This window comes from Mytilus galloprovincialis, chromosome 7, assembly GCF_965363235.1.
Source record: "Mytilus galloprovincialis chromosome 7, xbMytGall1.hap1.1, whole genome shotgun sequence".
Taxonomy (NCBI): Eukaryota; Metazoa; Mollusca; class Bivalvia; order Mytilida; family Mytilidae; genus Mytilus; species Mytilus galloprovincialis.
In genome coordinates this window covers 95,974,464-96,096,359 of record NC_134844.1, presented here as the reverse complement: position 1 = coordinate 96,096,359, position 121,896 = coordinate 95,974,464, and the positions used below count along the sequence as shown (strand labels likewise).

The 121,896-nt window shown below is 33.4% G+C and overlaps 1 protein-coding gene and 1 long non-coding RNA gene across 2 annotated transcripts; one reads left to right on the top strand and one right to left on the bottom strand.

Annotated features, from left to right (window-relative positions):
* Positions 1-1,410: 1,410 nt before the first annotated feature.
* LOC143084335 (uncharacterized) lies at positions 1,411-58,269 on the bottom strand. The gene is made up of 13 exons (XM_076260746.1): positions 58,222-58,269; positions 57,230-57,331; positions 54,887-54,979; positions 46,701-46,725; positions 35,838-36,098; positions 31,555-32,106; positions 26,178-26,284; positions 25,396-25,849; positions 22,636-23,408; positions 21,974-22,004; positions 12,527-12,798; positions 9,542-9,569; positions 1,411-3,103 (listed from the first exon to the last, which is right to left on the bottom strand). Exons 1-13 carry the CDS (start codon positions 58,267-58,269, stop codon positions 2,718-2,720), a joined length of 3,132 nt encoding a protein of 1,043 aa, XP_076116861.1. The 3' UTR covers positions 1,411-2,717.
* A 24,430-nt stretch (positions 58,270-82,699) lies between these two features.
* Positions 82,700-83,254, top strand: LOC143084030 (uncharacterized). Its single transcript, XR_012980991.1, has 2 exons — positions 82,700-82,897; positions 83,181-83,254. It is a non-coding gene; the product is annotated as an uncharacterized LOC143084030 (long non-coding RNA).
* The last annotated feature ends 38,642 nt before the right edge of the window (positions 83,255-121,896 follow it).

Genomic DNA, 121,896 nt, shown 5'->3' with positions numbered 1-121,896 from the left:
TCATTCAATATACTAAATACTAGAAATAACTTCTGACAACTTATATTTTTTTATTTTGTTTTATGTATATCTTAATTCAAAAGTTTACCAATAATTTTAGAAATTGTGAGTATTTGCTTTTAATTCTCGTTTTCAATATGTGTAAAACGTACGTTAATTACTCATTCAATATACTAAATACTAGAAATAACTTCTGACAACTTATATAAACTCTCTTAATACAATAATAACAATATTCCTTTACTTGGAAATAACCAATATACACATTTACAACAGTGTACACTATAACACATATCAAGCATGACAAACCACAATATTTAAGTCAATTTTGTAAGTCCATGGACCATAACTCTGCACAAAATCATCATATAGGAACAAATTTAAACGGTAACTTTTCATGATAAAACAATACACCAAATATCAAATCAATCTCTTCAAGAATGAAGAAAAGAAATGTGGATTAGGGATTGGATGGACAGACAGACAGACGGATAGAGTGCAAACCTGATGTCCCTTTAGAATTATTCGGTAGGTTACTCATTATGACCATATAAATGACAATAATGATAACATAAGAACCATGTTCGGTTCCGTTTGGCTTTGTGTGTTTAGAGAAGAAAGTTCATGTTGGACAATCTTTATTTTGTTTTGTAATTTGTAGATTGTTTTCTATTGTTTATTTTTGCCATGGCGTTGCCATTTTGTATTTGACTTATAAGTTCTACTCTTTCTTCTTCATTACAAAAAAAAATCAATTTGTCATTATCAAACTATTGTTAAATTTTGTTTTATGTATATCTTAATTCAAAAGTTTACCAATAATTTTAGAAATTGTGATAATTTGCTTTTAATTCTCGTTTTCAATATGTGTCTTATACTTATTGACACATATATGTTTTTATAATGATTAAGATTATAACACAATGTTGACTGATGTACCCATATCTTTTGACATTTCTACCCATTATGTCTTGGTTTATTTCACACATCGTTGTCAATATAGCGAAATTTTAACGACTGTCATACAAGTGAGAGGTTTAGTTAGCTATTTAACCTCCATTTCCTACATAAAAAAATGCCCGTACCAAGTCAGAAATATGACATTTGTTGTCCATTCGCTTTATATGTCTGTGCTTTTGATTTTGCCATTGGATTAGGGACTTTCTGTGTTGAAATTTCAACGGAGTTCATTTTTTTCATTTTTAGCCATGACGTTGTCAGTTTATTTTCGATTTAAGAGTTTGACTGTACCCCTGGTGTCTTTTCTCCCTCTTTTATATATTCTCGTGGTGTTTTTCATATTTTGTTTTCTTTTCGACTTGTTATAGTCTGTTTTCCTCAAGTTATATATTTTGATTGCAACATAGTATCGTTTTACTAAAACGGTAGACGTAAAAACACACATCAGTCATGTTTAGTGTAACGAAAAGCTTTTATTTACAAGAAACAATTTGTCAAAAATATGGATCAATGACACAATCTACATCATTTGTGAATGCGGTTTGTACAATAAAAAAAAGATACAATTTAGCAAGCTTTTATTTACATGGTAAAACTTGTCAATTGCTTGAAATAATAACACGATCTACAACAATAGGGCAAAATAAGTGTATAATCAGGTACAGTGTAACACAATGATATCATCTTTATGGTACAATTTGATAGATAGATGTAATTACACAATCTACAACATTACTACGATAAACATGATTGTTTATCAAAACTACAATCCGATAAACTTCAACAAGTACTCAAAAATTAATGAGCTTGCGATCAACAATTACAGAATGAAATATTATGTAAACAATTTTGGATTAGAACTTTGTCTTTTTCACAAAGTTACTATGATTGGATCATCATCCAGTCTAAGTGTTACTTCAGTATACAGTTCCGTTACTAAATGAAGGGATATAAAAAACAACAATTACCCATTTGGTATGAGTGTTATGTTGGTTTTACTATAACTGTCAAGGGCATTTTTTTCGTGTTTTCATTTTTGTCAATACATGGCTGGATATTTTTGGAAAAAAAAACCACCTTGCAGGTTAGATTTTTTATATAGCATTATTTGTATGTAAAATTCAATGAAAACCTCAGTAATTAACCCACATTTCTGTACATTTCCTACAATTGCAATAATAAATCACAGACATTAAGGAGAAGGTATGGGTAGATTTGGCCAAAAAATCAAAGTACATCTGATGAAAGATTTTTGTCTTTTAAACACTAAAGTGTCTTCTTCATTCGGTTCAACTATGATATGTGCACGATTTTGAACTACACTGGTCATTTAAGACGCCCAAGTTCAAGTTTAAAAAAATCTATTAAATATGATATAACACATTACTTACAGATGTTTTTTTTTTCAAAGATGTAGGTGGCTGCATTCGTGTGCAGTCTCAAACTTTAAGTATGGTATGCTTTATCATTAAATACACCATATATTTATAAATTATGACTCAACACAAGTGCAGACACTTCTAACAATTTTAAGGGGTCTTTCTTGGCCTACTCCATCCTGATATGTCTGTATACAACTACAATTTACAGTCTAATCAACCATGTTTAATCCTCATCATTCTGTTGAATCTGAATATATCAGAAGACAATATCAGGGGCAATTTCAATCGTTACCTTGAATTTATACACAGGAATAAGCCAAGCGAATGGAATGATATAAGGTTCAGTTATATAAAACCAACTTAAAAGTATTGTAACTAATTTTTCTTCTGAAAAAGTTTTTTAAAGAGTGTTGTAACTTTTCCTTGTTTCTGCTCTTCAACTTCCTCATGTTGAGTGTATGTTTTAACTCCAACCGTTTTAATGATTTCCTCCAAACATCTAGTGCCTCTTCCGACATTTACCAGAGCTTGGACCAAAACACGTATGGTTGGCCTCACTTTCTCATCTGTTCTCCACCGGAATAATATTTCTTTACATTGAGCCACTAAATTTCTCCCATTGTTGTACTGAATGGGGTCTAATGATGTTATAGGTAATCCTAATTCTATACCCAGTTGAAAGGATACAACACCAAGTACTTGTGCTAGTTCATCAAGTATTTCATCTGTTGGTATTAAATCCAAGTTTTCTTCACTAATATCTGTAAACATAACAATCATTATACATATATACCTTGATGCTTAATGCTTTACACAGATAGTTTACTGTTTGTTGCTAAAGAATGGTCAATATTTTAATCACAAGGTTTTGAAAAAACGTATACAAATATATGTGCAAATAAACCGTACCTTGACCTCTGATGGTTTACTTTAATAAAATGTTCCTTGGATAGTAAGTTGTCCCATTGGCACTCATACCACATCTACTTATATCTATTATTTTTGATACAAAGATTGACAATTGATTTTGCACCCGAGGCGCGTTTCGTCTACAATGATTCATCAGTGACGCTCGAGTAAAAACATACTCAAAGGCTTAATGATACATGGGTGCAAGTCATTTTGGACCATAGACAAATGGGACTAACTACAATTTAAAGCAACGGTAGTATACCGCTGTTCAAAAGTCACAAACCGAATGAGAGAAAACAAATTCGGATTACAAACTAAAACAACCGAGGAAATCATCTCTACTATAAGAGGATAACAATGGAACACCAGAAACACTGAAGTATAACAAAAACAAACGCCAATACTACATATATAGAAATGAACTATTAAATTACAATTGCCCTATTCCTGACATGGTACATGACATTTTAAGAAAAAATAAAGGGTTGAACCTTGTTTAATGGCTAGCCATATCCCGCTTACTAAAGTAACTTGGAATGTTAAAAATACCAGTTAAACCACACCATTACGTGACAGGAATAAAGCAAAAACAACAAAAAACAGAAGAAAACCGAGGATATAGAAACACATGAATAAGCACTACAATAGTACATTTCTACAAATAAACCACATAATAACAACAAACACGTAAAATTAATTTACGACAGCACACACATACAGCAAAATAGAAATATCAACTGTGCGTCACACGAATGTATCAACATAAACAACTACATGAACCGTCTATAAAGGACAACTCAAGTCAACATGAACCGTCTATAAAGACCACTCAAGTCAACATGGACCGTCATTAAAGACCACTCAAGTCAACATGGACCGTCTATAAAGACCACTCAAGTCAACATGGTCCGTCAATAAAGACCACTCAAGTTAACATGGACCGTCTATAAAGACAACTCAAGTCAACATGGACTGTCAATAAAGACCACTCAAGTCAACATGGACCGTCAATAAAGACCACTCAAGTCAACATGGACTGTCTATAAAGACCACTCAAGTCAACATGGACCGTCAATAAAGACCACTCAAGTCAACATGAACCGTCTATAAAGATCACTCAAGTCAACATGGACCGTCAATAAAGACCACTCAAGTCAACATGGACCGTCAATAAAGACCACTAAAGTCAACATGGACTGTCTATAAAAGACCTCTCAAGTTAACATGGACTGTCTATAACAGACCACTAAAGTTAACATGGACCATCTATAAAGACCTCTCAAGTCAACATGGACCATCTATAAAGACCACTCAAGTTAACATGGACCGTCTATAAAAGACCACTGAAGTCAACATGAACCGTCTATAAACGTTTCACTCAAGTTAACATGGACTGTCTAGAAAAGACCACTCAAGTCAACATGGACCGTCTATAAAAAACCACTGAAGTCAACATGAACCGTCTATAAAAGACCCCTCAAGTCAACATGGACAGTTTAAAAAGACCACTCAAGTCAACATGAACCGTCTATAAAGACCACTCAAGTCAACATGGACCGTCTATAAAGACCACTCAAGTCAACATGAACCGTCTATAAAAGACCCCTCAAGTCAACATGGACCGTCTACAAAAGATCACCCAAGTCAACATGAACCGTCTATAAAGACCACTCAAGTCAACATGGACCGTCTACAAAAGACCACTCAAGTCAACATGAACCATCTATAAAGACCACTCAAGTCAACATGGACCGTCTATAAAGACCACTCAAGTCAACATGAACCGTCTATAAAAGACCCCTCAAGTCAACATGGACCGTCTACAAAAGACCACTCAAGTCAACATGGACCGTCAATAAAGACCACTCAAGTCAACATGAACCGTCTATAAAGACCACTCAAGTCAACATGGACCGTCAATAAAGACCACTCAAGTCAACATGAACCGTCTATAAAGACCACTCAAGTCAACATGGACCGTCAATAAAGACCTCTCAAGTCAACATGGACCGTCAATAAAGACCACTCAAGTCAACATGGACTGTCAATAAAGACCTCTCAAGTCAACATGGACCGTCAATAAAGACCACTCAAGTCAACATGGACTGTCAATAAAGACCACTCAAGTCAACATGGACCGTCAATAAAGACCACTCAAGTCAACATGGACCGTCTATAAAGACAACTCAAGTCAACATGGACCGTCAATAAAGACCACTCAAGTCAACATGGACCGTCTATAAAGACAACTCAAGTCAACATGGACCGTCAATAAAGACCTCTCAAGTCAACATGGACCGTCAATAAAGATCACTCAAGTCAGCATGGACCGTCAATAAAGACCACTCAAGTCAACATGGACTGTCTATAAAAGACCTCTCAAGTTAACATGGACTGTCTATAAAAGACCACTCAAGTTAACATAGACCATCTATAAAGACCTCTCAAGTCAACATGGACCATCTATAAAGACCACTCAAGTTAACATGGACCGTCTATAAAAGACCACTGAAGTCAACATGAACCGTCTATAAACGTTTCACTCAAGTTAACATGGACTGTCTAGAAAAGACAACTCAAGTCAACATGGACCGTCAATAAAGACCACTCAAGTCAACATGGACCGTCAATAAAGACCACTCATGTCAACATGGACCGTCTATAAATACCACTCAAGTCAACATGAACCGTCTATAAACGTTTCACTCAAGTTAACATGGACTGTCTAGAAAAGACCACTCAAGTCAACATGGACCGTCTATAAAAAACCACTGAAGTCAACATGAACCGTCTATAAAAGACCCCTCAAGTCAACATGGACCGTTTAAAAAGACCACTCAAGTCAACATGGACCGTCTATAAAGACCACTCAAGTCAACATGAACCGTCTATAAAAGACCCCTCAAGTCAACATGGACCGTCTACAAAAGATCACTCAAGTCAACATGAACCGTCTATAAAGACCACTCAAGTCAACATGAACCGTCTATAAAGACCACTCAAGTCAACATGAACAATCTATAAAAGACCCCTCAAGTCAACATGGACCGTTTAAAAAGACCACTCAAGTCAATATGGACCGTCAATAAAGACCACTCAAGTCAACATGGACCGTCAATAAAGACCACTCAAGTCAACATGGACCGTCTATAAAGACAACTCAAGTTAACATGGACTGTCTATAAAAGACCCCTCAAGTCAACATGGACCGTCTACAAAAGTCACTCAAGTTAACATGGACCATCTATAAAGACCTCTCAAGTCAACATGAACCGTCTATAAAGACCACTCAAGTCAACATGGACCGTCAATAAAGACCACTCAAGTCAACATGGACCGTCTATAAAGACAACTCAAGTCAACATGGACCGTCAATAAAGACCACTCAAGTCAACATGGACCGTCTTATAAAGACAACTCAAGTCAACATGGACCGTCAATAAAGACGTCTCAAGTCAACATGGACCGTCAATAAAGACCACTCAAGTCAACATGGACCGTCAATAAAGACCACTCAAGTCAACAAGGACCGTCTATAAAGACAACTCAAGTCAACATGGACCGTCAATAAAGACCACTCAAGTCATCATGGACCGTCTATAAAGACCACTCAAGTCAACATGGACCGTCAATAAAGACCTCTCAAGTCAACATGGACCGTCAATAAAGACCACTCAAGTCAACATGGACCGTCAATAAAGACCACTCAAGTCAACATGGACCGTCAATAAAGACCACTCAAGTCAACATGGACCGTCTATAAAGACAACTCAAGTCAACATGGACCGTCAATAAAGACCTCTCAAGTCAACATGGACCGTCAATAAAGACCACTCAAGTCAACATGGACCGTCAATAAAGACCACTCAAGTCAACATGGATCGTCAATAAAGACCACTCAAGTCAACATGGACCGTCAATAAAGACTTCTCAAGTCAACATGGACCGTCAATAAAGACCACTCAAGTCAACATGGACCATCTATAAAGACTTCTCAAGTCAACAAGAACCGTCTATAAAGACCACTCATGTCTACATGGACTGTCTAAAAAAGACCACTCAAGTTACCATGGACCATCTATAAAAGACAACTCAAGTCAACATGGACTGTCTAAATAAGACAACTCAAGTCAACATGGACCATCTATAAAGACCTCTCAAGTCAACATGAACCGTCTATTAAGACCAATCATGTCAACATGGACTGTCTAAATAAGACAACTCAAGTCAACATGGACCATCTATAAAGACCTCTCAAGTCAACATGAACCGTCTATAAAGACCAATCATGTCAACATGGACTGTCTAAAAAAGACCACTAAAGTTAACATGGACCATCTATAAAAGACAACTCAAGTCAACATGGACTGTCTATAAAAGACAACTCAAGTCAACATGGACCATCTTTAAAGACCTCTCAAGTCAACATGGACCGTCTAAATAAGACAACTGAAGTCAATATGAACCGTCTATAAATATCCACTCAAGCCAACTTGGACCATCGATAAAAGACAACTCAAGTGAACATGGACCGTCTATAAAAAACACTCAAGTCAACATGAACCGTCTATAAAGACCACTCAAGTCAACATGAACCGTCTACAAAAGACCACTCAAGTCAACATGAACCATCTATAAAGACCACTCAAGTCAACATGGACCGTCTGTAAAAGACCACTATAGTCAACATGGACCATCTATAAAGACCACACAAGTCAACATGGACCGTCTATTGAAGACCACTCAAGTCAACATGGACCATCTAGAAAAGATCACTGAAGTCAACATGGTTCATCTATTATGACCACCTTTACTGTACAAAAAGTCAACCCAGTCCATCTATACCGTCTATTTGAACTGTCCACAGTAATTTAAGCTGGGAAAAATAAGGTTTTGAAATTAGAAAAAGCAAAAGAGTTTCTATGGCTTTTTAAAAATATTTCTTAAATAATGCAAAAAAAGTGTTCATTTAAATAAATTATGGAAATGGAATATGAAATTTTAAAACACACAAAATTATTATTTGTTATTAATTATAGAAAATTATGTAGGAATCGAATTTATTGACTTGAAGAGCAACTCTCTTATTTGTTTCATTATTATTTTCCAATAAACAAGCACATTGAAAAAATAAAGCACTCCTATGGAAATAAAACAGTGCAACACAGACAAATGTGTTTGTTATGTAAGTGTTGTCTGTGTTTCTATTTTGAATTGTGAAAATTGAGAATAAATCATGCAAAAAAGGTTAAGTCTAGTTAAGAAATAGTGGAGATACAACTATTTTTCTCTGAACTTCCGGTATTCAACTTTACGAATAAACTATCACAATGCATTAGAAGAGGAGTATAGAGTTGACAAAAGCACAAAGAGTGCAGAAAGCTCGAAATATGGTGAGAGAGGGAAACAGAAAATACACATAGATCACAGATGTATAGATATCTTCCTTTTTTAATGGAAAATTGTTATAGGACACTATACAATTTGCACAGCACACGGTGTAGACCAAAATTCTGTCTCACTTTACCGTTTGGTTCTGCATTTTTTTAATATATTTTCCTTCATAATTGTGATGTAAAATGTATATAAAATCTTTTGTAGTCATCAAATTTAATATTGTCAAAAAAAAATAAGAAAATGAATGCCATATGTAGCAAGTAATCTTATAAGTTACTTTCAAAATCCAAATATATGTGAATGTTAATCAAAGATTCATTAATGCGATATAAGGTCTGTTTGTCACATGATAAAACATATGTTTGTCACATGATATAACATCTATTTGTCACGTGATATAACATCTGTTTGTCACGTGATATAACATATGTTTGTCACGTGATATAATGTCTGTTTGTAATATGATATACGACCTAATTGTCACATAATATAATATCTATTTGTCTCATGATATAACATCTGTTTGTCACATTATATAACATATGTTTGTCACGTAATATAACATATGTTTGTCCCATGATTTAAGGTTTGTCAGTGCCATGATATAAGTTTGTCACATGATATAAGGAATGCGTGTCACATGCTATAAGTTTGTCACAGGATATAATGTCTTTTTGTCACATGATATCACATCTGTTTATCACATGATATAACATTTGTTTGTCACATGATAAAAGCCAAAACTTATATTTAATTGATTAAATTTCATCCTCTTTATTGTTAGTTTGAGTCTTGAGGAGGAAGACAGCTATTAGTTAATGCATAATTAATAAGGTAACATATATCTTGCATTGATAACAATTTAAAAAAATATCTTTGGAAATACATACCACATTGAACTTTTCTGATTCGTTTCACCTACAAAATTAGATTATAATCAAATAGATACTGCAAATTCATTGAATATATTTGATTAGCAATTATTTTCGAAAGTGTCAAAAGACATTCCTAATTTATAGAAAGAGTTGTCTGGGAAAGCTAATCTTCTCTATCAAGCAATACTAATTTTGTATCTAAAAAGAATCTGATTCACGAAGATTAATAACGAAACTGTTCTTATCGTCTTGTGAAATGGCATGTCTGTGAAGTGAATTTTAACAGTTTTGGCTTCTGGATCAAATTTATTATCACATTTACTTATTTTGTCTGTTTGGGTTGCTCACCCAATTTCTGTGAATATAACAGAGCGATAAACGCTTATCATAAAAGTTGGAGGTTTATCTAGCTATAAAACATGTTTTGTCTATCATTTTCTGTAGACAATGGCTGTGCCAAGTCAGGAATATGGCAGTTGTTTTACTTTTTCTGACAAAGCTACTTTACCTGACATACCTGCGTTACCTTCAATGAGTACATGTAGCTAGTTTTACTCTGTTACTTAAAATGACACAACGATATGTAGCTAGTTTCATCTCTGTTACTTTACCTGACACAACTTATATGTAGTACGTTTCATCTTCGCTACTTTATCTGACATAACATATGTGTAGTTGGTTTTTATCTCTATTACTTTACCCAACACATATGTCATATGTGTTAATAGTTTAATCGCTACTTCTTTACCTGACACAACATATGTGAAGTAAGTTTCATCTCTGCTTCTCACTTGACACACCATATATATGGAGTTGGTTTTTATTTCTTTTACTTTACCCAACACATATGTCATATGTGTTAATAGTTTAATCGCTACTACTTTACCTGACACAACATATGTGTAGTTAGTTTCATCTCTGCTACTTTACCTTTAACAACATGTGTAGTAAGTTTCATCTCTGCTTCTTATCTGACACAACATATGTGTAGTTGGTTTTTATCTCTATTACTTTACCCAATAGTTTAATCGCTACTTCTTTACCTGACACAACATATGTGAAGTAAGTTTCATCTCTGCTTCTTACTTGACACACCATATATATGGAGTTGGTTTTTATCTCTTTTACTTTACCTGCCACAACATATGTGTTGTTAGTTTCATCTCTGCTACTTTACCTTTAACAACATGTGTAGTAAGTTTCATCTCTGCTTCTTATCTGACACAACATATGTGTAGTTGGTTTTTATCTCTATTACTTTACCCAACACATATGTCATATGTGTTAATAGTTTAATCGCTTCTTCTTTACCTGACACAACATATGTGAAGTAAGTTTCATCTCTGCTTCTTACTTGACACACCATATATATGGAGTTGGTTTTTATCTCTGTTACTTTACCTGCCACTACATATGTGTTGTTAGTTTTACTCCCTGCTGCTTTACCTGACACAACATATGTGTAGTTAGTTTCATCTCTGCTACTTTACCTTTAACAACATGTGTAGTAAGTTTCATCTCTGCTGCTTATCTGACACCTTCTATGTGTAGTTGGTTTTTATCTCTTTTACTTTACCCAACACATATGTCATATGTGTTAATAGTTTAATCGCTACTTCTTTACCTGACACAACATATGTGAAGTAAGTTTCATCTCTGCTTCTCACTTGACACACCATATATATGGAGTTGGTTTTTATTTCTTTTACTTTACCTGCCACAACATATGTGTTGTTAGTTTTACTCCCTGCTGCTTTACCTGACATATATGTAGTTAGTTTCATCTCTGCTACTTTACCTTTAACAACATGTGTAGTAAGTTTCATCCTTGCTTCTTATCTGACACAACATATGTGTAGTTGGTTTTTATCTCTATTACTTTACCCAACACATATGTCATATGTGTTAATAGTTTAATCGCTACTTCTTTACCTGACACAACATATGTGAAGTAAGTTTCATCTCTGCTTCTTACTTGACACACCATATATATGGAGTTGGTTTTTATCTCTTTTACTTTACCTGCCACAACATATGTGTTGTTAGTTTCATCTCTGCTACTTTCCCTTTAACAACATGTGTAGTAAGTTTCATCTCTGCTTCTTATCTGACACAACATATGTGTAGTTGGTTTTTATCTCTATTACTTTACCCAACACATATGTCATATGTGTTAATAGTTTAATCGCTACTTCTTTACCTGACACAACAAATGTGAAGTAAGTTTCATCTCTGCTTCTTACTTGACACACCATATATATGGAGTTGGTTTTTATCTCTTTTACTTTACCTGCCACTACATATGTGTTGTTAGTTTTACTCCCTGCTGCTTTACCTGACACAACATATGTGTAGTTAGTTTCATCTCTGCTACTTTACCTTTAACAACATGTGTAGTAAGTTTCATCTCTGCTTCTTATCTGACACCTTCTATGTGTAGTTGGTTTTTATCTCTTTTACTTTACCCAACACATATGTCATATGTGTTAATAGTTTAATCGCTACTTCATTACCTGACACAACATATGTGAAGTAAGTTTCATCTCTGCTTCTTACTTGACACACCATATATATGGAGTTGGTTTTTATCTTTTTTACTTTACCTGCCACAACATATGTGTTGTTAGTTTTACTCCCTGCTGCTTTACCTGACATATATGTAGTTAGTTTCATCTCTGCTACTTTACCTTTAACAACATGTGTAGTAAGTTTCATCCTTGCTTCTTATCTGACACAACATATGTGTAGTTGGTTTTTATCTCTTTTACTTTACCCAACACAAATGTCATATGCGTTAATAGTTTCATCTCTACTTCTTTACCTGACACAACATATGTGTAGTAAGTTTCATCTCTGCTTCTTACCTGACACCTTCTATGTGTCGTTAGTTTCATCTCTGTTACTTTACCTGACACAACTCATGTGTTTTAAGTAAGTTTCATCTCTGTTACTTTACCTTAAACAACATCCGTGTTGTTAGTTTCATATCTGCTTCTTTACCTGACACAACATATGTGTAGTTAGTTCCATCTCTGTTAAAGCTTGTGCTATGTTGCTGAATTTTCCTGAACATTTTTCTCTCCAGTTGACTAGTATTCTATACTTGACAATCTGAATATAATTAGGATTATTCCTTTCAACTTCATTCCATTCTTGGAAACTCATACCAAGACGTATGGCTAACTCTTTTATGGTGATATCATCACATCGTGATGCAAATCTTTGAAGTTCAATGTCACTTGGTATCTGATTCAAGGCACCTTCTTGTAAACCTATATGTGTAAAAAAAGAGTTTATAAAGTGTATCAAACATGTTAAGGATACTTGATTATTGTTAAATATACTACGAATTGCTTACTCAATTCAGATTTTCTGAGATGAGAGTTCATTTTACAAAGAATAAATAATATCACACTATGTGTTGTACTGCCAATTTCAACAGAAGTTGATTCAGCATTTGTCATAAAGTACACCATCATTTTAGTATTTACATGCACTAAGACGTATTTGAACTATTGGAATACTCTTAAATTCTAATAAATGATCAACAATTCCCTCATGCACTATTTGTGATAATTATCTGCTATTCCATAGACGTTTTGGATGACAGGTTTTATTTAAGAAATAATTCATGGGGCTTGAATGTATACTGATTTGATCACCACGGGTTGGCCCTTTATGATAATTATTTTATCACGAGCGCACCGAGGGGATAAATATCGACATACAAGGCAAATTCGTGGTAACATGAACACAAAGTATAGCACAATGAATTATTTCTATTCTAATTGGTCAGTTACGGCACTTTTTTCATTGAAGCGTTAAGGTGGAGGCAAATATTTCCCATTCCCACTTATAAACGCATTTTTAAATTGACGTACAAGATCGGAGCAAACTGAATTAGTGAGAGAGGGTCGAACGATACCAGAAGGACAGTCAAACTCATCAATCAAAAATAAACTGACAAAGCCATGGCTAAAAATGAAACAGACAAACAGACACAAAATAGTGCACATGACACAACATTTAAAACTAAAGAATAGGCAACATGAACCCCACCAAAAACTGGGTGGGATGTCAGGTGCTCCGGAAGGGTAAGCAGATCCTGCTCCACATGTGGCACCCGTCGTGATGCTCATGTTATAAGAAATCCGGTAAATAGTCTAATTCGGTAGGTCACATTCATGATAGAGAAGGGGATTGTAGTTACGACGTAAAGAACATACATGTATCTGATGTCATCTGTGAAACGGTTATTCCATAACGGTCAACTAACTCGTGATGGTGTCCGTAAATTTTTCACTTTTGTCGTGAAGTTTTGTTTTCAACCGACCCTAATGACAATTTTCTAGATGCAAGTCAAGATATGAAGCCTACTTCACTGTATCTGTTGTATCTCTAGTTCAATTGGATAGCTGCGGTCAACATAGTCACCAAATTTTGAATTATTTAGTGAGAGAACATCATCTATATAGCGGAAAGTAAAGTTAAAAGATATTGCTAACTTCTTATCTTTCTTACTAAGAAGTTCCTGTATGAATTCAGTCTAATAATAATAAATTAACAATTCGACAAGAAGAGGGGCACAATCGGTTCCTATAGGAATACCGAGAGTCTGTTGTAAAACATGTCCTCCGAACGTAACACATGTGTTGTCAATCAAAAAATTAAGCATCTTGATAATATCAGATTCAAAGAATTTTTTGTTTGATTCAGAGTGATCCTCTACAAAGTAGACTACTGTAGGATTTATCCCCCCTAAGACAAGCTACTTGTATCTACGTTGGCCATTATCTTTTATGACACAAAAGCAATTCCAACTATTTCAATTTGTCTTTTAGTTTTGAATGTGGAATACTTGTGAAAAGTGTAGAAAAGTCAAAATGTTTTAATACTATTGGAAGATGGAATAGAGTTAGATTGTATGTACTAGTACTCTTAAATATCTTTGGAATTTTTCAGTATCCACATCTGAATCACGCCACCTCTAGAATAGGCAGTTTCACAATAACTTTGAAGCTCGGCTTTGATTAATGATAGAACAGATATTAATAATTTAGAAAGAGGTTTCATGGAGCTCTTGGAATACCCAGCAATATACCGTTGTTTGTAAGGACACTTATGTAGTTTAGGTATCCAATACCGTTATGGAAGAACCAGTTCTTCAGTTGAAATTCCAAAGCAACATATAACAGACCCATGATTATCCAGGATTTCCTCTTTGGTAATGTCGTTAGGGTATATGTTGAGTTTCCAAGTGAATTGTCAATACATAATTAGTTTATCAAGCAGTTAATGTTATGAGTTTTACACACACAAACGATGTTGTATGGGGCTTTATCTGCGAGGACAACAACATATTTGTCATGGATGTAGGATAAGTGTTTTGTAACATTTCAGTTTCTTCATTTTGATATGTATCAACGTTTTCACTGCCTTAATCCATTCGGAAAGAGTGTCTTCGTCTTTCTTCTTGTGCTTAGCTAATTGCCTGGCATAATCCTTGACTGAATCCATCAAAATTATGAAATTTTATTTCCAATTGATGGATTTAGGTTTACGTTATTTCGGACCTTTCGATAACACATTTCGCAGGGAAAATGTAATTGACAATATTAAAGTCACCATTAATAAAGTGACCAGCCGGATTATATGTGAATTGGGAACTAGCACAAGTGCAATCAGAAGGTTAAGCCTTGCATGAAGTCGTCAATATTGAGATCCAGAAAAACGTGTTTGTAATTGAAAATTTTGGTTGCCATATCTTTGGTATAGGTATAGGAAATGATTGGTACATACTGATCTAATGAGGTATTTTCGACCGAATTAATTTAGATGAAGGATATTGCATAAGTTGACGCCATCGAGACCTTTAATTTGTTGGCAAAGGAAAGTTTAAGAAAAGATCTTTTCTATTTTTCATTTTTTCAATACGAACTGGTTTGAAAAGTCTGTGACTTGCAATATACAAAATGATAGCTGTAAGTTAGTATTGGTTTGAATGAGGGTTTGTAACGGTGGTTTCCAAACATAAATTGAACAGAGAATGAAGTTAAGGGTAAGTGAAAGAGGTAATGAATCAAGTTTCGTGCGAATGTGATGAATACCTAACGGCTTTTGTATAAATGGCAGCAAGTCATTAATAGAGACATCATACAGAGTAGATTATGTATAATGACGATGACCATGACTGCGTCTACGACGAGAAGTTCAGTTGAATATATTCATCACATTCACCGAGCTACACGAAGGAATAGATATAATACCTAAACCATCAATTTTGTCATTGCAACCATATGGTGTCGCAGTTCCCAACTGTCTAGTCCAGTAGTCCTCCTTTTGTCTACGGAGGGACGTTGCAAGATGAGGATTGTTAGAGTTGTGGTATATGCTTTTCGATAATGCGAACTGTCATAGAAACGATAGAATGGTCAGGCTGATTAAAATGCTGCTAAAGAATGTCGTTTGCATTGAGGTTAATGTCTGAGCTAGGACCGTGCATACGTTTGTTCAGCCTTCCTTCCGTTTCACTAAAGTATAACAATCCGCAAAAGTTACAGTTTTATCCGTAGACGACATTTATCGTTTGACAATTCAAATCATAGTAACGTCTAGTTAAATATGACTTTTTAGTTAAATTGCTATAGTGAATTGAGCATCTGTTATTAAAATTTCCAAACATTGTTGGAGAGAGTCATCAAAATCCAAAAGGATAACTGAACACGGCTATATATGTAAATGCTCTTTTGTTCCAACGTTAGAAAGTTCCGGGCGGAAAGAACTAACTAGCCGAAAAGTTCCAGAGGAACTTATTAACTAGTTACTTTGTTCTTCCTCTGGTTTAAAAGTTCCACCGGAACAAAGTAACTACTGTGGATTCATTAATATTCGTTGGATACCAATTTTCGTACAGGAGAACCACGAAAATAAATGTTCAACTTAATACAAATTTTGTAAAGGAATAAGTGTAAACTTTGCCAAAACCACGAAAAATTAAATATCCACGAATATGTAAGTTTTCCTCAAACCACGAAAATTGGTACCCACGGAAATAAATGAATCCACAGTAGTTGAAAAGTTCCAACGGAACATATCAACTAGTTTAGAAAAAGTTCCTTTTTGCCAAATTAGTCAAAGCCGGAACTAACAAACTAGCCCAAAAGTTCCAACGAAACTTATCAACCAGTAAAAGAAATAAACTTATCAACCAGTAAAAAAAATAAACTTATCAACCAGTAAAACAAATAAACTTATCAACCAGTCACAAAGTTCCTCTTTGGATGATTGACACAATGTAAGAGTGCAACATATTATATTTAAACCTTTCAAAGGGGAACCAAGATACTGATTGCAAAAGTCAAAATAAACTTATCAACCAGTCACAAAGTTTCTCTTTGGCAAATTAGTCATAACCAGAACTAACAAACTAACCCCAAAGTTCCAACGGAAGTTATCAACCAGTCACAAAGTTACTTTTTGAGAATTGATCCAAAGTAAAATAACGGAATAAGTTCTAATTTATTGTTATACATTGATCTGAAACTGATATTTTTGAAGGTACCCACATGAGGAGGGAGTATTCTTCCATCTTCTGAGGGTACTATGAATACTAAATTTGCATTATAATGCAACTTACTTCGTTTTATGTGAGCTATGAAATACAACTTAAATGTTGCTAACTAGTTGTTCCGTTCAGCCAGAACTATTCAACTAGCCAGATTGTTCCGGGACTTTTCAACTAGCTACTTTTCCCGGAACTTTTCGACTGCATTCGGAATAAAACAACTAGTTGGCAATTTCAATCGGAACAAATTAACATAGTGGCTGTTACATATATATGTTATATTGCTATTGTCACTATTATGATGATCTGAATGAGTCATGTTTGAGATAATAGTCATGTCTGGTGATAAGGGGAAACCTGCCGTTTAAGACGACACTGTGTCCATGGTGACGTCTGTTTTGGACCTTCTTTTACTTGGCGACGTCCGAGCCAGTATCCTGTTTGATCTTCGTAAATTCATGAAACTTTGCTACTGTGCAGATGATGTCCTCGGGGATAAAATGTCCACCAGCAGAGACGCCGACCCAGTGGTTATAAAAGAGGGACGAAAGATACCAGAAGGACAGTCAAACTCATCAATTGAAAATAAATTGACAACGCCATGGCTAAAAATCAAAAAGACAAACTGAAACAGACAAATAGACAAACAATAGTACACACGACACAACATAGAAAACTAAGGAATAAGCAACACGAACCCCACCGAAAACTCGAGGTGATCTCAGGTGCTTAGCGTGTTGACGCACTGGTCTCGTTTGAACTTTCTGAGTTAATTGCATTATCTCAGTCTTTGTTGACCTTGGTCTTGGTTGATTTCCAAAATATTCACATCGATACACTACTGACATTTTTATTCGTCAGATTATTAAGACAAAACAAATCCTTTCCAGAAGTAAAGACGAAGATACTCTTTACTATATATCACAACCAAGACAGTGCCTTGTATGATGAAACCCATGCTGAACGGGGGGAATTGGGGGGAGGGTGTTAGAATGTGCAGGACAAATATACTTATATTTTTTTTTCTGAAAAGAGACATTACTTATATTGCCTCATCTTAAGAGAGGGCTACGCTTTCTGCATGATTTGATCGTTCTTATGGTTGCATATTGCAAGGCAACATCTCTGTTCTTAGCAAACAGACCACAGTCAAAATATGTGTCCTTTATCTGAGTCAATCAATTGCAGACTTACCTATTTGATTTATAATCAATATGTTCTCGTCCTAAATACGCGTGAAATATTTGCTACTAAACACAAACAAACAACAATCAGTAAATCAAACATATCCTTTTTCTCTGTTTCATACATCTTCGCTAGCCAAGGGTCATGATCCACTTCCATCCTCTCCACCCTTGGCGGACGGAGACACAAGGTTATTATTTTTATTGGTTGCAGTCGAAACTCGCTGCATCCAACAAAAAACAATATAGCATGATCAAGTGTAAATGTAGAAGGTGTATGTAAACAATTGCCACGTGCTTATTTTGCAACAAGTCTTTACATCCCTAAACATACAATTATATCTAGTGACAATTTGAATGTTTAAATCAAATTATAGAAGTTCCTGTGTATGTTTCTTGCACACATATATGAATGTAAACGGATATTTTCGTTTTCTGCTTTACCAAGTGTTTAGTATCTAGACGCTACCGTGTTTACTTTTTACCTCAAAATTGAAGAGTTCAAGTGCAACCATTGGTCAAGAATAATGTATTCGGAATGGGTGTGACTTAAATCTACCGATTGATGGCACCATATTGTTATCACAAATGTTGGCTTAATCTGCCATGGGTGGATAGGAGGGAAGTGGATCGTAACCCTTGGCTAGCGAAGATGTGTTCCATATTACAAACTTCTGTTTTGAATCTAGATTTTCTAAAAAAATCATTTTGTAAATTTTGTTCTATCAGAATAACTTATCATTTTATCATCATGACAACATGGACAAGAAATTAAAACACTTACAATCTTAAATACAGAGCGAGTACATACTCAGCATACTTTCAACGCAAAAAAAGAACATTTTATAGACGTACACTGACAAACCTGTTATTAGAAGCATACTTTTAATTTTATCAAAGTTTTTCGGGGGGGGGGGGGGGGGGGGGGGCATAGATATATTTGTTTTAATTATGTGTATCATAAAATAGTTTTTTTCATCAATTTACACCAGAAAGTTAACAGGCAGTTTTTTTTCATTTTGAAATTTCAGTGATTTGAAAAAGTGACAATAAAATTGAGAATGGAAATGGGGAACGGGTCAAAGAGACAACAACCCGACCATCAAACAGACAACAGCAGAAGGTCTCCAATAGGTCTTCAATGCGAGAAATTCCTGCACCTGGAGGCGTCCTTCAGCTGGCCCCTTAACAAATATATATACCAGTTCAGTGATAATGAACGCTATACTAAACTCCAAATTTTACACTAAACTAAAATTAACAAGTAAAACTGCGAGCTACTGCTCACTGATGATACCCCCGCTGCAAGTGGATAATATTAATAGTGTAAAAATATACAAGTGTTCGGTAAACAGGAAGTTGTGGAGTGATGAATTTGAAAACGCATCACACGGTATAGCTGACTCATATAAATCCTGAAACCAAATTTCAGAAATCCTTGTATTGTAGTTCCTGAGAAAAATGTGACGAAAATTTTCAACTTGGCTATCATGTGTAAAATCATACAAGTGTTCGGTAAACAGGAAGTTGATGAATGATGAATCTGAAAACGCATCACACGGTATGGCTGACATATATAAATGTTGATACCAAATTACAGACAGGGTGGATGTGTAGTTCCTGAGAAAAATGTGACGAAAGTTTTATGGGACGGAGTGACTGACGGACTGACAGACAGAGGTAAAACAGTATACCCCCCTTTTTTGAAAGCGGGGGTATGAAAATAAAACAAGACTAACAGACGTCAGAGGCTCCTGACTTTGGACAGGCGCAAAAATTAATGCCGCGGGTTTAAACATGTTTATGAGATCTCAACCCTCCCCTTTACCTCTGGCCAATGTAGAAAAGTAAACGCATAACAATACGCACATTAAAATTCAGGTCAAAGGAATTCCGAGTCTGATGTCAAAAAAATGTAACAAATGAAAATAAAAAAAATAACAATAATACATAAATAACAACAGACTACTATCAGTTAATTGACATGCCAGCTCCAGACTTCAATTAAACTGATTGAAAGATTATGTCTTCATCATATGAATGTCAGGCACAATCCCTCCCGTTAGGGGTTGAGTATCATACCATTCTTACATATATGAGAAGAACATAACCCATGTCATGCCAATAACTGGTTTTTGAATAAATGTGCTTAGTTCCGATGCAAAGACCCTATAAGAGAATCAATATTAAAGCCAAAATATGTTATCTTTAATGACCTGACAACAGTATCGTAACTGTATTCCTTCTTAATAAGTCTATTTAAAGGTTTTGTTAGCTTCTGAGGTGAATACTGACATTTTTGTGCTTTGTAAAGAATATTACCATAAAGGATTGGATGTGAAATTCCTGAAGGTATAAGAAGTCTGCATGTTGAGTTATATTTACGAATGATGTCGTTGTTGATAATAAAATTTAGTAAATGTTTTGACTAGTTTGTGATATCGAAAACCCTGATGTAATAATTTTTCAGTAATACATAAATTTCGCTTCTTAAAATCTAAAACGTTGTTCCATACACGAGCGAATTGTTCAAGTTGAGATGTATAAACACCGTAAGATGGTGACAAGGGAACGTCACCATCTAAAATGGATAATTAACGATAAGAAATGATAAATCATCTCTTATATCATAAATTTTAATATTAAGCTTTCCGTTATTGATATAGATATGAAGATCGAGGAAAGGGCAGTGGTCATTGTTAGCATTAGCTTTATTTAAAGTCAGTTCAACAGGATACATTTCTTTAGTATACCTACTGAAGTCGTCATTATTGAGAGCCAATATATCATCCAAATATCTAAAAGTATTATTAAATTTTTGTATAACATGTTGTTTCGATGGTCTTTGCTGATTATTGTCATAAACTGTAACTCATAGCAATACAAAAACAGGTCTGCAATAAGTGGTGCACAGTTAGTCCCCATTGGAATTCCGATAACCTGACGATATACAGAATCTCCAAAGCGAACAAAAATGTTATCCAGTAATGTTATTCAAAGGCAATATATAGTATCAAAGATGTCCAATTGACAAAGTTCTTTTGTTTATTGCTACTAAAAATGACCTAAAAGAGTTTGAACATATATTCACATTCTGACTTTTTAAATGCCAATTTAATTTGGTGTGTGATTTTTTTCTTAATGAGAATGCGAAGCAGTGTGGTATATAGGGTAGAAAAATCTAAACTTTGAACAGATTCAAAATCAACGAGTTTTTGACACTCCAAAAGTAATTCTTAATAATTATATAAAATCCCTTGCAACATGTGCAAGGTTCGAAATTTACAAATTGACTTAATGATTAGTCATTTTACAAAATGCTTAATTTCTAAATTTGATGAGAGATAAGAATCCAAATAGTCAGGGTTGCCAAAAAATGTTTGTGATGGTAATAGTTCAGAATTACATTTATAGATATCTGCATGTGCTAAATGTTGTTATGATCTGATCATAAACTTAGCCTCATGTTGTCTCATTGACACTTATCTCACATCTTCCTATATCTATATAGCTTATATATGTTTTACATTATTGTTTCTTATCTTGTAGTATTTATCTTAAAATATTTCTGACCCACTAGAAAACCTTACATTTTAGATATTTGATTTATAGAATATGATAGCATATCTATTATTCAAAAATGTTTTGAATTGAATAACTATAATGCTCAGTTTGGTAATAATCACTAAATGTTTTTACCTTGACAGTCCATTTCACATTGTTCTTTTGTCTGAAATAAAATCGTGGTGGTAATAAATTAATCAATACAAATCATGGGTTGTATTTTTAAGCATGGGGAACTCAGCGGTGAAACCCTTAATGTTTAATGTATTTACAAAATTTCATACAATATTTTAGCCCCATCAACACTTTTGCATATAATTAACGACAAGGCTTCAAAGGATGTAATTTGTAAAGTATTTATAAACATATTGAGCCATATGGTTGATAATGTCGAAATAGAGTATTTACCCTGCAATGTTAGGTATTCTGGTGTGGCTGCTTTGAAGAAAAAGTACAACATACTAAGATTTAAAAATTGCAGACCAATCTAATATACAAGAAAGAGATGAAAAAAAAAATTCAGAGAAGAAATCCCTGTTTCATTTAGTTTACATACTGTACATACCTGATCTTACATTATATAAGTTAAATAGGAAATTGATCTTGTGAGTTTGTTTGATTCAACCTGTTGTTTTCTTTGTTATTGAGATCACATAAGCAGACCACAAGTCAGCTCTGTGTGAATTGATTAGAGATTTTATTATATACTATCAACTTAATTTATCTGGTCTTGATTCCAAATATTCCACTTGTCTTTAGTATGTACAATCTTATGTTCCTCGCAGATCTATATTTACCTGATCTTGATTCCAAATATTCCACTTGTCTTTCGTATGTACAATCTTATGTTCCTCACAGATCCATTCATCAGTTGTCAATGCTGCCTCTTCAGTGACATGGCATTCTAACCTGGAGCATGCATATTCTATGTGGAAGGGTAGTTTTTGCCTGCTAGAGGAGACTGTGGATTTATAGAAATCTGAGATTCTCTCTAATGTTGTGAACATGCATTCCTTGATACCAGTGGCAATATCTGGCACGATCAGTCCATTGGAGGTTTCATGGACTATGTAGAGCAATATCTTGTTACCTTCACCACACACTACAATATCATGTGCTTTATCGAATGATAAACCAACGAATCCTGAAAACAGGAGTTGTTTTTCTTCAAATGTCTTCACAGCCCACATGCTGAGACATGCGCTAATGAGACGATTTGGTAAGGCTGGTGGTATTATTGTCCCTTTGAATACAAATGCTAGACTAATGGCTTTCTCTGGTGTGCATTCGTGGGTCATGAATCTTGTGTCATTTCTCTGAATGAGCATACAGGGAACAAAGAAGTTTTCCACTGGTAACCGACTCCCCGTAGTAATATCATATCTACGTTGCTCTGATAGAATATCAAGGTGGATGAGCATATCAAATATGAACTCTTTGTAGGGTGATAGTTTCTTGAAGTGCTTTTGTTCCCAAATTAGATAAAGCTCTTTTCTTTGTACTATTCCACTTTCTGACATCCTTTCAAAAGTATTTCGTATAAGACCTTTCTTTGGCCAAAAGGCAATATCTGTTAAGTGAAAATTATAAATTGATAATTGAAAATAGTATTAAAAGTATCTTACAATAACAAAAATAGCCTATAACACAAAACGGTAAAATGAATCGTTTCAGGTCACTATAATTCCTTGGCCTTTGTAAAGACTTTAACGATTTCGGATAAATGACTTATTTGAAGATCTTGTATTGCTGATCATGTCAGGTTTTTCCATTTCCATCTTTTTTTAACGTTTTTAACTGAATAGGAAAAAAATATAAAACAAAGGACTTGTAGCATTCGTAATTAATGGTCAATAACTTCTATCAGAAGTTGCCTGACAGTCTTGCTGCTGACAGACAGCTTATTAATTGATCTCAACCTTTTGATAATGCATGGCCCTGTCAGATTTTCTGTATTTTATTGTATTCATGACAATAAACAAACGTTTGCATTTCACCCCTATGTTCTATCTTCCATATTGAATGATTGACAAGGTCATTATACCTGTTTTAAACTAGATATCCTTATGATGACTATGAAGTTTGATTAAGCTTTGTGAGAAGTTTCATAGTCGAAAATGTTTTGTAAAAGTTAAATGATGACGATTGAATATGAGGAAAACAAACAACAGAACAGTGTGAAAACGGGAGACACAAATCTACTAAACAGATCTACAAATTAGTACAAAAGAACAGTGTGAAAACGGGAGACAAAAATCTACTAAACAGATCTACGAATTAGTACAACAGAACAGTGCGAAAACGGGAGACAAAAATCTACTAAACAGATCTACGAATTATAATAACAGAAGTGTGTGAAAACGGGGGACAAAAAACTACTAAACAGATCTACAAATTAGCAAAACAGAACAGTGTGAAAACGGGATACAAAAGTCTACTAAACAGATCTACGAATTAGTACAGCAGAACAGTAAGAAAACGGGAGACAAAAATCTACAGATCTCCGAATTAGTACAACAGAACAGTGTGAAAACAGGAGACAAAAGTCTACTAAACAGATCTACGAATTAGTACAAAAGAACAGTGTGAAAACGGGAAACAAAAATCTACTAAACAGATCTACGAATTAGTAAACATAACAGTGTGAAAACGGGAGACAAAAATCTACTAAACAGATCTACGAATTAGTACAACAGAATAGTGTGAAAACGGGAGACAAAAATCTACAGATCTACGAATAAGTACAACAGAACAGTGTGAAAACGGGATACAAAAATCTACTAAACAGATCTACGAATTAGTACAACAGAACAGTGTAAAAAAGGGAGACAAAAAATCTACTAAACAGATCTACGAAATAGTACAGCAGAACAGTGTAAAAGATTTCTAATTTGAATTTCGTTGATGTTCGGTAATTTAGTTAGTTAACATTTTAGTTTATGAAAGTAATTTATCAATGATATTTGATTTACGTGTTCTGTTCTAATTTACAAATTGTGTGTTTCATTTTATAAGAGAAATTGTATTTTTAATATTTTTAAAGACATTAATTTAAAAGTTAGGAGTCAACTTAGCCTGATATTTATTCTAAATCGGAGTCGACTAGTCATAGCTCATACTCTAACTGACAGGAATGAAAAAAAAACCACCCACACATACTTTAGAAGAGATACCCTACTGATCATTTATTTAAAATTTGATTGCAACTGTTTGTATAGTTTCATAGAAGAATATCTTTGACGTCAAGTAGTGGCAATTGCCAGGTGAACGTGTTTTAATTTTTTTTTCTGTGTTTGTGGGAAAAAGTGTTAATTTCAGGCATTTCAGTCATACAAAAACTTTCCTTGATTGGATGATTTCTGAGTCTGAGTACGATAATTGTTTTAAAAAGTTGTATAACTGTAAGTATTTATCTTTTATAGTTAATATGGAATTGTTTGGACATATATTTGGCGTCGGACGATATAAAGATTCAGAGATTATTGACATGTACTATGGGCATCGGGCAGTGTTTGATGACCACGGAGTATACATGTTGATATTATATAAGATAGTACCTGTAACAAACGATCTCATAACTTCGACCAGAAGTAGCGGACTTATGATCACATAACCTCTCAACTGTGGGGTATCAAAATAGATCATCTTTCCAAGTGAGTGCTGGAAGTGAAGGAAATCACTGAGCTCTTCCTTTGACAAGACGGACACCTTGCTGATGGCATTTAATTCTTCAACTTCCAACAATGACAATATTTGATTCCCGTTTGCTACCAGGTTAGCAATCTCAAGTTCAAGAGGAACAGAGGCATTGGGCATTGACTCTCCCCAACATGGATGTTGAAAGGTAAGATCTGTGATTGCTTTCTTTAGGACATTGATCTCTGGATCTGTGTTGTCTGTGGCATTGACAAATATTTTGTTGTTGATAACCAGATGCGCTCGTCCTTCGTGGTCTTTGAATAACTCTTCTACTCCGCTATATAACTCTGTACGCCGTGTTTCAATATCCCACTTTAAAGAAAGTACATGAGAGTGATCAGATTTCATGGTGAAGAACAATCTATGCAATACTTAAGTTCATGTAAAAGGAATTTACCACTATACCATTAATCTTAAAAAAAGTTCTGAAGAACAATCATTGATGAGGACAGGAAAATTGACAGCAAGCCGTTTACTGATTATAACATAATTAATTCATTAAAGGGTCATAACTCATGATTGCCAAACTTATAAATATCTAATGGAATAACATTATATTGAGATTGATATAGATATAGTTGAACTATTTCATATAGTATTAGAAAAAAGGCCAATATATCAGATAACTTTGTTCCCTTACCTTTGGTACTCTGTCTTTATGAGTTGCAACAAATAAAATCTTAGGAATTCCTGTATATACTGCTTTACAATAAGTAAGGATACAGTTGACCCAGTGTTGTAAAAATACTGAAAATGAAACATATGAAAATTATGTGAAAATTTGCTTTCCCTGGTCATCTCTAACACAGACATATATTGTTTTTAGACGTGTCGTCCCTGAGGGTATCACCAGTCCAGTAGTCAAGACAAGAATATCAATGATATGGTCATTTTTATAAATTCTCTGTTACGAAACTCCAAATGTTTCGAAACAACTAAGGATGATCATATCCAAGGAATAGATTACCTTAGCATTGTTTGGAACAACGTTTTTGAATTTTAGGTCCTCAGTGCTCTTCAACTTTGTACTTGTTTGACTTTATAATTATTTCGATCTGAGCGTCACTGATGAGTCTTAACGAGTAAATGAAATACGTATCTGGCTTATTAAATTATAATCCTGGTACCTTTCATAACTATTTATGCTGTTTTCAGTTTGCCATATCAAGCATTAAGTTGATTAATCTAGCAAGTAGTTAGATTAACAATAAAAACATCGTTAATTTTTTCAATATGAATTTGAACGCAGCTTTATAAAAAACGCGAAAATGTCTAAGGTCATCATCAATAAACAAGAGGCTGTCACAACGACAGCAAACCGGATGTATTAACATTTGTTTGTGTCCTGTCAATATAACAAGAACCATTACTGATGAATGGTGAAAGTGAAAATCGTCAATATCAAATTTGACCTCCATTTTGTCATCAGTATCAACATATTAAAATTTGAAATCTTAGATTGAATGGTTCATGAGTAAATGCAACAACGTGAATGGAAACGCCATTTTACAATCTTTGAAGAACCATAACTCCTGAACGGTAAAAGTCAAAATCGTCATTATTGAACTTGACCTCTATTTTGTCATCAGTAACAACATGTACAAATTTTAAAAGCTTTGGTTGAATAGTTCATGAGAAAATGCACGGACACGACTGGAAACACCATTTTTCAATCTTTCAAGAACCATAACTCCTGAACGGTAAAAGTCAAAATCGTCATTATTGAACTTGACCTCTATTTTGTCATCAGTTACAACATATCAAAATTTGGGGAGCTTTGATAGAACAGTTCATGAGTAAATGCACGGACACGACTGGAAACTCCATTTTTCAATCTTTCAAGAACCATAACTCCTGAACGGTAAAAAATCGCCATTATTGAACTTGACCTTCATTTAGTTGTCAGTAACAACATATTAAAATTTTAAAAGCTTTGGTTGAACGGTTCATGAGTTAATGCACGGACAACATTTGATTGCCAGACCGCACGACCGCCCGCCCGCCCGACCGCCGTACATCCCCAATTCAATAACCGACATTTTTGTCACAAAAATCTGGTTAAAAACTGCATTGCAGAATTAAACCTGTTATTTTACCTTGATTCCGAGGTTTGCAACATACAGGTCTAAGATCATCACCAATTAAAGACTGCTTTGACTAAAAATCTGTTATTTTACCGTGATTCTGAGGTTTGTCAGGTACAGGTCTAAGGTCAACATCAATGAAAAACATATATCGTTATTCAGACGTTTCGTCTCCGAGGGTATCACCAGCCTAGTAGTCAACACTTTGGTGTTGACATGAATATCAATGATATGGTCATTTTTATAAATTTTCTGTAACAAAACTCTAAATGTTGCAAAAACAAAGAATTTTCTTATTCGTGGAATAGATTACCGTAGCCGTATTTGGCACATCTTTTTTGAATTTTGGGTCCTCAATGCTCTTCAACTTTCTACTTGTTGATCTTAGCGTCACAAATGAGTCTTATGTGGACGAAACAGGCGCCTGGCTTATTAAATTATAATCCTGGTACCTTTAATTAAACTATTTATGCTGTTTTCAGTTTACAATATCAATCATTAAATATAAATGAATGAGAGAATGAAGAAATGACAGAATGACAACATGACAAAATAAGTGAATGATGGAGAAGGGTAAAGCTATATGGCCCAACAACTTTGTAACGGGTCATAAAAGGGACAAAGCAATTACCCTAATGATTATGAAAAAAATACTATGGTGAAGAAATATTTCCAACATGTTATTTATACAAAATGATTACAAGTGGTGCATTTTGACTAGTGCAATTATTTGTTTTTACTGTTGCATATATTATAACCTGACATTTTGACATTAAGAGGCAAAGTTTGTAGGTTTAGTTTATTTTTTAATGGCTGAGTAAAACAAATCCGGTAAATAGTCTAACTCATGAAAAGGAATGGGATTGTAGTTACAACGTAAAAGCCATATCCGATATCCTTTGTGAAACGGATATACCATAATGGTCAACCAACTCGTGATGGTATCCGTAAAATTCACATAAGGATGATTTTGACTTCACCATTTGGAACTCTATGTTTGATAGCTTCATTGCGAGTTTCAACCCTCTATCAAGAAAATCATGATAGGAAATACAAGCACGGGAATATCATATCAATTGGGAGATATATACACCGTATGCAGGTATCGCTGGAATGCTGCTACTTGGAAATGAAAAGATCACAGTTGGAAAGCTGAAATCATCTCTTTTGTCGGGTAAAGTTTTGTTTTCAATCGACCCTCATTGCCAATTTCTAGATGTAGGTCACAAGATAATATGCACAGGGCGTTTAGGTTACCTAGTAGTAATAAAAGTGAAAGTAGTAATACAGTGTGTTCTAGGTTTATCACTTGATAGAAAAGCTTCCGTCAGTCAGCATGTTTTATCATTGATGTCCCTGGCCTACCCTTCATTATACCCCTGTATTTCGAGCATTAATTTAGAGCAATACAAAAATAGTTCATGTTTTAGGGGTTTGTAATTAGTCTTGAAAGTTTTATGTTTTTTATCAATGATTTTTCACTTGTCTCGTCGAACATTTTATATGATGATTCTACGTGTCCGACTTCATGTCCACTTGTCCCCAACAATCGAAAAAAAAACTACTGTTTAGTAAAAAATGTGATTTTGATCATTAACATTGTCATTTACATGTTCTCGTTATGTAGTGCATCCAACTTTTTGGACTTTGGACTTTAAAAACTAGAGGCTCTAAAGAGCCTGTGTCGCTCACCTTGGTCTATGTGAATATTAAACAAAGGAAGCAGATGGATTCATGACAAAATTGTGTTTTGGTGATGGTGATGTGTGTGTACATCTTACTTTACTGAACATTCTTGCTGCTTACAATTATCTCTATCTATAATGAACTTGGCCCAGTAGTTTCAGTGGAAAATGTTAGTAAAAATTTACAAATTTTATGAATATTGTTAAAAATTGACTATAAAGGACAATAACTCCTTAGGGGGTCAATTGACCATTTCAGTCATGTTGACTTATTAGTATATCTTACTTTGCTGTACATTATTGCTGTTTACAGTTTATCTCTATCTATAATAATATTCAAGATTATAACCCAAAACAGTAAAGTTTCCTTAAAATTACCAATTTAGGGGCAGCAACCCAACAACGGGTTGTCCGATTCATCTGACAATTTCAGGGCAGATAGATCTTGACCTGATAAACTATTTTACTCCCTGTCAGATTTGCTCTTAATGCTTTGGTTTTTGAGTTATAAGCCGAAAACTGCATTTTACCCCTATGTTCTATTTTTAGCCGTGGCGGCCATCTTGGTTTGTTGACCGGGTCATGCCACACATTTTTTAAACTTGATACCCCAAAGATGATTGTGGCCAAGTTTGGATTAATTTGGCCCAGTAGTTTCAGAGGAGAAGATTTTTGTAAAAGATTACTTAGATTTATGAACTAGAAGGTCCAAGGACCCTGTGTCGCTCACCTGATATTTTTATTTACAATTGATGCATGATAAATGCAACTGTTGTACTGTCGTTTAGTTTCAGAGATATAATACTAGAAAGTGCGTTTGAAACCTATGTTTTATTTCAGCCATGTGGGCAGGCAGGGTCATCATACACAGTGGTCCCTGGATATCCTAGTGGTGATTTAAACCAAGTTTGTTTAAATTTGACAGTTGTTTCAGGGGAGAATTTTGTAAAATTTATCTAACGAGAAATGCAAAGTCATGAAAAAGTTGTGAAGTTGTTTTGCTGTTGCGCAACCCCCCCCCCCCCCCAGCTCCCCCTTTGCCAAAAAAAACCAAAAAGGTAATAAAAAATTATCATATAAGGGCAATCTATCCTATTAATGATTTCTGCAAAATTCAGTTGATTGTGCAAGGGTTGTATAGCCATCTGAGGTCGTTAGAAACTCTCTTTTGTTGTTGCAGATAGATCTTGACCTGATAAACAATTTTACCACATGTCAGATTTGCTCTAAATGCTTTGGTTTTTGAGTGATAAGCCAAAAACTGCATTTTACCCCTATGTTCTATTTTTAGCCATGGCGGCCATCTTGGTTGGTTGGCCAGGTCACCGGACACAATTTTTAAACTAGATATCCAAATGATGATTGTGGCCAAGTTTGGTTTAATTTGGCCCATTAGTTTCAAAGAAGATTATTGTAAAAGATAACTAAGATTTACGAAAAATGGTTAAAAATTGACTATAAAGGGCAATAACTCCTAAAGGGGTCAACAGACCATTTTGGTCCTGCTGACTTATTTGTAGATCTTACTTTGCTGAACATTTTTGCTGTATACAGTTTATCTCTATCTATAATAATATTCAAGATAATAACCAAAAACTGCAAAATTTCCTTAAAATTACAAATTCAGGGGCAGCAACCTATCAACGGGTTGTCCAATTCATTTAAAAATTTTAGGGCAGATAGATCTTGACCTGACAAACCATTTTACTCCATGTCAGATTTGCTCTAAATGCTTTGGTTTTTGAGTGATAAGCCAAAAGCTGCATTTTACCCCTATGTTCTATTTTTAGCCATGGCGGCCATCTTGGTTGGTTGGCCGGGTCACCGGACACAATTTTAAGCTAGATACCCCAATGATAATTGTGGCCAAGTTTGGTTTAATTTGGCCCAGTAGTTTCAGAGGAAAAGATTTTTGTAAAAGATAACTAAGATTTACGAAAAATGGTTAAAAATTGACTATAAAGAGTAATAACTTCTTCGGGCCAGGTGAGCTAAAAAAGAATTATCCATCCATCGGGTCTTTACATGTTAAGTCCGTGAAAGAGGTAAGATGGGTTTTAGAATGATTTTAATTTCAACAATACTGATAAATAATAGGCACTTTACTGAATGATATTTTCTGATTTATCTCGATATCATATGCATGATATGCAAGTGTCTCAAATAGTACTGTATAAAGACATTTATGCAGACGGAAGTAAAACTTCTGAATATGTCAATCATGTAATGAACACTTTTACTGTATTACCTGCTGGGGTTGGTATCATATGCTGCCCAGGAAAACACAATACATCAGGAACCTGTTCATGTAATCCTTTGCTTCCATCAAATACAACCAGAAACAAAGCTCTGTAAGTCATGAAGGTCTGGTGTGTTGTATAATAGACATACTGTCCACCAAAGTCCCAGAAGATGAGTCTTCCAACTTTCATTTTGTATTTTCCACTTTTCAGGACTTTTTTCATTTGCTTTCTGATTTCATCTTTAGTCATCTTTGCTTTCATTTTCTGTTTCAGCTGATGTCTTGATAGAGGTACAATGGAGGACGACTTAGGTGATAACGTCAGGGCTGCTGGAGTTTGGTTGGAGAGATCACCTGATGTGTTTGATGGGAGAGGCCATGACATAGCTTGTGACTGCTGTTGAAGACCTGGATTATTCATGTCATCATATTTACTTCTAGAAGGACTAATATCTGATGCTTGTGGTTGGTCTAACTTTTTGCTTGGATTGGGTTCCTCTTCTTCTCTTGATGTCATTAATACCTTATTGTATACACCGTGAATTGCATTATGAGTTCCTGTATGAAAAAACCAACACCATTGTATAGAATTACAAGAAGATGTAAATATATGATGTGCTAGCCAATTACATTGAGACAAAAATGAAACTAAAAACAAGGATACACATGCTAAAATGTTTTCACTGCTCCACTAACCACGATGGATGATTTGGTGTTGACAGTCTTCAAAATAAGGCTAACACCAAAAATCAATCCAAGACGCAAAACCGTGTAACAAATCTCTGGCTTGTATTTACATAACTTATACATATTTCTGATACAAAAATCATAATAAAAAAAACCCAATCCCCTCCCACTCCAAAAAACAAACAATAAAACAACTAGTAAAATCAAAGTATGTAAAGAATATAGAACTATGTGTTCCGCCTGTAGCGTCTGTGTTTATTGAAATATTGTTTAACCAGATGCTCTGCAGGGCACAGCTTTATACGACCGCAGAGTTGTAACCCTGAACATTGGGGCAAGTATGGACACAACATTCAAGCTTGATACAGCTCTGAATTTGGATTGTGATTAAATAGTTGACACAACACAGGTTTCTTACACATAATGAATGTAGTCTAAAACATGAAATTAAAGGTGTTTAAATTATAAATTGGACATTACCTATTATGGTCAAATATCCAAAATCTAAATACATTGTTAGATTCAGCATATCAAAGAACCCCAAGAATTCAATTTTGGACCATGTAAACCTCAATGTGGACCAATTTGATAACGGGGCCCAAACATCAAAAATCTAATTACATGGTTAGATTAAGCATATATCAAAGAACCCCATATATACAATTTTTGTTGAAATCAAACAAAGATTAATTTTGGACCTCAATTTGGACCAACTTGAAAACTTGGCCTATAATCAAAAATCTAAATACATGTTTAGATTCAGCATATCAAAGAACCCCAAGGATTCATTTTTCTTTATATCAAAAAAAGTTTAATTTTGGACCACGATTTGGACCAACTTGAAAACTGGACCCATAATAAAAAATCTAAGTACATTTTAAGATTCAGCATACCAAAGAACCCCAAGGATTCAATTTTTGTTGCAATCAAAGTTAAATTTTGGACCACGATTTGGATCAACTTGAAAAGTGGGCCAATAATAAAAAATCTAAGTACATGTTTAGATTCAGCATAGCAAAGAACCTCAAGAATTCAATTTTTGTTGAAATCAAACAAAGTTTAATTTTGGACCCTGATTTAGACCAACTTGAAAACTGGGCCAATAATCAAAAATCTAAGTACATGTTTAGATTCAGCATATCAAAGAACCCCAAGGATTCAATTTTTGTTAAAATCAAACTTAGTTTAATTTTGGACCCTTTGGACCGTCATGTAGACCAATTTGAAAACGGGACCAAAAATTAAGAATCTACATACACAGTTAGATTCGGCATATCAAAGAACCCCAATTATTCAATTTTTGATGAAATCAAACAAAGTTTAATTTTGGACCCTTTGGGCCCCTCATACCTAAACTGTTAGGACCAAAACTCTTTAAATCACTCCCAACTTTCCTTTTATGGTCATAAACCTTGTGTTAAATTTCATAGATTTCTATTTACATATACTAAAGTTATGGTGCGAAAACCAAGAAAAATGCTTATTTGGGCCCCTTTTAGGACCCTTATTCGTAAACTGTTTGGACCTCAACTCCCAAAATCAATCCCAACCTTTCTTTTGTGGTCATAAATCTCGGTCTATTTCTGAAATTTATTCTTACATACTTTTGATTTTTTAACCCTGTATGCTAACATTGCCTATGTAAATTTTAAAATTGTTTGTTTACACATTGAACGACAAATCTATGTGACATATAACATTTTCTGACATCAGACACACACATCAATGAATGTGATTGTAGATAGATGTTTTTGTGTTCTGTTAAATTGTTCCTTTTAAAATTGTTATACGATGATGACTGATGTACCCATATTTTGACTATTTTATTTATTGTGTCTGTTTAGTTAACGCATCAATGTAAAAAGCGCTATAAAACCAGGTTTAATCCACCGTACCAAGTCAGGAATATGACAGTTCTTGTCCATTCGTTTTTGATGCATTTTGTTATTTGATTTTGATTATGGACTTTCCGAATTGATTTTCCTCTAAGTTCAGTATTTTTGTGATTTTACTTTCTATTTACTCATACTAAAGTTATTGTGCGAAAAACAAAAAATAATGGTTATTTGGGTCCTTTTTTGGCCCCTAATTCCTAAACTGTTAGGACCAAAACTCCCCAAATCGATCCCAACCTTCCTTTTGTAGTCATAAACCTTGAGTTAACATTTCATAGATTTCTATTTACTTATTAAACTAAAGTTATAGTGCGAAAACCAAGAAAATGCCTATTTGGGCCCTTTTTGGCCCCTCATTCCTAAACTGTTGGAACCAAAACTCCCAAAATCAATCCAAACTTTCCATTGATGGTCATAAACCTTGTGTTAAAATTTCATAGATTTCTATTTACTTATACTTAAGTTTTAGCGCGAAAAACCTAATGTCTTTGGACGATGACGATGCCGACTACGACACCAACGTGATACCCATGTACAACCAACAATTTTGCAAGTTTTGCGGTCGTATAAAAAACTAAGTCCATTTATTGATAAAATACAGAAAAAAGAAGAAAAAAAAGAACCATGTGCTATTTCTTGATTCTGTGAAATTATGTCGTAATTGCCATTAATATAAAAAGTAAAGAATTGTTGTAAGCACGTTCACATACCTTTTGTCCTCATTTTGTCACTGGCAAACAGAATCTCATCAGATACTGATAACTTAAACAAAAGTAAGCTTATAATGTTTTTTTGTTGATTTTTACATCTACATATTACGTCCCCGTCAAATACAAAGTTTAATGGAATTTTACTATGCGATTTTAGAGGAGTTGTGGTGGCAATCTGTTGCAGGAGTATATTTAGGTCAAAATCCTAAGTTAAAAAGGGACTGATCTGTCGGAGAAAAAAATGTATCATAATTTGCTGTTGATATGACCATCTACATAGTATTATATAACTATTATCTACAAAGTTTTATGAATTCATGTTTTGTGGTTTCAGATGAGTTGCAATGACAAGAACAGGAAGGAAAGACAAACTAATGACCTAAAAAGGGTAAAAAATTGAGACCATTTTATCAGAGACAAAGTGAAATTCTTCAAATAAAGGGGAAATGTGTCCATGGCACATGGAAGGTGACCCCGTTTCCATATAATGTTATAAATGGACATAACTAAAAAACGGTAGAAGTGACGCTACCCAAATTTGAAATTGATCAGCTCTGTAGCTTGATCAGTATTTTAAGGTTATAAGCATAGTGCATAAGTTACGTAACATTTGGTTGAGGCAAACTAAAGTTAGAGAATGGAAACAAAAAAAATCAGGAATTTTTACATTCGTTAAGGGCATAACTGTAAAAATCAAAAGAGTTGCCACCAACATTCAATCTTAATCTCCATGATCTGTGTTATGTGGTAATACACATTGCGTGTAAAAGAGGGACGAAAGATACCAAAGGGACAGTCAAAATCATAAATCTAAAAAGTAAGTGTAAGTTTCATAACATTTAAGTGAGGCAAACTAAATTAAAAGTACTTTAACTTATTTTGGATATACCTCTGAACTTCAAATAATCTACGGACGGACGAAAAGACGGACAACGCTTAATGCTCCCTCCAATGAGACAGGACAAAAACAAAACATTTTGTGTATTTCAACTCTTACCTGGATTTATAAGAACCCATTCTCTTGTCTGGACATCAATACCACATCGACCTTCAAGGAGAGAGATTCCATCTGTAGGATGTCTACCTTCGGGAATGACGTCCCCAACTAATAGCTTCACCAGAGTCGATTTTCCGACGGCGAACTGGCCAGTTACCATACAGCGCATGTCATACGATTCGTAGGTACCTTCACCCGTTAAACGATTTAAACGATTTAGCATAGTAGACTGTTTTTTCCTCTTCATCATGTTATTGTATTCTGGAAAAAAAATGAATCTTTTGTACTTAAAATTAAATATTATAAAAAAAAACAACCGGTGTCAGGGGAAAAGAGGATAACATAAATGGGGAATATGTCCATGGAACATAGACAATGCCCTTGCTCATATTAAAGTTAACATAAAGGAACATAACACAAGAATGGTAAAAGTTACGCTTCCCAATTCTTACCTGATGTGAATTTTGTGGTAATAAGATTCATTACATTTGATTGAGGCAAACTATAGTTATAGAACAATATAACCAATTTCGGACATACGTACGGACTGACGGACAAACACGACGGTAAAACTAAATGCCTCTCTACTCCGTCGGGGTCATTAAAACGATATATTGCATTACAATGTACAAATACACAAATGGGCAATACAACTGATCACATCAACATCAATCAATTATAAATAGAATATTGACAGGTATTACCTAAAAAGGTATAAAATGTATTTGCGGTAATAAGTATTGTGCATCAGTTTCATACCATTTGTTTTAAACCAACTAAAGTTATAGAACGATATCACCAGTTTCGGACATACGTACGTATCGACCGACAAAAAAGGGTAAAACTAAATGCCTCTCTACTACGACGGGGTAATTAAAACATACATTGCATTACAATGTACAAATACGTAAATGGACAATACAACTGATCACATAAACTTAAACCAATTATAAATAGAATATTGACAGGCATTACATACAAAGGTATAAGTTGTCAAATTCCTGTTATCAAGTTTGATTTTTATCATTATCAAACGTATATCCAAATTGCAAAAAAGTCTAAACGAACCATAAATAATACATGGACTCGTTACACTGTACCAGCATTGTGTCCATATTTAAGACTATATGTCTTAAAATTATCTAACAACCACAAGAAGAATATAAATAGAGACAACAGTAGTATATCGCTGTTCAAAGTTATTAATCGATTGAGCGAAAACAAATCCAGGTTACAAACTGAAACCGAGGGAAACATATCAAATATAATAGGAAAACAAAGGAACAACTAAAGTGCAACAAACGCCAACAAACAAAGAAACAAACAACTGCCATATTCCAGACTTGGTACAATATATTTAAAAGTAATGGTGGGTTGAAAGTAACTATTTATTTGTATACGTCTCTCAATTTGAATGTAATAAAATAATAAAATGATAAAATGTATAAAACAATTATGTAGTCAATGCTTCTTTTCATAACTCTGCAACATTTAACATGTTTAACATGATAAAACATTGCAAATTTCACCAAAAATTAATATTTCCAAAGGGTATAACTCTTTAAAAATAGGTGATCAGTGCTGCTTTTGTAACTCTTCCAAAACATTGGTGATAAAAACTAATAGTATAAGTTTCTTACTAATCTGGCAAGAATTGTACACAAGAGAGTGCTAACGATGCAATTCTCCCTATAATCGATGTTTCTAAGGGGCAGAACTCTTTCAAGTCATTACGGCTAGAAATCAATGATATAAGTTTCATACGAATCTGACAAGAACTGTACACGTAAGAGCACTAGCGAGGCAATTTTCAATATAATTCATGTATCAAAGAGGCATAACTATTTTACAGATAATTGATCGGCACTGTATTTTTCGAATTCTTTCAAGACATTGCTGATATAAACCATTGATATGTTCATAAAAATCTGGCAAGAACAGTAAACGTGAAAGAGGGACAGACTGACATAACGTGGGACAACATTTAATTGTAGATATGCACATCTACATTAAGTCATTATCATCTACAGTTTATGCAATTCTACTATGCAGTTTCAGAGAAGCCTACTTACAAAAGGTTTAACTCCTAAAAACAAAATGCTTTGCTGAGCGCAGCCTGATACGACCGCAGAGGTCGAACATTGAACAGTTAGGGCAATTGTGAACACAAAATTAAAGCTTGATACTGTCAGAGGATTGTGATCAAATTTCTATTTTCACCTATTGTGTCTGTTTGGTTTGTTCACACATTGTTGTCAATATAGATTTAATGCGACTGACAAACAAGTGAGAAGTTAAGCTAGCTATAAAACCAGGTTCAATCCACCATGTTCCTACAGAAATCAGGAATTTGACCCCAAAACCAATTACTCTCAATTTATTGTCAATTTGCAAACCTATAATCTATATCCTTATTATTTACAAAATAATTCATTATGGATGATTTCAGAGGAGGTGAGCTGCAAATATTCTGCAGTAGTATCTGACTGTAAAAATTATAAATTCAAAGAGGAATAACTATTTGAAAAGCATTGAATCGTATTTGTCTATCGTTATGCACATGGAAATTAGTATCTACAAAGTGTCATAGAATTATTATAATTAAAATTGTTGTTTAGTTCAAATTAAGAGAATTTTCGTTGGAAAACTGTAACAGTAGTATACAATGGCTAAATCTACGTGCATAGGGGCAACTACTTCAAAAAACATTTAATAATAGTTTCCTGTCGATATGCACATCTATAAAGTATGTCCGTATTTTCGAAAACGTTTGATGAAATTCTTATAAAATTAAGAATGGAAAAAGGGAATGTGTCAAAGAGACAACAACCCGACCAAAGAGCAGATAACAGCCAAAGGTCACAAATGGGTCTTCAATGCAGCGAGCAAATCCCGCTACCAGAGGCGTGGATCGGATGGCCCCTAAACAAAAATGTATAATAGTTCAGTGATAACGGACGTCATACTAAACTCCAAAATATATAAAAGAAACTAAAATTAAAAAGCATACAAGACTAACAAAGGCCAGGCGCTCCTGATTTGATATTTGAGTATGGTTAAGAGTAGTTATAATACATTGTTGCAGCAGTAAATGGTGGCCAAATTGTTTTGTCAAAGGGTCATATCTTCTTAAAACAAGTTAAATCATTATTTCTGGTCGAAATGCACATCTACATAGTATGACCTTCTTATAAACAAAGTTTCATGAAATTCTGTTGTGCAGTTTCAGAGGCGTTGCGAAGACAAGAATAGGACTGACAGACGGGTCAAAAACATTATATCCTATCGCAAATTAGTTCTTATCATTATGAATTAAAATAGATTATTACAATAATTTACTTGGTTATTCGATTTTGATAAATACCCATAGTAAATACATATTTCTGACAGTTTTCCTATCTATTGTTAGTCCTCCATCAAACAACAAATCACTACCATGATATAGCTTGGTGTGCTGAAAGTGATGTTAAACACTACCATCAATCAATCAACAAGGTACTGCTATAAATAAGGGAATGTGGCAGTCAGTTTTCTCAAATGAATTGTTTTACATAAGTCATTTCAGGGCTTTTGATAGCTTACTATACGATATTTGTTTTGTTCATTGTTAAAAGTTGTACGGTGACAATTGTTGTTAATATCTACGTCATATTGTCTCTGATGGAGATTATAGGATAATGTTTGAGTTTTCCAAAGCATGTGTGTCCACTACTCTCTCTTTCAAAACTAGATGAAAAACGAATTTGATACAAACACTAATAGTAAGTTTTCAGATATCCAAGTATATATAGAAGAAATAATAGATATTATTCAGATATTAAATCCAAACAAGGCATCTGGTCCTGATGTGATCAGTCATAAGATGCTAAAGCTATGTCCAGAAAAAGAGGGACGAAATATTCCAAAGGGATAGTCAAACTCATAAATCAAAATAAACTGACAACACCATGGCTAAAAACGAAAAAGACAAACAGACAAACAATAGTACACATGACACAACATACAAAACTTAAGAATAAACAACACGAACCCAAACTTAGGGTGATCTCAGGTGCTCCGGAAGGGTAAGCAAATCCTGCTCCACATGTGGCACCCGTCGTGTTGCTTATGTGATAACAAATCCGGTAAATAGTCTAATTCGGAGGGCACATTCATGAAAGGGAAGGGGATTGTAGTTACGACGTAAGGAACATATCCGATATCATTTGTGAAACGGTTATTCCATAACGGTCAACCAACTCGTGATGGCGTCCGTAAAATTTACGAAGGGATGATTTCAACTTCACCATTTGGAACTCTTGGTTTAATAGCTTCCTTGTGAGCAGCAACCCTCTATCAAGAAAATCATGATAGGAAATGCAAGCACGGGAATATCGTATCAATTGGGAGATATATACCCCATATGCAGGTGCTGCTGGAATTTTGCTACTTAGAAATGGAAAGTTCACAATTGGAAAGCTGAAATCATCTCTTTTGTCGTAAAGTTTTGTTTTCAACCGACCCTCATTGTCAATTTCTAGACGTAAGTCAAGATATGAGGCCGACTAAACTGTATCTTTCGATGGGATAGATGCGTTCCACATAGTCACCACATTTTGAATTATTTAGTGAAAGAACATCATCTATATAGCGAAAAGTAGAGTTAAAGGATATTGCTAACTTCCTATCTTTCTTCCTAAGAAGTTCCTGCATGAAGTCAGCCTCATAATAATAATAAAGAAACAATTCGGCAAGAAGAGGGGCACAGTCTGTTGAAAAACATGTAACACAGGTAACAGTTCCGCTCCAAATTATATTTAATAAATCCTTAAGAGAGGGTATATACCCAACTATCTGGAAGATAGCAAATCTGATACCCATTTTCAAAAAGGGAGATTCATCTTTGCCATCAAATTATAGACCGATATCCTTAATTAGTTGTGTCGGAAAAGTTATGAAAATGTTGTGTTTAAGCACTTATACAATCATTTAAAAGATAATAAATTAATTTATGAGTATCAATCAGGATTTCACCCTAAAAATTCAACTGTCCATCAACTCTTAGAAATATATAACTGCATATTAAACTCCTTGGAAAAAAAGATATAAATTGTTGTGTATTCTGTGACTTCTCTAAAGCTTTCAACAAAGTTTGGCATAGGAGCCTTATATGTAAAATGAAAGCTTATGGTATTGACGGAAACGTATTGGATTGGTTGCAGGAATACAGAAACTCGTCTTCTTCCTTCTGTAATGTTTCAGCTGGTGTTCCCCAGGGATCAGTTCTTGGTCGACTTCTATTTGTCTTATATATCAATGATATTGTTGATAAGCTTACTTCACTGTGTCGGCTATTTGCTGACGACACATCATTCAATTATTTTGGTATCGGAGAACAGATTAAATCTGTTAGTGTTCGCGATCTGAAAGAGCTGGATGTTCGGTCTTCTAAATGGCAAATGTCATTTAATTCAGATAAAAATTATGATTTTTTCAAATATTGAGACTCCAGACCATAGCTTTTCCTTAAATAGTAAAAATATACCTTTAATATGTTTAAGTACATCTGGGAGTTAATTTCAGTAGTGACGCAAAATGGAACAATCATTATTACTGAAAGTATAATTACAAGAGTAAAGAAACACTTAAATGTTTTACATAAACTTGAATACCGATTATCTCGAAAAAATTTAGAAAAACTGTACTTAGTTTGTATTCGACCCATTTTTAATATGCCACAGAAGTGTGGGATAGTTGTGGAATAAGCTACTCAAATAAATTAGAAAATTTGCAGTTTGAAGCCGCAAGATTAGTAACAGGCCTACCAATATTTACAAAAACTGAAACTTTATATTCTGAGGTTGGCTAGGGATCTCTTTTTGAAAGAAGGAGAAGAAGAAAATTACAGATGTTTTATAACATGGACCAAAAGCATGCACCAGAGTACCTATGTAATATTTGTGTACAAAGTACAACCAGCTATCCGTTGCGAAAAGTTCATGATATTATTGTTCCATTTTGTAGACTTTCCCTTACTGCTGATTCGTGTATTCCCTCTACAATACGTGAATGGAATAAAATTGATCCAAAAATTCGCAATGTGGACTCAATTTCTAAATTTAAGAAAAAATTAAAAAACGATAGTCTATTATGCAAAATTGAAACGTTTTATTTATACGGCCCAAGAAAATTACATATCTTAACGAAATTGCGATGTTCCGCTTCATCCTTAAACAATGACCTATTTAGAGCTAATATTATAATAACATTAACGGTATCAATATTCCTGCTACAGATGCGCATAAATGTTCCTTCTTGCCATTGTGGGTCCGATATTGAGGATGTCTACCATTACTTCTTCGTTTGTCCAAAATTCAAATTATGTAGAAAGACCTTATTCAATAACTTTAACTGGCTATCTGAAAATTTGTTTTAGATACAAAATTATTAATTTGTGGACACTTGGAACTGGCTACAAAAACTAATAATCATTATTCATTTCATTAAATTCTTTTATAACAAAGACTGTTTTCCTTGTTACATTTCGACCTAAGAATAGCACCTCTGAAAGGAATTAGCATACAGTGGTTGCTTCTTATTTATCATAATGTAATTTTATCATTCGGACTCGACTGAGGGATGGGAGAGAGAGAATATATTTTTTAACAAGAATAAAATGCACAACATAGACCACTTAGGTTTCATTAAGAATACACGTCAGTTTATCTGCATAAAGAAATGAGGCAAAAGCATGCATCTTAAACAAATAAACAAATATATGATCTTCCATTCCAAACAGGCATTCAGGTTCACGATTGCATTTTTTTTAAAAAGCAACTTGTACTATAATGTTTGCCACAAATACAAATAAGAAGCTCCACCATGAGAGCATGCTTTACTCTTATGCGTATTAGAATTGTTTCAAAATTAAGTACGAATATTTAAACAGCATTTCATCAGAAGCACACAAAATGGCTCTGTCGAAAAAATGCATGTAACAATACTTATCAAAGGTACCAGAATTATAAGAATTGCAAAAAATATGACCGTAAAATGTCTGAAATGACAAACTAGAAAATTCAAAAATCAAAGAGAGTCTGCATCCACAATTCTTACCAGCGTAAATGTTGTAGTCATTTGATCCAAGCATAAAACATTTAAAAAAAAGTGCATTTTATATATATATGTAATAATAAAAGTTCCAAAACTTTCGAATGACGTTTTTTAATTAAACATTGTTTTATGGTCACTTATTCCAACAATTATACAAAGTTTACAATAAATCAATTAAAACAAAACTCAAGCTTTGGTTCAACATGGGAAACATTTACTTAAATCTGACAAATTAAATTTTGTTTATCATATTCATGGAACAACGACTCAGAAAATAAAAAAAAATCGAAGAGAAGCTTACATTTATCAATCCCAAAAATAATATAAAATTTTGAAAAGATCAATCAAACCATACTGGAGAATCTTTTTATTTTTTATACTTCATTTTCAAAGGTTTGCAGAAAGTTGTGTTCTTTATATGCGACGTCATCAGGCATGGTTGCATTTTTCATGACATCTCAATAGGAGATTTAGAAGAAATCAAGTAAATTTGACGTCATAATTAAATGTTGACCAATCATTTGCAAAGAACAGTTATTTAACTAGCGACAAGAACAACTTTTTTTCACAATTGATCGGGAAATGAGAAAATAGTGAAAAAAATAGAAAAAGTCCTGTAAATCTGAAACCTCAAATCCATCAAATTCTTAATTCGAAAAGGAGCTTTCTTCTGTATGTCACAATGGTGTGTTAAAATAACATGATAATTGATAAAACCAAATTTGAGGTATCATATGAAGTATTTATGGACAGATGGATTGAGACAAACGAACAAACAATGTTGTACCATAATTTGTCTTCGAGGTTAATAAAATATGGGTAAACAATTGACATTTAAGGGTATTAACTCTTATAAAGAAAGATCTGACGATTTTGCTATGTTGACTTATAATAAAATCTAGTAAAGCTAATAATGTTTTGCTATTTCAAGTTCTTTTATACCTATCATAGCTTACATTGTAATAAAATGGCGTATCATCACTTAATTATTACCCCGAAAACTGAAAAATAAACAATGAATGCCACGTCAGCTTCAGTCAAATTCGTCTTACACTTATTCGTCATAAGGTAACTAATATTAAGGGCTGATTTTTGTAAAAGTTAACAGTGAAAGATGACGGACGCGAAGTGATGAGAGAATCTCACTTAGCCTTTCAGTCGGATGAGTTAACAATGTTTACAGTAAAGTGCTTAGGTTGCATGATCTATATAACGTATTGGTTTCATTTTTACGGCACTGTGTCGATACATCTGCAGTTGGACTATCAGTCCAAGAGGTAAGGATATCATTAAGTCAGTAGTCAGTATTCCGGTACTGACAAGATTTTTAACATACCTTTCTAAAATGTTCTGTTAATTAATTTTGAGATTGTAAGAATCTAAAAACTCCCTCAGGCAAAGTTGACCTCAGATGGATTTCGATATGTGTTGTTTTCATTTTCTAAAGCACTTTTGGTGGACTATCAGTCCCCGAGGATATTATTAGGCCAGTAGTCAGTACTTCACTTCATCATTGTTATGATTATAACAAACCTTCCTAAAATTGTCCGTTAATAATTTTTGAAATTGTTAGAAACTTTAGTTTCAACTCCCTTAAGCAGAGTTGACCTTATATGGATTTGGCTATTTTTAAGATCTATCATTAAATCTGGATTAGTACTAGATTATGTCTTATAATGTTTGAAGTTTCTATATAATTATTATAATTATGCAGATGATAGGCAAATATGCAAAAAAAAAATCGTCCGTCAAGGGCAATCAATCCAATAAGGAGTTGACTAACGATTTCCATCATGTTAACTTATTTATAGTAGTTTTATCAATAACACATCGAAATATAAAAAAAAAAAATACTGTTTAAAATTTGGCTGCAGAAACTGTATTATGATCAGAGACAGAAGTCCAGTTCAAGTTTCATAAATTTCCCTGAAGGTATGACAAATTTATCAAAGGGGCATTAGCTAAGAGATAAAATAAAAAAAAAATATGATATTGGTCAATCATTAATGAAAGAGAAATTTCGTCAAAATAAGCTAAGAAACATCACTGAAGAATTAATTCTTGCAAGTGAATAATTCAACATCATTGGATCCGTATTCATGTGACCTTAATCCCTTAGCTAGAGATAGGTTACGCAGGAATAAGGCGTACTCAATTATTAAAAGGAAAAACATGTGACCATTGAAATCATAGAAGGGTAAACCATTTGATTGACTGGTTTAATCCACAAAAACTCATTATTATACAGATAAAATTATGATAAACATATATTTTAACCTATACCATAAAATCAGACAGACTGAGACAAATCCAACTGCAAGAGTTTGCTATCTTCTTATATCTATATTTTTGTTTATATCGGTTTATATTTACCGTCCACAGTCTTCGGAGGTCACGACCAGGACCATTGCTAAGTAGATTGGGTCTAGAGTTAAATGCACACGAAATAATGCTACATATTATTGAACCCATGCCTTTTAAATTGTTTATTTTAGACTTTTTATAATTTAGATATACGTTTAAGTATGTTATAAATCAAATATGAGAATTTGGATCAAATCAGTGAACATGAATTTGACAACCAATGAAGACTGATTGTGCATATTTTTCTGGTATTTTTTTTGCAATGTTTTCGGGGGTTTATAAGTCAGTCAAAGCTAATTGGTTGTTAAAATACCTCTTCACAGTTTCCTGTTGCTCAAATTATGAAAATCGAGTAGGAAGAGACAGCTTAAGGTAACAAACAGAAATTGAGGGAACTCTATGAACTTTAAACGAAGCAAGACCTGGTGCGTCGATGTGGTAGGCATCTCCTGCTATGCATACATCACATTTAATATAAAACATTCGAAAATAGGACTCAATCAATAAATAACAGATCAGAGGACTATATATTCACAAAAAAAATTCGCTACCAAATAAAAACACAGGCACATCGTAAACCAGTCAACCAATGATGACTGTAAAACTACGGTAGTGTTAATTTCAGTCTGTTGTTCTCCGATTGCTGTGTTAGAGCAGTTTTTGGCAACAGTCTTAACAAAGATGTATAAAATTAAGGAACTTTTTTGAGTATTACATGACAGCTTCTAATGTATCTGAGGGAGAACAGACAAGGACATTACTGTTATATTTCAATAGTCAGGGAGCACAAGATGTTTTTGAAATATTTAACAATACAGGAGATCAGTTTGAAGAAGCCATGGCAAAATTCGACCAATATTAGATTTCGAAAAATATGTCAATCTGTAGAAAGGCACTTGTTTAGTAAATGTAAATAAAGATTGAAAAACAATCAAATGAAGTCTGTATATTGCACGAGCATAACATATTTACGGTAATAATTTCACTTTTTTTTCATTTACATTCTGTTGCATTTTTTTTAATTGGCCAAACATATCAGTGAAAGAAATTTAATGTTGACATCCGTATCTGGTGCAGAAAAATTAGTACAAAAGATGTTTAAACAGATGCAGTTCAGTGCAAGATCTGCCATTAACACTAAATTCTTAAATTAACAAAAAAGCATAGCATAAATACAACTCATTTCAGGATTTCTGATTTGGGACAGCACAAGCATATACAAAATGTATGGATTTTTTAAGTGTATTGATATCTCAACCTTCAACCTTCTTTTATTCACGATTAGAAGTTTAACAAAGCAGACATACAAAAACGTAATAGCAATACTAGTACAGGAAAACACTTTGTTCTTATACATGTATAACGGTATAATAGACAAGAATACTGGCAGATAATAACTAGACTTACCTTCTGGAGTCTCTAACATGACAGTCTACAAAAGAATAAACAATCTGATATTACATAACAAGTCATAAACTTGGTGTGTCCACGGTCAAATGTTAAGCCATTAAGACGAGAAAATCAATAGTCTGATATCGAGCAATCAATAATCGAAGTACAAATATATCAGACAGCAACCAAAACAATGGGTGAAGTACAGGCTTCAGACTTGGAACATGCACATACATGTACATAAAGTGGTGGTTAAACAGGTTTGTGAGTGCTCAATCCCCCTAAACTTGAGACAGTGGTGCAACAACACAACTCAATAACATATCAGTTTGAAAATATCTAACGCATCAGTTTGAAATGGACGAAAAGTGATGACAAAAACTGTTTTGGCCCTTCAGGACAGGTGAGCTAAAAACCATGAAAAAATGTAAACATGACTATACACAATACTAGATATGGACAATGCCCCCAACTCCCTTTTCTGATCTACCACATGCACGAGTATAGTTCCACATATTTTAGATTTGACAAACAGTGATGTTGGCATACAACTTGAAATTGTTACGCTGTCTGCTAGACACAAATGATGCCTCCCCCTGACCATAGGAAATTATAAATTTAACACTATGTATGATGATGTAACTGTAGGAGGAGATAGCCAGACAAACCATGATCTCTATATGCAGCTAGTACCAAAAACATGACTAAGTCCAACTACCTGTCATTCTCAGAATATTTGAAAACAAGAATGTGTCCAGAGTACACGAATGCCCCACTCGCACTATCATTTTCCATGTTCAGTGGACCGTGAAATTGGGGTAAAAACTCTAATTTGGCATTAAAATTAGAAAGATCATATCCTAGGGAACATGTGTACTAAGTTTGAAGTCGATTGGACTTCAACTTCATCAAAAACTACCTTGACCAAAAACTTTAACCTGGAGCGGGACAGACGGACGAACGTACAGACGGATGGACGGACGAACGGACGAACGGACGCACAGACCAGAAAACATAATGCCCCTCTACTATCGTAGGTGGGGCATAAAAATCTAAATCCTGTGGCCATGCACACCTTTATTATGTTTATGAACATCCTACAAAATATTAAAGTTGTAACTCCAAAACTTTAGGAGGAGATAGCCGGACGAACAATGTATCCTAATCTGGACATATGAACGGACCAACAGACGGACGGACAGACAGACAGGGGTAAATTAATATGCTCCCTCGACATTTTGTCGCTGGGGCATAAAAACAATCAAAACAACATCTTTAAAATCTTTTACAAACCACAAAAAAGTCTATTTACATTATAAGGGTTGAGCATCTTCTTCTTGTTAATACTGTTATATTTGATTAGCATACAAATAAATCACAAAGGACAAGATTCATGTATTCATAGGACAAGGTATGATAAGGGGCAATGTTGCCTAATGACCACACAAAAGTACTTTTTTATCCAATGTTATCCATAAAAAAAATGAATTTCATACAACTCATATTAAGTCGACTCCTATACTGATATATTAAGAAACAATGTTTGCATGAAAAATCATATTGATTTTGTATCTAAATAATCCGTCAAAACAACCCGAGTTTTCCTTAGCAACGCATAGTTAGTTTTAAGTTAACAATTGAAGAACATTTAAAAAGATGTTTAGTATCACTGAGTGTAATTTTTAAGCTTGAAACGTGGAACTAAAGGATATTTATGAGTACCTTTAGTGCAGGAGTGCAATTCTAATATAATTCTTATATCAGTGTTTCCATGGTTGCACATGAATGTATCCATGATATAATATCTTACTCAGCAACCATCGCAAATCAGGTTTCAATTAATTTCTTTTTTTTCTTCGCCCAAAGATTGAACAATTTAACTTAGATAAATGGAGAATGTGTCCATTGGCATAGGGACTCAGTTTCCCGGCTAACATATAAAGTTATACAGAGACATGATATCTCAAGAACTTTAAAAGTGACGCTACTAAAATTTGAACTTAAACTGAGTTTTGTGGCAATAATCATTGTATATGCATTTCATAACATTGAATTGAGATAAACTCAAGTTAGAAGTCGTAAATAACAGCATTTTTTTCATTTGTAGGTGTAATACCACCGTTGATTTTCTCCTATTAGTCTTTGTTAAATTTGCACTTTTAAAAAAAAATGTGTAGAATTTATCTTTGTTTCAACATGTTCAAATAAAGAAATACTTGGCATGCATGAGTAAAGTTTAATCCTATCCAGTACTATAGAAAAAAATTCACATAACATGTCATTGTATATAAAAAAATAACCATCATTGGAAGTTAACCAATCAAATTTCTCCCCTTATTTTATCTGTGTACAAGGTTTAGTCACCATGTAACCTCAAAATTGCAAAATTTTCTATAGATATCCCAAATAAAAAATAATGGTGTTTTGAAATACCCAAGACATATTTTCATGACACAGAAATGATTTTACTGCAATAAAATTTAGGATTAATTACCTACAACTGTCAAATTCAAGGGAATATTTTTTTCGACCTACTTTCGTATACAACCGGATGTGATGTACCATGATTTGGTGGTATTACACCTAAAGAAGACATGATTGTTCAATAAACTGCATGTTACTTTTTTCCTTTTTAATACTGGTTATTTCAAGCATTTCTGTCAAGATTTGTCATAATCATTTCAATAGTTTGAGAAAAAATCTAGTGTAATGAAAGATGACATCTACAGCGACTCGAGCAAAATGTCTTCGACAAATCCAAACCATGCCGCATCAAGATAGAATAAAGTGTGAACCAATAAATGATCATGAATATCTATTTTATCTACCTAAAAACAGTTGAATATGATACACAAGATGATTTTAAGAAGATAAATACCACTAATGGACCTCTTTGTCTTCTTTATAAGGTCTCTTTTGGTCAATTTATACCTCTTATTTCCTCAAAATTTCAACTTTCAGGCCAATAAATAAAAATTATGGGGTAACTTTCACTCATTTATGTTAGAAATGTTATAAAAAATGATTATTTGAAGCATTTTAACAGAATGAACAATCCATATAAAAGTTTACTGTCTCCAAGGAGGTTTCATTAAGTCCTTACGTAAAAATTAAATTTACGCCGTGTTCCAGAGAGGGACATCAAAGGCTTCTCTTTTAGTTAATAATTTGTCATTAAAGCATTAAAAATAATTTCATCTACTTATAACTATATATTTATTTTAGTATATCCTAGGAAAAAAAAATTCTATCATTGCAGAATATAAGAAATAAAGAGACCCCTCCCCCCCCAAAAAAAACCCCACTTAGTATGGCTTGTTCTGTCAACTGAATATTCATGGTAGAGTCCTATTTAAGACAAATTTCTCATAAAATGTGTTTTGGAGACTCAATCCACTCAGAACATTTCATATTTTGTAATATTTCACTTAAATAGCAAGAAATTTTAACACATGAGATTACTCACAAGGTAAAAGGTGCATGTACAGCTTCCCATAATAGGTGTAATACCACCATTGATTTTCTCCTATTAGTCTTTGTTAAATTTGCACTTTTCAAACAATTTGCAGAATTTATCTTTGTTTCAAATAAAGAAATACTTGGCATGAGTAAAGATTAATCCTATCCAGTACTATAGAAAACATTTCACATAACTTTTCATTGCATATAAGAAAATAAACATCATTGGAAGTTAACCAATCAAAGTTCTCCCCTTATTTTATCTGTGTACAAGGTTTAGTCACCATGTATCCTCAAGATTGCAAAATTTTCTATAGAAATCCCAAATAAAAAATAATGGTGTTTTGAAATACCCAAGACATATGTTTATGACACAGAAATGTTTTAACTGAAATAAAATGTGGGATTAATTACCTACAACTGTCAAATTCAAGGGAATATTTTTTTCGACCTACTTTCGTATACAACCGGATGTGACGTACCATGATTTGGTGGTATTACACCTCGTAAAGGAGCAAAACCCTAGAACAGAAAAAAGAAATCACCAAAGTTCATACTGGGTCTGTGTTTTGTGGTAATGAGCATTGTATATAAGTTTCATAACATTTTGTTGAAGCAAACTAAAGTTAGAGAACTGAAACGAACAACTTAGCAATTTTGCTTTTAGTACAGTGGCATAACTTTTGAACTGGAAAAGTGGCGCCATCAACTTTCAAACTCTATCTGTGTTTTGTGGTAATGAACAGTGTGTATAAGTTTTATATCATTTGGTAGAGACAAACTTAAGTTGGAATACGGAAACAAAAAATCAGCATTTTTTCCTTTTGTTAAGGAGCATAACTCTAGTATCAAGTGACGCCAGCAAAATCGAACTTGACCTGTGTTTTGTGGTGATAAGCATTGTGTATAAGTTTCTTAACATTTGGTTGATCGAGGCAAACTAAAGTTAGAGATTGGAAACCAATTTTGGAACGTACAGACGGACAGACCTATAATGTATGTATGTACGTATTTATAGACGGACAAGGGAACAACGTAATGCTCGCTCCGGTACTGAGAGGAAGTATGCATGATCTTTACTACATACGTGGAGCACAAAAAAATAGTTGAGAATTATAAGAGTAGAAATTATTGATGTGTAAACTTGGCTGCTTACTTTCAAAATTTACATAAACCTCCATTGTTTTCAAAACCTTTTAGTTGTAAAATAAATTTAATGCAGTAAAAAGTAGTACCATTCAAATTATTATTTAGAACATTGAGTAAATTGGTGCATACTGAACACTGTGATTGTTAAATTAATCTACATATTGATATTTTTCAACTGGGGCCGAGAGGATAGGGGCGATGACCTTGGGTTCTTTTACAGTTTTATTTTTAATCTAAGACAAAAGATGAATATATCATGAAAAAATAGAATAATAACATATCTATCCTGGGCAATCCGGAAAAATGATAGGAGTCTAGTGGTTTTAGTCATTTTGTTCAATGCATTTATTATAAAATGATAAATAAGAAGATGTGGTATGGTTGACAATGGGACAAATCTCCACTCAAAAATCCAAAATGACACAGAAATTAACAATCGTACGGCCTTCAACATGAGCAATAACAATGTCAAACGATTTAAACAATATAACCAACGGCCTAATATATGGAGACAAAAATTAACCAAAAACAAATATGTAACACATAAGCAAACAATAACCACTAAATTACAGGTGTCAGTTTCACAAAAAAACTTATGACTAAGAATGATCGTAAGTATACTGAATTGTTCATGACTCACGATCAATCTTACTCGTAAGTTTTTTTTTGAGAAACTGACTCCATGCTCCTGACTTGGGACAGGCACATACATAGAGAATGTGGCAGGTTAAACATGTTAGCGGGATCTGAAACCTCACCATAACCTTGGACAGTGGTGTAACAGTAAAACATAAGAACAAACTATTAAAGTCAGTTAAAAAAAGGCTAAGATCAATAAATATACAAATAAAGGGACGTGGCCGGGTACTTGTACATTCCAAAAACAAAAAGACACTGAATCTTTTTGTTCCTCATTATCTAACAGATACAAGGTGTGCTTCTCTTGAGTAAGGAAATGTCTTTTCTACATCCCTTGAGAAGATACACAAAATACAAGTTTAATATACATTATGTCTAAAATTAGAATGGACTTGATAGGAAATGTGTCAAAAAGACAATTTATTTCTTTTACAAAAAATAGTTATGTTATCCTTTTATCGATTAACAAGTGAAAAAAATAAAAAAAAACAGTCACAGAAAAGATAGTATTATATTTTTTTAACTGAAATTTTATCATGTTGTAATGTCAGCTTTTATTATGTACGTAACAGCTGTCTGATTAGCTTTTATACGAGAGTTAAGTTATATCATCAATTTTAAAATCCAAGCCTCGGCGAGTACTTTAAAATATATAATTTAACTAGACTAGTGAGATCGGATAAATCCGATAATCCATGTGTAACTATGTGAGAATCTGTTTCTCTAATGATTAAAAATAATAAATTTTCTTTTTATGTTAAACGAAAATCCCCTTCGTGTGCCTTTCACATTCCACGACAGGCCTCGACAATAACGCTTGTCTGATCGATAATTTTTAACTGGTTCTTTGTCAGGTACGTTCTAAAATGTAAAAGGTATACTATTCTCGGAAACCAGTCTAACTGATCCGAATCAATGATGCGCTTTGTAGATAAGGTAACTTTACAGGACAGTTCGTCACCTCGACAGGTTTAGCTGCAAGTTTAATAGACAGTTTGGCACCGTAGGAGATCTCTTTAGTAGTAATGATTGATAGACAGTTTGGCAAGGCAGGAGACATTTCTGGACCAAAACAAATCAGTACCTCATGTTGCTACCTTATTCTGTTCCTTATAATACATACCATACCAGTATTTTTTTCACAAAAATATTTTTTTTTATTTACCATAAAATTCACAAAATCATATTTGATCATAAGTAGAAAAAACAATACTTGCAATATAGTGACCTATAGTTGTAAATTTCTGTGTCATTTGGTCTCTTGATGAGAGTTGTCTCATTGGCAATCAGACCTTATCTTCTTTTTATTGATTGTATTTGAATACACATTTTTCGACTTAGAAAAATATAGGATGCAAATGAAATGTCAAATGAGTGTACAGTCCTATCAGATGGTGCCTCATGTGCAGAGTCTGATGAGACTAGCATTGATGAAAACTAGAACCTAAGTCCTGTGACATGACTAGATTCAGTTGTACCCTACTGGAGCACCTGAGATCACCCCTAGTTTTTTGTTGGGGTTCGAGTTGTTTATTCTTTGGTTTTCTGTGTTGTGTCTTGTGTGTTGTTGTTTGTTTGTCTTTTTCATTTTTGGCCATGGCGTTGTCAGTTTGTTTTGGATTTGTGGGTTTGGCTGTCCCTTTGGTATCTTTCGTCATCCTTTTTTTTGTAATTGACTCTCGGGACTGCGCATAATTTCACGCATGAATTGCAAAAGTATTTGTCGTAAATTCGACATAATTTTTCTAAATATTTTGATTGATTAGAAATGTTAAATCATTGTTGTTATGTGACTAAAAGAATATTTTCGTTATTATCCGTATTTTTTAAAGGATCAAAGTGACATTTCACCCATTTTCACCATTTTCTCGCCGAAATTTGGGTTTTAAGGCAAAATATTTTTTTTTGCTTATCGGTGACCTATGTTTTTTATTGGCTCATTCTTTGAAGCTATATTCCAGCTTTTCATATTGCAGTTTTGGACCAATTGTCATAGAACGTTTTTTTGATATTCCGATAAAAATATGTCAACACCTCCATTTTCCCTATCATTTCATTGAAAAATGGTCCATTTAACATACCTGTTTAAAAGTAATATTTTGAGCTTAAATGGTCCGTGACCCCCTATTTTTTTCGACCAATATAATTCATTTTGTTTAAAGAATAAAATAGCCAAAAATACGGCACTTCTGATAGAAACTTCGAATCGGCCCGAGCCACCTTAAGATGTAAAAAGGTTATTTTTAGTAAAAAAAATTTGGACAAGTAACAATTTCATTCGGACAAGTAAGTTTTGGTATGTACTTGTCCTACTGGACAAGTTGAAAAAAAAGTTATTGTAGAGGCCTGTCACCAATGTTGTCAATTTCATTAACACCTGTTAGCATATTTTGATTCATCCAGTTAGGTAGAAAGGTTATGACCCTTAAAATCATCCAATGATTTGTTGAGATCACCGGCAACCACACATGGATTAAATTTTTTTAAACAATGGGTTTGGAAAGGGATAAATTTCCATAGAATTAGAGAAACATTTAAATCAATCTTTTCATACACTGATAAATAATGCACATATTTTGCTTAAATAAAAGGAGATGTGATGTATCAACCAAGAAGACAGCAAGCCAACAAAACAAATACCAAAAAGATATCAAAACAGATGAGTACACAGTTTTCAAACATTTTTCTTTCACATATGCCAACATCTACATTAGGCAACAAATTGGAAGTGTCAACTTACATTGTTAACTGACAACACGTATCACATATGCCAACATCTACATTAGGCATCACGCTTGTAATTGTCAACTTACATTGTTAACTGACAACAAATACCACATAGACAACTAAAGGCAAATGTTTTATTGTAACTTCTTTGTACCAAGTTTGTTGTGACTCTAACAATCTGTGACATATTTGTGAATATCTCTTTTTTATTAAGAAAAACTATCTACCTTAAGGAAGTCCATCACTTCTTTCTTCCTCTTATTCTTTTCAGAATCATCATTATAGCTTTCCATTGTTACCAGATCATAAGGAGTCTGACCCTGAAATACAATCAAATAATCTTTCATCAATCAAACACATATACATCTTCCTTTATTTTATAAACTGTAAAACAATAAATAATAGCTAATTGTTGAATAAATTTTACCTGTCTATACTATTAAACGAGAAGACCTCATTTTGTGTGTCGCTTCTCTTCCTTCCACAATAAATTAATCATCATGCTTCTGTGTTCTTTAGGTAACATACATAGTCGCATTTGTCATCCATTCTTATGACTATTCAGATTGAGTTATTTTGGGAGAAAAAAAACGACAAAATAGGTGTCCGGATATTGTTTCTGTTATCAGACTAACTTTTAGTCATGGATAAGACTTCCGGTTTTAAACGTGCACAAGAAAACCAATGATAGATTACAAAAATGAAAAATAAATAAGCCAATCAGAGCGTTCTCCTTATCATGGTTTTTAGGTCGCAAGAACCACAACTATCATACCTCCTTAGAGACAATTATGTTTTCGCGTTTATCCACGTGTAAACTACGATTATATAACTATAATATACAGAGACTCTCTGTATTCTGTCTACCTTTTTTTCTAAAATATTTACTATCTAAGGGGTCATACCAGTTGCATATATATTGAAATAAGTAAAACATGTGGAAACAAAAATGTGTCCATAGTATACAGATGCCATATCAGCACTATCTTTTACGATGTTAAAAGGATTATGTAATGGGGTAAAAGCTCTAATTTGGCAATAAAATTGTAAATATAATATCATAGGGAACATATTTACTAAGTTTGTAGTTGGTTGGACTTCAACTTCATCAAAAACTACTTCGACAAAAACTTTAACCTGAAGCGGGACAGACGGACGGACGGACGAAACGAACGAATGAACAGACTCGAAAACATAATTCCCATTAATGGGGCATACAAATTTATTGTTAAAAGTGAAAACTTTAACCTTAAGCCGGACAGAAGGACGGACAAACGGATGAACAGACTAAAAAACATAATTCCCATAAATGGGGCATAAAAAATTATTGTTGGAAGTGAAAGTAGTGATTTGGCCAAAATGAAGATAGTGTAGAGATAAGAGGGAGGCAGGACTTATTCGGGGCGTAGGGATCGTGTGTTTTTAGCTTGGGATTTCGGGATTGATCTTTACGGGATGCGGGAATATTTTTTTTAATTTTGGGATGTCGGGAAATGAAGGTGTGTTTGTAATGTATGATTGGTGGGCGGTGTATTTGTAATGTATGATTGGTGGAAGATGTGTTTGTAATGTATGATTGGTGGAAGATGTGTTTGTAATGTATGATTGGTGGAAGGTGTGTTTGTAATGTATGATTGGTGGAAGGTATGGTTGTAATGCATGATTGGTGGAAGGTGTGTTGGCAATGTATGATTGGTGGAAGATGTGTTTGTAATGTATGATTGGTGGGAGGTGTGTTTGTAATGTATGATTGGTGGAAGATGTGTTTGTAATGTATGATTGGTGGAAGGTGTGTTTGCAATGTATGTTTGGTGGAAGGTGTGTTTGTAATGTATGATTGGTGGGAGATGTGTTTGTAATGTATGATTGGTGGACGGTGTGTTTGTAATGTATGATTGGTGGAAGATGTGTTTGTAATGTATGATTGGTGGAAGATGTGTTTGTAATGTATGATTGGTGGAAGGTGTGTTTGTAATGTATGATTGATGGAAGGTGTGTTTGTAATGTATGATCGGGGGAAGGTGTGTTTGTAATGTATGATTGGTGGAAGGTGTGTTTGTAATGTATGATTGATGGAAGGTGTGATTGTAATGTATGATTGGTGGAAGGTGTGTTTGTAATGTATGATTGATGGAAGGTGTGTTTGTAATGTATGATCGGGGGAAGGTGTGTTTGTAATGTATGATTGGTGGAAGGTATGTTTGTAGTGATTGCTTGGTGATCATTGTATTGCCATGCTTTGATTGGTTATCCCTTTGTTGACATTGTTTGAATTATGGTTTATCAGTTTTTGTGACTCGTGTTAATAATTGTTAATTAAGTGACTGCACCATGTTAATTACTTTGATTGGTTGTCATTGTGTTAACATTTGATTGGTGATCAGTGTGTTGACATCATATGCAGTGTGGTCTGTGGGTTGGTATAATTAATGTTTGTAAATCAAGTGACTACACCGTGTTAAATACTTGGTTCACATAATATCAAGTGAATTTTTGTTCTATATATCAATTTAAAGTGTATACATTTTTCATTAATAAAGATAGTGAATAAGAATAAAAATGAATGTTACCTCTTTTGTTTTCACCCAAGGACTGCATCCTTGGTCTAATAACCATTTTGTTACATCAATATGTCCATTCCCAGCAGCACAATGTAAAGCAGTTTCTCCATCCTATAATAAAATAAAATATCAACATGTTAACGGTGTGTGATAATAAATCAAGAGAGGTGTCAAACAATTTATCTAAATGTAAGAAATATAACATTGGCTAAGATAATAAACAATTATACTTGTGTACAAACTGATAAATGGTAGATTAAGATATATAAACTAAATATATATTTTCTGATTCAGTTCTACAAAACAGGTAAAAATAATAGCAAACCCTATTTAATATAAGTCTAACAAGTATTTGTTGTCCATTAAACATGTCTGATTCATGATTTTATGTTGATTCTGTCATGTCTGTAGAATAATCAAAGTTGAAAAAAAAATTCAAGAAACATTGAAACGAGTTATATTTTCTGATTCAGTACGAAGAGACAAGAAAAATAAGACCCCACTTTATATCATTCTGTCAAATATTAGGTCTCCATTAAACCTGCCTGATTAACAATGATTCAGTAGAATGATCAAAGTGAGAAAAAAAAACTTTTTTTCAAGAAACATAAAAACGAGTTATATTTTCTGATTCAGTACGAAGAGAGAAGAAAAATGAGACCCCACTTTATATAATTTTGTCAAGTATTTGTTATTATTAAAAGATGTTTTACATTAGATCTGTAGAATTAACATTATCTGACTAAAGATGTTAACACAACTTGTTCTCATCAACTTCTCATTAAAATCAGATGTTATAAAAATAACTTTTTGTCAGGAAACAAAATAAAACCTTAACTATCTGATTTTGTTCTGTGTTACGAATAAAATGAGGCCCCACTTTATATAATTCTAACAAATATTTGTTGTCCATTAAATCTGTCTGATTAACAACATGATTTTGTGTAGATTCTGTATAAAGTGATGTTTGGTCAGAGTAAGGTGATTATATCTATCATTACCAAGCTGTCTGTAGTCTCTAACTGACTGCCGTGACTGACTAGGTACATCACTACCTCCAGGTGTCCTCTCACAGCCGCCCACATTAATGGTGTCCTTCCATCCTGTAATATCAACATATAACAGACATCAAAACTTGTGTCATAAACTGGACAATGTTGTGTAATAAATATAAACACAATATATATCACATGAATCAGTGGTCAAAACTGAATAAAATGACCAGTCACACTTGTATTTATATTCTACATTAACAACAAATAAACAACATGTTTAATTGTGAGATGTCAGAACTTCCATCAAAACTGTCAGGTTAAAAAAATAACTTTTTTTCAAGAAACATAAAAACAAGTTATATTTTCTGATTCAGTTCAAAGAGACAAGAAAAATAAGACCCCACTTTATATAATTCTCTCAAATATTTTTTATTTTTAAAAGATGTTTTACATTAGATCTGTAGAATTAACATTATCTGACTAAAGATGTTAACACAACTTGTTCTCATCAACTTCTTATTAAAATCAGATGTTTACAAAATAATTTTTTGTCAGGAAACAAAATAAAACCTTTACTATCTGATTCAGTTTTGTGTTACGAATAAAATGAGACCCCACTTTATATAATTCTAACAAATATTTGTTGTCCATTAAACCTGTCTGATTAACAACATGATTTTGTGTAGATTCTGTATAAAGTGATGTTTATTCAGAGTAAGGTCATTATATCTATCATTACCGGGTCTGTGGTCTCTAACTGACTGCCGTGACTGACGAGGTAAGTCACTACCTCCAGGTGTCCTCTCACAGCCGCCAATATTAATGGTGTCCTTCCCATCTGTAATATCAACATATAACAGACATCAAAACTTGTGTCATAAACTGGACAATGTTGTGTAATAAATATAAACAAAATATATATCACATGAATCAGTGGTCAAAACTGAATAAAATGACCAGTCACACTTGTATTTATATTCTACATAACAAATAAACAACATGTTTTATTGTGAGATGTTAGAACTTCCATCAGAACTGTCAGGTTAAAAAACATTTTTTTTTCTAGAAACATAAACAATATTTATATCAATGGACTCAGCTGGACAAGATAATTGAAATGAGACCCCACTTTATATTATTCTAACAAATATTTGTTGTCCATTAAACCTGTCTGATTAACAATGATTAAGAAGAATGATCAAAGTTAAAAAAAAAAAACTTTTTTTCAAGAATCATAAAAACAAATTATATTTTCTGATTCAGTACGAAGGGACAAGAAAAATAAGACCTCACTTTATATAATTCTGTCAAGTTTTCTTTGTTGTTTTTATTAAATCTGTCTCAGTGTCTGATTAACAATGATAATCAAAGTTAAAAAAAAATTATTTCAAGAAAAATAAAAACAAATTATATTTTCTGACTCAGATTAATGAGACAGGAAAAATGAGACCCCACTTTATACAATTCTAACAAATATTTGCTGTCCATTAAACCTGTCTGATTAACAGAATTTTGTGTTAGTTCAGAATATTGATCAAAGCTTAAAAAGAATTCAGTGGTATTTCCATGTAAAATGTTTGTGTGGTGTATAACAGTTGCTTCAAATTATATGTGCTGTTGCTTATTATGGTAATATAGCAATGGTGTATGTTTGTGTTGAGTATAAGTGAAGAATTTCAATAAGCTGTGTTTTTACTTTTTGTTTGCGTTGCCTATAAATGTGATATGTCACATGTTTGTGAGCAGTATAAGAGTGTCATTGCTATGTCACATGTTGATGCTGAGTATAAGAGTGTCAGTGATATGTCACATATTGGGGTTGAGTATAAGTTTCATTGGTATGTCACATATTGGTGTTGATTATAAGAGTGTCATTGCTACAATGTGCTATGTCATATGTTTCTGTTCAATATAAGAGTGGTATGGTTACAGGTTTGTGAGCAGTATAAGAGTGTCATTGTGAAGACCTGTTGGTGACCTTCTGCTGTTGTTTTTTTCTATGGTCGGGTTGTTGTCTCTTTGGCACATTCCCCATTTCCATTCTCAATTTTATTGCTATGTCACATATTGGTGTTGAGTATAAGAGTGTCATTGCTATGTCACATATTGGTGTTGAGTATAAGAGTGTTATTGCTATGTCACATATTGGTGTTGAGTATAAGAGTGTAATTGCTATGTCACATGTTGGTGCTGAGTATAAGAGTGCTATTGCTATGTCACATATTGGTGTTGAGTATAAATGTGTTATTGCTATGTCACATATTGGTGTTGAGTATAGGAGTGTAATTGCTATGTCACATGTTGGTGCTGAGTATAAGAGTGTTATTGCTATGTCACATATTGGAGTTGAGTATAAGAGTGCTATTGCTATGTCACATATTGGTGTTGAGTATAAGAGTTATTGCTATGTCACATATTGGTGTTGAGTATAAGAGTTATTGCTATGTCACATATTGGTGTTGAGTATAAGTGTTATTGCTATGTCACATATTGGTGTTGAGTATAAGAGTGATATTGCTATGTCACATATTGGTGTTGAGTATAAGAGTGTTATTAATATGTCACATATTGGTGTTAAGTATAAGAGTGTAATAGCTATGTCACATGTTGGTGCTGAGTATAAGAGTGTTATTGCTATGTCACATATTGGTGTTCAGTATAAGAGTGTTATTGCTATGTCACATATTGGTGTTGAGTATAAGAGTACTATTGCTATGTCACATATTGGTGTTGAGTATAAGAGTTATTGCTATGTCACATATTGGTGTTGAGTATAAGAGTGTTATTGCTTTGTCACATATTGGTGTTGAGTATAAGAGTGTTATTGCTATGTCACATATTGGTGTTGAGTATAAGAGTGTTATTGCTATGTCACATATTGGTGTTGAGTATAAGAGTGTTATTGCTATGTCACATATTGGTGTTGAGTATAAGAGTGTTATTGCTATGTCACATGTTGGAGCTAAGTATAAGAGTGTTATTGCTTTGTCACATATTGGTGTTGAGTATAAGAGTGCTATTGCTATGTCACTTATTGCTGTTGAGTATAAGAGTGTGATTGCTATGTCACATATTGATGTTGAGTATAAGAGTGTTATTGCTATGTCACATATTGGTGTTGAGTATAAGAGTGTGATTGCTATGTCACATATTGGTGTTGAGTATAATAGTGTAATTGCTATGTCACATATTAGTGTTGAGTATAAGAGTGTCAGTAATATGTCGCATGTTGGTGTTGAGTATAAGAGTGTCAGTGATATGTCACATGTTGGTGTTAAGGAAAACAGTGTCATGGCTAGGTCAAATGATGATGTTAAGTAAAACAGTGTCAGTGCTATGCAGATGTTGGTGTTGAGGATAAGCATGTCATGATTATGTCACATGTTGGTGTTGAGTATAAGAGTGTCATTGCTATGTCACATGTTGGAGTTGAGTATAAGAGTGTTATTGCTATGTCAGGTTGGTGTTGAGTATAAGAGTGTTTTTTGCAATGTCACATGTTGGTGTAAGTATGTCATTGCTATGTCACATGTTACCAGGTTACCCATGTCATGTTTAGTATAGGAGTGGTAAATATATGTTGTTCAGTACAGGAGTGGTAAATGAATGTTGTATGATCAGGTGTCACATGTCATGTTCAGTACAGGAGTGGTAAATGAATGTTGTATGATCAGGTGTCACATGTCATGTTCAGTACAGGAGTGGTAAATGAATGTTGTATGATCAGGTGTCACACGTCATGTTCAGTACAGGAGTGGTGAATGAATGTTGTATGATCATGTGTCACATGTCATGTTCAGTACAGGAGTGGTGAATGAATGTTGTATGATCATGTGTCATATGTCATGTTCAGTACAGGAGCGGTGAATGAATGTTGTATGATCATGTGTCACATGTCAGGTTCAGTACAGGAGTGGTGAATGAATGTTGTATGATCAGGTGTCACATGTTATGTTCAGTACAGGCATGGTAAATAAATGTTGCATAATCAGGTGTCACATGTCATGTTCAGTATAAGAGTAGTAAATGAATGTTGTATGATCAGGTGTCACATGTCATGTTCAGTACAAGAGTGGTAAATGAATGTTGTATGATCAGGTGTCACATGTCATGTTCAGTACAGGAGTGGTGAATGAATGTTGTATGATCAGGTGTCACATGTCATGTTCAGTACAGGACAGGTAAATGAATGCAGTATGATCAGATGTCATAATTCATGTTCAGTACAAGAGTGGTGAATGAATGTTGTATGATCAGGTGTCGGATGTCATTTTCAGTACAGAAGTGGTAAATGAATGTTGTATGATCAGGTGTCACATGGCATGTTCAGTACAGGAGTGGTGAATGAATGTTGTATGATCAGGTGTCACATGTCATGTTCAGTACAGGACAGGTAAATGAATGCAGTATGATCAGATGTCATAATTCATGTTAAGTACAAGAGTGGTGAATGAATGTTGTATGATCAGGTGTGTGATGTCATGTTCAGTACAGAAGTGGTAAATGAATGTTGTATAATCAGGTGTCACATGTCATGTTCAGTACAGGAGTGGTGAATGAATGTTGTATGATCAGGTGTTACATGTCATGTTCAGTACAGGCATGGTAAATGAATGTTGTATAATCAGGTGTCACATGTCATGTTCAGTATAAGAGAAGTAAATGAATGTTATATGATCAGGTGTCACATGTCATGTCCAGTACAAGAGTGGCGAATGAATGTTGTATGATCAGTTGTCACATGTCATGTTCAGTACAGGAGTGGTAAATGAATGTTGTTCAATGGGGTGTCACATGTCTTGTTGAGTAGAGGAGTGGTAAATGAATGTTGTATGATGAGGTGTCACATGTCTGTTCAGTACAGGAGTTGTAAATGAATGTTATATGATCAGGGGTCACATGTCATGTTCAGTACAAGAGTGGTGAATGAATGTTGTATGATCAGGTGTCACTTGTCATGTTCAGTACAGGAGTGGTAAATGACTGTTGTACAATGGGGTGTCACATGTCATGTTCAGTAGAGGAGTGGTGGATGAATGTTGTATGATCAGGTGTCACATGTCATGTTCAGTACAGGAGTGGTGAATGAATGTTGAATGATCAGGTGTCACATGTCATGTTCAGTACAGAAGTGGTAAATGAATGTTGTATGATCAGGTGTCACATGTCATGTTCAGTACAGGAGTGGTAAATGAATGTTGTATGATGTGGTGTCACATGTCAGGTTCAGTAGAGGAGTGGTGGATGAATGTTGTATGATCAGGTGTCACATGTCATGTTCAGTACAGGAGTGGTAACGACATGTTGTATGATCAGGTGTCGCATGTCATGTTCAGTACAGGAGTGGTGGATGAATTTTCTATGATCAGGTGTCACATGTCATGTTCAGTACAGGAATGGTGGATGAATGTTGTATGATCAGGTTGTCACACGTCATGTTCAGTAGAGGAGTGGTTAATGAATGTTGTATGATGGGGTGTCACATGTCATGTTAATTAGAGGAGTGGTGGATGAATGTTGTATGATGTGGTGTCACATATCATGTTCAGTACAGGAGTGGTAACGAAATGTTGTATGATCAGGTGTCGCATGTCATGACGTTCAGTACAGGAGTGTTAATTGAATGTTGTATGATCAGGTTTCACATGTCATGTTCAGTACAGGAGTGGTTAATGAATGTTGTATGATCAGGTGTCACATGTCATGTTCAGTACCGGAGTGGTAACGAATGTTGTATGATCAGGTGTCGCATGTCATGTTCCGAACAGGAGTGGTGAATGAATGTTGTATGATCAGGTGCCACATGTCATGTTTGATACAGAATTGGTAAATGATTGTTGTATGATCATGTGTCATGTCTTGTGTCATGATGATGCAAAATTTATGTAAAACCAAAGGAATTTTTTTATAGAATACCATGAAAGTGTATGTTAAGTGTAATAAAGTATAATAAAATAAATCACAATATTTCAGTTGTATGCAGTTAAGAAGTATCAGACGGCAACCCTTTGACATACAAACATGAATGGTATTCATCAGTGTAATGAATAAATCACAATGTTTCAGTTGTATACAGTTACGAAGTATCAGACAGCAACCCTTTGACAAACAAACTGAAGTGGTATTCATCAGTGTAATGAAGTAAATCACAATATTTCAGTTGTATACAGTTACGAAGTATCAGACAGCAACCCTTTGACAAACAAACTGAAGTGGTATTCATCAGTGTAATAAAATAAATCACAATATTTCAGTTGTATACAGTTACGAAGTATCAGACAGCAACCCTTTGACAAACAAACTGGAGTGGTATTCATCAGTGTAATGAAGTATTTCAAGTTTGTTTGGGGCTGTTGTTTGTCTTTTCGTCTGGCCATGGCATTCTTTTTCTACTTCATGTACTTAATGTGTTTTTCCGCTGTGTTACTTGGGTATAGGTGTTGTATACATTGGTGGTGTGTACTGATGTTTCTCACTGTTTGTGTTGAATACAGGAGTTGTATATATTGGTGTTATGAAATAATGTTTTGCACTGTTTTTGTGGAATACAAGAGTTCTATATATACATTCGGGATGTGTAATGATGTTTCTTAATATCATGAATATTTTGAAGACTATTTGCAATAACCAGAAATTAACATTGAATCACTGAACACTAACAAGAGCAATGTTTAACTGATTCATATTATGTGTACTATATATAATAAATACATTTTACTTCACTTACAAGTTCATTTCTACATTCCAAATTAGCTCTGCTCTTTACACATGATTCTACTTCTTTTATATTCCCCTCCCCTGCAGCTTTAAGAAGTTTCTGTAAGCAAAACAAAGTTTTTACATTTTCCTCTAAAATATACAAATGTATTATAAATGTAGTTCTTGAATTTAATAAGCTACATGTTTACAATTTCAATAGCTTATATTAAATACAATGACTATGAAGAGGGAATGAAATTGTCTATAATTTAAGAGGTTTTTTTTTGAAAAATCTTTAGACAATTGTATTATGCATCAGTTTAAAGATGAGCCTCAGTTTTTGTTGAGGTTAGTATTGTAGGGTCTTTAATTTTCTATGTAATGTTTTGAAGAATGTTGTTTGTATTTTGATTGTTTTTCATTTTTTGCCATGGAATCGTCAGTTTCTCTTCGACTTAAAGAGTTGTGAATGTCCTTTGATATCTTATGTCTCTTTGACTTAAAGAGTTGTGAATGTCCTTTGATATCTTATGTCTCTTTGACTTAAAGAGTTGTGAATGTCCTTTGATATCTTACGTCTCTTCGACTTAAAGAGTTGTGAATGTCCTTTGATATCTTACGTCTCTTTGACTTAAAGAGTTGTGAATGTCCTTTGATATCTTATGTCTCTTTGACTTAAAGAGTTGTGAATGTCCTTTGATATCTTATGTCTCTTTGACTTAAAGAGTTGTGAATGTCCTTTGATATCTTATGTCTCTTTGACTTAAAGAGTTGTGAATGTCCTTTGATATCTTATGTCTCTTCGACTTAAAGAGTTGTGAATGTCCTTTGATATCTTATGTCTCTTCGACTTAAAGAGTTGTGAATGTCCTTTGATATCTTATGTCTCTTTGACTTAAAGAGTTGTGAATGTCCTTTGATATCTTATGTCTCTTTGACTTAAAGAGTTGTGAATGTCCTTTGATATCTTATGTCTCTTCAACTTAAAGAGTTGTGAATGTCCTTTGATATCTTATGTCTCTTCGACTTAAAGAGTTGTGAATGTCCTTTGATATCTTATGTCTCTTCAACTTAAAGAGTTGTGAATGTCCTTTGATATCTTATGTCTCTTCGACTTAAAGAGTTGTGAATGTCCTTTGATATCTTATGTCTCTTCGACTTAAAGAGTTGTGAATGTCCTTTGATATCTTATGTCTCTTCGACTTAAAGAGTTGTGAATGTCCTTTGATATCTTATGTCTCTTCGACTTAAAGAGTTGTGAATGTCCTTTGATATCTTATGTCTCTTCAACTTAAAGAGTTGTGAATGTCCTTTGATATCTTATGTCTCTTCGACTTAAAGAGTTGTGAATGTCCTTTGATATCTTATGTCTCTTCGACTTAAAGAGTTGTGAATGTCCTTTGATATCTTATGTCTCTTCGACTTAAAGAGTTGTGAATGTCCTTTGATATCTTATGTCTCTTCGACTTAAAGAATTGTGAATGTCCTTTGATATCTTATGTCTCTTCGACTTAAAGAATTGTGAATGTCCTTTGATATCTTATGTCTCTTCAACTTAAAGAGTTGTGAATGTCCTTTGATATCTTATGTCTCTTCGACTTAAAGAGTTGTGAATGTCCTTTGATATCTTATGTCTCTTTGACTTAAAGAGTTGTGAATGTCCTTTGATATCTTATGTCTCTTCAACTTAAAGAGTTGTGAATGTCCTTTGATATCTTATGTCTCTTCGACTTAAAGAGTTGTGAATGTCCTTTGATATCTTATGTCTCTTCAACTTAAAGAGTTGTGAATGTCCTTTGATATCTTATGTCTCTTCGACTTAAAGAGTTGTGAATGTCCTTTGATATCTTATGTCTCTTCGACTTAAAGAGTTGTGAATGTCCTTTGATATCTTATGTCTCTTCGACTTAAAGAATTGTGAATGTCCTTTGATATCTTATGTCTCTTCGACTTAAAGAATTGTGAATGTCCTTTGATATCTTATGTCTCTTCAACTTAAAGAGTTGTGAATGTCCTTTGATATCTTATGTCTCTTCAACTTAAAGAGTTGTGAATGTCCTTTGATATCTTATGTCTCTTCGACTTAAAGAGTTGTGAATGTCCTTTGATATCTTATGTCTCTTTGACTTAAAGAGTTGTGAATGTCCTTTGATATCTTATGTCTCTTCGACTTAAAGAATTGTGAATGTCCTTTGATATCTTATGTCTCTTCAACTTAAAGAGTTGTGAATGTCCTTTGATATCTTATGTCTCTTCAACTTAAAGAGTTGTGAATGTCCTTTGATATCTTATGTCTCTTCGACTTAAAGAGTTGTGAATGTCCTTTGATATCTTATGTCTCTTTGACTTAAAGAGTTGTGAATGTCCTTTGATATCTTATGTCTCTTCAACTTAAAGAGTTGTGAATGTCCTTTGATATCTTATGTCTCTTCGACTTAAAGAGTTGTGAATGTCCTTTGATATCTTATGTCTCTTCGACTTAAAGAGTTGTGAATGTCCTTTGATATCTTACGTCTCTTCGACTTAAAGAGTTGTGAATGTCCTTTGATATCTTATGTCTCTTCGACTTAAAGAGTTGTGAATGTCCTTTGATATCTTATGTCTCTTCGACTTAAAGAGTTGTGAATGTCCTTTGATATCTTATGTCTCTTCAACTTAAAGAGTTGTGAATGTCCTTTGATATCTTATGTCTCTTCAACTTAAAGAGTTGTGAATGTCCTTTGATATCTTATGTCTCTTCAACTTAAAGAGTTGTGAATGTCCTTTGATATCTTATGTCTCTTCGACTTAAAGAGTTGTGAATGTCCTTTGATATCTTATGTCTCTTCGACTTAAAGAGTTGTGAATGTCCTTTGATATCTTATGTCTCTTCGACTTAAAGAGTTGTAAATGTCCTTTGATATCTTATGTCTCTTTGACTTAAAGAGTTGTGAATGTCCTTTGATATCTTACGTCTCTTCGACTTAAAGAGTTGTGAATGTCCTTTGATATCTTATGTCTCTTCGACTTAAAGAGTTGTGAATGTCCTTTGATATCTTATGTCTCTTCGACTTAAAGAGTTGTGAATGTCCTTTGATATCTTATGTCTCTTTGACTTAAAGAATTGTGAGTGTCCTTTGATATCTTATGTCTCTTCGACTTAAAGAATTGTGAGTGTCCTTTGATATCTTATGTCTCTTCAACTTAAAGAGTTGTGAATGTCCTTTGATATCTTATGTCTCTTCAACTTAAAGAGTTGTGAATGTCCTTTGATATCTTATGTCTCTTCAACTTAAAGAGTTGTGAATGTCCTTTGATATCTTATGTCTCTTCGACTTAAAGAGTTGTGAATGTCCTTTGATATCTTATGTCTCTTCGACTTAAAGAGTTGTAAATGTCCTTTGATATCTTACGTCTCTTCGACTTAAAGAGTTGTGAATGTCCTTTGATATCTTATGTCTCTTCGACTTAAAGAGTTGTGAATGTCCTTTGATATCTTATGTCTCTTCGACTTAAAGAGTTGTGAATGTCCTTTGATATCTTATGTCTCTTTGACTTAAAGAATTGTGAATGTCCTTTGATATCTTATGTCTCTTCGACTTAAAGAGTTGTGAATGTCCTTTGATATCTTATGTCTCTTCGACTTAAAGAGTTGTGAATATCCTTTGATATCTTATGTCTCTTTGACTTAAAGAGTTGTGAATGTCCTTTGATATCTTATGTCTCTTCAACTTAAAGAGTTGTGAATGTCCTTTGATATCTTATGTCTCTTTGACTTAAAGAGTTGTGAATGTCCTTTGATATCTTATGTCTCTTTGACTTAAAGAGTTGTGAATGTCCTTTGATATCTTATGTCTCTTTGACTTAAAGAGTTGTGAATGCCCTTTGATATCTTATGTCTCTTTGACTTAAAGATTTGTGAATGTCCTTTGATATCTTACGATTCTTTGACTTAAAGAGTTGTGAATGTCCTTTGATATCTTATGTCTCTTCGACTTAAAGAGTTGTGAATGTCCTTTGAAATCTTATGTCTCTTTGACTTAAATAGTTGTGAATGTCCTTTGATATCTTATGTGTCTTCAACTTAAAGAGTTGTGAATGTCCTTTGATATCTTATGTCTCTTTGACTTAAATAATTGTGAATGTCCTTTGATATCTTATGTCTCTTTGACTTAAAGAATTGTGAATGTCCTTTGATATCTTACGTCTCTTTGACTTAACGAATTGTGAATGTCCTTTGATATCTTATGTCTCTTCGACTTAACGAGTTGTGAATGTCGTTTGATATCTTATGTCTCTTTGACTTAAAGAATTGTGAATGTCCTTTGATATCTTACGTCTCTTTGACTTAAAGAATTGTGAATGTCCTTTGATATCTTGCGTCTCTTTGACTTAAAGAGTTGTGAATGTCCTTTGATATCTTATATCTCTTCGACTTAAAGAGTTGTGAATGTCCATTGATATCTTATGTCTCTTCGACTTAAAGAGTTGTGAATGTCCTTTGATATCTTATGTCTCTTCGACTTAAAGAGTTGTGAATGTCCTTTGATATCTTATGTCTCTTCGACTTAAAGAGTTGTGAATGTCCTTTGATATCTTATGTCTCTTCAACTTAAAGAGTTGTGAATGTCCTTTGATATCTTATGTCTCTTCGACTTAAAGAGTTGTGAATGTCCTTTGATATCTTATGTCTCTTCGACTTAAAGAGTTGTGAATGTCCTTTGATATCTTATGTCTCTTTGACTTAAAGAGTTGTGAATGTCCTTTGATATCTTATGTCTCTTCAACTTAAAGAGTTGTGAATGTCCTTTGATATCTTATGTCTCTTCGACTTAAAGAGTTGTGAATGTCCTTTGATATCTTATGTCTCTTCAACTTAAAGAGTTGTGAATGTCCTTTGATATCTTATGTCTCTTCGACTTAAAGAGTTGTGAATGTCCTTTGATATCTTATGTCTCTTTGACTTAAAGAGTTGTGAATGTCCTTTGATATCTTATGTCTCTTCGACTTAAAGAATTGTGAATGTCCTTTGATATCTTATGTCTCTTCGACTTAAAGAATTGTGAATGTCCTTTGATATCTTATGTCTCTTCAACTTAAAGAGTTGTGAATGTCCTTTGATATCTTATGTCTCTTCAACTTAAAGAGTTGTGAATGTCCTTTGATATCTTATGTCTCTTCGACTTAAAGAGTTGTGAATGTCCTTTGATATCTTATGTCTCTTTGACTTAAAGAGTTGTGAATGTCCTTTGATATCTTATGTCTCTTCGACTTAAAGAGTTGTGAATGTCCTTTGATATCTTATGTCTCTTCGACTTAAAGAGTTGTGAATGTCCTTTGATATCTTATGTCTCTTCAACTTAAAGAGTTGTGAATGTCCTTTGATATCTTATGTCTCTTCGACTTAAAGAGTTGTGAATGTCCTTTGATATCTTATGTCTCTTTGACTTAAAGAGTTGTGAATGTCCTTTGATATCTTATGTCTCTTCGACTTAAAGAATTGTGAATGTCCTTTGATATCTTATGTCTCTTCGACTTAAAGAATTGTGAATGTCCTTTGATATCTTATGTCTCTTCAACTTAAAGAGTTGTGAATGTCCTTTGATATCTTATGTCTCTTCAACTTAAAGAGTTGTGAATGTCCTTTGATATCTTATGTCTCTTCGACTTAAAGAGTTGTGAATGTCCTTTGATATCTTATGTCTCTTTGACTTAAAGAGTTGTGAATGTCCTTTGATATCTTATGTCTCTTCGACTTAAAGAATTGTGAATGTCCTTTGATATCTTATGTCTCTTCAACTTAAAGAGTTGTGAATGTCCTTTGATATCTTATGTCTCTTCAACTTAAAGAGTTGTGAATGTCCTTTGATATCTTATGTCTCTTCAACTTAAAGAGTTGTGAATGTCCTTTGATATCTTATGTCTCTTCGACTTAAAGAGTTGTGAATGTCCTTTGATATCTTATGTCTCTTTGACTTAAAGAGTTGTGAATGTCCTTTGATATCTTATGTCTCTTCAACTTAAAGAGTTGTGAATGTCCTTTGATATCTTATGTCTCTTCGACTTAAAGAGTTGTGAATGTCCTTTGATATCTTATGTCTCTTTGACTTAAAGAGTTGTAAATGTCCTTTGATATCTTACGTCTCTTCGACTTAAAGAGTTGTGAATGTCCTTTGATATCTTATATCTCTTCGACTTAAAGTTGTCCTTTGATATCTTACGTCTCTTCGACTTAAAGAGTTGTGAATGTCCTTTGATATCTTATATCTCTTCGACTTAAAGAGTTGTGAATGTCCTTTGATATCTTATGTCTCTTCGACTTAAAGAGTTGTGAATGTCCTTTGATATCTTATGTCTCTTCAACTTAAAGAGTTGTGAATGTCCTTTGATATCTTATGTCTCTTCAACTTAAAGAGTTGTGAATGTCCTTTGATATCTTATGTCTCTTCAACTTAAAGAGTTGTGAATGTCCTTTGATATCTTATGTCTCTTCGACTTAAAGAGTTGTGAATGTCCTTTGATATCTTATGTCTCTTCGACTTAAAGAGTTGTAAATGTCCTTTGATATCTTATGTCTCTTTGACTTAAAGAGTTGTAAATGTCTTTTGATATCTTACGTCTCTTCGACTTAAAGAGTTGTGAATGTCCTTTGATATCTTACGTCTCTTCGACTTAAAGAGTTGTGAATGTCCTTTGATATCTTATGTCTCTTCGACTTAAAGAGTTGTGAATGTCCTTTGATATCTTATGTCTCTTCGACTTAAAGAGTTGTGAATGTCCTTTGATATCTTATGTCTCTTTGACTTAAAGAATTGTGAATGTCCTTTGATATCTTATGTCTCTTCGACTTAAAGAATTGTGAATGTCCTTTGATATCTTATGTCTCTTCAACTTAAAGAGTTGTGAATGTCCTTTGATATCTTATGTCTCTTCAACTGAAAGAGTTGTGAATGTCCTTTGATATCTTATGTCTCTTCCACTTAAAGAGTTGTGAATGTCCTTTGATATCTTATGTCTCTTCGACTTAAAGAGTTGTGAATGTCCTTTGATATCTTATGTCTCTTTGACTTAAAGAGTTGTAAATGTCCTTTGATATCTTACGTCTCTTCGACTTAAAGAGTTGTGAATGTCCTTTGATATCTTATGTCTCTTCGACTTAAAGAGTTGTGAATGTCCTTTGATATCTTATGTCTCTTCGACTTAAAGAGTTGTGAATGTCCTTTGATATCTTATGTCTCTTTGACTTAAAGAATTGTGAATGTCCTTTGATATCTTATGTCTCTTCGACTTAAAGAGTTGTGAATGTCCTTTGATATCTTATGTCTCTTCGACTTAAAGAGTTGTGAATATCCTTTGATATCTTATGTCTCTTTGACTTAAAGAGTTGTGAATGTCCTTTGATATCTTATGTCTCTTCAACTTAAAGAGTTGTGAATGTCCTTTGATATCTTATGTCTCTTTGACTTAAAGAGTTGTGAATGTCCTTTGATATCTTATGTCTCTTTGACTTAAAGAGTTGTGAATGTCCTTTGATATCTTATGTCTCTTTGACTTAAAGAGTTGTGAATGCCCTTTGATATCTTATGTCTCTTTGACTTAAAGAGTTGTGAATGTCCTTTGATATCTTACGATTCTTTGACTTAAAGAGTTGTGAATGTCCTTTGATATCTTATGTCTCTTCGACTTAAAGAGTTGTGAATGTCCTTTGAAATCTTATGTCTCTTTGACTTAAATAGTTGTGAATGTCCTTTGATATCTTATGTGTCTTCAACTTAAAGAGTTGTGAATGTCCTTTGATATCTTATGTCTCTTTGACTTAAATAATTGTGAATGTCCTTTGATATCTTATGTCTCTTTGACTTAAAGAATTGTGAATGTCCTTTGATATCTTACGTCTCTTTGACTTAACGAATTGTGAATGTCCTTTGATATCTTATGTCTCTTCGACTTAAAGAGTTGTGAATGTCGTTTGATATCTTATGTCTCTTCGACTTAAAGAATTGTGAATGTCCTTTGATATCTTACGTCTCTTTGACTTAAAGAATTGTGAATGTCCTTTGATATCTTGCGTCTCTTTGACTTAAAGAGTTGTGAATGTCCTTTGATATCTTATATCTCTTCGACTTAAAGAGTTGTGAATGTCCATTGATATCTTATGTCTCTTCGACTTAAAGAGTTGTGAATGTCCTTTGATATCTTATGTCTCTTTGACTTAAAGAGTTGTGAATGTCCTTTGATATCTTATGTCTCTTCGACTTAAAGAGTTGTGAATGTCCTTTGATATCTTATGTCTCTTTGATTTAAAGAGTTGTGAATGTCGTTTGATATCTTATGTCTCTTCGACTTAAAGAGTTGTGAATGTCCTTTGATATCTTATGTCTCTTCGACTTAAAGAGTTGTGAATGTCCTTTGATATCTTATGTCTCTTCGACTTAAAGAGTTGTGAATGTCGTTTGATATCTTATGTCTCTTCGACTTAAAGAGTTGTGAATGTCCTTTGATATCTTATGTCTCTTCGACTTAAAGAATTGTGAATGTCCTTTGATATCTTATGTCTCTTTGACTTAAAGAGTTGTGAATGTCCTTTGATATCTTATGTCTCTTTGACTTAAAGAGTTGTGAATGTCGTTTGATATCTTATGTCTCTTTGATTTAAAGAGTTGTGAATGTCGTTTGATGTCTTATGTCTCTTCGACTTAAAGAATTGTGAATGTCCTTTGATATTTTATGTCTCTTTGACTTAAAGAGTTGTGAATGTCCTTTGATATCTTATGTCTCTTCAACTTAAAGAGTTGTGAATGTCCTTTGATATCTTATGTCTCTTCGATTTAAAGAGTTGTGAATGTCCTTTGATATCTTATGTCTCTTCGATTTAAAGAGTTGTGAATGTCCTTTGATATCTTACGTCTCTTTGACTTAAAGAATTGTGAATGTCCTTTGATATCTTATGTCTCTTTGACTTAAAGAGTTGTGAATGTCCTTTGATATCTTATGTCTCTTTGACTTTAAGAATTGTGAATGTCCTTTGATATCTTATGTCTCTTTGACTTAAAGAGTTGTGAATGTCCTTTGATATCTTATGTCTCTTTGACTTAAAGAATTGTGAATGTCCTTTGATATCTTATGTCTCTTTGACTTAAAGAGTTGTGAATGTCCTTTGATATCTTACGTCTCTTTGACTTAAAGAGTTGTGAATGTCCTTTGATATCTTATGTCTCTTTGACTTAAAGAGTTGTGAATGTCCTTTGATATCTTATGTCTCTTCGACTTAAAGAGTTGTGAATGTCCTTTGATATCTTACGTCTCTTTGACTTAAAGAGTTGTGAATGTCCTTTGATATCTTATGTCTCTTCGACTTAAAGAGTTGTGAATGTCCTTTGATATCTTATGTCTCTTCGACTTAAAGAGTTGTGAATGTCCTTTGATATCTGATGTCTCTTTGACTTAAAGAATTGTAAATGTCCTTTTATATCTTATGTCTCTTAGACTTAAAGAATTGTGAATGTCCTTTTATATCTTATGTCTCTTTGTTTGTTCCCTGGAATTTTGTATATTTAAATTCTTTTCACTGTAATGATATTTTTTTCCTATTCTACTTCTGAGAATACTACACGCCTGTATCTTTCTGTACAGTTTATTGACAACATAGGTCACATGACCATTGACTTTTAAGAAGAAAATCTTACCAGATCCCAACTTGCCATTATATCCTACAAAAGAAAAAAGAAAACATTTTATCATGTTTGTACACAGGAGGTGTAATTTGAAGAGGAATATTGTAATTGTAATCATGATATCATATTTAGGTTTTTCTCCGAACTATGATTAGCATCCAACCTTGTCTTATTGCATACAATCATATAACATATATAAAGTTGTATTAGATAATTTTAGAACAAATCACTTTTTTTTTTAAATAGATGCTGTACTTTCAGATTTTGCATACATTTTAGTGTCATTGTTAAAACAATCAAGGGCCATAACTCATGAGCAGTATAAGTGAAAATTGGCACTTTCATAATAGAATGCAAGTTATTATACAGAAATGTCATAAACAGTTATTTTTCAATCAATCAGGACAATAGCCCTTAATCAGAAAAATGAAAATGTAAAAGTCTTTGTAGCAACCATTTGTCTAAACTGGTTCAGTCACTTTTAGTCTCTGGAGGAGAGTGGTCCCATTGGAAATCATACCACATCTCGTTATTTTTATATTGTTAAAATATTATCAGTTTCAGCATGTGTCCAGCATAAATCATTAAAAAAAAACTTAAAGTAAAGTAAAGCCCCTATCTTAAGCTAATTTTATTAAATACCCAAAGTGAAATCTGTAGGTCCAAGTTCTGCAAATGTCAATAAAGGTTTACATGTGGGCCTTCGTCAAACTCTAATTTCAACTTCAGCATGTTATGTAAAGTCTGTCTTCATGGCCTTAATGCCACTTTATATTACATACCCTTTTTGCCAACAGTCAATTAGCATGATAAGAAACTGCAAATTAAGTTTTATAAAAAATGTTAAACAAATACACATATGAAAACCTGTAAACAAAAGTGCACAATCTGTTTTGTCTGCTTTACTGATAATCATTGAATGTTGACATGTGTTGAAAGTGTAAAGTGTAACTAAGGAACATTCAATTAAAGTTTGCAGGTATTTGGCCCAGTAGTTTCAGAGGAGAAGATTTTTAAATGTTAACAAACTTGATGAACAAATTGTGTAAAATTGTCTTTAAAGGGCAATGACTCCTTTAAGGGGTCAATTGACAATTTTTGTCACATAAACTTTTTGTAGATCTTAATTTGCTGAACATTATTGCTGTTAACAATAATGAGCAGATTTTTGTCAAAGTTAACGACGACGGACGACAACGACGTCGGACGCCGGACGCAAAGTGATGAGAAAAGCTCACTTGGCCCTTTGGGCCAGGTGAGCTAACAAGGCAAAATTTCCTTAAAATTACCAATTCAAGGACAGCAATCCAACAACAAAGGGTTGTCAGATCCATCTGGAAATGTTAGGGCAGATAGATCTTTACCTGATAAACAATTTAACCCCGTCAGATTTTCTCTTTGGTTTGGTTTTTGAGTTATAAGCCAAAAACTGCATTTTACCCCTATGTTCTATTTTTAACCGTGGCAGCCATCTTAGTTGGATGGCCTGGTCACTGGACACATTTTTCAAACTAGATACCCAAAAGATGATTGTGGTCATGTTTGGAATAATTTGGCCCAGTAGTTTCAGAGAAGAAGATTACTAAGATTTACGAAAATCAAAAATGATTAAAAATTTACTATATAGGGCAATAACTCCTAAAGGGGTCAACTGACCATTTCAGTCATGTTGACTTATTTGTAAATCTTACTTTGCTGGACATTATTGCTGTTTACAGTTTATCTGTATCTATAATAATAGTCAAGATAATAACCATAATTAAAAACAGCAAAATTTCCTTCAAATTATAACAATTAAGGGGCATCAACCCAACAATGGGTTGTCAGATTCATTTGAAAATTTCAGGGCAGATAGATCTTGACCGGATAAACAATTTCATAACTTGTCAGATTTGCTCTAAATGCTTATGTTTTTGAGTTATAAGCCAAAAACTGCATGTTACCCCTATCATGTCTATGTTTTATTTTTAGCCATAGCGGCCATCTTGGTTGGTTGGCCGGGTCACAGGACACGTTTTAAACTAGATACCCCTCTGATGATTGTGGCCAAGTTTTGTTTAATTTGGCCCAGTAGTTTCAGAGGAGAAGATTTTTGTAAAAGATTACTAAAATTTACGAAAAATTATTAAAAATTGACTATAAAGGGCAATAACTCCTAAAAGGGTCAACTGATCATTTCAGTCATGTTGATTTGTTTGTAAATCTTACTTTGCTGAACATTATTACGGCTTACAGTTTATCTTTATCTATAATGATATTAATCCCTTGGTTAAAGAATCTTTACAAACAAACATAAATTTACATTCTGCAGGAATTTGTTCTTGGTACTCATTTGCAGATAAAATTTTTAAAGATATGAAAATAAACCCAGAATTTAATTACTCTTATATTAATGTAACTTTTAAGCAATCAAAAACGTGTTAAAATGTAATATTAAAAAGTGTGTTTCAGAGGAATATGAAAACACTACTTTAAATAAACTTTCAAAATTGGATTCCTCATCCAAACTTTGTCTTAATGGGAAATTAAAAACCAATTGTCAGTCTGAGGAATATTTAAATTGCAATAATTTTATACATAGACAGTTAAATTTAGACTGAGTGATCATTCTCTAGGCATTGAATTGGGAAGGTACAGAAATATTCCAAGAGCACAGATTATGTAAGCTCACATACATTACATAGAGGTGACAATATCGTCCCAAATTATATCGGCCAAAAGTTGATCCGTCACGGTAACGGTATTATGAAAATAAATCAAGGATGTCGCAAACAAATATTTATTAATATTATGCAGTTTTTTATTAAGTATAATAAAAATAATCTTTATTTTAAACGGAACATGGTACATGCGAATGAACAAGTGCCGAAGTGGAGTCACTATCTAGGACGGTATATTTAGGGCCGAACTGTTCAGTACAATTACGAAAAACCATGAGGTCAACAATTGTTTACATTTTGCATACGTTGAGAAATCTATCATTGATCAGATATTTTTTCTAAATTATTTATATGCCGGACGACAATTAATACAAAGCTTAAGGCACATATATAAACTTGGAGAAAATCAGAATTTACATCTGTAGGGAAAGGAAAAGTCAAAAGATACCAGTTACAAATAAATGTACCACCGGCACTGTAAGTTCAAAGTTCAAAGTTCTTTATTTTACTATTAAGGGCCCCTAATTACGGGACATAATGACAAGTTACAACTCTGATTCTTAACACACATATATATAATGAAGATAAAATTAAAATTTAGCTGTATGATAAATAAAACCAAACAACTGTGCATATCCGGCAATGACAAAATTATGTGTGTTTCAACACATCCAAAATAGTTCGGAATGTGATTTAATATGGGGACGAAGTCCCCAATATCAGTAGAAAATTCAATAAAAAAAAAAATTCGGGAAAATTTCCCGAATTTTTCATTGTACAGTACTAATGAACATGATGAACTCAAAATCGTTCAATTTTTTTTATGTCATGTTTTGAAATCCCGGACATGCGCAGAAATGTACAATGTACTTCCTTTTTCCGGTCTCGTTTGTATGAAACTTTGAGTAAAATATATATTTATCAGTCTAGTATAAAATAGGAAGGAACGCGCAATACCTTGATATGAAAAAAACGTTACCTGATGATAGCGTTTCGTTGTTTACATTGCATATGACGTCATAATTTAAATTACGTCACAACTAAAATCCCTAACAACAGAACCAAAATCGGAAACGTTACGGTATTTCCGTTTCTTTTTTTTTTAACAAATATTTAAGTTACAAAAAAATAATTTATACAGACTTCATCCCCATTTACAGGTAATGCCTGCCTCATATTATGAGGCAGGCATTACCTGTGAAAGGGGACCAAGTCTATGATCTTTTTAAATTCAAACATATCTTAATTTCAAAACCGATGTACCGTAACGTTTCCGATTTTAGTTCTGTTGTTAGGGATTTTAGTTGTGACGTCATTTAAGTTATGACGTCATATGCAATGTAAACAAAGAAACGTTATCATTAGGTAACGTTTTTTCTTATCAAGGAATTATTAAAAATGAAATTGATATTGTGTTCCTTCCTATATTATACATGTTATACTAGACTGATAAATATATATTTTACTCAAAATTTCATGCAAACGAGGCTGAAAAAGGAAGTACTTTGTAGATTTCTGCGCAGATGCGGGAATTCAAAACATGACATAATTATGATCATGTATGATCTTAACCTGATAAGGCTTAGTCCAAGATTACTCTGAAGTACTGACAACAGTGGCGGATCTAGAAATTTTCATAAGTGGGGGCCCACTGACTGCCTAAGAGGGGGCCCGCTTCGGTCATGCCTCAGTGATTCCCTATATAATCAAACAATTTTTTCAATAAAAAAGGGGGCCGGGGCCCCTGGGCTCCCCTTAAATCCGCCTCTGGACAAACTGGGGCTACGGACCCAGCTAGTGGCCCTGTCTTGCAAAACTGCCATTGGACATTGTAATCCTCGACTATGCTAGACAAGCTTGGGTGTTTCTTGGACACCCTGCGGTTTTTATCGCAAAAATCTCTGACTTTGAAATACTGTCAAACTGAAACTCGTTATGCTTCCTGAACAGGAAGATCAGCAGTAACTGTGTAAATAAGTTAACTGTCAAAATATGTTTAATATTTTTAATTATCACCATAATTTGTGTATTTTCAAAATGTTTGACAAAATAATGTGTGTTTCTTCTCCCGATTCTATCACCCTTCACAAATCCTTAAGGCCAAAAAAAACTTATTTAATTTAACAAACAATAGTTAATTTCAGTCCCAAAGATTGTTTTTATTTGAATTTGTGATACAGATCATTTGCAGATTATATTATTTCTTAAGTCCCAATACCAGGAATCATTCAGGACTTTATTTCGGTTTATTCATTCAGGAAGAAAGTGTAAAGTTTCTGAAAGTAGGATGAATAAAGGAAAAGTCCTGACATATCCTGGTCTATATTATATTTATTTTTGAAAGTCTTGAGATATCCTGAGAATTCCCCTAGTTTAAAGCTGCTTGATTTGAAAGTCCTGACATTTCCTGTAATTCTCCCATCAACTTTTACCCTAAAAAAAGGGGCTAAATGCTTTACAGGATATTTTCAGGATTTCCCAGGATAATCTTGAGATATCCTGGTTAAAAAAATTGTCAGGATTTATTTCTGCAAGGGTTTTTGGCCCCTAATTCCTAAACTGTTGGGACCAAAACTCCCAAAATCAATCCCAACCTTCCTTTTATGGTCATAAACCTTGTGTTAAAATTTCATTGATTTCTTTTCACTTATACTAAAGTTATAGTGCAAAAACCAAATGTCTTTGGACGACGACGACGCCAACATGATATCAATATACGACCAAAAAATTTTCAATTTGTGGTCGTATAAAAATCGAATTAAAATTTTCTGTCTATATGCACATCTTCATAGTATGTCCTTATTATCTACAAAGTTCATGAATTTCTGTTGTTTGGTTTTAGAGGAGTTGCAATGACATGAACATGATGAACAGGATTGACGGACGGACAGATGAACAGAGAGACCGACGGATAACAGTGTACCACAATACGTCCCGTAAACGGGCATATACAAATGTAAGTGGTACAAAAGAGGGAAGGGAATTTGATTGCCACTGGAAAAAAGGGTATATGATTGATGGGAATAGACATGTACATTAAGCCTCCCAAGAGTCATGAGAGTTGTTGCACTGGTTCTTTTATGCGCAGCCTTTATAAAAGTACTGTATGTTCAGGATTTCAGGATAATGATATTTCATTATATATAACTTTTATTCTTTTCCAGAAATAAAAAAATAAAGATTCAGAAAATAAAACTACAAATATATTGGATACATGTAAAAAACGCATAGAAAAACTTTAATTTGTTAAAATCCTGGTTATTTTGGGAAAAAGGACCCTGGGCAGTCGGGGGGAATTTTTCACACAATTTTCAATGAAATTGGTAAAACCCAACAAATATATCAGATGTGAGTTTTAATGCGTATAGTTCTTTAGAAATTACCTCTTTTGTGAAAATAAAGAAAGAAACTACATGATTGCCATTTATAATTTTATCTTCCTGTCCTTTTTGTTTTTAAACTTGACAACATGAGTGACATGGCATCAAAATACAGTACTTCTTATATTCCACATGTTATAAGATTTTTTTCACCTTCAAAGACAGAAATCATGGTTACAGTTAATAAATTCTGGGATAGCCTATAAAATAAGATTCTTTTTTTTAACTGGCCAAGCAGGCTAACACTTTTCTAAATTCACTTGCCCTTTCTAATATTTACTTTTCCTTCAAAATTGAGAAAGAATTACCTCATAGATCTGTAGTAATGTGTTTAGTTAGCCTTTGTTAGTCTTTATATGTTTTGGAGTTTAGTGTGACATCCATTTTCACTGTCTAATACCCAATTTTATTTCGGGGCCAGCTGATGACCACCTAAAGGGTGTGGGATTTTCTCACTGCGTTGAAGACCCATTGCTGGCCTTCATCTGTTGTCTGCTCTTTGGTCGGGTTGTTGTCTCTTTGACATATTCTCCATTTCCATGCTCAATTTTATTATATTATACAAATATCTAATGTCAATTTATTTCTAGTGAGGAAGAAAGTGAATGTAATATTTTATTAGATTTTTTCATGAACATTTGTGAACTCTTCCAATTAGTGATTTAGTTTCTGTAAAAAAAAAATATTACCTTTTTCTTTTTTCATGTTTTTCTTTTTCATAATTTTCAATTCAAAAGTTTTTATTTGATTGTCACCTATGGCGATTCCAGGCGATTTTATTTTGAAATTATTTTTTGTATTTGATTGGTAAACCCAGAATTAGCTGATTAGCCTTGTCCACTTCCGGAATCTGGTCCAGTATTGATTTTGTCTACATTTTCAGTTTATAGCCGCCATCTGTCGAAGTTGTCATGGTTGTATTTTGTCAGTTGGATATGTTTTTCACTCGGTTTTACACATTGCTTGTTTGCGATTTTCGGCATAAAGCTAGCAGTTAAGCAAAAAGTACATCGCTGTCATGAATAATATAGATGAAAATGCAATTTGAAAAATTTTCAATCCAGCCGGCAGATGTCCCTAAAAATCTCGTTTGGGAATTTTCCTGCTGAAATTGGGAAAAATGAATGGGTTTTGCCATACATGTAGGGAATGGGTCCGAATACCTTACCCTGTGGAATGCTAGAAAATTCCATGTAAACTGATATTAAATACTTGTCTCCAGTCTAAAGCCCTACAGGTAGTTCACATGTACACGTTAGCACATCCTTGTAAACTGATGTTAATAAAAATGTGTCCCCTGTACACGAATGCCCCACTCGCACTGTAATTTTCTATGATCAGTGGACCATGAAATTGGGGTAAACACTCTAATTTGGCATTAAAATTAGAAAGATCATGTCAGAAGGAACATGTGTACTAAGTTTCAAGTCGATTGGACTTCAACTTCATCAAAACCTACCTTGACCAAAAACTTTAACCTGAATTGGGACAACAGACGGACAAACGAATGGACCGACGAACGGACAAACGGACGAACAGACATACATACCAGAAAACATAATGCCCCTCTACTATTATAGGTGGGGCATAAAAACTTATCTCAAGTCTAAAGCCCTACAAGGAGTTCATATGCACACGTTAGCACATCCTTGTAAATAGATGTTAAATATAAAAAAGTAGATGTTGTATGATTGCCAATGAGACAATTATCCACAAAAGACCAAAATGACCAGACATTAACAACTATAGGTCACCGTACGGCCTTCAACAATGAGCAAAGCCTATACCACATAGTAAGGCAAGCTATAAAAGGGCCCGATAAGACAATGTAAAACAATTCAAATGAGAAAACTAGCTCCCTTATTTATGTAAACAAAATTAGCGAAAACAGGCGCGAAGCTACGTTTAGGTCAAAATGCCCGGGCGTACACTTGAATTTTGATAAAATGAATTATAATCTAAAAAGAATTATAAATAACTGGTAAAATACACATTAGCCTTTTACTTTTTTCTTCAATGAATTTCGAATAAGAGGGATGAAATTTTCTTTTCAACCAAGAATCATGTCAAATGAGCTGCTTCGGGTAGTGTACTGTTACCAGTGTTGATTTTTTATTGTTTAACAGAAATTCTATCGATTTTTCATAAGTTTTCCCGGACTATTTTTTATTGCTAGATTTTTGTACTTTGAAGTTCGTTACTGTCCCCCTTACTTTTTTGTTTCCTAAATTGAAAGCATGAACGTGGTCACAGGCATTTAAAAGTATCGTAAACTACGCCAACTCACAATGTAAGTTTATAATTCATAGTTTTTAATGAGTGTATGATGAAAGTTAATATGTTTCCACATCAAGATAAATTTTGTATATGTGTATATCAGCCAAAAGTGAAATATGATGATTGTTAATTTTGTCACTGTTTTTACAAAAGTATGGAAAGCCATTTGGTGCTATAATTTTTGAATGATTTGATTGAAAATTCATTTTGATACATAGATTTGAACTGTTAGTTTTATGATTTTTGTAGTCATGAGTATGATGAGTTAGCTAAGGTTTTGTTTTTGTTTTTTGTAGCTTTTTACCAACATCACAGCACACATATGTAGAACTTGTTATTTCATGGTTTTCGAAATAAATGATATACATTACTGTGGCTTATGGTTATACTAGTATGCACTGAGGCAGAATAGGTAGAAATCGACATTCGAACGTGTACATGTATAAGATGATGACTATAAGTTTGGAACATACAGTAATAGATGAACTTTGGTCTGTGTTGCAGGGTTCTTAAATCTTTTATGGCTAAAGAACAAGGTTCACTTATGGCACAATATGGCCTAAAATATCAACTTTATCATAAATCCCCAAAAAGGTTACAATTTGATTCGTAAATGGAACTATTTTAAAAGACCTAATGCTAAATAAATCAGTTCTTTTCATAAAAGTACATAATATTCTCCAAAGAAGGCCCATTTTTGGACATTTTGTCAAAATATGGTAAATTTGTTCAATTTTCAGACCTAAAAGCTTTCGGAAAACATTGGCCGCCACCTACGATCCAAAATGTTTTGAATCAAAAAGATTCAAATTTGGATGCAGAATTCATCAATATAAAGACTTTTGGGATTGTGGATGGAGGCCAAGGTTAATTATTCCAAAAATAATTAAAATTGTGGAAAAATTTGACCAAAATTGACCAAAAATACAAATAATGTATATTTCAGGGGTCATAGCTTCATAAATTTAAAAGGAAGGTGCCAATAAAATATATTTTTATATTGATATATTGTCATAAGTATTTCTATGCAAAATTTGTAATTTATTGGCCCGATTTTAAAAACGTCAAAAATGTAGGGCCAATTTTAACCCTTCGTGAACCTTCTCCAAAACAAAACAGACAAACGTTAATATTCTAGATCAAGAAACTTCAAAGCATATTAAAAGAAAATGTTTAATTATTTTATTTAAATCCTGTAAAGAACTGACATGACTGATAAATGGATAAACTTATTTGCGTGAAGAACTCCAAGACTGAGGACCCAGGGTTCCACAGAAATCTTTACGAGTTTTGATATTGTACCGGCACATGTCTGAAAACTAATTTTTCGATGCTTACTTACGATTTTATTTTTCGATTGAATGCTTTACCCAACAGCTTCTTTAAAACTTATTTCAAAGTTATTGTTTTGTACGTTTTCTATAAAACCAATGACCTTAGATTCCAAAGTTACATTCAACATAAAAAATACACCATTAAATTCTAAGGTCTGTTACTATTGATGAGTTTTGAATGACAGGAATGGTATTTTATTCCTGAATAAATAGATAGCTTTCCGGGTCTTCGCCTCTTCGAACCCAATACCACCAGGTTCTTTGACCTCAGACCCGCTTGGGCTCAATTGTAGGACCACAATGAACATGATGAAAAAACGATTTCAAGAAATCTGTAATTTTGATACTATATGCATTTATAAAAGTATAAACAGTCAAGGGTCTAACTTAAATAAGTTATCAGAGAAAAATAACATGCATCTGTTATTACAGACACTTTCATGAGTTGTCTACTCTTTTTTCCTTAATCTGTAATAACATATGTTTGTTATCAGTTAAATATATCATAAGTATTTTATCTTTAATGGGCACTTGGGAATTCTTAAAACTTTGCGCAGTAGCTAAATATGTTACCTTGATAACTAATTTTCTAATTCCTATAATACATGTACAATTTTGATCACACATGGTAAATCAATGAGACAAGGCCTTTAATGGCAATCTAAGCTGTAATAAAAAGCTTAAGTTATTACAAGCATGTTACTTACTATATGAGAGTAAATGAGACACTTGGAATATTGCGCATTACAAGCTCTAATCATCATTTCTTACAATGAATTGAAATACATTGTTATGCAAATCTGAGCAAAGCCTTTAAAGAGATATAAGAGAAGCAGTAATAACACCCTTTTGTTATTCCAGGAATACATTTTCTGTAATAACATAGGTGTACTATGCATGATTGTAAACTATGAGCTGTTATATCTTTGCAAAGATTAGTATACATAAAGAAAATTATGATATCAATAGAACTTGAGAAAAATTTAACAAAATAAAGGTTATATTTATAGTTTCCCTTTAAAACATGTAACATACATGTATATATGTTATCACAGTTTTTTATATTTAGCTCACAATAACAACATGTATTTTTTTTATCTAATAACTTATTTAAGTTAGACCCTTGACTGATAAATGAAAGGTTCAGACACACAGATCCATGGGAAGAAATTTGAGCATGGAATTGACAGCAAAATAAGGTTTTGAAGCGGAGAGGTGAAAAAAGTAGTTCGATACCTTCTAAATATACGTTTATAGTGGTTCTTTCCATGGATTGAAACAAGTGCCTGTGTTAAGACAAGCTTTTTATAAAAAAAAAATACTTGTTTACCAAAAAAGTACAAACATCAGCGCCGCCTGGTGTCTAAAAACTATAAGCGAGTTCGGAGTTTCGATTACTTCCGGTACATAGGAGATTTGCCGCTTTGCATTGTGGGATCGGACGAAAGATGAACAAAGCATTTTGGCGGTTACATTTTGAGGAGAGAGAGTTGGTTTTTATCGAGATGTCTGAAAATGACACCTCGATTGATACTTTTAAACGGTGGACGGTACCAGTACTGCAACAGTATCTGCGGAAACGTGGTTTGAGAACATCTGGGAAGAAAGAAGAACTTGTAGCACTGGTTTATTCCGCTGATTTAATGAAGATTAAGCCATTCTTAACACCCGCCGAAGAGAGAAAACTGAAAGCTGATCAGTACTGTGACAAATTGAAGGCACCAAAAGGTTACATTTATAAAAATACATTCACTTTGCAAAATACCCATAGCTCAAATAAAAAAAATATAAGATATACAGACAGCCTATACCTATAGAGGGATAATCCTTCTTTAGAGGGATAAAATTATCCCTCTATAGAGGGGTATTTTCTTTTGCACTGTATTTAAAGCAAATTAGGGCAGAATGGCATTTTCTAGTTATATTGGCTATAATCTCTAGCATTATATGCATCAACATATGCACTTTACTAAAAATTGGGATAACCAGTTTTCTGCTAAAGTGACAAAACTTGCAATCTATTGTAAACCTATCTGAACACCTGATCAACAACAAAAAGAATAGTTGACCTTTAAATTTCATGTTAAGGTAGCACAATATAAAGATTTTTCATCCCCAATCGGACATCTTTAAACTGATGTAATTCCACTCATCTTTCTTTAAATTTTATAAATGAGGTACCAAAAAGAAAGAAGAAGGATTAATCTTTCAAATTGTGATAATTTCATTATGACATAATTATTACATAATAAATTGTTATGTAATTAGTTGCCATTCTGTGATGTCCATACTTGAATGAATTTAGCTTCTATGTTCTTCATAGCATCCTAAATTTTTATAGATTCTTGCACAACACAGTTTGACCTCCAAAACTGTGTCTCAGATTTTTCCTATTGTATTTCATTCTCTCATAAATCTTCAATGAAGTTTGCAACATCAATTCATTAGAGACCACTAACTTCAATTGGGCATAACATTTGTTCTATTGATTTTTTGGAAATCTGAGACACAGTTTTGGAGGTCAAGCTGTGTTGTACAAGAATCTATAAAATATTTTGGGATGCTATGAAGAACAAAGACGCTAAATTCATTCAAGTATGGACAAAACATTCAAGCGTGATACAGCTCTGAATTTGCTGATTGAAGTTTTGTGATCAAATTTTTGACATTACATGGGTTTTTTTTTACACAAAACAAATATCAAGATTTTACAAATCAATTAAATCAATTAAAGATTTCTTCTTCAAACTTTTTAAATCTAAAATTAAATAGTTGACACAGCATAGGTTTCTGACACAGAATGAATGTGGTCTAATGAACTTAAAAGTTTTTTTTTGCCTTTGAGCAATTCACTATGCTGTTGAATATTAATCCTCTCAAAAAAATGTTTGAAGAAATTTTCGTTTTATTTATGAAATCTGAAATGAGAAAAATTTATCCGCCCCCCCCCCCCCCACCCCTTTTTTTCACATCCCCGTTTCCCTTTTTCCAAAACTGATATCAATTCAAATTTCTAATGGAGTTTGCAACAATAACTACTTTTTTAAATACATCATAAAATATTAAAATGTAAAATAAAGTGCTTGTTATCACTGAATGGTAAAGATTGGTTGGTAGTAAAAGTGAATATACATTGTTTATTGTATAAAACAATAAAAAAAAACTTCATCAGCAACATTTTATATTGGCAAATTTCCAAATAAGTTATTTACATAAAGTTATTGGCAAATAAAAATAGAAAATGACATCATAGTCATGTCTGGCAAATGTCCAACATACATTATCTAAAAACATTTTAGATAAGGCCAACTGTCTTCAATGTTCAAATGAAATTTCTTCTCAGTCATTGTTCAGAACATTTCGTCTTAATGCAAAGAAATAGAGATATGGAAACCCGGAAATATTTGCATCGACATGTTGCTGTCACAGGCACTTGTTTCTATCCATTGGAAGAACCACTATCAACGTATACTCGTAATATACGTTGATAGTGGTTCTTCCAATGGATAGAAACAAGTGCCTGTGGTTGCTGTGTTCAAACTGTAAAAAATATTTTTAAAATGACCTAAAATGAATGTGTCATTTCTTCACCTGAGTCAGATATAACAGAAATTACCCTTTAAAGCCATTGGAATGACGTCTTCTTGGTTAAATAGAATTGCTTGCAGTTTGTCGATTACAGTCTAAATTCCGAGAAGAGCAGGAAGTTTTTGTCAAAACGAGACGCTGAAAAACGGGATTAGGACAGGTCGGACCAAGAATACTCGGACCTTCTTCTTTATTCTTTCATCAACTATCTGGAGTACCACTACTTTTGTAGTGTAGCACGGGCAAGAAACTGTGTGCATGTGCAGGAATGATTTACAGTGAATATAATCGGTGCACAAACCAGTATAATTTCGCCTATAATCATTTTTTTTTGGAAAGGAAGGGGGGGGGGGACCTTTATCGGGACTCCGGGATTGGGTGTTTTTAAGCTCGGTAAGCTCGGGATTGATCCTTTCGGGATCCGGGAATTCTTTTTTCGAATTTCGCGATGTCGGGATTAAAATTTCCTTAAATTCGGGAGCTCGGTATTTCATGTTTTTAGGCCCTGGATTTCGCCACAGGGGCGTCGCTGCCGTTAGGCACTATAGGCACGTACCTACACATTATTTTTTCGGCCTTAATAATCTTACTTTTAGATTCATTCCCCATCCCTTTCGAGATGCACGCAAAGTCATCACAACTCTTAAAATCATCGTGTCAAACGACACTGTATATCTAGAATGTCCTGATTATTGTTGTTGATTGAAAATGTTTGAAAGAATAGTTTATGTGCAGACAGTAACTTAGTTCACGGGTGTCATTCGGTTTAACGAGAGAAATGGTCGTGAAAGAATATATAACGGCGGTCAAGTATTGAGAGACGATCGTGAAAGCTCTGGTAACGGATCGTGAAAGACATTTAATGAAAATTATAGGACAGAATCTTTGAAGAAATCGCTTAATTTTCAAAACGCGGAACAAATCTGAACAAAAAAATATGTCTGTCAAAATGGTTTAACTTCCTCAACATAACTGTGAAATAAGATAGAGAAAATATGCAGTACTTTATGAAAAAACACAAAAGGCGCAATGCATGTCTATGAAATTAATCACATAACACGCTGTTTGTACCTGTAATGGTCATATTTCAGTTTATCGTGATATATTTGAAATTTAATCTTTGGTGTATCTGATAGTACAGTAAAATGGAGGTATGTTCTACTCTTAAAAGCATTAATGTGTATATGAAAACCTTAAACTTGTTGAATATCCATCAAACTTGATCGTGAAAGATCAAGCAACGCATTATTTTGATCGTGAAAGATAATGCGTGACCAGACTTATTACTAGTAATCAGAAATCAGTATTTCTTTTACCATTTGATAAACCTGCAACTATTTTGATAAGGATGAACATTAAAGCTATTATTTTATTCAACACTTTACATCGAAAGTTAAAAAAACAACAACTAAAAACGTCTCTAAATAAGTTTGAAAGATTCAGCTCTGAGAATCGGTCAAGTGTAATTCAGGCAGACCGACACTATTTAGCCAATAATATGGATATGCAACGTTTAAACCAAAATGATATCCATCAAACAAAAAATTACAGGAAAACAGCATCTTTCACGAGTAATTTGAGATTGAACGATAACCAACATTTTGTGCAACAGACCTTCTTAAGTTCTGTATATACAACGCAGATGTGGATTGATTTAACTATATACTACAGACTATAGAATACCAGAGCGCAAATGCTGTAATGTCTCGTCTGCTTTACTTATGATAGTTAATTTTTGGAACGTCTATAGGTCGCACTATGTTAATACAGCTGTTTCTCAAAACACGCCTCTTTTGGGGAGAAATTGAATATTCATAGAAAATTAATTTTGTTTACATACTGGTTCCCAGTTATGCTCTCTGTGTTCCATATCGCAGAGACAGAACTTGGGAATGTTACCAGTAAATAAACACGTGCATATTGTTTACATTGAAATCTGGGGTAACCTTTCATTCGAGGTAGGGGTAGTTAAGAAAATTAGTGTAAGTTCAAACTCTGAGAAGTTCAGGGAATATAAACGTTGAAAATATGCCGCACAGCCCTATATTTTGACCTTTGAAAAAAAATTGTGGTGCATGAACTTTCAATTCTAGGATAAAATTTTTTTCAAAACTTCATAGTTAAATTGGTACAGTTTTAGCCGTAAAAGGAGTTCCTATTGGAAATTGCATTGTCAATATTAACAGAAATGCAACCTATAATATCAAGGGTTTTACTAGAAGTGTCAAATGCACTTAATGCGCTTAACCCCTTCCCATTCACAGCGGTACAGCTTACCGGTGAAGCCAATTTCAAGATTTTTTGGGGGCATTTAGACTGGTTCCATAGCCATTTGCTGACGTACAGATGTGGTTAAGGGCTCAAATTAATTCTCAGATAACCAGCAATGCGATTTAATGTGAAGCAAACCTCTATCGTTATTAGTTAATAAATAAGTCGCCTCTTACTGATGTGTAATTCTTCTGTAAAAACCATTTATTTTTCGTCGAATTTTGAGGAAAATTCTCAAAAAGAAGGGCAAAGAAAACTGCTCTTTTAAGAGGAGTTATGACTTTTCTCAATAACTGTGCAGTGAGTTTTTGAAGAATAGTATTAAACTAATAGTTCTAACTTGTACACCAGTTGCAAATGTAATTTTTAGAGTAGAAGCGCACTCACAAACTTGAAATGCGCTAAAAATTCGATGTCATTTCTTAGAGATATTATGAGAAAAGTGACAAAAACCACTTAAATATTCTAAAAAAAATTTCCAAAGTTGAAATAGATGTAACAAAACATAGTTTCGTAAGTGTTGGGGTATGATAAAGTTGAAAACACTTTTGTTTGAATAAAGGAACATGTATATTTCAATGAAAAAATGACATTGTAAAGAGTGGATTCCTCCTAGATTTGCGTAAAAATCATGCATTTGGCAACAAAAAATTATCATCAGAACTCATAATTCCAAAAGGAAAACAAACTGGGTGAGAATCTTTATATTATTATTTTTTTTTTAATTTCTTCCCTAGTAGTCGACTTAAGTACTTAAATTTCAATAATTTCATTACAATGCCAGTGGCGCAGGGGTACGATGATCTATCCCAAGGCGCTAAGATTGAGGGTTCGAATCTCACTGCCGGAGTTGGAAATCTTATTTCCTATATTAAATGTAACTTAACTTAACTTTCAATTTCAAAAAGAAAACCTAAGAATTTTTTTTCAAAGAATGTGTGTGCCAAATTGCCTCCCCCCCCCTTTTTTACCCCCTTGGCTCCATCCAGCTCGGTCAAGGGTGTCCCAGATCAAGCTAGCATTGGTAATTCAATGAATTTTCACTTGTAAAAACAAAGTTTAAGTTGCTGATTGATTGAAAACGAATTAGACCAATAATTAGGGTCCAAGTTTGAAATCGGACAATAATGGTGTCTAAAATCAGTTATTTTGAATGTTACGGACATCTATATTTCAAGGCCTATAGCACATTATACGTCTATTTATTCCACTATGATAACTTTTATGGCTTCAACAGACTCGAGGCATTGTGTTTCCACCAAAATCTGACCCTATCAGCCCACCAATATGTCTCTGCATGACTTTTTGTCCAAGGATTTCGTATTTTTTCACTTTTTCGCCAACAGTCACGTGACTTTTGGAAATAAACCACGTGACCAAAAAATCACGAATTATCTCCAAACTTAATTTTCTGAAATATTTCATTAATTATCTTTCATTTGAGCCCAACATGACATGTGTATGACCATTGATGCGAATGCAGCATTCATTTAAACTTCGATAGTGTCTTTTCGATAAGTAAAGGTCTGAAATGCCTGAATGGGAAGGGGTTAATGTATTTTATCCATCTGATGAGCTAAGCCTTTTCCATTGATTTTTATAGTTCTTATGTTGTACTGTTATACCAATGTCTCGGGTTAGGGGAGGGTAAGGATCCCGCTAACATGTCTAATCCCGTCACATTATTTATGTATGTGCCTGTACCAAGTCAGGAGCCTGTAATTCAGTGGTTGTCGTTTGTTTATGTGTTACATATTTGTTTTTCGTTCATTTTTTTTTATACAAATAAGGCCGTTAGTTTTCTCGTTTGAATTGATTTACATTGTCATATCGGGGCCTTTTATAGCTGACTATGCGGTATGGGCTTTGCTCATTGTTGAAGGCCGTACGGCGACCTTTAGTTGTTAATGTCTGTGTCATTTTGGTCTCTTGTGGGTAGTTGTCTCTTTGGCAATCATACCACATCTTCTCTTTTTTTAAATTATGATTGTCAATGATTGATAAAAAGAGTGCAAAGTCAGATGAACCATGCCATACAGATCTCTACAAATATCCCGTAGACCAATTAAATGTGTTCCGATCCTTAAAGTGCATTAGAAACTGACAAATGTAAAAGTTATACTTGGCCAATTTATTCGAAACATAAGGTCAATAATATATGAACCCTGACCGACAGCAAGACATAGACATCTTACTATCATTCAATATATCAAATACAATTGACGTCATCATGGTCATATATGAAACATGCAGGCAAACATGTACACCATACACGAAATACCATGGTGCTATAGCATACAGGTATATATCTAAAAGGCTAGACAACATAAAACGAGCATTGCCGAATGATGCATGATAATGGGTTCGATGTTTTTGAAACCTTGCATAAGTCGAAAATGTACACCTCATAATCATTACAACAGACAGTTATCCTAAAGCTTAACGAATCCGCGATACGGACTTGACCACAAAAATGAATCTTTATCCAAAAAGTAAGGCAAATTTGGGGTCAGGTGAATCCTGTCTGACGGAAAGGTAGTTTATAGGATCCAATATACAAAATTTGGGTATCCCATAACTCCTGATAAGTGAGTACTTCACATGACAATAAAAAAAAAGCTCCATCCTACAATCATCCAACTATTTTACATTCCATTTTCTATAAATATTAATACTTTGAAAAGCTTAAAGCTGTTGAGGATATTGACCTAAATTGCTTTTCTCAATACCAATAACAAATATTAATTATGATATAATTGAAGAATAATTTGAACGTCTTCGTAGCATCAGGTCTTTCACGATCCTTTACGACGATCTTCAAAAATGCGGTACGTGATTTTTCACGATCCGAATAATCTATTTTTGTGTAAATAGTTCTTTATTTACCAAGTTTCAGATTATGTTTATACAAAATAACTATGAGAACCATTTGATTGCTTCAAATAGAATGCCTTTATTCGTATTAAAGTAGTTTTTCTAGTCGAATTTGTGAAAAAAATGATGTTTGTTTACATTTTTTATGTCATTGAAATGTCGAGAAGCAATCTGCCTTTTGTTGTTTTGTAATAACTATGTACTTTTAAAACTGGATATTCTCACATACAGATCATAATGTTGAACCATTTTGACAGACAGTTTTATTTTGTCGTAATTTTGTCTGTGTAATTAATTAAATTAGAATATGTATTGACCTTTCATATGTCTTCTCGGTTAAATGTCTTTCACGATCCGTTATCAGAACTTTCACGATCGTCTCTCAATATTTGACCGCCGTAAGATATTCTTTCACGATCATTTCTCTCGTTAAACCGAATGACACCCGTGTAGTTAACCGTATTTAGTTTTTAACTATACAGATCGAGTCAGACATTTACCTGAAATTGAATTGATTATTCAGTTGTGAAAAATGTCAGAACCCAAAGAAAAACCAAAATTAAAAAATAGAACTATAGACGAAATGTTTAAGAAAATAAGACAAAGTGAATCTCCAAAAAATCAAAATGAAACGCCGAAGGTATCAAAGCAAATCTCGGAAAGTGACGAAAATGAAGAAACAGTTGTAATGGCGGGGAGCCATACTGACTTAGGTGAAGCAGTGACAGCTACGTCCGATTTGACGCCTTCTACATGTAGCTCCAGTTCACATTTCACTCTTAGTCTAATCAGCAAATATGAACCTCTATACCCTGACATTGCTAAATTATCTGATATGGATGACCTAATAAAACAAAAACTATTGTCTACAAAGTGGAATGACTCTCACTTATTTAAATTTCCAAGCAGGTACATTGTAGGTGCATAAATCAGAAAATATATATTTGATAAATTCAGATTGTGTTGAATTTAAGTATGCACGCATCTAGCTTAAATTACGTACCTATATTGTCTATCAGTTTTCAGAACATTATTTTTTTAATATGATTTTCCACTCCGACTTCTGTTAAGTTGTATGTTGTATATGTGTAGATTTTTGTATTGTTCTTTAACATTTACTTTGATTGTTTCGATTTACAACTTTTGCTCAGAAACTTACATTTTGTCATGCAAGAACCTTTTATAATACTATCTTAATATTCTGTGTTTTCGTACTGCTAAATACCGTACGGTTACCTATAATAACGGTAGATGTTATCATCCTCGAGCTTTCGTCTCTGGTGAATATATTTGTCTCATTGGCAACTGTCAAACCACACGATCATCTTTAAAACAACTCGTATTTTCAGGGTGTTTGGACAAAAGCAGAGAAAACTTCAAAGTTCCTGGCTTCAAAATCATCCGTGGATGCCCTATTCTGTATCAACTGACGCACTTTACTGTGCTTATTGTGTGCTTTTCTCATCAAAAGACAGTAAAGAAAAGTCGTTCTCAAAAACTCCTATTTCGAATTGGAACAATCTTGAATATATATTTATATATAATATAAGAAGTGTAAATATCAAAGACATTATTGACAAATTTTCAGTGAAAAAAAAACCAGACACCTTAATTTCGTTTAAACGTTGTGATTTTGTCATGGTTTTTCCTGAAATTTAGTACTTTATTAGTTTGACTTTGATGGTTTCTTTTATGTTTGAACTTTTTAACATTGTCCTCATGTGCATATAATAAATGTTGAAAACAATTTCTGGACAGTCATTCATCAGTCAGTTGTAATTATTAAATAAATAATTAAACTTTACATTTTTCGTGTATATTTCATGAGAAAAATAACTAGTGAATTGAATGTTTTCTGTGCAACGAAATCAAAAATCCAGAAATGCTCAAAACCGTTTTCCGTTGGGGGGCGAAGCCCTGAACCCTCTACCAGGGATTTGCCCTGGACCCACTCGGGGCCTTCAGCGGCCCCCAGACCCCCTGCCGATTGGTACCTACACTTCAATATAAGTCTGGCTACGCCCCTGGTTTCATTTGGTTTTTTTTATGAATACCATTCCGATTCAAGTTTAAGCAACTGTGTACAAACTGTTTTGCCATTTCGTTGATCATGAAAGTGAGGTCTATGAGAAGAAACTTCGGTCACAGCCGTTTAAAACTAGTCTGCAATGTATGCAGGAAATTGTTGAGAATTATGGCATCGAAAGAAAACAACAACGACGACGAAGACGAGCTAGTGTATACGGTCCGTAGCTATCTTGAATGAGCGAAGTGAGGGACTGTCGTGTATGTTTACATTTTTGGGTTACGCTTCTTATCTATTTGTATACTATTATTATAACTCATACAACAGCTAAAAATACTAGGGGAGAGTTGAGCGTCCATAAACATGTTTAACCCCGCCACAATCTGTGCCTATCCCAAGTCAGGAGTCTGAAAGCTTAGTGATTTTCTTTGGTTCATGCATGTCTGTCATATTTGTTTTTCGTGATTTTTGTTTTCTTCTAAAGATTAAGATGTTAGTTTTCTCATGCCATGGTTTTTGAAGCAGATTTGGCCTAACTGGTATGCAGTTTTCTCATTGTTGAAGGTCCAAACAGTTACCTACAATTGCTTACATCCACTTCATTTGAACTTGGATTGTTGTCTCATTAGAAATCATACCACATCACTATACCTTTTATCAGGAACTTGACATTTTGGTAATTTCTAAACTATTATCATTAGTACTGCAGATTTGAAAGGAAACAAATCGTTTAGTCTGTGTGAATGATAAAAGTCTTACTAGTAAAGAGATGGCGTTATAGACACACAGTCAATATATTAAATATGTCTTCAAGATGTTTAACAAAAAGCAGACATTTATAGAGATTGCTTTTGTCTTATTACATTAAGAATAGTGTATGCCAAGTTACTTGTAAGCCAGCAAAAATATTTAACTTGAGTGGGTTTTGAAGTTCTCAAATGTAGGCTCACCATATACATGTAGCTCATTTTTGGTAATTTAGCTTCATAATATAAGTTCCGCAGGAATAAATATTACAGTATATGTTCCTAACGGAATAAATGGTATAGAATATTTGTTCCCACAGGAATAGATATTATGACAATGTTTATAACAAAGTTTCCATTGGAACTTCTGTTAGGCGGAACAAATATACGTTGACAATGTCTTATAAATTTATATAAACATACTATGGAGGGATCAAATTACCGGTGAACATCTTACTATATGGTCGTATATAGATGTTATCTAATCGGCATGATATTACTATGTACATGTATTCTTGTTCTCCGTGGACTATCAATGCATCTACGACTTTGCTTTGTTCTATTATTCCGTTTTACATATTTTACATCATCTTCCGTTCTTGTCTCGAGACGATTCTCGAATAGTCGTAGACATATACAAATCGATACGATTTCATGTCATATATAAACTGTTTCAACCAGACTGGGTCTCTGCCTGACTGGCCATTGTAGAGTTCCTAACCAACCATACTGGGTCTTTGCCTGACTGGCCATTGTAGAGTTCCTAACCAACCAGACTGGGTCTCTGCCTGACTGGCCATTGTAGAGTTCCTAACCAACCAGACTGGGTCTCTGCCTGAGTGGCCATTGTAGAGTTCCTAACCAACCAGACTGTGTCTCTGCCTGACTGGCCATTGTAGAGTTCCTAACCAACCAGACTGGGTCTCTGCCTGACTGGCCATTGTAGAGTTCCTAACCAACCAGACTGGGTCTCTGCCTGACTGGCCACTGTAGAGTTCCTAACCAACCAGACTGGGTCTCTGCCTGACTGGTCAATGTAGAGTTCCTAACCAACCAGACTGGGTCTCTGCCTGACTGGCCATTGTAGACTTCCTAACCAACCAGACTGGGTCTCTGCCTGACTGGCCATTGTAGAGTTCCTAACCAACCAGACTGGGTCTCTGCCTGACTGGCCATTGTAGAGTTCCTAACCAACCAGACTGGGTCTCTGCCTGACTGGCCATTGTAGAGTTCCTAACCAACCAGACTGGGTCTCTGCCTTACTGGCCATTGTAGAGTTCCTAGCTAACCAGACTGGGTCTCTGCCTGACTGGCCATTGTAGAGTTCCTAACCAACCAGACTGGGTCTCTGCCTGACTGGCCATTGTAGAGTTCCTAACCAAGCGCATGTTGTCACATAATAGTATGCCTATGGGCGACCATTTGATCTTCTGTGGGAGGAGATGGGGCTCCGGATTAAATATTCGTGTTCATTTTTTGCTACTAGAACAAATTATTGTCATTCACATTTATTTTCTGCATTTTCCAGATATTTTGTTAGACAAAACATTCATCTTCTTCCCGTATTTTCCAAAATTATTTACAAGGCCGGAATATTTTATTCCAAAATCCTACGGCCACATTCTCTTTGTTCAGAATATCAAATGGTCATCCCCTAAGGAATTGAATTTGTTGACAGTAAACCGGTATTTATGACTTTGATTTGGCTGTTATACTTTCGGTTATACCAAAGAAATGATTTAAATCTAGAATGTATGATTAAGGATGTTAACTTGTCATGTTTTGGAATTTTTGTCAGATTTTCAGAATCCTCTGGTTTTATCCATTTTATTTAAATGCCTTAAAAGTTGCCCATGGACCCCCATTTTTCACTTTATAAATCTATTACATGTATAATAACAAGCCATTTGTAAAAGTCTTATAAAATCTTTTTTTTTGTATATAGTTTTTGAGAGTTTAACTGGTCAATGGCTCCAATGGCTAATATCTCGAAAACAAGCACATTGCTCCCTATATATATATATATTTTTTGCTTTTTTGATTCCTCAATTTATCCCCTATCAATATAAACTAGTGTTATGGAAAGCTATTTATTTTGAAACTGAGCAGCGAACTTCCTTAAATGTCATTTCCAATACTGCGTAACTTGCAGAATTGTGTTCTTTTAAATCATAATTCATGATTATGCCTATTTTAATTAACACTTGATCACCTATACGCTTCCGCAGCGTTTTTCTGGATTAACCTTCATCTGAAATGCTCAAAACCAAATATTTAAAAAGATATGACTCAAAGATAAAAGATAAAAGCCAAATCTATCTACGGTCAACTTAATTTACCTTATTGAAATCATCACTATACAAAAATAAGATGATACTTCGATAAGATTATGGTAATTGCAAGAGACAAAACGACATAAATGTAAAAAACTGTAAACACTTCATGTCCTTCAACAATGAGAAAAACACATATCGTACAGTTAGTTGTAAAAGTTACCAAAATCACAAAATGTGAAGTATTTCCGATAACAGACTCCCCTTTTAAAAAATAAAAATCAACAGCTTGGTTTACGTGCTACATGATAAAAAAAATAAAATATGATAGATATATTGAAGTCACTACACAGATTTACGTGTCATATAAATGGCTAACTGACGTCACGAAATAATGAAAGATGGAAAGAGAATAAAACGTCATTGACAAAACGTCGTTACGTTATGCTCTCGTAGCTGAAATCAATGGATAACATATTAATATTAACCATCGGCCCGATCGGCCCTTTGGCAGTTAAAAAACACCTAAATCGGCCCTTAAAGAGAAACGTCAATTTGCCCAATTGGCCCATTGGCAGTTAGAGGTAACGTCAATCGGCCCTGCTCGGTCCGTTGGCAGTATAAGGGTTAAGAACGCTTCTGAGTGGTTGATTCAGGGGGAAAGGGGGGCGTACGACACGGCCCACCGTTTCATTGTTCCGATTCGTCTTTTAAACAGGTGTGATTTGTCTTAAGACTAATCCGAGTTGTCTCAAAATGATTTTGACAAAATGTCAATGCTTTATACATAAATGTCTATATATATATATATATAAATTATTATTATTAATTACTATATTATTAATTATTATAAAAAAAGTAAGTCAAATGGAACCATTGATTCCCATAAACTTGCCAATGAATATTGACTGATTGCTACAGTGATTTCCCCAACAGGAGAATCTTTTCCTTTGTCACCTCCGTGAGTGAGGGTCTGGAATGGGGGATCATGAGAAACAGCCAAAGTACCATCTGACTGGAACCACGCAAACGTCACAACTGTATTAAAAAAGGGGATAAACATAATCCAGGTAACTACAGACCTATATCCTTAACATGCATAGCTTGCAAGTTACTTCAACATATTCTTGCAAGCAGCATGATGCAACATCTAGAAATCAATAACATACTTTATGAATTACAACATGGATTTAGGGCAAAACGATCTGTCCCAAGTTTCTTTCTGATTCATGAATTATCACAAAAAAATGACAAGAACATACAAACAGATCTCATAATCATGGATTTTGCTAAAGCTTTTGACAACTAGGTACCACACAAAAGATTAATTTACAAAATGAAATACTTTGGCATATCAGAACAAATTATAAACTGGGTCGAATCCTTTCTTTCAAACAGAACTTGAACAGTACTTTTAGAAAACATGACTTTGTCATCTTCAAAAATACCAGTCATATCGGGTACATGGTACAGTGCTATGACCTATACTTTTCCTTATTTACATAAATGACCTTCCAGAATACATCCAAAATATCAACATCAGACTCTTCGCAGATGACAGTATAATTTTCAGACACATTAAATCTCAAAACGACTGCATCAAGCTTCAAACAATCAAAGACTGGAACAAATTATCCTTCGACATAACTAAAAACACCACTATAGAAACCATTATATAAAAAAAATATATATGGAAAATTAAATAAAACAAATATATAACATAACAAAATTATTTATTATGGAAAACAAAACAAAATTACTAATACTTAATAAATTATAAATTTGGAAACATTTACCAGACATGCGCCGGAAAGTAAACATCAGTTTTTTTTTATGGTTATCTGAAGCGGAAGAAGAGAAGAAAGTTGAATAGAAGAAGAAGAGGGGGAGTCGTTGAACAACTGACCAATCAGTCACATATGTAAGTACAGAAAGTCACATTTTCCTTCGTCACCTCAGTGACACATGTAGTTTCAGAGGTCAATTGGCTATGTTTTTTTGTAGAATAGTATATTTGCTTTGCACAGTTTTAACTTTTATGTATACAAGCGAACACAGAAATGTGCATTTTTATTGTTGGCTTTATTTCAAGAAAAAAATATTGACCTGACCCTTTGGTGAATGCATGATTTACACTTCCGAACACAAATATGTCGAATCCTCTGATTGCTAAGAAATTATCTCCTGGTAAAAGCTTCGTTAACAGTCTGCAATTTTCAGTTATTTTCTTGTTACTAGATCATCCACCCTCGCGTGCACTCAACCTTTAGACAGTATATAAGATAGAGTGGATGGGGTACACACCGGAATAGAGAATAGCGTAGGGGGAGGGGAGGTAATTAAAGAAAAGAGTAAAATAGGCAAAAACATAACAAAAAATAGAGAATAATATATAAATGGGTGCTAAAATATAATGAATAACTGCAAAATTTTAAGAATTGGGTAAAAATATAATGATTACAGAAAAGAAAAATGTCCAGAATCCAGTAGTAATTACAGAATAGCCATTATTTTTAAAAGATAAAGAATAACGAGCAAAAGAAATAAAGAATACAGAAACGAACCGGGACTCCCCATCCACACCCTCATATATGTCATATACTGACACAGATAAACAAATAAAAAAACTTCACAGTTACTTGACCAGGTCTTAGCACGGGCAACTAAATTATAGTTCCTAACCAACCAGACTGGGTCTCTGCCTGACTGGCCATTGTAGAGTTCCTAACCAACCAGACTGGGTCTCCGCCTGACTGGCCATTGTAGAGTTCCTAACCAACCAGACTGGGTCTCTGCCTGACTGGCCATTGTAGAGTTCCTAACCAACCAGACTGGGTCTCTGCCTGAGTGGCCATTGTAGAGTTCCTAACCAACCAGACTGTGTCTCTGCCTGACTGGCCATTGTAGAGTTCCTAACCAACCAGACTGGGTCTCTGCCTGACTGGCCATTGTAGAGTTCCTAACCAACCAGACTGGGTCTCTGCCTGACTGGCCACTGTAGAGTTCCTAACCAACCAGACTGGGTCTCTGCCTGACTGGTCAATGTAGAGTTCCTAACCAACCAGACTGGGTCTCTGCCTGACTGGCCATTGTAGACTTCCTAACCAACCAGACTGGGTCTCTGCCTGACTGGCCATTGTAGAGTTCCTAACCAACCAGACTGGGTCTCTGCCTGACTGGCCATTGTAGAGTTCCTAACCAACCAGACTGGGTCTCCGCCTGACTGGCCATTGTAGAGTTCCTAACCAACCAGACTGGGTCTCTGCCTGACTGGCCATTGTAGAGTTCCTAACCAACCAGACTGGGTCTCTGCCTTACTGGCCATTGTAGAGTTCCTAGCTAACCAGACTGGGTCTCTGCCTGACTGGCCATTGTAGAGTTCCTAACCAACCAGACTGGGTCTCTGCCTGACTGGCCATTGTAGAGTTCCTAACCAAGCGCATGTTGTCACATAATAGTATGCCTATGGGCGACCATTTGATCTTCTGTGGGAGGAGATGGGGCTCCGGATTAAATATTCGTGTTCATTTTTTGCTACTAGAACAAATTATTGTCATTCACATTTATTTTCTGCATTTTCCAGATATTTTGTTAGACAAAACATTCATCTTCTTCCCGTATTTTCCAAAATTATTTACAAGGCCGGAATATTTTATTCCAAAATCCTACGGCCACATTCTCTTTGTTCAGAATATCAAATGGTCATCCCCTAAGGAATTGAATTTGTTGACAGTAAACCGGTATTTATGACTTTGATTTGGCTGTTATACTCTCGGTTATACCAAAGAAATGATTTAAATCTAGAATGTATGATTAAGGATGTTAACTTGTCATGTTTTGGAATTTTTGTCAGATTTTCAGAATCCTCTGGTTTTATCCATTTTATTTAAATGCCTTAAAAGTTGCCCATGGACCCCCATTTTTCACTTTATAAATCTATTACATGTATAATAACAAGCCATTTGTAAAAGTCTTATAAAATCTTTTTTTTTGTATATAGTTTTTGAGAGTTTAACTGGTCAATGGCTCCAATGGCTAATATCTCGAAAACAAGCACATTGCTCCCTATATATATATTTTTTTTTTTGCTTTTTTGATTCCTCAATTTATCCCTTATCAATATAAACTAGTGTTATGGAAAGCTATTTATTTTGAAACTGAGCAGCGAACTTCCTTAAATGTCATTTCCAATACTGCGTAACTTGCAGAATTGTGTTCTTTTAAATCATAATTCATGATTATGCCTATTTTAATTAACACTTGATCACCTATACGCTTCCGCAGCGTTTTTCTGGATTAACCTTCATCTGAAATGCTCAAAACCAAATATTTAAAAAGATATGACTCAAAGATAAAAGATAAAAGCCAAATCTATCTACGGTCAACTTAATTTACCTTATTGAAATCATCACTATACAAAAATAAGATGATACTTCGATAAGATTATGGTAATTGCAAGAGACAAAACGACATAAATGTAAAAAACTGTAAACACTTCATGTCCTTCAACAATGAGAAAAACACATATCGTACAGTTAGTTGTAAAAGTTACCAAAATCACAAAATGTGAAGTATTTCCGATAACAGACTCCCCTTTTAAAAAATAAAAATCAACAGCTTGGTTTACGTGCTACATGATAAAAAAAATAAAATATGATAGATATATTGAAGTCACTACACAGATTTACGTGTCATATAAATGGCTAACTGACGTCACGAAATAATGAAAGATGGAAAGAGAATAAAACGTCATTGACAAAACGTCGTTACGTTATGCTCTCGTAGCTGAAATCAATGGATAACATATTAATATTAACCATCGGCCCGATCGGCCCTTTGGCAGTTAAAAAACACCTAAATCGGCCCTTAAAGAGAAACGTCAATTTGCCCAATTGGCCCATTGGCAGTTAGAGGTAACGTCAATCGGCCCTGCTCGGTCCGTTGGCAGTATAAGGGTTAAGAACGCTTCTGAGTGGTTGATTCAGGGGGAAAGGGGGGCGTACGACACGGCCCACCGTTTCATTGTTCCGATTCGTCTTTTAAACAGGTGTGATTTGTCTTAAGACTAATCCGAGTTGTCTCAAAATGATTTTGACAAAATGTCAATGCTTTATACATAAATGTCTATATATATATATATATAAATTATTATTATTAATTACTATATTATTAATTATTATAAAAAAAGTAAGTCAAATGGAACCATTGATTCCCATAAACTTGCCAATGAATATTGACTGATTGCTACAGTGATTTCCCCAACAGGAGAATCTTTTCCTTTGTCACCTCCGTGAGTGAGGGTCTGGAATGGGGGATCATGAGAAACAGGCAAAGTACCATCTGACTGGAACCACGCAAACGTCACAACTGTATTAAAAAAGGGGATAAACATAATCCAGGTAACTACAGACCTATATCCTTAACATGCATAGCTTGCAAGTTACTTCAACATATTCTTGCAAGCAGCATGATGCAACATCTAGAAATCAATAACATACTTTATGAATTACAACATGGATTTAGGGCAAAACGATCTGTCCCAAGTTTCTTTCTGATTCATGAATTATCACAAAAAAATGACAAGAACATACAAACAGATCTCATAATCATGGATTTTGCTAAAGCTTTTGACAACTAGGTACCACACAAAAGATTAATTTACAAAATGAAATACTTTGGCATATCAGAACAAATTATAAACTGGGTCGAATCCTTTCTTTCAAACAGAACTTGAACAGTACTTTTAGAAAACATGACTTTGTCATCTTCAAAAGTACCAGTCATATCGGGTACATGGTACAGTGCTATGACCTATACTTTTCCTTATTTACATAAATGACCTTCCAGAATACATCCAAAATATCAACATCAGACTCTTCGCAGATGACAGTATAATTTTCAGACACATTAAATCTCAAAACGACTGCATCAAGCTTCAAACAATCAAAGACTGGAACAAATTATCCTTCGACATAACTAAAAACACCACTATAGAAACCATTATATAAAAAAAATATATATGGAAAATTAAATAAAACAAATATATAACATAACAAAATTATTTATTATGGAAAACAAAACAAAATTACTAATACTTAATAAATTATAAATTTGGAAACATTTACCAGACATGCGCCGGAAAGTAAACATCAGTTTTTTTTTATGGTTATCTGAAGCGGAAGAAGAGAAGAAAGTTGAATAGAAGAAGAAGAGGGGGAGTCGTTGAACAACTGACCAATCAGTCACATATGTAAGTACAGAAAGTCACATTTTCCTTCGTCACCTCAGTGACACATGTAGTTTCAGAGGTCAATTGGCTATGTTTTTTTGTAGAATAGTATATTTACTTTGCACAGTTTTAACTTTTATGTATACAAGCGAACACAGAAATGTGCATTTTTATTGTTGGCTTTATTTCAAGAAAAAAATATTGACCTGACCCTTTGGTGAATGCATGATTTACACTTCCGAACACAAATATGTCGAATCCTCTGATTGCTAAGAAATTATCTCCTGGTAAAAGCTTCGTTAACAGTCTGCAATTTTCAGTTATTTTCTTGTTACTAGATCATCCACCCTCGCGTGCACTCAACCTTTAGACAGTATATAAGATAGAGTGGATGGGGTACACACCGGAATAGAGAATAGCGTAGGGGGAGGGGAGGTAATTAAAGAAAAGAGTAAAATAGGCAAAAACATAACAAAAAATAGAGAATAATATATAAACGGGTGCTAAAATATAATGAATAACTGCAAAATTTTAAGAATTGGGTAAAAATATAATGATTACAGAAAAGAAAAATGTCCAGAATCCAGTAGTAATTACAGAATAGCCATTATTTTTAAAAGATAAAGAATAACGAGCAAAAGAAATAAAGAATACAGAAACGAACCGGGACTCCCCATCCACACCCTCATATATGTCATATACTGACACAGATAAACAAATAAAAAAACTTCACAGTTACTTGACCAGGTCTTAGCACGGGCAACTAAATTATAGGGCTCTCAAAATATTAAAAAAGCAATGTCACAAAAATTTACGCTGTCACAGAAATATCTAACTTTACGTTGTTACATAAACATATCATTTTACGCTGTCACAGAAATATGTGCACACAAAAAAAAAATATTACTTAGTAATTATATTTTACTTGAATTAAGTATTCTTTTTTATTACTCATTACTAGGAATTACTTACCAATTACTCACTATTACTAGCAATTACTTATATATTACTACATATGAAAATAATTACTTGAATCAAGTAATTATTTTACTGAAAATGTTTGTGTATTAAAAAAATACTTAAATTAAAACAAATACAAATAATGATTTTACTTACTTGAGTAAATGAATTACTTAGTCCTTATTTAAGTAATAACTTACTGTTTTAGGAGAAGGACATAAATTAGATTAAGTTATATATATTCAAGAAATATACATTTTTTTAATTTATACTTAAATGCTGTATGAAAGTTCCTGGGATTACCATGATTACTTTTGATAACATGGATATAAAACTTGTAATTACTAAGTTGGTTTAGGCACTACATCATGTTGTTTTCTTACATAAGGCTTAATTATTATATTTAATAATAAATGCTTTCTATGAAATTTGACACCATAATTTAACAATTTCAAAAATATGTAGGTTTCAGTTTGAAAATTGCATGCTTGGATAACAATTTTCTCTAAACAGGCCATTATTTTAACTTAGAAATATTCTTAATTATGGAATTTGCATAATATCTTGTGCTTGAATTTTTTTTTTATAAATTCTATGTTTATTCTGTATTTTGATGTTCAGTATGGCACACAACACTTTCTAATTATATACTACAAAGTAATTAACACATTTTCAATAGAATGTACTGTGCCGCGCACAACACTATCTATACAAAATACATTGTATGGAAAGTGGTATGCAATGCTTAAAAAATTATAATGCAGAATAAACATGGAATTTCAGGAGCAAGAAATCATGCAAATTACATAATTAAAAATAATTCTGTATTGAAAAAAAAAAGTCTGTTTTCAGATAATACTTTGATATGCTTAACAAAATTATTAGAATTACTAAGTATCAGAATTGCTAGTCATTATTTAAACTTATTAAACTTCATATCAAAATATCTTCAAATTATCATTTTTTATTTTTACTATAAATTTTGTAATGTAAACATGAATTAGTTTTACTAAAATTAATAATTAACTATTTATGATAAATGTACAAAATTGTATATTATTTCCTGTATTTTTAATAAGTAGTTTTTGATTTGAGACTGCAAAAATTGTTCGGCCAATCAGAATTAAGGTTGTATTTGACTTTGGTAAGCTATTTTTGAAAATTGGCTGGAACTCATTCAGATTTGAATTTGAACAAACGTTTTCTGAGTTTGTTAAAATATTTACACGATTTACATGCAAGAAAGGAAAAGAGAACCTTACAAAAAGGAGACTTTGTGGGTATTCATGTTTCTGACTATTATTTGTGTACTAATTCAATTAAATGAAAATGTAAAACAAAGCGTTGCTGGGGGGGGGGGGGGGGGGTAGCCCATGTTTACTTACAACGAACAAGAAGAGAAAGGGATTATAACAAAGGATATAATATATGATAATTCTTTAAAAAGGTGTGTTACTTTTTCAAATGTTATGCATTTATAATAAAACGATGTAGAATTTTTATTTTAATCTGTAAATATATTATAAATGTATATAATTTATATGTAAAAGAATTACTCAAAACCTACAAACAAATTGACTGTTTCAAGTGATAGTATTTCCAGAAATTACTTGCATTAAGTAAAAGGAATACTCAATAAATATTAAAAGAATTACTTACTCTTATTAATACAACTACTTAATGTGTATTAAAAGAATTACTTACTTTTATTAATACAAATACTTAATGTGTATTAAAAGAATTACTTACTTTTAGTAAAAAAAATACTTACTATTATCAAAAGAAATACTTAATGTGTATTAAATGAATTACTTACTATAATAAAAAGAATTACTTAGTAGAAAGGAAAGAAATTACTTAAGTATTCATTAAAAGAATTACTTAAAATACATTGAAAAATTACTTGAATTTAATTACTAGGTAATTACTTACAATTACTTGGCATTACTAGCAATTACTAATTTTTTGACAAACATTTTTACTTGTTTTTTTCTTAATTTGAGTAAATTTAATACTTGTTCTAAGTAAATTCAAGTAATTTATTTTTTTGAGTGTAACTTTACGCTGTTACAGAAATATGTAGCTTTACGCTGTTACAGAAATATGCAACTTTACGCTGTTACAGAAATATGTAACTTTACGCTGTTACAGAAATATGTAATTTTTCGCTGTTACAGAAATATGTTACTTTACGCTGTTACAGAAATATGTAACTTTACGCTGTTACAGAAATATGTAATTTTACGCTGTTACAGAAATATGTTACTTTACACTGTAACAGAAATATGTAACTTTACGCTGTTACATAAATATTGAGCTTTACGCTGTTACAGAAATATGTAATTTTACGCTGTTACATAAATATTGAACTTTCCGCTGTAACAGAATTATGTAACTATACGTTGTCACAGAAATATGTTAACGGAAGCTGTCACAGAAGCATGTAACTTTACGATGTCACAGAAATATTTAACTGTACCCTGTCGCATAAATATAAACTTTACCCTTTCACAGAAATATCTGATAGTGATGAGGTCTTGTATTATCAATAGTAACCCTATCATTGAACTGACTATCAATCTGTCAAAATTTCAAGAAAGTTACAGACACAGCAATTGCGTAAGGTTAATTGCCTTAGAAATGACGATTCTGAATCGAATAATAATCATATCATAGATGAACAGTTCATTTTGTGAAAATACAGAGATTAATTAATTGCCAACGAGATAAATATTCAGTGTTCAGAAGAAATTAATGTAAACAAGTATAGGCAACAGTATGGCCTCCGACAATAAGAAAAACACATACTGTATAGTCGGGTATATAGGGTATACACATAGAAAATATGACAAAATTAAACGATCAAACTAACGGCCTAATTTATGACACATTAAATAACGAAAAACAAGTATAAGCAATATGAACCAACGACAACCAACCAGACTCCTGCTTTGGGACAGGCACATACAGAATGTAACGGGGTTTTACATGTGTGTGACCATTCAACCCTCCCCTAACCTATACATATGAATTACATCACTTATTGCATTAAAGACAGAACGATAAAGTGATTCGATCAGTCAAGTGTTAATGTTCAAATCAACATCGGGGGATGGTTTCATAAACTTTTATAACTATATTTTTCATCAAAGATGATCATTTATTGTCATTTTGGTGTTTATCAAATGTTTAGTTCCATAGTTATACTAAAATAGAAAGAGAAAAACAATCAACCAACAGAAAATTAAGATATACTAGAAGATGCCCGCGAATTGCTGTACAAATGGGCAAGAGGTGAAACCAATTGCAATAAGAGTGTGGACACAGTAATAAGGTGAACACAGTGAGTATTTAGACACGGGCAATGCATTTAATTATATTTCTTTAAAGAGATGAACATGAGAATATAAAAAAAGAAGATGTGGTATGATTGCCAATGAGACAACTATCCACAAAAGGACAAAGACATTAACAACTATAGGTCACCGTACGGCCTTCAACAATGAGCAAAGCCCATACCGCATTGTCAGCTATAAAAGGCCCCGATAAGAGACAATGTAAAACAATTCAAACGAGAAAACCAACGGCCTTATTTATGTAAAAAAATGAACGAAAAACAAATATGTAACACATAAACAAACGACAACCACTGAATTACAGGCTCCTGACTTGGAACAGGCACATATATACAGAATGTGGCGGGGTTAAACATGCTAGCAGGTTCCTAACCCTCCCCCTTACCGGGAACAGTGGTATAACAGTACAACATAAGAACGAACTATAAAACACATTTTGCAAAAGATCCCATTCATCTTGGTTCTTTTTGCAATGTTTTGAAGGAAATATGTAAAGATTATAACTAGGGTTGTCAAATAGTAATATTTTACCCATCCGGTTACTCAGATAATCGTTCGACCGATTAACCGGTTAACCGGTAGTTTACTCTGATATTTGAAGGAATATCTATAGTAGCCTACAAATAGATATAAGAAGATGTGGTATGAGTGTCAATGTGACAACCTTCCATCCAAGTCATACATTTACGTTTTAATAATACGATGAATTAAAGTTTGTCTTTTGGTATTATAAGGCTTGTCTATGAAGATTCCTGAAGAAGTTTGACTTTTAATAATCAAATACAGCGTATCAATAAAATTAACGGTACCAATTTTCTTGCACCAGCTGTGGCGTTTGTACTAACTTCAGATTGAAAGATAATATAAAACAAAATGTCTTGATCTCATAGAATTTAATAGTCTGAAAATGATGATTCTTTCAGTTTCTCTTGTTGTCTTTTAAAATAATGTGAAGTTTTTCAATTTGAAATGATTAAGCCTGTTACTCGTACTATCAAGTATACATTGATCACATTCACATTGGTTTGCATTTCACAATTTTTGAGTTAGCATTTCGTTTAAATTATAACAAAGCCTTGCACGACGGAGATTGCACGTTCAGATGTAGGTCTACACAATATTAGATCAAAAATGAAATAATGAAGTAAATCGTAAAACTTAATCGTATTACTGATTTAAAGTTACTGTTAAAAAACATGTATACTAATTATGTTTCCTTACGCTATTGCACCGAGCTGAGAGACAAGTTCTAATTAATTCTATATTTTTGGATAAGCAATTACAACATTCAATATACTGGACAATTGATCTGTCAAATTAATTACCATGACGACAATTTTTAAAGAAAACATATTAATTATTTAATAATTTCAATACAAATTTATATCAAATCTTTAAAAACTGAAAAAAAGTCCGGTTAACCGGTTAGCGTTTTTGGTATTCGGTATTCGGTCGTTTAAACGGTTAACCGGTTAAACGGTTAACCGTTGACAACACTAATTATAACCTATTAGGAATGTCTTTAGATATAAATAAAATATATTAATGTCTATTTTACTGTTATGTTGAAATACAAGCAGGAAGTTAACACTTGATTTCTTCAATTCACAGAAACCTGTGTCTAAAACAGTTTGATACACATTATTGAAGATCCAATTAAAAAAATTAGAGTCAGGGTCAAAACACAGGATCGTACAGGTTACCGGAAACACAGATGTATTCTGTGGGGCCCTTTTCAATCTTTTGATAAAAGGGTGAAAATTTGTTTACGACAGTGGTTTGATAGAAATGTTTGTCGTTCTCTGTTTGTTTGCAATCGAGGTTCCGGTCGTTTTTTGGCTTATTATTTCGTTAATCATTGATTAGAGGGAGGATTAGTAAAGGCAACAGTAATATACCGCTGTTCAAAACTCATAAATCCATGGACAAAAAACAAAATCGGGGTAACTAAAACTGAGGGAAACGCATTAAATATCAAAGAAGAACAACGACACAACATTAAAATGTAACACACACAGAAACGGACTAAGCATTAGACAAAAAAAAAATCCTATGAGAATAACAAATATAACATCAAAACCAATTACATGAATTTGGGATAGATAAGTACCGTGATACGTCTTATATTATTGTGAATTCACACTCAAAAATAAGAGAAAACAAACGACACAACGGAAATACAACGTTAAAATGTAATACACACAGAAACGAACTATAATATAACAATGGCCATATTCCTGACTTGGTACAGGACATTTTTAAAGGAAAAAATGGTGGGTTGAACCTGGTTTTGTGGCATGCCAAACCTCCCTCTTTTGTGGCCATCTGAAATATAACATTAAAATGACAACACAACATTACAGGACTACAATGTAAATGAAAAGGAGAACACAATTGACAAAGAAACATACGAATAATAGCTAAAAAACAAATCAACAAGTTTTAACTTTTAATATGCCAGAAGTGCATTTTGTCCACACAAGACTTACTAGTGACGCCCAGATACAAAAGTTTGAAAGCCGAAACAAATACAAAGTTGAACAGTATCGAGGACCAAAAGTTCAAAAAAATTGTGCCAAAAACGGCCAGGGTTTTCTGTTAGGTACAAGAACATCCCTATTATTTAGAATAATTTATACTTTTGCAAACAGTAAATTGTATAAAATGACTATACAAAATATGTACATGATAACACTCAAGTATTAACTAATTACAGGAAACAACCGAAATACATGACATAACCCGACAGATGCATCACAAAAAATAGACACATCCGAATAAGTTAAAACCTCAACGCCAAGTGACGTCATATTTGAAATTGTAAAAAATGACAAAAAAATGACGTCACATTTGAATTTGTAAAACAGTTCATCAAAAATGAAAAATGACGTCACATTTGAATGAATAAGATACAATACACATACAGAAGGGGAGGGTACTAATATGTCGTTCTCCGTTTGTTTTTAATTGACCATTGCTAATACTTTCATTATTTTAAATAATTGCATCTTTTAGTCTAACATTGGGTAAAGAGGGGACTAAACATACAAAGGGGGGATGGTCCAAATATGTCGTTCTCTGTTTGTTGTAATCTACGATCCAGCCGTCTTTTTTATCAGAATTTCAGGTGCCTGTGTTTTCATATTACAAGGGGGAATAGATCATTTCGACACGTTCAACGCCCATTTTATTTTTAGACAGTTCTGCACATGAGTAAAATGGGTACATGTCGTTTAACTTAGCAAAATTATGCACTTGCAATGGAATACAGGATACTTATTGGACCAAAAGAGGGACGAAAGATACCAGAGGGAGAGTTAAACTCTTCTTCTTATTCTTCCAGGTACGGAACCAAATTCAAATTTTGAATGTATGAGGTCCCGGATATTGATAGAAAATAAACAGTCAACGCCATGGCTGAAAAAAGAAGACAAGCAGACAAACAACAGCACAGAAGACACAACATAACGCAACAATCACAAACTTGGGGTTATTTCAGGTGTTCCGGAAGGGTAAGCAGATCCTGCTCCACATGTGGCACCCGTCGTGTTGCTTATGTTATTACAAATCCGGTATATTTACATTCGTGAAAAGGAAAGGGTATTGTAGTTACGACATAAGGAACATATCCGATATCATCTGTGAAACTAACTGTCTTATTTTCTATCCTTTCTATTTATACTTTCACTTGGATTTCGTGGACAGAACGCCGACTGAACATGCGCGAAAGCGTAAATGACACGGATCGATAACAGTCTCCGAATTTGGATATTTTCTAAAAAAAAATATGTTTTCTGTGGAAAAAGATATTTTTCCAAAGACACATTTAGGAAGTACACAACACTACATTTATACGTCATATCACAAATATTTCCGACTTTGTTTGATTTAATGGGAGTTGAGGCTCAAAGAATTAGTAGTATAGATGTAAACAATTATAAATACATAATTATATTGATGTCAACTGATTTATTCGATTATAGACAAGTGTCAACTACGTTTTATAATCATTTGAGAATGAATAAGAAAATAAATAAGGAAAACAATAAATTGACGTTAAATTATTTCAGAATGAAATGTAGAATGGAACGTCGATACAGATTTTCTTGATTATGATCCCATCACTAGGCCTCAAATACCTGATACTAAATCAGTTCTTGTTTCTGTTTAACAGGACGTTCTAACGTACATGGAATCTTTACACCATAAGTTCCGACTGTTAAAGTTTAAAATCATCCCGTCTAAAATTTTACAGACGGCATCACGAGTTCGTTTACACTTATAGTATATCGATCTGTTTCTCAGATAAAACCGGATACTTGTTGTAACCATAATCTCGTCCTCAATTTTAGGAGTAAAACATACCGAATGAGAATTATCATAGGGTTTGTTCTTACGCGAAGAGGACGTCCATTTTTGGAGCAGGATATACACACCCTTCACGAGTACTACAGAACTCCGCCGTTTGTGGTGGGGTTCAAGTTGCTTGGTCGTTAGTTTCCTTTTTTTAATCGTATGCTTTTGCTATTTTGTGTTAGCCCAACTATGCATATGCATATATATTTATGTTCAAATTTGATAATTATAGACAATTATTCAGGATTATTTATTTGATAGGAAAGTATGGCATGTATAGGTCATGTGTCTTAAGGCTTATAAAAAGGTTCACACTAAACGACATGTATTGTAAGTTTGTTTATAATTAGTTTCATGTGATAGAAATTGCCTCAATCTCATCCATAATCTGGTTCAATTTAATTGAACAATGTAATACATGTAACATAACATCTGCTAACATGTCGGCGTTTTATTTAAAAATAAATATGATCATTCCAAATTTATTTTGAAAACATGTTCGTAGTGTGAAATACTTGTAAAGACATTTGATTAAGCAGGATTAAATATCATTTATTGTATTGTGAATACTGCAATTTTCTACGGTGAACTCTCATAAAAATTATTCCCTAAACGAATTTATTTTTCTTTTCTTTGTCATGTTTCTTTCGAGAGAAGATGATGGTTCCTTTTTAAGGGAAAATAAAGCTCCCTACGTTATTAACATAAACAGCACCAATGTATCTGCAACAGATGCGCATTTCGACAATCAATGTCTCTTCAGTTATGCTCGAAGCCAAAATATTTGAAAATCTAAAGTTTATCTAAAATATAAGAGCGATAAACAACAAAAACAACAAAAAGTAAAGTTATGGAAATTCTTTGTTTCCTTTACTATGCTTTGTCTACAAACCTTTATTTATTTTAATGAACGGATATGTTATATTTATTACCGGGAAATAATTAAATCAGGAATTTCGATATGAAAAAAACCTCTAACCTCTTAAATTGAAAAAAAAATTTTGGTTATTAACTGATGCGTTTTAGACATGCCAGAAAGACTTGCTCTAGCATTATCTTATTACAAACAGGATATGACAGCATATATTTTACGATGGTGTTTAAAGACCGAAAATATAAATACGATACATGCTAACTTATTCATGATTTATTGATTAAACTTATTTATTTATCATTTTGGTATGCTCTTAAAACATTTTTTCATTGGTACAAAAACTGATTTTATCTGTGCACGTTCAAGATTTTAGAAAACCAGTTGATTGTTGATAGATCCCTTCATTCATAACGCATCATTGTAAATATAACGGAATTTGTTGAGACTGTCATCAAATTGAGAAGGTTAGCGCTATAGGACCAGGTTTAACCCACTAGTTTCTACATTTGAAAATGCCTGTACCAAGTCAGGAATATGACAGTTCTTGTCCATTCGTTTTTGATGCGTTTTGTATTTTAATTTTGCCATGTCATTATGGACTTTCCGAATTGTTCAGTATTTTTGTGATTTTACTTTTTTTTTCAAATGGAAAAAAAAATAAAAAGCAATGGAAACTACTGATTCCATTTTAAACAAATAAAATGCGTGTTGGAAGCTTTGGTCTTTTTCATAACCATATTTGTTTTGACTCTTGAAAAGTCGGTCATGTATTTCATATACACGTTTGTTTAAGTTATCATCATATCGCGATATATGTTTATACATTGAATGGTATCAGAAGACGACTTGTACTATCCTACCATTATCTATAAATCTGTTTACATTTGTATATTGTATCGTATTACTGCGTCGTCTATTATCTTATTTGTTTTGTAGGTATATTATATGGGTTTATTTAAGTTCATTTTCATATTCCATGTTTATAGGTAGTGTGTGATAAGATACAAAGACAGACAGATCATACGATATGTGTCCGAATTATTCAAGGTTTAATTTATATCATTATTTATTTGTCAATTTGATGTGTGTACTAAAGTTTACTTATTAAGTAATCTATACACAAGGGCAAAATAAAATATGCATAAACCACTTCCTACGGATTTAATATAAAGAAAAACTATTTCTAAACACAACCATTCAAATAGCGAAACGAAAACTTGTTTATAACTTGAAATATATGTTTGAAACATTAGAATACAATGTATAACCGATACTATCATGTCACTGATTGGACATTCTGATATTTTAATCAATTCTTGATGGGTTGATACTTTACCACATTATCAAGTTTCAACTTCATATTTTCGTCTGGATATCAAATTAGAGTCTTATCATAGCGTGAATTCTCGTGAATGTTCTTTGGAGTTGACGTACACAACGCGTTGAACGTATCAAAAATAACTCTAAAAAAGTAATTGTTATATTCACAAATATCTCAGACGTTCAAACAAAAATAATAAAACAGTGAAATCTGTTTTGAAATAAGAGCATAACAATGGTCATTTAGACGGATGGTTTTTTAATACAGGTTCAATTTATATGAAATGTACTACAGATGGATCTAAATTGAGTGTTTTTTTTAACACGGGGTTTAAATTTATACATTGGTATATTAAGCAGGTTTGACTGCAGTCGTAATTTTTTTGCGTGACTGAGTTCAAGTCAGCACCTATTTGTTGACCTGAAATATGAAGTGTTTATAAGTGTCAGACCACCAATTACTCCCTCCTATTTAGCACGTATGTAAATATAGCCCTTCTTTGACACAAAATAGTGCTTTTGATGTCCCATTACTTCAATTAACCCACAAATTTGCAGAAATGAACTATACTTAGACTATTTTGAGCCAAACTTACAATGAGTTTGAATTAAAATTGATGATTAATACACTCCATAATATACTTATTTTCGATTTCCAGAAAACTAGAGGGATATTTTGGGAGTACGTCTTTTTAAAGGTCAGTTTTTTTTCTTAAGGGGCTTTAAAATTTGTTGAAAATTGGCATGCAGAAAGCTGATACATGTACAAATCAGGATAAACCTGGTTTATATGAAGTTAAACTTCATGTATCATATTTAGAAAGCTGTGAAAATTGCAAAATTTGGTTGAACTGATAGGAATATTGAATTGGTTGTCTGACACCTTATATTTTCATGTCATAAAATGGTGAATTATTTAAACATTCTCGATAAATACGCAGTCCTGAATAACAATCGCTTATTTTTGGGGGGAATGAAGGTACAAGTTGTAAAATCCAATTACATGTGTATGTTTGATCAATATTAAAACCAAGTTCGTTTAAACAGGTTATATGTTGGCACTTTAAATTAAAATGAAACCAAGCATCATATATTCCAACATACTGATGTAGTTCATATCAAACATTATTAAGATTATGTCATTATAATGTCGGTCTTTGTTTTTATATCCAAAGACTATATCTATTAAGTTTTATCTTACACAAGTTTATGATAATCGTTTTTTTTTGTTATTCTATTCCACATGTCTTTTAAGAATTCACAATCGATAAGAAAATGTTGATAATTGTCCGTTCATATACACAAAGCACACTCTGTGGTATTAGATATTTTCCATTTAAAAAGATTTTCTGCGTTCGGTACTACAAAGCTAAATAATTTCCAATTATAAACTTTAATAAAATTGAGAAGGGAAATGGGGAATGTGCCAAAGAGACAACAACCCGACCATAGAGCAGACAACAGCAGAAAGTCACAAACAGGTCTTCAATGCAACGAGAAATACCCGCACCCGGAGGCGTCCTTCAGCTGGCCCCTAAACAAATATATACTAGTTCAGTGATAATGAACGCCATACTAAACTCCAAATTGTACATTAGAAACTAAAAGTTGAAATAATACAAGACTAACAAAGGCCAGAGGCTCCTGACTTGGGACAGGCGCAAAAATGCGGCGGGATTAAACATGTTTGTGAGATCTCAACCCTCCCCCTATACCTCTAGCCAATGCGGAAAAGTAAACACATAAAAAAACGCACATTAAAATTCAGTTCGAGAGAAGTCTGAGTCTGATATCAGAAGATGTAACCAAAGAAAATAAACCAAAATGACAATAATACATAAATAACATCAGACTACTATCAGTTAACTGACATGCCAGCTCCAGACTTCAATTTAACTGATTGAAAAATGATGTCTTCATCATATGAATATCAGGCACAATCCTCCCCTTGAGGGGTTTAGTATCATACCATCATAACATATATGAGAAGAACATTACCCCTGTCATGTCAACAACTGGTTAAATAAATGTGTTCAGTTCCGATGCAAATATCCTTTGTATAAGCTTGTTTATGTATATTTCTTTGTTTGTAAAGGAGAAGGAGTTTCTAATTTGTAATGGTTATACGACTAATATTCCTCGCCATTTAATTATTCCAATATTTGGAGTTATTTTGTTTTTTTTATAAAATATTGATAGACGATTTTATTATCAAGATCTGCTAAATTTATTTCTATTTCATTCATTCTGATTATTTTTTCGTTAATACTCACTCGGGTTTTAACAAATTTATTTGTTTTCAGGATATCTATCCTGCATTTTGGAATAGCTTTTTTAGTATTGATAATTCTGCTATCCTATTGTGTTTTATTTCCAACTTACGCAGTATTGTCTTTTTGTTGATTTGACTGTTTTCGTCGATAAGTTCATTGATATAGATTATATTGCTTGTGATCCAATGGAGCATCAATAATGTTTTATTTTTTAATTTTTATATTTCGATTACCCAATATAATTTCTTTGCGTATTTCTCTAAAGGTAGTGGGTGATTTAGTTTGACCTCCACCTTTCCGTATCCAGCATTTTACAATATCTAGAAAAAATTCTTACAATTCAGTTGTAAAATTAAGTGGTTTGAATTTTTTTAAGTTCTAAATTCATTTTGGAGATAAAGAAGTTTTCTCCGTATTTATCAAAAAAGAATCTCGGAATAATTGACCAATTTTCATGTTTTGACTTCCATTAATCTTGATACCCATTGCATGTTAAGTGTATTAAACTAACTGTCGATATCAATCATATCGAGTTCTCGTGTACTGTAATCTGCTATGAGAGTTGGCCTTTTACTTAGTTTTTCAAGCGTTCCAAATGATCTTAAAAATTTCTTTTTCTAGATTGTCACTAAACGTTTTATTTATGAACGTCATACTTGCTATGTATGTTAATTGTGGAATAATAAGTGATTCGATTATAAGAATTGTACCGATGATAGTAAGATGTCATTTTTCCAAAGATTTCATGAGTTTTTTTGGCTTTTTCAAACTTATTTTCTCAATTTAGTTCTGCGCATTCCGCTTTATTTGTGCCAAAATACAATTCTAACACTTTAACGGGTTCATCTGTGAATTTTATATCATCTTCTTTATCTTTACATGTTTTTTAGTTTTTCTATCCAAATGCCTTCTGTTTTGTTTTTATTCAATTTAACACCAGAAAATGTGCCGAATAATTCAATAACGTTTAACAAATCGAGAACTCTAGATTTCCTGACGTCAGAATATATTTGCATAGTAATTTCCGAAACACAACGCCAATATGGCCTTGAAAACTGACCAATCGACTCAATAAACTACGATGCATTGTTGGCTTCTACAAGTTTACTTCACTTGAAAACACGTCGAATAAGTGGGAAAAGTGTCAACTAATATAGTATCTTGGACTCTCAAAATAAATGTTTTTGTTCTACGAATATGTTTATTGTAAAATATATAACATAATCCTCAATTTGCATGCTCAAATTCAAAAAATATTGATTACGGGCTTCACTTTTCGACTTTCTTTTTCGCCTTGTAAAAGTAGTTGAACAGGTTTGTACCATTGTTATGCATTGAACATGTGCAATAATTTCACGCCGTGAAACAGTGAAAGGAGTAGGTCCGGTAAGGGCCGATTTTGGCCTCAAATTTCAAATTCATCTGACGAAAGATTTTAGACACTTTTTAATCACTTGAGGGTCTATTTCAGTTGATTCGATAAGTTTATGTGAAAGATTTTAACTGATTTACTCATTAAAAACGCTCCGATTCTAGCTTTCATATGCAAAATCTATCAAATATGCCCAAAAATGTCACTTTTCAGATGTTTTTTTTTTTTTTTTTTTTTTATCAAAAATGAAAGTGGCCGCATCCGTGTTCATCCTAAACCTTTATATACGTTATGTATGATCATCAAATACAACTTACATTTCAATATTAAGAATGAACACGAATGCAACCACTTTCATTTAAGACGGAAACCGTCTAAAATTTAACTAAAATGCTAAAATTGTGAAGATTTCATTAATTTAGCATGACTTAATGATGCTAGTACCCGATATATGTGCATTGTATTGTAAAAAACAGCCCATATTTATGTAGCAGAAGCACTTTACTTTCCTATGAATAACTAAAGGAATACATTTTAACATTTTTGTAAAACTGCAATATTTTCGGGCCAAAAGGGGGTCTTACTGAACCTACTCCTTTCAGATGAAGTGACCAGTGTCCAGTATATACATTTTTTTTTAGCTTTTTAAAGCCGGTATAATGTAATTTTAAAAACATTTCTGCCTCGAAAAACACAAAACCTGCACTGAAACACTTCTATCAATACTGGATGTGTAAACTTTTTTATCAGGACCTGAACTAAAAGTAAGAATATCATAATATTCAGTATGCTAAAAATAAGTGTTATAAAAGCGGGAAGAAATTGTACTCGATATTCGAATGATGAAGACATAATCTTTTAATGAGTTAATTAAGGTCTGGAGCTTGTATTTCAGTATAACTGCTAGTAAACTAGTCATTTGTTAATGTATGTATTATTGTCATTTTTGTCTAGTTTATTTTGTGACTTATTATGACATGGGACTCGGACTTCTCTTAAACTGACTTTTATTGTGCATATTGTTGCGTGTTTTTTTTTCTACATTTGCTAGAGGTAAAAAAACAGCCCATATTTATGTAGCAGAAGCACTTTACTTTCCAATGAATAACTAAACGAATACATTTTAACATTTTTGTAAAACTGCTATATTTTGGGACCAAAAAGGGGTCTAACTGAACCTACTCCTTTCAGATGAAGTGACAAGTGTCCAGTATGTAAATTTTTTTGAGCTTTTTGAAATCTGTAAAATGTCCTTTTAAAAACATTTCTGCCTCGAAAAACACGAAAACCTGCACTGAAACGCTTCTATCAATAGTGGATGTGTAAACTTTTTTTATCAGGACCTGAACTAAAAGTAAGAACATCATAATATTTAGTATGCTAAAAATAAGTGTTATAAAAGCGGGTAGAAATTGTACTCGATATTCGAATGATGAAGACATAATCTTTTCATGAGTTAATTGAGGTCTGGAGCTTGTATTTCAGTATAACTGTTAGTAAACTAGTCATTTGTCAATGTATGTATTATTGTCATTTTTGTCTAGTTTATTTTGTGACCTATTCTGACATAGTTCTCGGACTTCTCTTAAAATGACTTTTACTGTGCATATTGTTGTGTGTTTGCTTTTTCTACATTTGCTAGAGGTACATGTATAGGGGAGGGTTGAGAACATGTTTCTCCCCGCCGCATTTTTGCGCATTGCCCAAGTCAGGAGCCTCTGGCCTTTGTTAGTCTTGTATGATTTCAATTTAGTTTTTTTGTGTTTAATTCGGAGTTTAGTATGACATCCGTTATCACTTAACTAGTTTACCTATTTCTGTTGGGGCCAGCTGAAAGACTCCTCCCGGTGCGGGAGTTTCTCGCTGTATAAGACCCATTGGTGGCCTTAGGCTGTTGTCTGCTCCATATGGTCGGGTTGTTGTTTTTTTTACGCTTTCCCCATTTAATTCCATTTCTCAATTTTATACGTTAATAGCTTAACCTATTTTGTAAAGTTTAATTCATCGATAAAGTCCGTATGTTGCTTATTTTATCACAAATTTTTTTATCGTTCGAATATATTTCCAATTATTCCTATTAAGTTTTCTAAAACGTGCTTTGTATATAGAAAGAAGAAGATGAGGTATGAATGCCAAATGAGACATCTTTCCATTCCAGACACAATCTAGTATAGTAAGCAATCATAGGTTCAATGCTGAAGCTATGAAGGCACTAAAAATTACTTGTGTAAAACAATCCAAACAAAAATAAAACAATGGACTAATTTCATATACAAAAGGAGAAGAAATTTATCCAATAAATAAAAGAAATATATAAATTGGATGAATTATTAAAGCCGCAATGTTCGATAGTTTTGTACATAAAGGTCCATTTTAAAGTATCAAATGTACTTGAGAAATCTAGAAACAGAATAGCACTTTCAACATTAAATTGTCGGCGTAATCTATGATGTCTTGTATTTATTGTCATTTATTTTTTACTTTGATACTGTTAACATGGTTAATATATTTCCATGATTGGGTAATGTTTGCATTTTCCTTTGAATACAGTTTTTCGTAAAATTTCTTTTCAATTTGAAGTATTTCACTTTGATCTGTAACAATATTTCCATGGTCATCTTTAATAAATTTTTTTTATATTTTTTTTTCTAGGCCTGAAATGTAAGCTGTATTTTTTCGCCCTTTTCTACTCAATCTTGTTTCGACCTTTTTTGGGCGCCTTTAGCTTTATATTCATAATATTTTTTTAACCGATTTTCAATTTGATTTATTTTTTGCAAAATGTCGTTGTTTTCATTCTTCTGATATTTTTGAGTGAAGCTTGTTTTTCCATTTGCTTTATTTCATTATTTTTATTGTAAGCTCTACTTTTGCAATAATTTATTGTAAACGGTTTAATACTAAGTTTACTCGCGTCCCAAAGAAAGATGCACATCCGTAGTTGTGTCTTCTTGCATGATGGTTTTGTATTTTTATTTTTAATTTCTATTTCTTACAGTTATTAAATTTCCAGTATCCTGAAACTCTACTTTCGGCTGTTACGCTTTGTAATTTAAGAGAAACGCCTTGGTGGTCTGTCCTTTTTTTTTTTAATAATGCGGGTATTATGTAGCTTAATTTTCTATTAAGCACAACAATCTGTATTAATTAAAAAGTAATC

Bases quoted from the DNA above. Each gene is read 5' to 3' on its own strand.
- LOC143084335 (XM_076260746.1), bottom strand. From the start codon at position 58,269: ATGTACCTAGTCAGTCACGGCAGTCAGTTAGAGACTACAGACAGCTTG. The intron at 46,726-54,886 runs GTAGATAGTTTT...ATTCTTTTGTAG, and splicing joins AAGTGATGGACTTCCTTAAG to ACTGTCATGTTAGAGACTCC. The intron at 23,409-25,395 runs GTACTATCTTAT...TTCACTTAACAG, and splicing joins TATGAGATCGTTTGTTACAG to ATATTGCCTTTTGGCCAAAG.